We start from the raw sequence: 113,692 nt of genomic DNA, 5'->3' as shown, positions 1-113,692 counted from the left end.
TATTCCCTTTGATGACTAAACTAGACAATTTTAACATCTTTCAAGATAAATAGCATAAGAACCTATTTAATAAAGTGAAACACGACTAAGTAAAACAGCACGTTGCTCAACGACCTTTTCTTTGATGTCTTGAATTTCTATTAGCTTTTAAACTTGAATAACCTATTGTTGTTGTAAACGTACGACACAATCAGTCACTTATCGAACCATATGTGTTATTTCATCAAATCTTCCCGAAGTAATTTGTAATCGTTGTTATCTTTTATATTTTTGGTTTTAATTTTAATTTTTAATTTTTCTTGCACGGTATTGCTGTAAATGACCAGTACGATCGGTACTAGAACGTTTCTTTGGGAAATTCCATTGACTACTTGATATTGTATTTTGGTCATGTAAATCATGTTATTTATGAGGAACTTTATTATTCTGTTTATTTACCAGTGATCATGTAGTATTTGTTGTGTCTAATATTGTTATCATACTGATATGTTTGTCGTAATAATAGCTCGCATGAGGTAATGTTCTTTGTGTATATGAATCCGACGTTAAATATAGTGTCTTGTGTCTTGTATCTTGTCATTCTATTAAAGTGACATTGCAGCTATCTGTCGGGTAACCATTTTAACATCAAGTTGAAGTTATAAACATAGTGATAAGTATATTCTTATTAAAATATCTAAATTTCAAAAGATTTGGATTGATGTTACGTATGAGATTATTTACTTTATCTCCGACAGCTAATTTATTCACTTCATTTGCCAATTCACGAAATGTCACAAGTAGCAAGCATTTACAAAATAAGTATTTAGTTTGATTATTCTATGTGCATGTGATAAATTTTACGGAGACTGACCGCTGTTTTATAAATGTAACTGATACTACAGTGGTTACAATACCTAAGCCATATGTTCATTATGTACACATTTTAACCATTAAAATAAATCGAATAGATAGTTAAACTATATTTACACTTCCTAATTATTCAGATTCATCAACTGAAATGTTACCTTTCGTTTTGGTTATCCTGTTCATTGTTATTTTAAATGCCACTTTTAAGCAATTTATCATCATATTTATCAAATGCAGTTTTTGCTCTAAATTGAATTGACATAAAAAAAAAATACCAACCAACTTTATACCATAATGATTCATAAAAAATGATGTTTGAGAAAAGCCTACAAATCAGGCTTTGTCAAACAGTTTGGGTTAGACAAGCTTCAAGAAGGTGTTATCTAGGAATCTAGGAATATTAAGTTGCAGCACAAAGCCATGGATAATATTGTATAAAACATTAATATATTAATAATATTACCATGTACATGTATCTGTACCGATTTTTGTATAAATGCACACTTTACAAAAGGGAAACATGTCTGACACTCACTATATACTCCCTGTTCAATGTCATCATATTTGTATAACAACCAAATCTTTCCTTTCCCAGCACTGTGCTTACTTTTGGTTTAGCACCCACCTTCGCGCTTCTTTTATTCATACGCCATGGACTGTTTTCGAAAATTAAACCAAAACTACCAACTGTACGATTTTGAGTTGAGCATTTTTTTCTTTGATAAAAATTGCTGCAAAAGCATTATTTCCACAGTTTCTTGGAACAAAAATATAACAAAATGAAGATCCGCGTCAGTAATAAAGGTCACATACGGGCAGCCAAGGGACATTACTTCCTTACAAATACGACCGGATTTGTCGATAGATAATAGGTATATGTATGTGTTATACGATGTTATGTATTATTAATTTGTTTACCAATCAATCGCGGATTTGTGGTATTTAAAGCGAGAATTGTCCTCGTCTTTGTTGTTAGTCCTCAGACATGTTTACAAAATGTAATAAAAAAAAGTAATACAAGTTATGTTGTATGGTTTTTTTTAAGTATCATTCATTTATCATGTTATCAAATCATTTTGTAATTATTTTTGCGCATGTGAAATAAATGTTTTTGTCAAAACATAACGGTGAATTGTAAGGAAGCACACAGCTATGCTGATGTATTCCATGACCAAGGGCTAGTATAACGCGAACATCCAAGAGGAAAAGACAATTACGCTCTACAAAATGTAGGTTAAATGTCATGACGTGTGTATAGAAACATAGATGTGTACACATTGTAATGATTACATTGGTATATAAATCATTGTAATGATTACATTAGTATATAAATCATTGTAATGATTACATTGGTATATAAATCATTGTAATGATTACATTGGTATATAAATCATTGTAATGATTACATTGGTATGTAAATCATTGTAATGATTACATTGGTATATAAATCATTGTAATGATTACATTGGTATATAAATCATTGTAATGATTACATTGGTATATAAATCATTGTAATGATTACATTGGTATATAAATCATTGTAATGATTGCATTGGTATATAAATCATTGTAATGATTACATTGGTATATAAATCATTGTAATGATTACATTGGTATGTAAATCATTGTAATGATTACATTGGTATGTAAATCATTGTAATGATTACATTGGTATATAAATCATTGTAATGATTACATTGGTATATAAATCATTGTAATGATTACATTGGTATGTAAATCATTGTAAGATTTTACCTGAACAAGTACATAATCATAGAGGGCGAGGAATTATTTCTATCTTCTGTGTTCGAATATATTAAAAGTGTACAGGACATACAAAGATGAACACCCAACAAAACCAGTGGACAACTGACATGATTAGAGTTGATGTCGCTGATCGAGGCGGATCCGAGCATGTAAATAGATAAGTATGTTAGTTATAAAAACCCTACCCTGCTACATATACACGAAACAGAAATGCCAGTTTAAAACTAAATGTGTATGTACTTACCTGAAGAAGCCCCATCTTTATTTTTTAACGTTTTTACAAGTAGAGGCGAATTATTTATATCATACTGTCTCTGTAACCACCCAATGATTGTGTCGTACGTGTACAAAAACAATAGGTCAGTTAAAAAGATAATGGAAATTCAAAACATCAAAGAAAAGGTTGCTGAGCAACGTGCTTTTTTACTTAGTCGTGTTACACTTTATTGAATAAAAACGCCTTAAAACAGTTAACTGCGGGTCATTATAGGCTATTTAGCTCCTTATCTTAAAATATATTAAAGTTGTCTACTTTAGCCATCAAAGGGAATAAAAATCCATTATGGTGATATTATCAAACATAGGTTATTTGTTCTGAAAATTATAGAGACAACTACATTTGTAAGTGAAGTTATTTATTTTATCATGTCACGAAATCTTTAATAAAACTGTCGTTTGATATTTTAATGAGATGTTCATTTCTATATAATGACAAAAGAGGATCGGCGTGTTCTATTTTTTTTTAAATAATACTCACTGGTACCCCTAGGCGTTCACCACCACGAACTAGGTTGTGGTTTCTTACAGAATCTCTGTCGTGTAACTTCAACTAATGAAGCGATATAAGTATCCCTCATCTTCATCCTGCCTTTTAAAAATACTTTACAAACTATGAAATGTCCAATTAAATGTAATTTAAAAATTAAAATGTAATTAAGGTCAGCTAAGTCTCTAGCAAAGAATTCAAGTCTCCTTTTGTTTCAAGTAGAGCGTCATGCGCACGTAATCAATTGACATTACCATCTTCTTCGCATAAACCCCTGAACCATTTCCAATGACATTTTGCAGGAAAATTTCATAACCAAAGGGCAACCAAACTTGTTAATTGTACAGTCTTAGACCACTATGTAGGACGGCCCATATACGCCACTACAAAATACGCATAAGCAATAAATGTTTGTCCGCAGTTTCCTAAAATGCGTCGTCGAAAAACTACATATGTAGTTGTTTTTTGCCCAGTGTCGGACACATTTCATCGTCAGATTTTGCTTTGCTTTTTTTTTTTTTTTTGACAACGCAGTGTTGACCCGTAACCACCTTTGCACTTTTCGAGCTTTGTTACATACATATATAGATAAATCCTGACTGCTTGATGAAGCACAAGTGGCCCACTGAGATCATGGATGCACCATTCAATTCTTCGTCCATTTTGACTGCACATATTGTTTTCCTGTGGTCGACAATCAAGGTTTCCCAACCTTTCATTCTTTGAATCCGGCTTTATGCATGTTCCCTCCCCTTAATCTTTGTACCTTATGGTTTTACCCACACATTACACCTAAGCTTACAAGGCCAAGTGGGTTGTCTCAATGGGCCACCTGTGCTTCATCAGACAGTCGCGCATAATCAAATGGTAAGTTAATTTCATTTCTAGAGCAAAGCTCAAAAGTGCGAAGGCGGTTACGGGCCAACACTGCGTTGGCAAAATTAACAAAAAACAAAGCAAAATCTAACGATAAAATCGGTCTGACACTTGAAAAAAACCCAACTGCATATGAAGTTTTTCGACCACATTTTTCTGGAAACCTCGGACAAACCTCGATTGCTTATGTGTATATTGACTGCTCTTTAGATCCAGATATTGTAGAAACTAATATGGTTCAAAAATTGAAGAGGCTTGAAGTGCTTTTTCAAACTTGTAAATTTCGTAAGCAAGGGGTCCGCGTTTCACCCTTTAGAGGAGGTAAACTATACTACAGTTTATATTTTTAATATTGATTACATACTGGCCCTAATTGTCCCCAAGAGGCTGATGGGTGGGTCCAACTAGAGTCAATTTGACTAAGCATAAACCAATATTCAATTTCTTCACTCTCGGGTCTTGCGTTTCCCCCCGAGGAAGAGCTATTTTACTATAAATTATGTTGAAAATCATATTCTTTGATACATTTAATTGATATTCAATTGAGAATAAATTCAACTATATTAGAATTATAATACCTGAGCTTAATGCATTGACAATTTTGAGCCAGTCCGATCCCCAGGGGCTAAAAAGCAGAAACCTGAGGCGAAAGTTAAATGTATCGCCAGCATTTCCAAGAAATAGGAATTACCATATGTTGTGTATCTTCAATATATGACAGATTTAAAAATCGTTAGTTAACTAAATTGCCATTTAATAATCAGCATCAGCCAGCTTCATATATAAATCTAAGTTACACTCTCGTCATCATTATAAGTTAAACGGCCAATCAACAGACACACATCGTTAAAGTAAGTACGTGGCCCGCAAAATAAATTACAACGGAAATAACATAAAACAAAGTTCACAAACGGTGAGTCTCCTTGCTAATGAGACGAGGTCGTCCTTGCCCGTCTTAGGATTGGCCATACATATACAACATTCTAACTTATTGAAGCGAGAGAACCAGCCTCATTGCATCGCATGCAATTCACCATACAGCTAAACACTTTTTATAGGATTACATTGATCTACAACCTACAAGAAGAAGTTTCTATAAAAACATAAACTTCTCTTCGAAACTGTTAAACCAGTAATATTTACACAAGTTTGAACTTTTTAAAAGCTGTCGGTCTGTACAACCTTTGATTTGAGTAACCATTGTACAAATGCATTCATATTTATTTATTTATTTATTTATTTATTAATTCATTCATTATTTATTTATTTATTATTTGGCCGTTAAGATAGCAATAACTAACTATACAAGACGAAAATAATGCACCCACACACACATAAAATAGTTATTTTGGTCTTAAATAGCAGATATTTGAGAATTTAGTTATTGATGTGGATACCGCTATAACGATTGTAAATAGGACACAAAAGGTATGAACACCATTCAAAAGAGGCTTTGAAGTAAGGAAGACACAGCAAAGTCAAACAAATGATTTTACAACTGTTCGGTCTTTCAAGAACTCGTCAGTGATGCCAAGTGTCTAAAGTGATCACAGGAAGCGACCGAAAAAGTCGAAATAGGTCAAAAGAAATGTCAAAACCTGGACAGGTGTGCAAAATGTGGACAGGTGTGTAAAATCAGGACAGGGTGTATAAAATATGGTCAGGTGTGTAAACTCAGGACAGGGGTATAAAATGTGGACAGGTGTGTACAATCAGGACAGGGTGTATAATCAGGACAGGTGTGTAAACTCAGGACAGGGTGTATAAAATATGGACAGGTGTGTAAACTCAGGACAGGGTGTAAAATGTGGGCAGGTGTATAAAATTTGGACAGGTGTGTAAAATGTGGACAGGTGTGTAAAATGTGGACAGGTGTGTAAAATGTGGACAGGTGTGCAAACTCAGCACAAGGGTGCAAAATCAGGACAGGGGTATAAAATGTGGACAGGTGTGTATAATCAGGACAGGTGTGTAAACTCAGGACAGGTGTGTATAATCAGGACAGGTGTGTATAATCAGGACAGGTGTGTATAATCAGGACAGGTGTGTATAATCAGGACAGGTGTGTAAAATAAGGACCAGGGTGCAAAATCTGGACTGGTGTGTATAATCAGGACAGGTGTGCAAAATCAGGACAGGTGTGTATAATCAGGACAGGGGTGTAAAATCTGGACAGAGGTGTAAAATCAAGACAGGGTTTAAAATGTGGACAGGTGTGTAAAATCTGGACTGGTGTGTATGATCAGGACAGGTGTGTAAAATCTGGACAGGGGTATAAAATGTGGACAGGTGTGTAAAATCAGGACAAGGTGTGTAAAATCTGGACAGGGGTGTAAAATCAGGACCAGGGTGCAAAATCAGGACAAGGTGCAAAATCAGGACAAGGTGCAAAATCAGAACAGGGTTGTTAAATCATGACAGGGATGTTAAATCATGACAGGGATGTAAAAGAGGGGCCTGTTACAGAACTGCCCACGAATGGATTCTCCATGATTCATATCATTTTGATAAATTGTGTCTAAAGGCCCATAGAATGACTCCGACAGACAAAGGTAGTATCTTCCTTGTTGAACTGGATATTAAACGGTCAAACAATGTAATAAGAGAAAGTTGGAAAAGATGGAATGGATATCGTTTGATTATTATTATAATCTCCTTTTCAGGTTGATATTAACTAAGTGACCGACAACTCACGTCTACAAATAGATGTATATTTTTGTAATTAACCAAACCCCAAAGGACACACTTTCGTAATGGGTCGGTGATGGAGGTTAGATGCCCCACTGTCATTCTCATACATTATTCAGTCATTGATTAAAGTACCAGCGATAAAAAGAGGCTTTCGGCGATAATAACGTACTGCCTATGTAACAGAGATGTCAGTGGTGATTTAAACACTAACTACTAAAACTGAAATAAAGACCATTGAATCAGAGCCATAGTTGTTTTGGATTTTTTCCCGGTTCCACACATGTATACATAGTTTACAGATATTTCTTTTGTACCTTCATTCTGAGTTGTCGTCACCCTATTTTTCTTTGTGATATTAGGTCTGTCGTGTTCGATACTTGTTGATATTCCTGGAAGTCTCGTTGTCGTCACCCTATTTTTTGTGATATTAGGTCTGTCGTGTTCAATGCTGGTTGATATTCCTGGTAGTCCCGTTGTCGTCACCCTATTTTTCTTTGTGATATTAGGTCTGACGTGTTTGATACTTGTTGATATTCCTGGTAGTCCCGTTGTCGTCACCCTATTTTTCTTTGTGATATTAGGTCTGACGTGTTTGATACTTGTTGATATTCCTGGTAGTCCCGTTGTCGTCACCCTATTTTTTGTGATATTAGGTCTGTCGTGTTCGATACTTGTTGATATTCCTGGAAGTCCCGTTGTCGTCACCCTATTTTTTGTGATATTAGGTCTGACGTGTTCGATACTTGTTGATATTCCTGGTAGTCCCGTTGTCGTCACCATATGTTCCTGTGTGGTATGAGCTCAGACGTGATCGATTCTTGTTGAACTGCCAAGTAATTCGTTTTCAACACTCTTATTTTCGGTGCTTAGTGTTGAAGATGTGTTTTAACACGGATTTAACCAGGAATTAGTTGACGGATATCGTCAATGAAACAGAAGACACTTACTCTTCAGGAACATACGTGTCTTCATGAAAATCTGTATGTGTTTGTTTATTACTCTAGGTTTTCGATTTTAAGTTAGATCTAGTAATTGACATATACAGTTTCACTATATTCTCGGTTTAATCCTGTTTCTCCAAAAACTGAAAATCCAGGTAAAATTTTTTTAGGGAGAAACAGGATTTGTTTACACAGGGGTCTAATTATTAAGTAAACACATAAGGTCATTATCTCTCTCATTCATTTATTTGCAAAATCCAGGTAAATCCAGGCAAATACAGGTAGATAAGTGATAGAACTACAAAAATGTCAATTTAATGTTATATTTTTATATGTGAAATTATGTTTTAAATTTTATTGACATAATCATATATATGTGAACATATATTTCAAACATATTCTACACTCTAAAAAAGTTAAAAACAATGCATATACATGTATATTACACACATATATGTACTTTTTACTGATGATATGATACTTGTACAATGGATAACTAATAAGCACTATATTATCTTCAAAATACAATATAATAAACACCACATATGCATTCAAACATACATGTACATTACAAATAAGCACTATTTATACCATAAATAAACCAATAGTTTACCTTCTCTGTATAATATTTGTACTGTATTACAAAAGATGAATTTATATTAAGAATGATACATGTATATTGTTAACAGAACAATATGTAACTACATATATTGTATGTTTTATTTCACTCCATATGTAATAAATATGTTGCTCGGTCGCTATAGTAGATGTAGCCGATGTTGCCGTTGCGTAGAAGGGTTTTCAGTTGGGTCAAACGGTTGTTTAGTTGTCGGCATCTGCGTCTCTTGGGCATTGGCAGTCCTCTGGCAGCAAGCTGAAGTCGGGTGATGTCGTTTGTAGCCTGGATTTCTTCGAGTTCACAGATGAAGATGTACATGTTTGGATGTGCGTGTGGGATCCTCTTCTTAAGTTTGCTGTGCCATCCTTCCAGGCTGTTGGTCATAATGCGTCGGTTGTCTGTGTTGTCATCAAAGAGGAGGAATTGGTCACCGTTATTGGTTCGAGTCCATTCATCTTCCAAAATGATGTCTGCCAAGGGTGTCGGTAGCTTTGGTAGTAGTTTGCTTCTGGAGTGGTAAAGGGATGTCTTACAGGTTGCGTAGGTGGGAATCTGCTCAAGTAGTGGTCTGTCAACTGCCCAGTCCTGTGTCTGTAGTTTAGATACTTCTTCGTCGTATATGGCGGGTATAGGTTTGAGTTCCTTCCTACACCATCATTGTCTTCTGAACATCCCCCTGGAAATGTTTGGGTGAGTGGTTGTGTTGATGACAGAATTTTAAAGTTTGCAGTAAACTGGACGTGTACTTGATAGTTAGCCATACTGAGAATGATAAATGTTTCGGTGGTAGACTGTTATATGTACTTAATTAATATATCATCTTATTAAATTGCACGTTTTATTTTTAAATTCAAACCATCTGTGGATATATGGATAAATCTAAAAGAAGCCAATTATAATCACTTCTATAAGTTTATCATAAACTGTATACATAATGTTTTATTTTTATTTATCTATTTCTTATCAAATTGCACGTTTTATTTTTAAATTCAAACCATCTATGGATATATGGATAAATATATTATTTTTCTTTATTTGTCAACTGATACATTGAGTAATAGACACCTTAATTTTCCTGTACAGGTAACAGGAACGTTGATTTACCTGTACAGCTAGCAGTTAACTTAACTGTTAAAACAACACTCCTCCTATATTGTTTACATAAGTTTTTGGGAGAACCAGGATGACACCTCACCTACTTAACACAAAATACCTAAAGGCTTAATATTTCCAGAATTTAAAAAACGTAGAATGTTTAATAGGCATCCATCAATTATTATTTTCTTTCAAGTCTCCATTAAAGCCGGCATCACGAGATATTACGTGTCAACAAAGGAGAGAAGAGGGGAGATACATCATACATGTCGTATAACCATGATTGTGAATTTATCTTACAAAATGGCTGACGTCACTGCCATGTCGGCGAGTTTACGAATCCGAAAAATAACATCACTTTGTTTGTTCTTCATATTTAACATTCCTACCAATTTCAGCTCAATGGCAGAAATGGAACTGGTGATTTTTTTTCCATGATAGCCGCCATCTTGATATTTTGGCCGACTCGAAAATAACAATACGTGGTCAGGAATACCTCAGAATTATTTCAGGAAAGTTTGGGCTGAACTCACTGATGGAACTTGAGAAGGAGTTCAAAACGTGAATCTTCTGCATTGCCGGAATTTCCAAAAGATCAAAGGAGATATTCAAAATGGCAAATGTTAACGAAAAAGTAACGATGTCAAAATCATTGCAATGACATGTTTTATGTATCTATTAAAGTTTTGTTTTCCAAAAATGCAAAAATCCCCACAAAATCTAAAATCAGATGAATTTTGAACATTTTTTATTAGAAATGTTTTGTCTTTTGCCCCATCATTTCAATGTGATGACGCTTTGAAGACGTCTGTCAGTCACCCCATCATTTCAGTATGACAACGCTATAAAGACGTCCGTCAGTAACCTCGTCATTTCAGTGTGATGACAACGCTATAAAGACGTCCGTCAGTAACCTCGTCATTTCAGTGTGATGACACTATGAAAACGTCCGTCAGTAACCTCGTCATTTCAGTATGATGACACTATGAAAACGTCCGTCAGTCACCCCATCATTTCAGTGTGAAGACGCTATAAAGGCGTCCGTCAGCGGTCCCATCATTTCAGTGCAATGAAACTTTAAAGACGCCCGTCAGTGGCCCCATCATTTCAGTGTGATGACACTATAAAGACGTCCGTCAGTGACCCAACCATTTCAGTGTGATGACACTAAAAAGACGTCAGTCAGTGACCTCGTCATTTCAGTGTGATGACACTATAAAGAAGTTCGTCAGTGACCTCGTCATTTCAGTGAGATGACACTATGAAGACGTCTGTCAGTCACCTTATCATTTCAGTGTGAAGACGCTATAAAGGCGTCCGTCAGTGGTCCCATCATTTCAGTGTGATAAAACTTTAAAGACGTCCGTCAGTGGCTCAATCATTTCAGTGTGAGGACACTATCAAGACAATCGTCAGTGGCCCCCATGATTTCAGTGTGATGACACTATAAAGACGTTCGTCAGTGGCTCAATCATTTCAGTGTGAGGACACTATCTAGACGTTCGTCAGTGGTCCCATCATTTCAGTGTGATAAAACTTTAAAGACGTCCGTCAGTGGCTCAATCATTTCAGTGTGAGGACACTATCAAGACAATCGTCAGTGGCCCCCATGATTTCAGTGTGATGACACTATAAAGACGTTCGTCAGTGGCTCAATCATTTCAGTGTGAGGACACTATCTAGACGTTCGTCAGTGGCCCCATTATTTCAGTGTGATGACACTATGAAGACGTTCGTCAGTGGCCCCATCATTTCAGTGTGATGACACTATGAAGACGTTCGTCAGTGGCCCCATCATTTCAGTGTGATGACACTATAAAGACGTTCGTCAGTGGCCCCATCATTTCAGTGTGGTGACACTATAAAGAGGTATGTCAGTGTACCCAAGAAACCATCAAAGCGTCCGAAATTGGCCCGAGAGGGGTTATCGGACCTGACCACGGTATGGACTGATAATTTGTGCTCCGATAATTAGTTGGTAATGTGATCAAAATAGTGTGTGTTGAGATCTAACATTTGATGTGGTAGGTCTTACAAGAAGAAAAGAAGAAGGAATTTTGATATATTTGGTCAAATGAGTAGTGAACAGGTGCGAGCTAATCAGGCGGAACGGGTAGGTTATACAATCGACAGTGTGTCCAGTATACCTAGCCCTGAGTCCGTGCGTTCTATGCTCCAGACAGGTGAGTGGGAACTTACTTGTACACCAAAACAACGCCCGGTGAGTACTGACGAAAATTACACTAACGATATTAATGAAAACAAATTACATGTTTCTGAAAACAATCAACAAAACACAGCTTACCCGGTAGGTTACGGGAAAGCCAAGCCCGTGTTCCTTAGCGAAAAGGACGTGTTTGGCTATCGTGTAATTGATAAAAATATGTGGTTGAAACATGAGGAAATCTATCTTTCTCTTGGAAATGTTGTATCGCCGGAACACATTAGCGGTATACAGCGTACTGGCAGGTTTTGGAGGTTGTATGTTGATAATACACCAGATAGAACAAAATTATTAACTGAAGGCGTGGTGATTCGGGGGAAGGAGATTATGCTTTTACCCGAGAATCCAAACAGCCCAAAGTATGATCCCGCTTTGACTACAAAATTACGCATATCTGCTGTACCTTTGTCAGCTGACGACGGACAGATACAAGGCGCCCTTACTCTCAAAAACTGTAAGATAATTGATTTGTATCGCGAGAAGCTAAGAGTGAACAATAAACTGACCAATTGTGACACAGGCCACAGGATCGTAACTGTAGAAAACCTTTCCGGTCATCTCTCAAAATTCCTGAAAGTAGGAAAATATAACGCAGGTTTGTGGTACTATGGTCAACCTAAGGAAATAGCGGGTAACATCACAGAAAAGAAGAAATACTGCAATAAATGTAAAAAAGAAGGAAATGTGCCCCAGGAGTGTACAACTGGTTGGATCTGTAATTTTTGTAATGGAGTTGGGCACAAACAAGCAGATTGCGATGTTAAGGGCAACGAATCGACAGACACAAACGAAGAGGAGGAAGAGGAGATAAAGAAGAACAGAGATGAGGGCGAAGCAAAGGAAAGAAAGAAACAGAAGCAGAAAAGTAGGAAAAACAAGGAAACGCATACACAGGACATACAAAACGGGAAAGGCAATATTGGAACAATGGAAAGATTCCTAAAGTCTGCTTCCCAACAAAAGGATCAGACACCAAACAGAACACGAGACAGGAGTAAATCAAAACACAGATCACCACCTACACCGGTAATTGAAGCCGATATCAAAAAACAAAAAAATCAAAAATGACATAAGAAATGTTTGTGTTGCATTTGTTAACATTAAATGCGCAAAACGTAAGAGAAAAAGATAAACGTCTCAGGCTATATGAATGGCTTAAACAACAAAAGTTTGGAATAGCTTTTATACAAGAAACACATTTTTCTAGCGATTTGAGTGATCTAATTGATAGAGAGACATTCAATTTTGCTAATAGTTATCATAGTTTTGGTAAAACAAATAGCAGAGGGGTGAGTGTGTTTATAAGTAAAAATGTAAATGTATCTGTAATTGACAAATTGATTGACGCTGAAGGTAGATATGTTATGCTCAATATAGAATTTGAGGATAACATATATACAGTATTAAATGTATATGCTCCGAATGATGAAAAAACTAGAAAAACATTTCTAAGGAATGTAAATCTAGAATTAAACAAATTTAAACAAGGCATGGTCATTACGGGAGGGGATTTTAATGAAACAAAAGAAAAAACAGATAGAATATCTAGGAATCAGAACAGAATTTTCAGAAACACTTATGGACTTAAACAGTTAATAAAAAACAACGACTTAATCGACATATGGAGAGTGTGTAATCCTCACAAAAAACAGTTCACGTGGAGAAGAAAGACATCAGGTGACGCTAGTAGGATCGATTACTTCCTAATCGAGAATAACATAAACAACATAAAAAGCTGTGACATAAGACCAGCACAAATTAAGCACACCGATCACTTGGCAGTCTCATTAATAATTGAAGAAAATAATGCTAAGTTAAAGGGCAACGGAATTTGGAAACTAAACAACAGCTATTTAGAAAATGACGAATATAAATGTTGCATAGGTAAAGTTATTGACGATACCCTAGAAAATACACAAAATTTAAATCCAGTTGACTTATAGGAATACTGTAAAATAATTATAAAGCACAAAACAATTGAATACTGTAGACGGACAAATATAATGAAAAAATGTACTATAACTCGGTTAGAAAATGAGCTTACCATCATGAACGAAAAATATGATGAGAATCCTTGTAATGAAAATCAAAATGAAATTAAAGATATAGAAAATCAATTAAATAATCTTTATCAAGAAAAGGCAAGAGGGGCTCAAATTAGAGAGAGAGTTGAATGGGTAGAAAATGAGGGAAAAAATACCAAGTACTTCTTGGGTATGGAAAAACATAGGCAATTAAAAAATACAATTTCACAACTACGTACAGATATTGGAGAAATTGAAAAAGACCCAGAAAAAATCTTAAAAGAAATTGAAAATTTTTACAAAGTTATATGAAACAAATAATCCAGACAAAGTTGAAGTAAACAAATACATTAAAAATTGTCATGTTGAGTATAAGCTTCGCGAGAATGAGAAAAATTGTTGTGAGGGTGAGTTGTCAATGAAGGAGTGTCAGGACGCTGTACTAAAAATGAAATCAAATAAAAGCCCTGGTAGTGATGGGCTCACGTCTGAATTTTACAAAACTTTTTGGGAGAAAATAGGTACAACTGTAGTTGGAGCCTTGAATAGTTGTTATAGAAGGGGAGAATTAAGTACTCAAAAGAAAGGAGTAATTACACTTATTTATTAAAAGAATGATGCTCTTGATCTACGAAACTGGAGGCCAATTACTCTTCTAAATATGGATTACAAAATAGCGGCATATGCTTTAGCAAATAGAATTAAACCTTTTATGTCAAAAATAATAAGCACTGATCAAAATGGCTATATACGGAATAGATTTATTGGGTATAATATTAGACTAATTCAGGACATTATTGATTTTTCGGAAAAAATGAATCTTGATTCTTGTGTAATATTTTTAGACTTTTCAAAAGCTTTCGATACACTTGAGTGGGAATTTATGTTTAAAAGTCTGGAAAAATTCGGTTTTGGGTCATCTTTCATTAATTGGGTAAAAACATTATACAAGGATATTAGAGGTTGTGTAAAAAACAATAATTGCTTAACAGGAAGTTATAAAATATCACGTGGTATCAGGCAAGGTTGTCCTTTGTCTTGTTTACTTTTTGTAATTGCCACGGAACTACTTGCTTGTAAATTGCGTACTGAAAAAGACATAAATGGTGTTAAAATAAATAATAGAAACATAAAGATATCTCAGCTAGCTGACGATACGACGCTGTTCATGAGGTACCATGATGTTAAAAAGGCATTGAACTTGGTCGAAGAGTTCGGATCAGTGTCTGGATTGAAATTAAATAAGGAAAAAACAGAAGGAATCTTTGTCGGAAGTAATAAAGATAAAGACGAAAACTACGCTGGGATAAAATGGGTAAAGTTAGTAAAATCCCTTGGGGTATATTTTGGTAAAAATAGTAAAGTTTGTTCCAATCTTCGTTGGAAAGAGAAGATAACTAGTATTGAACTTTTACTTAAAAGTTGGAAGAAAAGAAAACTAACACTCATTGGGAAATCAATAATCATTCAAAGTTTAGTCATACCAAAGATAACTTTTCTGGCTGGTACAATTGGAATAGATAAGGATACAATTACAATTTTAGAAAGGATGATATTCAATTTTATATGGGATGGAAAACCCGATAGGGTAAAACGAAAAATAATGATCGGCGATTTTGAAAAAGGCGGATTAAATATAAGAGATATTGAATGTCATGTCAACGTGTTACGTATTTCATGGATAAAACGTCTAATAGATGAAAATGAAGCTACATGGAAAATAATTCCACGTTTTTATTTCGAACATTTTGGAAAAAGTAATTTAATTTTTAAAATGAATACAGGTTCCGTAAAACTGTTGCCGAAGAAACATGAAATAACACATTTTTATATAGACTTACTAAGCGCTTGGTATAGTATGCAGATAGACAACAGAGTGAAGAAAAATTATAGGGAGATAAAACAACAAGTGGTTTGGGGAAATAAATATCACATTTAAAGGTAAAGCTCTGTACTACATGAATTGGATTGACTCCGATTTGATATACATAAATGACATTATTGGTGATAATGGCGAAATAGATGATAAGCTTATTTATCAGAAATTAAGATGTAAAAGAAATTGGATCGCTGAAATATCGGCTATAAAGCGTGCTATGCCGCGAGTTTGGTTAGATGCACTACGAAAAGAAAAATCAAAGTCAGTTGTACAGATCGGTTGGTTTTGCCTGTACAAAAGAAATAAAAATGGCAATATGCCATTAGTTAAAATAAGTAATCATGATTTGTATGCGATATTACGAGATACAAAAGCGTATTCTTCCCATAACTTTGATAAATGGATAGAATGCTTCAATATCAATGAAACATATAATTACACTTTTAAAAATCTATTTCGTTTTATATTTTTGTTAACAATAGAAAATGAAGAGAAAATATTTCGTTGGAAGTTACTCCATAATATTATTCCAAATGGTGTTTTACTAAAGAGATGGAAAATTAAGTTACATGAAAATTGTGAAACTTGTAAAACGAAGGATGATTATAATCATTATTTTATTGAATGTTGTGGTATTGACCCACTTTGGCATCACGTTAATCAATCGCTAATTAGACTTGGTTATACTATCGATCTAAGGAATTTAAGGTATATAGTTATTGGGTACAAAATTGTTTATACAGCCTATAACGATATCAACAGCCTTTTATCACTTATAGGGTTTGTTATATACAAATGGTATCACCTCAGTGAAACAAGAACTAAGTATGTGGATATAGTTAAACTTTTTAAATACGAATTGAGAAGGAAGCTTTATCTTAAGTATTACCAAAAAATGTCATTGTTACACAATTTTGTGTAAAACAGTATTTTAGTGAAGTAAATGAAATATCAGACATGCTCATGTATCAAATATGGAAATTGTTGTATGATATAAAACATAATGAATTGATTAATACGAATAAAAAAAAAGAATAAAAATATCAAGCACAATGATGAGAACAAAAAGAGAATGAAGACATCAGCTAATGCAGAACTTAAAACAATTTATTCTGATATGACTAAAAAAAGTTCGAAATTGGTTTATTCCAAGTTGTCAGTATGATTGATATATATTCTCAGTTCTGAGTGCAAAAAAAAATATATATATATATATATATATAATTATAACAGTACAGCAACGAGCTGTCCATAGTAAACATTACATGTCAGTTATAACAGTTCAATAACGAGCTGTCCAAAGTAAACATTACATATCAGTTATAACAGTACAATAACGAGCTGTCCAAAGTATACAATACATGTCAGTTATAACAGTACAATAACGAGCTGTCTAAAGTAAACATTACATATCAGTTATACAATAACGAGCTGTCCAAAGTAAACATTACATGTCAGTTATAACAGTACAATAACGAGGTGTCCATAGTAAACATTACATGTCAGTTATAACAGTTCAATAACGAGCTGTCCATAGTAAACATTACATATCAGTTATAACAGTACAATAACGAGGTGTCCAAAGTAAACATTACATGTCAGTTATAACGGTACAATAACGAGGTGTCCAAAGTAAACATTATATGTCAGTTATAACAGTACAATAACGAGCTGTCCATAGTAAACATTACATGTCAGTTATAACAGTACAATGACGAGCTGTCTAAAGTAAACATTACATATCAGTTATACAATAACGAGGTGTCCAAAGTAAACATTACATGTCAGTTATAACAGTACAATAACGAGCTGTCCATAGTAAACATTACATATCAGTTATACAATAACGAGGTGTCCAAAGTAAACATTACATGTCAGTTATAACAGTACAATAACGAGCTGTCCATAGTAAACATTACATGTCAGTTATAACAGTACAATGACGAGCTGTCCAAAGTAAACATTACATATCAGTTATAACAGTACAATAACGAGCTGTCCATAGTAAACATTACATGTCAGTTATAACAGTACAACAACGAGCTGTCCATAGTAAACATTACATGTCAGTTATAACAGTACAACAACGAGCTGTCCATAGTAAACATTACATGTCAGTTATAACAGTACAATAACGAGCTGTCCATAGTAAACATTACATATCAGTTATACAATACCGAGCTGTCCATAGTAAACATTACATGTCAGTTATAACAGTACAATAACGAGCTGTCCATAGTAAACATTACATGTCAGTTATAACAGTACAACAACGAGCTGTCCATAGTAAACATTACATGTCAGTTATAACAGTACAATAACGAGCTGTCCATAGTAAACATTACATGTCAGTTATAACAGTACAATAACGAGCTGTCCATAGTAAACATTACATGTCAGTTATAACAGTACAACAATGAGCTGTCCATAGTAAACATTACATGTCAGTTATAACAGTACAATAACGAGGTGTCCATAGTAAACATTACATGTCAGTTATAACAGTTCAATAACGAGCTGTCCATAGTAAACATTACATGTCAGATATAACAGTACAATAACGAGCTGTCCATAGTAAACATTACATGTCAGTTATAACAGTTCAATAACGAGGTGTCCATAGTAAACATTACATGTCAGTTATAACAGTTCAATAACGAGCTGTCCATAGTAAACATTACATGTCAGTTATAACAGTACAATAACGAGCTGTCCATAGTAAACATTACATGTCAGTTATAACGGTACAATAACGAGCTGTCCATAGTAAACATTACATATCAGTTATAACAGTACAATAAGGAGCTGTCCATAGTAAACATTACATGTCAGTTATAACAGTACAATAACGAGCTGTCCATAGTAAACATTACATGTCAGTTATAACAGTACAATGACGAGCTGTCCATAGTAAACATTACATATCAGTTATACAATAACGAGGTGTCCAAAGTAAACATTACATGTCAATTATAACAGTACAATAACGAGCTGTCCATAGTAAACATTACATGTCAGTTATAACGGTACAATAACGAGCTGTCCATAGTAAACATTACATGTCAGTTATAACAGTACAATAACGAGCTGTCCAAAGTAAACATTACATGTCAGTTATAACAGTACAACAACGAGCTGTCCATAGTAAACATTACATATCAGTTATAACAGTACAATAACGAGCTGTCCATAGTAAACATTACATGTCAGTTATAACAGTACAATAACGAGCTGTCCATAGTAAACATTACATGTCAGTTATAACAGTACAATAACGATGTGTCCATAGTAAACATTACATGTCAGTTATAACAGTACAATAACGAGCTGTCCATAGTAAACATTACATGTCAGTTATAACAGTACAATAACGAGCTGTCCATAGTAAACATTACATGTCAGTTATAACAGTACAATAACGAGCTGTCCAAAGTAAACATTACATGTCAGTTATAACAGTACAATAACGAGCTGTCCAAAGTAAACATTACATGTCAGTTATAACAGTACAATAACGAGCTGTCCATAGTAAACATTACATATCAGTTATAACAGTACAATAACGAGCTGTCCAAAGTAAACATTACATGTCAGTTATAACAGTACAATAACGAGGTGTCCAAAGTAAACATTACATGTCAGTTATAACAGTACAATAACGAGGTGTCCAAAGTAAACATTACATGTCAGTTATAACAGTTCAATAACGAGCTGTCCATAGTAAACATTACATGTCAGTTATAACGGTACAATAACGAGCTGTCCATAGTAAACATTACATGTCAGTTATAACAGTACAATAACGAGCTGTCCATAGTAAACATTACATGTCAGTTATAACAGTACAATAACGAGCTGTCCATAGTATACAATACATATCAGTTACAACAGTACAATAACGAGCTGTCCATAGTAAACATTACATGTCAGTTATAACAGTACAATAACGAGCTGTCCATAGTAAACATTACATGTCAGTTATAACAGTACAATGACGAGCTGTCCATAGTAAACATTACATGTCAGATATAACAGTACAATAACGAGCTGTCCATAGTAAACATTACATGTCAGATATAACAGTACAATAACGAGCTGTCCATAGTAAACATTACATGTCAGTTATAACAGTACAATAACGAGGTGTCCATAGTAAACATTACATGTCAGATATAACAGTACAATAACGAGCTGTCCATAGTAAACATTACATGTCAGATATAACAGTACAATGACGAGCTGTCCATAGTAAACATTACATATCAGTTATAACAGTACAATAACGAGGTGTCCATAGTAAACATTACATGTCAGTTATAACAGTTCAATAACGAGCTGTCCATAGTAAACATTACATATCAGTTATAACAGTACAATAACGAGGTGTCCATAGTAAACATTACATATCAGTTATAACAGTACAATAACGAGGTGTCCATAGTAAACATTACATATCAGTTATAACAGTACAATAACGAGGTGTCCATAGTAAACATTACATATCAGTTATAACAGTACAATAACGAGGTGTCCATAGTAAACATTACATGTCAGATATAACAGTACTATAACCAACATTCCATTATATGTTGTGCAGCTCAACATATGACATTCAATATTCAAAATTTGAATGTCGTAAGTCGCGCTACACAACATTCAATATCTGAATGTCGTATGTCGTTAGTCGAGCCACTGAACATTCAAAAATGCTCTCGCTGGCCAGTGATTACGCTTGGATGTTGAATGTTGAGCTGCACAACATTCAAAATCCCAATGTCGTACGGATTCCGTATGTCTAGTCGCTGAACGTCGCAAAGCTCCCTAGTTGGCCACTGAAAAACACACACGATGATCTTTTTTGAATACTGAATGTTTAGCTAACATCACACATCCCTGAATGATAATGCTGGCCAATTTTTCTCTTGGATTACAGCCTTTTTACTAGGAAGGAAACAACGAGTCGTAGTGAACGGTGAAACATCACAATGGAATCCAGTAATAAGCACTTCTCTTTGTATTATATTTAAATGATATGCCAGACGTAACGAGCAATGGAACTGGAACGTATCTTTTTGCTGACGACACGAAAGCATTTAGAGCAAGTAATAATGAATAGGATTGTAAAATTCTTCAGCAAGACATATTTTCGTTAAACAAATGGTCAGAAACCTGGAAACTACGATTCCATCCAGAAAAATGCAAAATGATGCGTGTCGGATATACAAATATGGATCCCTATAACTACAAACTGAACGAAAGTACTCAACACTTAACATTTGGTGACTCAGAAAAGGATATCGGTGTCAACATTGATAAAAAATACTTACATTCAATGAACATATCTGTGAAAAGGTTAACAAAGCAAATTTTATCATGGGAGTATTACGGAGGACAATGGAGTACATGAACCCCTATAGCTTTAAAATGTTATACACGACTTTAGTAAGACCTCACATCGAGTATGCGGTCCAAGTCTGGTGTCCTCATCAAGCGAAACATATAGAAACAATAGAGAATGTTCAACGTCGAGCAACAAAACAAGTTCCTGGTCTGTCTAATCTGTCATATTCTGAACGTCTGCAAAAACTATCACTACAAACGTTAGCATATAGACGGTCTCGTGGAAACATGGTCGAGGTCTATAAAATCATCTCCGGAAAATATGACGGGGAAGTCGCAGAATTGTTTTCCGTAAATATAGGGCCAATCACTCGCGGACATAACTTTAAAATACATAAAGGGTTCTCAGGGTTAGATGTCAGAAAATATTCTTTCACCCAAAGAATGGTAGATATGTGGAATAGTCTCCCAATTGATGTTGTAACTACCATATCCATTAAACAATTCGGATATAAACTTGATGAACATTGGAAAAATTAGCCACAAAAGTACTGTTTCAAAGAGAAAATCAAGCTGTGACCTAAACAATTATTTACTATTTCTATAACTTTATTCCGAGCTGACAATCAAAGGATGTAAATCCTGTAATATTGTATGTATGCTGTCAGAATAAATCTATGTACAATGTATGATATGGATTCATAACACGCGAAAGTAACCTCGAGTTATCTCCGTTAAACGATCAGCAATGTCAATGCGACAATGTCGGGCACTTGTACACGATAAGATAAATAAAAACATTACACGATTAAACTTTACCTGTGATTTGTGTTTTAATGTATCTTTACCTCGCGACCATCTCTTGTTAAAAGTTCGCTTACCGGAATCATTTGTTAGACATTACTATGTTGTTCCATGTCCTGATTTCGTAATTAAATGACGAGACCTTATCTAGCGTCTCCGTTTGTGTAATTAAATGACGAGACCTTATCTAGCGTCTCCGTTTGTGTAATTAAACGACGAGACCTTATCTAGCGTCTCCGTTTGTGTAATTAAATGACGAGACCTTATCTAGTGTATCCGTTTATGTGTTTACTAGTATATAAACCACAGCAAGGTTAGATTATTCAGTTTGTTCACATATCATACTCTTTATTTTAAATAATAGGCAGACAAATGTCAATGTCACATTCCCTCGATGAATATTAATGTTAACCCATGAATCTATGGTTACATGTATTGTATGACATTACATTCATGTACCACGGTTTTGTCGTTCGTCTCCGTTTGTAAAATTATGCATAGAGTATATCTAATAGTGTCTTTAGCACAACCAAATATATTTCAGTGTAGCTAATATATCAAAATGTTAGCCACACGAGTGAAATATATGGAATTACTGAAGATACTGTTAGATATGTTGTGTATTACATTTTATAGCATAATATAGCGAGGCAGATCAATCTCTCCCAGAATTCATTGCGGCCGCTGTCAACGGCTTGCAAATGTACACCAAATCGTGACGTTATGTATCCCATCATACATTATGACGTCATATTATTGTATGATATTGTATTGCAGAAGGTATTGTAGTTCTCAGCACATCTGTGTTTATTAGACAGGTTATTCCATACCCTGGCGGCCCTAAAGCGGAAAGACATATGTCCATACCATTTGGTTTTAACCCTAGATTTTTATATTCCAATTTGGATATGATGTTTGCCATGAAGAGAATTCCAAAATGGCTTTAACCTACCGTATGTATCGCACGAATCAACATTCGTACTGGCATGATTTGAGTTTTAAAGCTTTGTTCCAAAATTGTTGTTTGGTATTGCATACGGGTCAGCGGTTAAAGGTCAAACCTGATTGGTCATTAGTGCCCACATCTTCATCAGAAAAAATAACACTGTCACCATCTTTAATAAAAATTGATTAGTACAATGTTGTTAAGAATTAACTAGAGTGACTGTTTTTGAAAACGATTATATGCAGAAGCGTCTGAGTACGGTTTAGCCAAACAGGACAAGTGTTTGCTTTGTTTTGTGACCTAACGTAGACTACAAAATGTAATACATCCAGACTCCAGATAGGCTTACGGGAAGAAGTTGTCAACAACATTTTGGAAACGCGGGATTTCAAGTGTAAACCTTTCATCGAGTCGACAAGGACCATCGTTTTTCATACACGGCAGTTTCAGGCCAGTATTCCTGTGTTACTATAAACTATTTTCCTATATCTTATATATGTATAAGAGTATTGTAATTTCCACCATGTCGAGATAAATAGACCTGTTCGTATTATGATATGGGGACACAGTTTAATTCGCCGTCTATGTCAATGTTGTGTTATCTGCGCTCCCAGCTTTCTGCTAGAGGATTACAACATCTTTATGTTTGGTTATTCAGGAGGAACGGTAGCTACCCTACCCTACTCCAGAACATGGCTCAACTTTATGACTTTAAACCCAAGGAAGTGTGTTTACAGATCGGTGGGAACGGCAAAACACGACTGATATGGTCGCCAAAGACATCGAGTCATTGATTCCTGATCTTTTTCATTAACCTTCACTCAAGACTAGATTACACAAAGGCGATGTGGCGGTAGAAAAGCGAGCTTGTCGATGAACTCAATGCCATATTACAGGAGAATATACATGTATGTGGGGAACAGCTTTGTAAATTTTGGAAACATGATAGAATGTCCAACCTAGTTACCCTTTACGACACGGTCAGTGTTCATTTCTCCATCAAAAGCCATATTACTAGTCTGTCCGAGGCAATGTCCTTTACCATGTACGAGCATGCAAAACGAGTTTGGTATGTCAATGTTTACTTAATTTGAGTCGGAATATTACGAGTTATTTCCCCTTACACAGAATCACGGACACGGTTGGAATTATATATAATAATAAATGGTTTGACAATTTTGCACTAGCCTTAAAAGAGTTACAATTCATTTTGTAGTGAATTTTAAATGGTTCAGTTATTTTTACTCTGGCCTTAAATAGTAACTGTTATTTTTACTCTGGCCTTAAATGTTTACAGTAATTTTTGCAATGGCCTTAAATGGTTACAGTAACTTTTGCTCTGGCCTTAAATGTTAACAGTTGGGTTTTTTTGCGCTGGACTGGAATAGTTAGTTATTTTTGCACTGGCCTTAAATAGTTACTTATTTTTGCACTGGCCTTAAATTATTTTTTTTTCACTAGGCACCATGGCTAAGGTTATTTTTGCAGTGGCCTTAGATGGTTAAGACATTTTTGCACTTGCCTTAAATGTGTACAGTAAAATGGTAAAAGTTATTTTTGCAATGACCTTGAATGGTTAGTTATTTTTTTCACTGGCCTGAAATGGTTACAGTTATTTTTGCACTGGCCTGAAATGGCTGCAGTTAATTTTTACATTGGCCTAAGCCCTTAAATTGTTACTGTTATTTTTGCTCTGGCCTTAAATGGTTACAGTTATTTTTGCACTGGTCTTATATGTTTTCAAATAGTTTTGCACTGACCTTAAATGGTTAAAGTTATTTTTGCACTGGCCTTGAATTGCTACAGTTAATTTTACACTGGCCTAAAAGGGTTAGAGTTAATTTTTCAATGAAAAGTTTTCGTATCAGTACTAGGCACAATTTGATATCTTTACAGTTTGAAGACAGTATCGAAACATCATGAGGCCCACTACGAATGGGCAACTGCCAGACGGCATCAGATAATTTGAAATGACTCTACAGCCGAAGAAAGTAGGCAAACTGCAGTACCTACTTGTATTTCACAGAATGTTGGGGGCACTCAGGATGATGATGGTCATTTTCTGAACCATCGGTACCAATGCAAGATGTGCAACAATTAGTGACGGAGCCTTTTCACAAAGGCGTTTAAGAGGCTAGACGACTTATGTAATATCATATGGCCCCCACCAGAGAGGGACCACAAGTGACAAATACCTTGACTTGTGTTACAGGCACACCAACAAACACAGAGACACTAAGGAAATTCAGACAAGTTTGTCCAGCGGCAGCCTCAAATCCAGCTCCAGTAGCATAACTTTTGAACCAGGAAGTTTACCTGACACCATAAACACCCTTCTACATAAATCCCTTGCCGGATCGTCTCATAGGACATACTCACGAGTATGGTGTAAGTTTCAGCAATTCCATCAGGACAAATTGCAGACACCTGTTCAATGATTATATATTGCTCACCTACATAACAACACCATTGCAGGTAGTACGATAACGTCTCATCTATTGGTAATAGCATTCTTCCATAATATGGACGGTAACGAAAACCCTCTAAATCTGTCTAGGTGCGTCAGTAATAGGAACGGCTAATACAAAACCAGTATATGATATATACTCGCCTTCCCATCACAAAATAAATTCTTACCTGGTTGATTGATTCTTTGTGAGCAAATGTACTATGTATAACGTTAGTGCTCTATGGTTTAACTAGCATTGGTGACCTTGTTGGCACTGGCATACATACACAAAGCTTAGGTAGCTGATGTTGATGTCACATGCTGCAATTCGAGAGCAACACAAATAGACTTGACATTTCGTCAACATGAACATTCAACTGGCATTCCCCAAACAATCACTGTCTCAGCAACTAACGATCCTAAACTTTGCCCTTTTACCTTACTTATATCATATTTGAGTATCCGTGTCCCGCATCCCAACAGCTTATATATTGATAAAACGCACAGGTCATTGACAGGGAAAGCCTTCGATAACACAATGAAACAATGTCTTCAATTCTGTGACCTGAACTCTTCATCATACAAAGACCACATCCGATTCTCAAATACGTTTGCAATTATTGGGCAGGTGGCGTTCGGATGCCTTTCGGCACTATATCAGGGCAACTCCTATATGCAATTGAATTAGACATTAATTGTTTGGGTTCACGCGTCATGTGGGTTTCTTTTTCTTATTAACATTGCCAGCGCCTGGGTAGCGCCTTGGTACTGATACTTACTTACTAAGTTAATGATACGGATACTTTCAGCGCGTGGGTCCTGACTGATTCCTTCTACATTAAAGTGTCTTACTGTAAAAAATTGAAGGTATAGAACACAGCTAGATGGGTAACATGTCAGCGCGTGGGTCCCGACTGTTTCCTGCTACATTAAATGGGCTTACTGTATTGCATACGGGTCAGTGGTTAAAGGTCAACCCTGATTGGTCATTAGTGCCCAAATCTTCATTAGAAAAACAATTTACTGTCGCCATCTTTAAAAAATTTTGATCAGTACAATTTTGTTAAAAAATTAACTAGTGTTTTTAAAAACGAAATCTCCCTTCCTCCCATCTGAGCAATTGATATATCTTCAAATATAATATAATACTTGCATGAGCGTTTTCTGCTCATCTTTGCTTTTTGTATGTGTTTTATGTGTACTTACATTATATCTTCATTTTAATAAAACAATACTGAAGGCCACCCACAGAGGTGAGCACAAATAGCCTTGCCATGATTCTGTGTCATTGTTATCTGTATATCAAGCAAACAAAGCTCGCAGCATTTATGGTATTTATATATTACATAAAAAAGGAGTGGAGTAAATGTTTCCTTGCCGTGGGACACAGAGCAAAAATAAAAAAAATTGTTTACAAATACATTTTTGCTCACGTCACCAATCTTTCAGATACATAGCTTGGGCTCCGCCCACTTTCCCTTGTTTGGTATTGCATACGGGTCAGTGGTTAAAGGTCAACCCTGATTGGTCATTAGTGCCCACATCTTCATTAGAAAAAAATCACTGTCGCCATCTTAAAACAAATCTATTCAGTACAATATTGTTAAAAATTAACTAGAGTGTTTTTGAAAACGAAATCTCCCTTCCTCCCATCTGAGCAATTGATATATCTTCTAATGTAATTTAATATTTGCATGAGCGTATGCTGCTCACCTTTGCTTTTTGTATGTGTATTTTTGTGTTCTTACATTGTATGTTCATTTTGATAAAACAATACTGAAGGCCACCCGCAGAGGTGAGCGCATATATTTTTGCCATGATTATGTATCATTGTTATCTGTATATAAAGCAAACAAAGTTCGCAGCATTTATGATAAAATTTCTATATTATATAAAAAGGAGTGGAGTAAGTTGATCCTTGCCATGGGACACAGAGCAAAAATATACTGTAGAATAGTCATTCTAGTTGCGGACTTCTAGGTCGTGACAAACTTTCAGTTAATATTGTTAATAATATCGTTAAGTAGTATAGTTTCGTACATTTGTAGGTGTTTTGCATTATAATTCCAGGCATTAGAGCTGGTGCACCTCCTTTATCCGTAAAATAAAAACAAAAACTCGTATATAAGGTTGCGTGGCTCGCTTGGTTTATCATAATGTTTATTATTAGGAATTCTACCATGTTTGCTTTGCAACGGCAGTTTTGATTGGTTTAAAACCATGTATTATTTTCCAATAATACACGCTCGTGCCAATAATACACGCTCGTGAATCACGGATGTTACAACTTTATATATCTAATATTCACTTATATCGTATAAGGTTACAATAGCCGAGTGGGCTAATGGGTTAGTCTTTCATTAAATTTTTATCACGACGCGAGTTCGAATCCTGCAGAGGCCCCCTTTTTTTCTTTTCTTTATCCCTTTTTTTTCTTTTCATATTCAACGCCATATTATATATGCTCTCGATCGTAGTACTGTAGTGCCTGTAAAGAAATGTATATTTCATCAACAAATAATGCAATACTCAAGAAATAAATTACAAGGTTTTCCCGGGGTCTCTTTGCTGTTTTTCTATTAGAAAGAGGTCGATCTCAGAACTAAACAGTACATGGTAGAATAGAAATAATCAACTTTGACTCGTGTGTTGTTGCAGGATATACAACTCGGACTCGGATATTTTGCAATTTTAATTAATAACTCAGGCCTGCGGCTTTCGTTATTAATTTAATTGCAAAATATCCTCGTCCTCGTTGTATATCCTGCAACAACACACGAGTCATCGTTAATTATTTCTTAAATGAAGTGCTTAAGAGAGTTAAGTATATCCCGATTGTTTATGAACATGAAATCGTGTTCTATAATTTTGGAACTATCGTCCACTCGACTCAAATGTGGTTGTATTATTCTGGGGAGGGTATACACGAGAATTATAGGACACGTAGTTTATCTTTGAATAATATATCTATGTAACATTGGTTTGGTAACGAGGCTGCATGTGGACAGTTATATTTATGGAATTATACATGCCTTCAAACTAGAGCTACCTCCATCAGTATGTTTTGATAAACTAAAGAAGCTTGTACTCTCCAGATGTTAACCTGCTGTATACACAACATAGTAGCATACGGACGGCCTATCAATGGAATAAGTAAACTAGGCGTGCATGTGTTTATAGACATCTACGTGATATATAGTGTGATCAGTCTAATCTGTTATTGTCGATGCTCCACAAACATGCGCCGTCCAAATCTCGGTTTTAATACCTGTTAACCAGAAATCGTTATTTTGCACCATCTCCTATGGCAGTACTAATTATGATATATGTATACGCTGTAGCTATCTATGATACATATAATCTTCAAGAACCAATGTTCCTGACACGTTCCTATAACCTAAGATCGACTCCTAGACTATTGACAAAGGCAAGAACATCAACTTTCAAACTCCAGGACAAGTTTGTTTGTTTGTCTTTTTTTTCGAATATAATTGAATTGACCAATAAAAACGATTGGAACCGATTACTGTATCTACAACTGTAAGTACGGCAATGTTGTTATTTCGGTCATGGTCGACAGAAGAGTGATCAGCCAGGACATATAGGACAGCCTCACGTAACAAGGAAATGTTGTCTGGAGCAGTCTGGTACCTAGATAAGGTATTATTACCGAGCCACGGTGACCACAACATCCATCACCTCTCTTGTAGCTATCCTGATGAATGTCCTCTCGTGAATACGACCCGGATCGGTTTATAGACGTTGATGTACGAGTGGTTGCACTCGTAATTCTCCTACAATATATACCTATGGCCAGCGTTTGGAACGTTAGAATATTGATTCCGTCGATAGATTCACAGTACCGCAAGTTGTACAAGACCTTAGCACAGAAAAAAACTTACTGTCATTGAGAATACGGAATTCTTTCCCTTGTGATGAATGGATATACGGTGAAATCGTAACAAGAAAAGTGTGACTCCTTTGTTCATAAATTATTCTCATTGGCTGAGCTGTCTTTATTACATGAAATTGTGTAGGAAAGAATTCATGGCTTCCTCTTCGGAGCGTTTGTCAGAGTGAGAAAGGGTATTGACCGTTACTGCTAATCATAACATTCAAAGATTAAGCGGTACGGATTCGCTAGAACTAACATACATTGGTATGACAATGTTGCCAGGCAGTAAACTCTACATAGACATCAAGATATTTAATGTTAAATACAACTAAACACGATTGAGCAAGTATGTCTCTGCTTTAGTAGACCGCAATCCCGTATGTACGATGTAATGTATGCTCTCCTTGATAGACAAAGCCTTCTAAGAGTGGTAACCCATATGTTTAATTTATGATTTGTGAGATATCAGAACTTAAAATTAACACATTTGTTTCCTTTTGACCCTTTCTATAAATATGTCCTACGCATTCATCATTGTACTTCAATTTTTATGTATTTTTATCTCGTTAGCTGCTTAACTAGAACAGCCATATCCCATGGGAAGGGAGCTCTTGTCGTGATGTCTTGGGAGGTAACGTTACCAAAGTAAAGTTAATGATAACAACAAAGCATTGATTACAGTTTGTTCTTTATTGAAGAAGTAACACATTAAGGACGTTGTCGACCAACGAGATAAAACCAACAAGTAAAAATGCCACATCCGGGCACATTATATTGAAAACGGTCGAACGATACCATTTTTAAAAATGTTGAAAGAAACGAATTTAAAAAATAGCATCTTACAAAGTAGTGTCATTCCTGCTAATCTCACTAACTCCCTCGTTAAGTTCGATATTGAAGGCGTGGTCTTATCACTACTTCCGTGATTGTCGATATCGTTGACTACATGCATTACTATGGTCACTCTGATTATTTCTAGTGTTCATAATGTCAACATGACATACTTTCAGACGCATCGAAATGTGCAGCTAATAGAAGAGAAAAACCTTTATGCAAACAGAAGACACTTTCTGAAAATCTTTCACCTTTGATACATGTAGATACTGGTACACTGTAGTTCTCACAGCTTCAACAGTTCAGGTGTATATATACCGTACACTTTAGTTCTCACAGCTTCAACAGTTCAGGTGGATAGAAACTGGCCATGGTACACTGTAGTTCTCACAGCTTCAACAGTTCGGGTGGATAGAAACTTGCCATGGTACACTGTATTTCTCACAGCTTCAACAGTTCAGGTGGATAGGAACTGGCCATGGTACACTGTAGTTCTCACAGCTTCAACAGTTCAGGTGGATAGAAACTTGCCATGGTACACTGTATTTCTCACAGCTTCAACAGTTCAGGTGGATAGGAACTGGCCATGGTACACTGTAGTTCTCACAGCTTCAACAGTTCAGGTGGATAGATACTGGTACACTGTAGTTCTCACAGCTTCAACAGTTCAGGTGGATAGGAACTGGCCATGGTACACTGTAGTTCTCACAGCTTCAACAGTTCAGGTGGATACATACTGGTACACTGTATTTTTCACAGCTTCAACAGTTCAGGTGGATAGATACTGGTACACTGTAGTTCTCACAGCTTCAACAGTTCAGGTGGATAGAAACTGGCCATGTTACACTGTATTTATCTCAGCTTCAACAGTTCAGGTGGATAGAAACTGGCCATGGTACACTGTATTTCTCACAGATTCAACAGTTCAGGTGGATACATACTGGTACACTGTAGTTCTCACAGCTTCAACAGTTCAGGTGGATAGATATTGGTACACTGTAGTTCTCACAGCTTCAACAGTTCAGGTGGATAGAAACTGGCCATGTTACACTGTATTTATCTCAGCTTCAACAGTTCAGGTGGATAGAAACTGGCCATGGTACACTGTATTTCTCACAGATTCAACAGTTCAGGTGGATACATACTGGTACACTGTAGTTCTCACAGCTTTAACAGTTCAGGTGGATAGATACTGGTGCACTCTAGTTCTCACAGCTTCAACAGTACAGGTGGATAGATACTGGTACACTGTAGTTCTCACAGCTTCAACAGTTCAGGTGCATATATACCGTACATTGTAGTTCTCACAGCTTCAACAGTTCAGGTGGATAGAAACTGGCCATGGTACACTGTATTTATCACAGCTTAAACAGTTCAGGTGGATAGAAACTGGCCATGGTACACTGTAGTTCTCACAGCTTCAACAGTTCAGGTGGATAGAAACTGGCCATAGTACACTGTAGTTCTCACAGCTTCAACAGTTCAGATTGATAGAAACTGGCCATGGTACACTGTATTTCTCACAGCTTCAACAGTTCAGGTGGATAGATACTGGTACACTGTAGTTCTCACAGCTTCAACAGTTCAGGTGTATAGATACTGGTACACTGTATTTCTCATAGCTTCAACAGTTCAGGTTGATAGATACCGTACACTGTATTTCTCATAGCTTCAACAGTTCAGGTGGATATATACATTACACTGTAGTACTCACAGCTTCAACAGTTCAGGTGGATAGATACTGGTACACTGTAGTTCTCACAACTTCAACAGTTCAGGTGGATACATACTGGTACACTGTAGTTCTCACAGCTTCAACAGTTCAGTTGGATAGGAACTAGTCATGGTACACTGTATTTCTCACAGCTTCAACAGTTCAGGTGGATACATACTGGTACACTGTATTTCTCACAGCTTCAACAGTTCAGGTGGATACATACTGGTACACTGTATTTCTCACAGCTTCAACAGTTCAGGTCGATAAATACTGGTACACTGTATTTCTCACAGCTTCAACAGTTCAGGTGGATAGATACCGTACACTAGATATCACAGCTTCAATAGTTTAGGTGAATATATACTGTACACTAAATCTTACAGCTTCAACAGTTCAGGTGGATATATACCGTACACTGTAGTTCTCACAGCTTCAACAGTTCAGGTGGATAGATACTGGTACACTGTATTTCTCACAGCCTCAACCGTTCAGGTGCATATTTACAGGAACATCGTAGTTTTCACAGCTTTAACAGTCCATGTGGATAGATACTGGTACACTGTAGTTCTCACAGCTTCAACAGTTCAGGTGGATATATACCGTACACTGTAGTTCTCACAGCTTCAACAGTTCAGGTGGATATATACCGTACACTGTAGTTCTCACAGATTCAACAGTTCAGGTGGATACATACTGGTACACTGTAGTTCTCACAACTTCAACAGTTCAGGTGGATACATACTGGTACACTGTAGTTCTCACAGCTTCAACAGTTCAGTTGGATAGGAACTAGTCATGGTACACTGTATTTCTCACAGCTTCAACAGTTCAGGTGGATACATACTGGTACACTGTATTTCTCACAGCTTCAACAGTTCAGGTGGATACATACTGGTACACTGTATTTCTCACAGCTTCAACAGTTCAGGTGGATAAATACTGTTACACTGTATGTCTCACAGCTTCAACAGTACAGGTGGATAGATACCGTACACTGTAAATCTTACAACTTCAACAGTTCAGGTGGATACATACTGGTACACTGTATTTTTCACAGCTTCAACAGTTCAGGTGGATACATACTGGTACACTGTATTTCTCACAGCTTCAACAGTTCAGGTGGATAGATACCGTAACTAGATATCACAGCTTCAACAGTTTAGGTGAATATATACTGTACACTAAATCTTACAACTTCAACAGTTCAGGTGGATACATACTGGTACACTGTAGTTCTCACAGCTTCAACGGTTCAGGTAGATATATACAGTACACTGTAGTTCTCAAAGCTTCAACAGTTCAGGTCGATATATACCGTACACTGTAGTTCTCACAGCTTCAACAGTTCAGGTGGATAGATACCGTAACTAGATATCACAGCTTCAACAGTTTAGGTGAATATATACTGTACACTAAATCTTACAGCTTCAACAGTTCAGGTGGATATATACCGTACACTGTAGTTCTCACAGCTTCAACAGTTCAGGTGGATAGATACTGGTACACTGTATTTCTCACAGCCTCAACCGTTCAGGTGCATATTTACAGGAACATCGTAGTTTTCACAGCTTTAACAGTCCATGTGGATAGATACTGTTACACTCTATGTCTCACAGCTTCAACAGTACAGGTGGATAGATACCGTACACTAAATCTTACAACTTCAACAGTTCAGGTGGATACATACTGGTACACTGTAGTTCTCACAGCTTCAACGGTTCAGGTAGATATATACAGTACACTGTAGTTCTCAAAGCTTCAACAGTTCAGGTCGATATATACCGTACACTGTAGTTCTCACAGCTTAAACATTTCAGGTGGATAGATAATGGTACACTGTAGTTCTCACAGCTTCAATAATTCAGGTGGATAGATATAGGTTCATTTTTTGTACATGTGAAAGTCCCATTTATATCACCATTATTAAGTTCTTCAGGTGTGTTTGTGTTTCGGCCACGTGTCGTATGTTAGTGTTATTAATAACATACAAAAGTAAACCTCATGCTGCAACGCAAAGACACAGTAACAAGAGTCACTATTAAATGGTAGCATTAGAGCGTGATGTTTGTTTGATTTTATCACATAGGAATAAGCGTTAAAGTTTCGTGATGGGTTGTCTCTATATACGCTTCAGATACCGTGTTATTGCGATACGGTTTCCTTTAGTTTAACTTTTACCATACAATTTAATCGCCTTTAAAATATTTGCTGCCTGAATCTGCCGTTTCTTGGTGTTCACAGCTGTTCTCTGGCTCTGGTTGTTTCAAAGGCCAACAACATTTTAGTTGACAAGCTGTTTGTGCCGTAATTATACTTCAAAGATATAAAAAGGAAATCCTTTGTATGGAAAGGTGCTAATATCGCGTGCGTCCTATGTAAAATCCTTTGTATGGAAAGTGCTATTAAATTGAGTGTCCTTTGTAAAATCCTTTATATTGAGTGGTTCTAATAACTCGAGTGTCCTATGTAAAATCCTTTGTATTGAGCGGTTCTAATAACTCGTGTGTCCTATGTAAAATCCTTTGTATTGAGAGGTTCTAATAACTCTTGTGTCCTATGTAAAATCCTTTGTATTGAGCGGCTCTAATAACTCGTGTGTCCTATGTAAAATCCTTTGTATTGAGCGGCTCTAATAACTCGTGTGTCTTTTGTAAAATCCTTTGTATTGAGAGGTTCTAATAACTCGTGTGTCCTATGTAAAATCCTTTGTATTGAGCGGTTCTAATAACTCGTGTGTCTTTTGTAAAATCCTTTGTATTGAGAGGTTCTAATAACTCGTGTGTCCTATGTAAAATCCTTTGTATTGAGCGGTTCTAATAACTCGTGTGTCCTATGTAAAATCCTTTGTATGGAAAGTGCTATTAAATTGAGTGTCCTATGTAAAATCCTTTGTATTGAGCGGCTCTAATAACTCGTGTGTCCTATGTAAAATCCTTTGTATTGAGTGGTTCTAATAACTCGAGTGTCCTATGTAAAATCCTTTGTATTGAGCGGTTCTAATAACTCGTGTGTCCTATGTAAAATCCTTTATATTGAGCGGTTCTAATAACTTGAGTGTCCTATGTAAAATCCTTTGTATTGAGTGGTTCTAATAACTCGAGTGTCCTATGTAAAATCCTTTGTATTGAGAGGTTCTAATAACTCTTGTGTCCTATGTAAAATCCTTTGTATTGAGCGGCTCTAATAACTCGTGTGTCCTATGTAGATTCCTTTGTATTGAGCGGCTCTAATAACTCGTGTGTCCTATGTAGATTCCTTTGTATTGAGCGGCTCTAATAACTTGAGTGTCCTATGTAAAATCCTTTGTATTGAGCGGTTCTAATAACTCGTTTGTCCTATGTAAATCCTTTATATTGAGCGGTTCTAATAACTTGAGTGTCCTATGTAAATCCTTTGTATTGAGCGGCTCTAATAACTCGTGTGTCTTTTGTAGATTCCTTTGTATTGAGCGGTTCTAATAACTCGTGTGTCTTTTGTAGATTCCTTTGTATTGAGCGGTTCTAATAACTTGAGTGTCCTATGTAAATCCTTTGTATTGAGCGGTTCTAATAACTCGTGTGTCCTATGTAAAATCCTTTGTATTGAGCGGCTCTAATAACTTGAGTGTCCTATGTAAAATCCTTTGTATTGAGCGGTTCTAATAACTTGAGTGTCCTATGTAAAATCCTTTGTATTGAGCGGCTCTAATAACTCGTGTGTCTTTTATAAAATACTTACATGATATGCCATTCACTGACGTCAACAATATCCGCCACTTTATAAAGAGAACTGCAGTATATTGTTGTTGAATCAAACAATCAACTGAAGCGGATTCAAACGAATAAGGATTGAATCCTGAGACATACTAAAAGTTTTACCACCTCAGATATTTTCAAACGACAAGAAATAACGATAAAAAAAAATTTGATATTAGGTAAGAAAATTTATTCGTAATAGTTGGATTAAAAAAACACGTTAATTTTGATTGATTAGTTCAGCATCCCAAACGAAACAAGAGTCAATTGTTAGCAGCAATAATGAGCATGTAATAGACAGTATTAAAGTTTGATCTTCTTCAGTCATTTTGGCGAACAATGATACATTTGTTATGTAATCTTATCAAATGTAAGTCGAGGTTTTATTAAAGGGAGTTAATCAAAATGGACAATAAACCCTATCTTTGATTAGTGAAACATATCTAGCGGGCTCATACTCAGTGATAAGTACTTATTCCGGCGACTTACACATGGCAGTGCTTTGTCTTACAAAATCAAAGGATATGTTGAACTTCAATATGATCGTTGCAGAATATGTGCATATTATTCAAAAAGGAAAAATGGAGATGATTCGAGCAAATATAATAAGGAATTTTTACATTTCCATGTCTAATACAAACTTCGTTACATGCAGTAATTTTCTAACGCGCGCGCAAACACACCTTCACACGCACTTCATACACAATATGGCACCAAAACCGGAAAATTTAAGTTAGCAGTTTGCAGTGCTATTAAACAATTCATTAATCCTGAAAAGGGGGGATTGAATGTGTATAAAATAGGATTTATTACCTGCATAGATAACGTTGTGTTGCCAAACAGGTAACGATTGTGTTCACTTCTACACACATTTGTAAAAATGTAATTAAAAGGAGTGATGCCGTGATAAATACATCAGTATATACCTTAAACCGAATATAGTTAAATACAGTGCCACATCTATGCTGGTTATATAGGGAGTATACATATGAAACAGAACATGCATAGCTGTTTATTATTATATTTACTTACCTCTATAGTGAAGATTTTTATGTTTTATTGTAACATAAACATGTAACAGGGAGCAGATTAAGTATGACATATCCAATAAAATAATTATATCATAAAAGAAATAAATTCATTTCACAAATAAATATAGGTAAGACCAATCGTAAACTGATCATCGGTAAACTGACAAATATTATAATGACCAAGTGATATAATTACCTCTTGTAAAATTACGAGTGATATAATGACCAATTGTATAATGTTCAGTGGTATACTGACCAGTGTTATAATAACCATTGGTATAGTGACCGGTCGGATAAAGACCAGTGGTATACTGACCAGTAGTATAGTAGTCATTGGTACATGTATACTAACCATACCCATAATGAACTTTGGTATAATGACTATTTGTATAATAACCATTTGTATAATGAGAAGTAGTATAATGGACATTGGTATAATAACCACTGATTTAATGACCAGTGGTAAAATGACCAGTGATATAAATGACCAGTGGTTTAATGACCAGTGGAAAAGATACCTGTGGTATATTGACCAGTGGTATATTGACCAGTGGTATAATAATAAGTGGCATAATGACCATTGGAATAATGACCAGTGCTGTAAAGACCAGTCGTAGAACAATAAGGTAAAAAACATTCTGGCGTAGTACATTAATGATGACCAATCGAGTTAAATAGGTAGCCACGGGATATATACAAATATATATTCAACCGTCTACTATTACCTCTGCTTCTGCATCTTTAACTTCCTGAGGCTGCCAGAATATATAAACTGTCCAAAAGCATAAGTTAAATATTCCAAATATCAGAGGAAAAATAATTCTTGATAATTTGTCGACATTCCTTGCACGTTCCCTTCGTTGAGCATCCTTGAAGAATTTCCCAGTTCTCTGTGGTGTTGCCGTCCCTTCCTCCTGAAAAGGAAAGAATGTGTTAAAAAATAATTATAATACTATAATATAATAATAAAATACTTACAAAAATGTTTATGTAAATGTTTCACAGAAAATAATTAAATAATAGACTAGACATTATAAATTTGAGGTTACCGATTTGCCGTTTTCCTCGTCTGCTGTTGGAACCCTGCTCTTAATTGTTTGTCGCCTCCTTTGTTCCACCCTGGCCAGCACGTTGACGTAAGCAAACTCGATTAAGGCAGCAAACACAAAAATGAGGCACATCGACATCCATACATCGATAGCCTTCACATACGACACACGTGGTAACGTTGCACGAGCACCAGAGCTCTGTGTCGTCATGGTGAGCACTGTTAAAAGTCCTAGAGAAATTCTGGCAGGCACAGCCTCTATGTTAAGCCAGAAGGAGACCCAGGACAGGAAGACAATGAGAACACTCGGGATAAACACCTGGATCATGTAGTACCCATAATTCCTTGATAACTTCATGGACATTGTTATGCAGGTGTAATTCACTGAAAAAAAATACATGGAAAACAAGAAATAAAAAATCAGCGATTTCATTGTTTACTTATATTAGCTGGTTTTAATGAATATTCCGACCCAGACTCCAGAGGTATATCTCGAAATATTGTATTTTTAGGAAAATAAACTCATTTTTACCACATAGACGTTTGCAATGAGTATTTTTTTAATGACCCTCTTTCTCTTCATTTAAACTTATTGAAATACTTGTATTTAGTTAATCGTTTGAGAGCATTTGAAAGTTTCATTATCAGTAGATAGAAGCAGCCAAATCGAGCGTGTCATGTGTCAAATGTGCTCTACCAAAAGCAGAACACCTCAAACATTGATTGAAACGTTGCTGCTAATTGAATTTTTTATACACGTCTATGTTATAATACAATGTACGCTATGTTAGCGTTCGGAGATGGTAAATTGTAGAACTTCACTCAACACTATTGAGTACAGCGGTTGACACCTTACCTCCTGCATATGTTACGTCACAGATATGGTCTGTTATATTGCCCATTTCGAACTGTGGAAGGGACAGTTTTGGTGACTTTTCAACCGGTACATCATTCCAACGTAACAGTAACGTCTCCACACTGTAGCCATCTACAACAAAGGCGTGAACAGATATCGTATACTTAAAATGTACATACTTGAGTGAGTGTTAAGTGTGCATTGTACAAATAATATTGCATCTTTGTCTTTTGGGATGGCAGCTTTTAGCCTAATGTAATTCTTCAATGTCTTCGCGTGGAACATTCAGTGTTATACAAAATGTATGATAGAAAACTTTGCTAGGTGATCTAAAGTGTTTTCCTTGATAGAAGTAGTTTAGATTTGCATACGGTTTCTCTATCTGGAGTTTATTTATTTCTTATAAAAAATATAAAAAATAAAAAAAAATAAAAAAATTATTACAGGTATCTCGCCTGTCAATATATCCAATATGGGATTAAAGTCAGTAACTCTATCGGTTTTATTATGATTATGCTATTGCTTGCCCATGCCAATCGAAATCGCTCATTGAAAATTCTGCGTAACGCTTATTGATTGGTGAAATCAATGGGCAAAAAGTGAGGCAGTGCCAAGGTATCAAGGTAGACATTAGGAAGAAGAAAGTTGTTAACAAAGAAAAGAAAAGACAATATCCCAAATTTAACAGTCTCTTACAATCATGCTGCAGATATTATTCTTACGCCTTACATACAGGGCACGTAACAAACGGGATTAAGATTGATAAAATATGTATTTTATGTCTGGACGAATACTCACAGCTTTCAAGTCTCAAGGAGCATCTTTGTTCGTCAAGAGGATACTTATGCAGATGCATATTGCAGGCAAATCGGCCAGAAACTCTAAAAAGTACATGTAATTTGTCACATCTTGAATAGGTGTGCTATACATAATAATGGTGTCATTTCCATCAAGTACATTATTGTACCAATCACCTATCACGGATTGCCAGACATTGCCTCTGCCGAAACCGACATGCTTACGCCTACTGTACCAAACATTGCAATAATCGACCCTTGTCCATACTAAAAATAATCAGATTTTACGGTACCATTCCGCATTAAATCAAAATTACTGAGGAATATGCCCTTCCTTAAACTGAAAAGCCAGTCTATTACACATGGGTTAAGGTAATAGCAGCTTACCTCATACTGTAGAATACATCTCCATTAGGATAGATGTGCATCAATTTATTAGGAACAGTAACGGTATGGAATGACGCCTTCTTCTCGTTGACGATGTACAGATCTGGTACCCAGATGTCCCCTATCATCTTGGTGTCCAGCTCAAGGTGTTGGAGACCTCCAAAGGCAGTGTATCGTAACCTCTCATCGTTCCATTTCTGTCTGATGAACATACTCATACCGAAATCCTAAAAACACAAATAGTATAAAACAAGCAGCGCTGAATCAAAGTTTTTTTGGTTCGAATCCATATCTTGAAATAGCTCCTACTTTTCGTCATATACGATATCTTAAACATTCAAATATGTATTCATCGTTTTTCTGAATTCACTCAAGTTATCAAACAAGATTTAAAGCTGGACATTACTCAAGACACGAGATAATTATAATGTAACGTTAATGAATAACAGTGGTTACTTATATGGTGGGTTCTATGGGGATTGAACAAATATCGATACGCACATAGTAAAAAATATCAACAAAGTAAAATATATAAATAGCATGCCTTCAAGAACTAGACAGATATGTTAGGGAAATCGTACAGCACTAGGTGTCATCCGTACACACACCGGATACGGGATAGCGACAATGTTGTGAGGGTATAGGGGATCGAGGGGAGGAGGAGTGGCACGAACCACCGTCAGTCTGGACGGCGTCGTGTCAGCAACGGATATACACACGTCTTAAATAACACAATCTACTAGTAATTATACATCCAACTGGTCAGTAATACCGGATAAATAAAACATACCATTGTCCCACGGGCAACGAGAACTAGATTAGAATAGGACAGGACTACATACACTGATAACCTCAACACATCAAATATATCAGATGATTCTCCGATGAAGTGCATATGAAAATTGAATTATACACAACAGTGAAAATTAAACATTTCCACCGCGGTCATTTCAACTACATGTTAAAATCACCACCTTTAAAGTTACATCGACAATATTGATGTAAATGGAATGCATTATATCAACCACATTCGGTACTGTTTACACTTCGCATATCGGCCGACTATTAATAAATTAGTAGATGGTGTGTATTGTTCCGGAGTATAGAATAACAGAAATAAATAAACCAGGGTGCATCAAATATTATCTAAAAGTTTGGTTTACTATGGTGGCATGGATCTGCCATCACATAACGAGATAATTTTGTCAACATAGCGAGATAAATATACCATATAGCGAGATAATAAAACGACATAACGAGATAAAACAACCGACATAGCGAGATAATTTAATGCGTTTACGAAGTCGCTATCTCGACATCTCGCCGCATTAGATGCTACTACTGACATGGATTTTTTTCTTGTCAACGTCACGTGACCCCTATTCGAAAGTTCAGCGCGCCAGTGCACACGAGGCTTGGACAGGGAAGCTGAACGGCCCAACACCTACAACAAACAGGTAAATTAAGCATGTTAGATACCTATGGCAAATGTTACGATACTTTCGAATGGAGGTCACGTGACGTTGACAAGAAAAAAATCCATGTCAGTAGTAGCAGCTAATGCGGCGAGATGTCGAGATAGCGACTTCGTACACGCATTAAATTATCTCGCTATGTCGGTTGTTTTATCTCGCTATATGGTATATTTATCTCGCTATGTTGACAAACTTATCTCGTTATGTGATGGCAGATCCATGCCACCATAGTTTACTTTTGTGAGCCTTTGTTTTCTGCTTGTGAATGACTTTGATTTTAGACACCATACAGTTAGAAGTAAGGCTACGTTACCAGGTTCTAAAAACTAACAATGTTTGACAGAAGTAACAATTAAATTATCATATTATAACTTCGTGTCTTCATCTTGTTTTCATTAAAGGTAGCCAATACATTTAATATATTTATATTTATTTATCGTGTAACGAAATCATGTCAGTAATGCAATAGTTAGATATTCCTAAACAAGCGAACGTTCAACATGAAGACTCAATGAGTACCATGTAATATTGTTAATCCATTGGTAGGAACGACGAGTGTACATGTAATAGATACAGTAATGGTAGACTTACCATGGTAGAATCACTGACAGAGTCAATAGACAGGATATAGAGCTGTACAAAACTCGTGATAGGCGTGTCTGAAACAATAGGTACCACCAGTTAACAGGAACGCTCAACATGTCTCATTATTATTATGGAAATGTTTGTTTTTAATATTATCTGGAAAATCATCTATAGATCCATAGATATTCTAACATCTGGATGAGCCATGATTTACAAACACGTAGTAACTTCGATTCTCCACTATCGCTGTTATACTTACTGGTTTCGTACCCAGGTGGAATGCGAGGGTCATATCCATTTGTTATATTATGGAGTATCTGTTGTCTGCAATACCAAAACCAAAATAATTAGAAAAAAAATGATTGGTGTTCTTACAATGTAAATTAACCTATATATATACATACATGTATGTGTGTTTTGCATGCTGTGATGAAATAAATGTCAATCCACATTATGTTTGTATATTACCAACTAGACGTTATGTATGGAATCTGTGTACATGCTTGTCGGCATGATCTAGAAGTATGATATCTACCTACGATATCAAAAGCTTTCTATGTTGCTCAATAACCAATCGACTTGTTAGCTACACAATCTAAATATCATGATGCTTCAGTTATTTTTCTATCACAGTACTTACCTGGTTCATGTTTATATTTATGATGTATTGTAAAGTATAATACGTAGAGTACTCCCCCAGCACCATCATAATTTACCCTCAAAGAGAACTTTCTTTTTATGATGTATAGTAAAACTAATATCTTTCTCAAAGACTTTATGCGTAAAACAAACTCAAGCAAAATATGCAGCGTTAAGAGAGAATGGTCGAATTAGCAACACATACAGAGACATACAACCAACAAGTTTATATAGCATTCAGGCGGTATCTACCAGTATTAGTAAACTCAGGAGCAAGCTGCCATCAGGCTCTCGGCTGCAAACGTGTACTTCACGTGGCAATGCATCATACATATATATTATGTCTATTGTGGTATTTATAGGTTTACTTGCATTCAATCTTTTCTCGAAGAATAAAGCATATTATCAAATAAATCTGAGAGGTTGATTTTAATCATGTCGCCATCATTACATATAAATTCTGTTTGTGAAGACGGTACCATTACAAACCTAAACAGTGATAGTCCGTTCATAGTAAAATAATAATTAGAACCAGGATAATTTGATGTTAGTAAATATATTTGTTTATCATTTCGTTAGAAAACTAATGCACATTAACGTTACAGAATTATAGTTAAATGGTGTTACGTTTGAAGGCTCATTGATAAAGAAAAGACATTATCTTACAGCATTATTAAGAAAACATTTGAGCATGTGACGTTTAATTGCGATTGATTGAATTATCTTACATACATGTACATGTATGTACCATTAAGCGACGCGCGCAACATTTTGAAGCGTTGAAGCATTCGCATTAAAACTGAAAATGATAAAATAACAAGATGAACTACATCTTTGTAATATTCGAGTGTACAAAACCTTCAAGAGGAAGAATGTGGTCGCCAAACTTTCAAAGATAATTATGTCAAAACATCTCTCAAAATAGCACGTCATGAAAGTATTCTAAAAACAATAGAAGGAAGCACATAGTAGGGGCATGCGGTAAGCTGTGTATGCAAATAATACGATTGATCCTTTTCTAAGTCACATACGATTTGCATCCAGATTTTAGGAAAAAATAAAAATAACGATTTAAAATTCCAACAAAACGAGATACAAACAGGACAGACGTACTCTCCAGGAAGGAAGGAAGGGTGCACTCGCTAAGACAAACTGGTATATATATCTCCATTTGTAAGCCATACCTATGTGATATATGTCCATCATTGCTTGATAAGAAAACAAACACATTATATAACAACAGTCCATTTGATCCAAGAAAATAAAAATACATAAAAGTTGATAATATACTATCTCCCCGGTACAAACCCGCCATCCGTTCAGACGTGGACGCTCGAGACTCACGAAGAATTTCCGTGTAAAAACATGTTGCTCAGAAATTATTCAATATTGCAGTATGGAAAAACACAACATTTACATCTTACTTCAAAGAATATCCTTTATAATCTACTGTGCATATGTGGCAAATAGCATCTATAGTGTAGATATTGATATACTGATATATATTGCACTTAATAGTCAACTGACCTACAGGGATGTGTATGCTCTGCTTAGATAATTAGAAATTTGAAGGATAGATTACGTGGAAATGTCACAGAGATAAAAAAAAAAAAGTGTTGCTGATATAATGATATACTCGAACGTTGTTTTGTTTCTAAAGTACAACTACATGTATTTTAATTAATTCAGATGAAAACATTTCCTGGACATGTGATATCTTATAACATATCACTGGGTGCCTATAAACACATTTTAATGTTTAAGGCACATAAGACAATATCCCTATCGGATAGTGTGGATTGAAGGAGATACCATGTACATCAAACCCTTGTTTATCTCTGTGAAGATTTCGAGCACACTGTCTCACGTCTTTCGGGCAAATGCTGTAAACAGTATATTTTCAACAAATTTTTTTTTTTTTTAAATAAAGAAATGTGCTCAACAAATCAAGCAATTAACGATTTTATAGTTAATACTAAATTTTGATATAAAAATTACATAAAATGATGTATCCAATGTGAATGTGAGATTGCCCAATCGTGTAGATACATAAGGCACACGTTGACTGAGTAATAGATAACTATTTGTATGATTTACAGTGTTAACTCTTTGACAAATTGTGTCATTAACAGGATATAACCCGAGGTGAGACAGTGTGGAGAAGGGATAAGTAAACTGTACACCACCTAGCGTGTGCTAAAACATCATGGGCAGACCTTGTCCCACATGTGGTGCCGGTTATACACCACATGACCAGAAGAAACACAATCATTTGTTTCCACTCCATGGCAAATCCTGGTATCATGGTAAAGCTGTACCGAAGTCTTTGCTGGTTAGTACTCAAGAATCGCGATGGGCTGGTTCTCCAAGGGTCTTTCTCTATAATGAAATATATATGGAGTAAGCTCGAATAGAAACAGTAAACCGCATTTTACGTAAGGTGAATCTTACTGTCCACAACAAGGATGATCTTTTAACAAAATATATTTTCTTAAAATGTTACATTGATCGCGATGTTATAACTTATTTACGTTTTTTTCTTCTAAATTTAAACAATGGCGTGACAAATCCCACATAAGTAGAATAAATTGTAATTGGTCGGAATTGAAATATGGTAATATTTCATTTAGGCAATTTATGTAAACTTTCGTTAAATTTCGCTTTTACACAAAAAAAGTGTCGGGAAAATCTATAGCAGAAGAAACCAGATGCAATAAGAATTATTATTATACGAAAATGAAACAGACAAAAAAAGAGAATATGTCTATAAACTTTATATAAGTGGATAATTACCACTAGAACTAATATATATATATATAAATCTATGTTTATCAAACATATTCGATTCGCCGCTTGATATTGCCTTTCAACGAGAGCTAGATAGAAGACGTATGGTACTCATGACATTGGAATCGTCACGTGACGTCACGCTTTGGTCTCAGCAGTTCTAAATGTGCCCTCGTGACTTATACTATACATAGAGCCTCGTGAATTATACTATATAAAGAGAGACATAGGAAATTAATTCCTTAGCATATTGCTGGAGTTTTATGATAAATAGATTCGTACACTCGTGTTAATGTCATGTAGGGTTTTTTTCCACACTGATATCACAGAAAGACAGACGAGAAATGAAACTATTCTAAAGAGAATTAAACGAATACAAACTAAAGACGTAATTCGTTATCAATTTCGTTTTTATTGTTTTTGTTACGATAGCCAGGTACAAAGTGTACTGCATATCTTCTCCATTCGATTTCTCCATTTTGATCATTTAACTCTTTTCGCAGAAACACACAAGAACAATGTTTCGATTAAATTAACAAAAAAACATTTTATCCAATGGTCATCTTAGTCCCTGTTGGCTAAGTTAGGCGCATCACATGTATTCGTAGTCGTGTGTGTGCATATTTGAAAGAGGTTTTCTTAGATACCGTTGTATAATCTCAAATACCGGGACCCAAATGGATTCTTGGAGTACATGCATAATTCTTGACAATCTAGATAAATCGATATGTATACACGCGGTCACTAAATCACCGTGTTTAGTAATGGGATCGAGAGATTGTCTCTCCGACCTGTTATGTTCAATGGACCTCCAAAATATCCTACGTAATATCATTGTATTTCTGTATAATAACACTCGCATATATTGATCAGCATCATATTATAGCGATAACCTTGTATAACATCCGAGACGGGGAAAAGCTTTCAAACATTATTTGAAATTATAAATAGTTAATCTATGTATGTATTTTATAACACGATTTCCCTAAAATGAGTAATTCTGAAGTAATAACACCGTATTATAACATTACTGGCTATAATACAACCTTATTATAATAATATAACAATACTGTACTATAACAATACTGTACTATAACAATACCGTACTATAACAATACCGTACTATAACAATACTGTACTATAACAATACCGTACTATAGCAATACCTTACTATAACAATACTGTACTATAACAATAACGTACTATAACAATAACGTACTATAACAATACCGTACTATACCAATACCGTACTATAACAATACCGTACTATAACAATACTGTACTATAACAATACTGTACTATAACAATACCATACTATAACAATACCGCACTATAACAATACTGTACTATAACAATACCGTACTATAACAATACCGTACTATAACAATACCGTACTATAACAATACAGTACTATAACAATACCGTACTATAACAATACCGTATTTTAACAATACTGTACTACAACAATACCGTACTACAACAATACAGTACTATAACAATACTGTACTATAACAATACCGTACTATAACAATACCGTACTATAACAATACCGTACTACAACAATACCGTACTACAACAATATCGTACTATAACAATACCGTACTATAACAATACCGTACTACAACAATACCGCACTACAACAATACCGTACTATAACAATACCGTACCACAACAATACCATACTACAACAATACCGTACTATAACAATACCGTACTATAACAATACCGTGCTATAACAATACCGTACTATAACAATACAGTACTATAACAATACTGTACTATAACAATGCCGTACTATAACAATACCGTACTATAACAATACTGTACTATAACAATACTGTACTATAACAATACCGTACTATTACAATACTGTACTACAACAATACCGTACTATAACAATACCGTACTATAAAAATACCGTGCTATAACAATACCGTACTATAACAATACTGTACTATAACAATACCGTACTATTACAATACTGTACTATAACAATACAGTACTATAACAATACTGTACTATAACAATACTGTACTATAATTGTGAATACCGTACTATAACAATACCGTACTATACCAAAACCGTACTATAACAATACCGTACTATAACAATACCGTACTATAACAATACTGTACTATAACAATACCGTACTATAACAATACCGTACTATAACAATACTGTACTATAACAATACCGCACTATAACAATACTGTACTATAACATTACCGTACTATAACAATACCGTACTATAACAATACCGTACTATAACAATACCGTACTACAACAATATCGTACTATAACAATACCGTAATATAACAATACTGTACTATAACAATACCGTACTATAACAATACCGTACCACAACAATACCGTACTATAACAATACCGTACTACAACAATACCGTACTATAACAATACTGTAATATAACAATACTGTACTATAACAATAAGGTACTATAACAATACTGTACTATAACAATACCGTACTATACCAATACCGTCCTATAACAATACCGTACTATAACAATACCGTACTAAAACAATACCGTACTATAACAATACCGTACTACAACAATACCGTACTATAACAATACCGTACTATAACAATACTGTACTATAACAATAACGTACTATAACAATAAGGTACTATAACAATACTGTACCACAACAATACTGTACTATAACAATACCGTACTATAACAATACTGTACTATAACAATAACGTACTATAACAATACTGTACTATAGCAATACCGTACTATAACAATACTGTACTATAACAATACTGTACTATAACAATACTGTACTATAACAATACCGTACTATAACAATACCGTACTATAACAATACCGTACTATAACAATACTGTACTATAACAATAACGTACTATAACAATAAGGTACTATAACAATACTGTACTATAACAATACTGTACTATAACAATACTGTACTATAGCAATACCGTACTATAACAATAACGTACTATAACAATAACGTACTATAACAATACTGTACTATAGCAATACCGTACTATAACAATACTGTACTATAACAATACTGTACTATAACAATACTGTACTATAGCAATACCGTACTATAACAATACCGTACTATAACAATACCGTACTATAACAATACTGTACTATAACAATAACGTACTATAACAATAAGGTACTATAACAATACTGTACTATAACAATACTGTACTATAACAATACTGTACTATAGCAATACCGTACTATAACAATAACGTACTATAACAATAAGGTACTATAACAATACCGTACTATAGCAATACCGTACTATAACAATACCGTACTATAACAATAAGGTACTATAACAATACTGTACTATAACAATACTGTACTATAACAATACTGTACTATAACAATACTGTACTATAGCAATACCGTACTATAACAATACTGTACTATAACAATACTGTACTATAACAATACCGTACTATAACAATACTGTACTATAACAATACTGTACTATAACAATACTGTACTATAACAATACCGTACTATAACAATACCGTACTATAACAATACTGTACTATAACAATAACGTACTATAACAATACTGTACTATAGCAATACCGTACTATAACAATACTGTACTATAACAATACTGTACTATAACAATACTGTACTATAACAATACTGTACTATAACAATACCGTACTATAACAATACTGTACTATAACAATACTGTACTATAACAATACCGTACTATAACAATACCGTACTATAACAATACCGTACTATAGCAATACCGTACTATAACAATACCGTACTATAACAATACTGTACTATAACAATACCGTACTATAACAATACCGTACTACAACAATACCGTACTATAACAATACTGTACTATAACAATAACGTACTATAACAATAACGTACTATAACAATACTGTACTATAACAATACCGTACTACAACAATGCCGTACTATAACAATACTGTACTATAACAATACCGTACTATAACAATACCGTACTATAACAATACTGTACTATAACAATACCGTACTACAACAATATCGTACTATAACAATACCGTAATATAACAATACTGTACTATAACAATACCGTACTATAACAATACCGTACCACAACAATACCGTACTATAACAATACCGTACTATAACAATACCATAACTATAACAATACTGTACTATAACAATACTGTACTATAACAATACCGTACTATAACAATGCTGTACTATAACAATACCGTGCTATAACAATACCGTACTATAACAATACCGTACTATAACAATACTGTACTATACCAATACTGTACTATAACAATACCGTGCTATAACAATACCGTACTATAACAATGCCGTACTATAACAATACTGTACTATAACAATACTGTTCTATAGCAATGCCGTACTATAACAATACTGTACTATAACAATGCCGTACTATAACAATACTGTACTATAACAATACTGTACTATAACAATACTGTACAATAACAATACCGTACTATTACAATACTGTACTATAACAATACAGTACTATAACAATACTGTACTATAACAATACTGTACTATAACAATACCGTACTACAACAATACTGTACTATAACAATACCGTACTATAACTATAACTATACCGTACTATAGCAAAACCGTACTATAACAATACTGTACTATACCAATACTGTACTATAACGATACCGTACTATAACAATACTGTACTATAACAATACCGTACTATAACAATACTGTACTATAACAATACAGTACTATAACAATACCGTACTATAACAATGCCGTACTATAACAATACTGTACTATAACAATACTGTACTATAACAATGCCGTACTATAACAATACCGTACCACAACAATACCGTACTATAACAATACCGTACCACAACAATACAGTACTATAACAATACCGTACTATAACAATACTGTACTATAACAATGCCGTACTATAACAATACCGTACTATAACAATACCGTACTATAACAATACCGTACTATAACAATACTGTACTATAACAATACTGTGCTATAACAATACCGTACTATAACAATACCGTGCTATAACAATACCGTACTATAACAATACTGTACTATAACAATGCCGTACTATAACAATACTGTACTATAACAATACTGTACTACAACAATACTGTACTATAACAATACCGTACTATAACCATACCGTACTATAACAATACAGTACTATAACAATACCGTACTATAACAATACTGTACTATAACAATACTGTACTATAACAATACTGTACTATAACAATACCGTACTATAACAATACCGTACTATAACAATACCGTACTAAAACAATGCCGTACTATAACAATACTGTACTATAACAATACCGTACTATAACAATACCGTACTATTACAATACTGTACTATAACAATACAGTACTATAACAATACTGTACTATAACAATACCGTACTACAACAATACTGTACTATAACAATACCTTACTATAACTATAACTATACCGTACTATAACAAAACCGTACTATAACAATACTGTACTATAACAATACTGTACTATAACAATGCAGTACTATAACAATACCGTACAATAACAATACCGCACTATAACAATACCGTACTATAACAATACCGTACTATAACAATACTCTACTACAACAATACCGTACTATAACAATACAGTACTATAACAATACCGTACTATAACAATACTGTACTATAACAATACCGTACTATAACCATACCGTACTATAACAATACAGTACTATAACAATACCGTACTATAACAATACCGTACTATAACAATACCGTACTACAACAATACTGTACTATATCAATAACGCACTACAATAATACCGTACTATAACAATACCGTACTATAACAATACCGTACTATAACAATACCGTACTATAACCATACCGTACTATAACAATACAGTACTATAACAATACAGTACTATAACAATACCGTACTATAACAATACTGTACTATAACAATACCGTACTATAAAAATACCGTACTATAGTAATACCGCATTTCATTAATACCGTACTATTATGATAACTTAACGTTCTCTTACCTTCCCTTCAGGCGACTTCACATGTCGTTGCTATCACTCTGAGTAGCCCTTAGTGCAGACAATTCCTTAAAAGACACAAGAAGAAAAATCGAAGTGGATACCTTACTGTATGAAGGCGGAGCGTCTGGTCATATATTCAGTTGGTACAGCTAGGTGAAGTAATGTGCGCATTGGTTGCCCAGTAGGGAAAATCTAATATCGAACAATGTGCATACTAATGGCGATACGTAGATGAATGGGCGTTTAGGAAAAGATAAAATTCAGAATGTTAAAACCAATGTCGCATTTCGTATCATCATTTCGTACTAGTAGTGTGCCAGTATGTTGTAAAGTCTTATAAAGCGTCACAACTCATCAGCAGATGTCTCTAATTAGAAACCCGACACTAAAACCACTGCTTCAATTATTTTGTACATATCTCTCTCACTGCATTGCAGTTGATGATATCTAATGAACTATTCAAATCAACAATCTTCAAAAAACACTGTGTTCTGCCAGAATAATTCCTTTCCGTCAATATCTACAACAATATTCCATCTTGGTATTATTTCCTGGCTCTTCTCTAACATCTTTATTACGTCAGTATATTATAAAGGTAAGATGCACACAAATTTCATCACGAGCTCACTAACGGTTCGCCGAGGTGGTAGTCAAGTTGCATATACCGTAATGCCATTTGTTTATCAGTCAGCATCATCTTCAAAGTATTGTTGTATTAGCGTGTATGTAGGGTAATGTAGTAATTAAGGTCTGACGCCATGTATTTCGTCTATCCATGTGAAAGCCAGAAAATATGTACATGTTAATTATATAGAAATTAATTTGTAAATCTAATAAGCTCAAAGACAAAAGACAAAGAAGTCGCCCATTTTTATGGGGAATCATCAATTCCATTTATAATTATTAAGAAGAATGAAAAATTTAGTAAAGTAAAACCATCATGTGTTATGCCGGCTAACGTAGCCTTAATATGCGCATTAATCTATTCTAAAAGCAGCAGTCATTACGTCACTTTTATATGCCAAAATACATAGAATGCTGCGCACTCGTGAAAAATATCAAAATATTAGCCCCACTCGTGAAATATATTTGGTATTACTGAAGACACTGTTAGATATCCTGTTTATTACATTTTTTATCAACGAAAAACCTACCCCGTATGCTAACTAGGCCTACAGCGATAATTTGTAAACAAAAAAAGTAGTTTCCCCTGTCCAGGTGCTGACATATATGTCGGGCTTTCTGATTGGTCAATCATTTTGGTATTTTCTAATCATTAATTTGATTGGTCAAATCAGCAAAAGTGATATTTTTCACTAGTGAAAAATATCATAAGAATATCACTTTTACAGAATGAATAATTTTTGATATTTCACTGGTAAAAATGTAATAAAGTTTCGCCCGCATATGTTTTTGTTCATATTTTACCAATACAACACTTATCACACATATTATTTCTAAATCGATGCCTTTTCACAGGTATGACTTTGTAAGATTTCCTTTGATAGATGATAATGTAGTTAAGGTGTAAGTTCACAACGTAATGTCATCGAGGTTTCTGTGGATTTATTTAGTTGTCGATAAAATCCATAGAACTTTTAAAGTCATGATAACAACACAAGTAAAATGGCATATAAATATATAGATATGTGCATGTATATATTATATTAAATTATAAATCAGAACAGGTGATGAGTTTAAGTATATCAACAAATATTACTCTTTGAGAGCGTCTCATCAGGAAAATGGTATGTACATTAATAATCCTCATCAAATATATCCTTTTTACATTGTATAATGTTTCCAGCATATGTTTTATTATCAAAATATTTGGATTCATTCGTGTACTCGATGTATTATGCAATATCATGACGTAAACATAGAATACAGGTACTAGATCACGTTTGTATGTCTGAACGTGGTTATCCTTTAAATACATAGTGTTGATGGAAACGGACATTCTCAATGTTCAGAAGAATGGAGGCTCATGCAAGCATACAGCCTAAGAATAAATTTCAAAAACAAATGATTTAATTCTGCAAATGTTTTATATATATATACATTGTATATATAAATATCTAAAATGGTAACAATATTTTCCAGATTATACAGTCAAATCTGTGTATAAAAGACAGCCAAGGGCAAGGCACACACGTCCTTTATGGAGAGGTATCCTTTATATTACTATCGATGAATTCCTTTGTTTATCTAGTTATGTCCATTATAAACGACATTGATATCGAAACCAATTAATGTGATTTTTTAGCCAAAACTCATTATATATTATTGTCTGATGGCAGTGGTAAACATTATATTAATGTACTACTAATGTCATTTAATTATAGGAGCGATTTTGCAAGAAAGCAGTGCCTCTGACAAACGTAATTTATTTTAACAGAAAAATTGCACAAGCAATGTTGACACACGAGTTATTGTACTATACATAGGAAGCATTTGCGATATATACAATGCTTGTAATTAATACATGTTCACAACTGAGATTTATAGCCGATAAAGGGCTCCACTTTGTCATGTGTTGTTTAACCAAAATATCAGAGTCATGTAGAGGTATGTGTTGGCTCTATCTATTTCCTGCTTATCGGAGTAGTCTCAGAATACACGGATTAAATTTAGTCGTTTTTCGTGTTTCGATGTTGTAAGCTTGTAGAAAGTTATTTGATAAATAAAGGTCAGTACACATGGTTATTGTAAATTAATGAGATTTTGTTCATCTATGACATCAACAAGTATACATTACAAAGGTAATAAGGTACCGAGTGCTGTATAAGTCGTCCTGGAAGGATTGGTCAGTGTCCAAGCAATCCGCAGAAAAAGTTCGCCAATACTGGAAAACTCAGCAAATATTGAAAAGGTTGGCAAATATTGAATCACGTGATAAATTTACAAGTTGAAGCGAGAGAACAAGATGGCGGATTGGCAAGGCAGGGCAATCGATGATCTTTTACAAGGCTTCTTAACGGATTTGGCGGTTCCATTGTAAGACACAGATTATGGTGGCAAGTTCATCTACTTTGAAAAAAGGCTATCACAGTAAGTTGACATAATCCGGAAGTAAGATTTATATACCAGGCAATTGACACCCAACACGACCGCAAAGACAGAGCCAGGAAAATGGACACGGAAACATGGCGGGGTTTCCATACACATTACATCGATAATCATTTCCACTTGCAATGCTAATGTGTAATATCAGATAATGTTACGCGATTTGTGCAATGTTTGATAGTATAGTGTCTATTTTCGTTCAACTGTATAATCGAGATGTGTATGGGATGTGTAAAGCATAGTCTAGATGTAAGGTGGTGGTATGATATTGATTTATAACTCCAACGTTACCTGTCGTTGGTGTAAAGTTATAAACTTGTGATGTAACGTGTCGTTGGTGTAAAGTAATAAACTTGTGCTGTAACTTGTCGTTGGTGTAAAGTAATAAACTTGTGCTGTAACTTGTCGTTGGTGTAAAGTCATAAACTTGTGCTGTAACTTGTCGTTGGTGTAAAGTAATTAACTTGTGATGTAACGTGTCGTTGGTGTAAAGTAATAAACTTGTGCTGTAACTTGTCGTTGGTGTAAAGTCATAAACTTGTGCTGTAACTTGTCGTTAGTTTAAAGTAATAAACTGGTGTTGTAACTTGTCGTTGGTGTAAAGTAATAAACTTGTGCTGTAACTTGTCGTTGGTGTAAAGTAATAAACTGGTGTTGAAACTTGTCGTTGGTGTAAAGTAATTAACTTGTGTTGTAACTTGTCGTTGGTGTAAAGTAATAAACTGGTGCTGTAACTTGTCGTTGGTGTAAAGAAATAAACTTGTGATGTAACTTGTCGTTGGTGTAAAGTAATAAACTGGTGATGTAACTTGTCGTTGGTGTAAAGTAATAAACTGGTGCTGTAACTTGTCGTTGGTGTAAAGTAATAAACTAGTGCTGTAAATTGTCGTTGGTGTTAAGTAATAAATTGGTGCTGTAACTTGTCGTTGGTGTAAAGTAATTAACTAGTGCTGTAACTTGTCGTTGGTGTAAAGTAATAAACTAGTGCTGTAACTTGTCGTTGGTGTAAAGTAATAAACTAGTGCTGTAACTTGTCGTTGGTGTAAAGTAATAAACTAGTGCTGTAACTTGTCGTTGGTGTAAAGTAATAAACTTGTGCTGTAACTTGTCGTTGGTGTAAAGTAATTAACTAGTGCTGTAACTTGTCGTTGGTGTAAAGTAATAAACTGGTGCTGTAACTTGTCGTTGGTGTAAAGTAATTAACTAGTGCTGTAACTTGTCGTTGGTGTAAAGTAATAAACTGGTGCTGTAACTTGTCGTTGGTGTAAAGTAATTAACTAGTGCTGTAACTTGTCGTTGGGGTAAAGTAATAAACTGGTGCTGTAACTTGTCGTTGGTGTAAAGTAATTAACTAGTGCTGTAACTTGTCGTTGGTGTAAAGTAATTAACTAGTGCTGTAACTTGTCGTTGGTGTAAAGTAATAAACTGGTGGTGTAACTTGTCGTTGGTGTAAAGTTATAAACTTGTGCTGTAACTTGTCGTTGGTGTAAAGTAATAAACTTGTGCTGTAACTTGTCGTTGGTGTAAAGTAATTAACTTGTGTTGTAACTTGTCGTTGGTGTAAAGTAATAAACTGGTGCTGTAACTTGTCGTTGGTGTAAAGTAATTAACTTGTGTTGTAACTTGTCGTTGGTGTAAAGTTATAAACTAGTGCTGTAACTTGTCGTTGGTGTAAAGTTATAAACTTGTGCTGTAACATGTCATTGGTGTAAAGTAATAAACTTGTGCTGTAACTTGTTGTTGGTGTAAAGTAATAAACTGGCGCTGTAACTTGTCGTTGGTGTAAAGTCATAAACTGGTGCTGTAATTTGTCGTTGGTGTAAAGTTATAAACTTGTGCTGTAACTTGTCGTTGGTGTAAAGTAATTAACTAGTGCTGTAACTTGTCGTTGGCGTAAAGTAATAAAGTGGTGGTGTAACTTGTTGTTGGTGTAAAGTCATAAACTTGTGCTGTAACTTGTCGTTGGTGTAAAGTAATAAACTTGTGATGTAACTTGTTGGTGTAAAGTAATAAACTTGTGCTGTAACTTGTCGTTGGTGTAAAGTAATAAACTTGTGATGTAACTTGTTGGTGTAAAGTAATAAACTTGTGATGTAACTTGTTGGTGTAAAGTAATAAACTTGTGATGTAACTTGTTGGTGTAAAGTAATAAACTTGTGATGTAACTTGTTGGTGTAAAGTAATAAACTTGTGATGTAACTTGTTGGTGTAAAGTAATAAACTTGTGCTGTAACTTGTCGTTTGTCAAAGTTATTTAGCGGTGTTGTTTACACTACGTGTAAGGTAATATGATATGATATTGTTTTATTACTCCTAAACGTTTGATATCATTTGCTGATTTCTTTGATATGCCACAAAATATTAGTTATCTGTTTCACTTCAGAGAATGATGATGGCGTCGAGACGACAGTATAAAGAAAACGTCCCACACGCATGCCAGAAACAGGCTGTGTGTGTGCATTGCCCTTATTTCAAATCCCGACAGTATTCCCTCGCTATCCCTATCCGCATATTACCCATTACGGTAGAAAACGAGGAATAGGCAGATGTCTCTCCAAAGTTAACCTGCGCGTGATTCCTTCTACCGTGTTATTGTTCTAAGTCATGGCAATTGACAATGGAACCAAACCACGCGGTTATAACTTACCATCCACGGATCACTCGTTCATTGCGATAAGGATGTTCAATAAACTAGTCGACGTTCGTGGCAATATGCACTTTTGAATTGCAAAAGTAAAACAGACATTGCATGATTGTAAATCGAGGGAATATTTATAATATAAATTACTTTGATAGCAATGCTCAGATGTTGTTTGTAGCATTTCAACCAATCAATAAATTGCATTCGGTCATCCATGGTTGTATATTCGTTGACTTATAAAAGGAATATCAACTTTAAGATTATGATATTTTCATGAATTCAGAACTCCATCAACGGTATGTGGTTTTTCTATAAGTTAAGTATATTGACATCGCTATCAACATCCTGCACGGGTTTTGTCAAGGTTACAGAAATTCAAAAATAGAACGAAAATTGAATCTGGAACACTCCATATGCGCTTCAGTCTTGCTTTTTGCTCTGTGTGCCAAGGAATTGATTTTGTAACTTTCATATTTATCATATTTGTGTTTTTTGATATTGAATGCTTTATTGCGCAAACAGATATTAAATCTTATATTCATTTTCAATATGAGTTTGTACCTTGGATGTTTTATAACCTCCAATGGCGAACCTATTTTATAGGCTCTGATATTAAATGTTGTATAGGTTTATTTCTCCGTTATATTTGCCACCTCTGTATATCTACATGTAGATGTTCTTTTTACTTGAAGGTCTGCTTTACAAGTCCTTGTTGATTTTAGTTGACACGACTTCACAATAACTACAGTTGTGTGGTCGCACAACGGTACAGAATGGATGGCGTGTGAAAGGTGACTCGCTATAGAAAATATAGGTAATTTTGTATAGTGCAGGCAAATCAGTTCAAGACAAGAAAAATAAAGTTGACGAATGTTTTCCGCCAACTAGTTATTGCCGTACCGATGATGACTACCTGCCGATTTTCAACATACACAGTTCGCTTTTTTTCGCGAATCATTAAAGGTAAGAGAAAGGTTCATTCGTCTTTTGATTATACATCATAGAGTTATATCAATTAAAATAGATGATGATTTTGTCAGGAAATATTTTAGATCCGATGCGATTTATTCAAGTAGTTTCGGGAACGAATTATCACCATATATTACAATTTTCAAAATTAGCTGGATTGCGTTTTAATTATTCACAATTTTAACTAATTGACTGAATTATGGAGTTACTTTCTCTTCTATGATTTAGAATTTAAGTCCAACTTGTTTTCCTAACTTCATTTCCCAATTTCCACGCCTGAACCAATATAACCATTGAGGAGTGAAGGAGGAAACATGTGAACAAACAATAACAAAATTATCACTCTCGTCATCACAGTACATTGACATACGCAAATGATGATATCCAAATAAAAATCATCGACGATAACAAATCAAATTAGCGTAGTGAGAAACAACTGATTTCTTGAGTTCGAAACGTTTGATCCTTAATATCACTGCCGACTAAATGGACCAAACAAGATACAAATCTATTTTTGGTATTTTACATATAATGAGACTATCACTACACCCATATTTTTAGGTACTTTTCATCTGGTTGATAATTGAATAATTATTAATTCTAAATCATTCTTGTGATATATTGTTTAACAGGTTCTTTCGACTAGTTGACCTCTTATTTTACATATTGAAAGTAAAAAGAAAACGCCTATTTACGAACGATGTCACTGTCATTTAAACACGATAACGATGGTCCTAGTTTTCTGCTGAAAAACGTTGTTTTGTTATCCATGAATTCCCTAGGTAATATAAAGAATCATTGTCTTACGACAATGACCGAGATTCCATCGAATCACTGAACAAATTGTAACCAAATGGATCCTTCAGGAAAATACACAGTAGTCTGTTGCGTTGAAGATGCAATTGTATTGAAAGCATTTGAAGCATATTGAAGCATCGAAGTATGCCTACAATGACGTGTGTTCGATGAACTGAATGTATTATCCTCATCCAGACAGATGGCCATGCACATGTATCCAGTATGAAGACAGTGCTGCCCTAGTATATAAACATTTGTTGGATATGGGGTATTTTCTGGCATGTTCTGGTATAGATACTGGAGCAAGGTGATATCGTGCATGTTCTGAAATTTACTTTCTTGTAAGAAAAGTTACGATCCCAAGGCAATAGTCTACTAACTACTCTTTTTCATTTTACAGATAAAGATAAAGGATATTCTATGAAACGTCGCGGTGGACGAGTTGTTAAGGTGTACCGACACCTCATCACTAGCTCTTTAAATGACGCGGACAGTTAATATGTCATTAAACAAAATAAACCAAACCCAATTGAAATAATAATTTAACTTCTTTAATTTTTTCCTTTTTAATCTGATTTACATATTCTAATAGTCTGCTGATAGGGACGGTGTGACATATCCATTTAGCTAAACTCTAAGGCAAACAACTTAGTTAGGGCTCTATAGACATTACTACATACTTATCATCTGGGAGGGTTGTCCAATAAAGGTGTAAGATGAATAGAAAAATGCACGACCAGACCAGAGTTCGAACCCGGGACCTCCGACCACTAGCCGGATGATCTACCAATTGAGCTATCGGGTCCCCGATGATCGACCCGGTCCAGTTCCGCTGCACTCTACACTCCTTTTTTAAGACTTCGACCCTGAAACATAACCACTCACAACCCAGGTTCTGGTATCCCCTTGTCAAGTATTCACCTCACTGGGTTTGGTCATAGGCACCGTCTGTAAGAGGAGGGCGAAAGGTCGAAGGCTTACAGGGTATTTTGTCATAACTCCTTTCTATTACAAGATTTGTTGCCGTTGACCACTCAAAGTGAAAGTTATAGGAGCTGGGGATGCTTCCTTTGAGCTAAAGAACCTTGTCTGTGATTGTCTTTGGAGTAAAGACTTTGTGAAGGATGAGGTAGTATAAAAGTAGATTATAAGGTCACCTTACTAGCGCAGACTTGCGGGACTAGAGATAGGATGTTTGCCTTGAAAGGTCGCTAGTTCAGAGCCCGGCACGGACAGGGTCCTTTTCACTTATTCCTTCCTATTACAAAGGTATTATCTTGCTGATAGTTTAATATGTAGCTTATTGTACACGATATCTTGTACCTTTATCCATGGCAAAAAAACTATTGTGTAAGATTATTTGTAGCAGCCATTGCGAAAATAGTGTCAGCACTATCAGGAAAAACAATAAGCCAGTACACTCGTCCATTGATAAAAGTTTGAGGTGTCAAACTAATGAAGTCATTGGTTTGGTCATTTTCTAATTAACTTACCAATCAGAACCCCTAAAAAGGCTTAACAAAACTAAACTAACCAATCAGAAAATCACCTTACAAAGACAGCAAGTTGGTCGAACGCGTAACTGTCTTCATTTAGTGCGTGTGCTTTTCTTAATACGTTGCATTAATGAACCTGACATCTGTTAATCTCGTCTTTATTCTTCCAGAACGGAAACAATCGCCGCCATGTTTCGAAAACATTTACAGTGCCAAGAAACCAGGAAGTGACAACTAGACTCAACCTTGAAGTGAGAGCGGAACTCTTTATTCCATGAAGAAAGTGCTACTGTGAATCGATTGGCCAAAACAAAACAAAAATAAGTAAAATCCTTGCTTGGTTTACGCGATCGCAATTGTACCGGAATAATTAAAGACGTAGCAATACCATGTAGAAAACGAGAAAAATGATGTGTGCAAACTATTAATAAACGACGATTTACACCATCATCTACCACTTACTTCGATAACGACACTTTAGTAATTCTGTAATTATAGTTCCTACGTTTATTGGTCGATGGGAAATGCGCCTTTCACTTTATTGTCTTATGGAAATTTAGAGTGAGAGAGAATTTTCCAACATATGTTTAGCTAATACTGCATCATACATGAGCCATTAATGTAATACTTTCTTGTAAAATGAAAATAAAACCTACATAACTATTTCGGGAAATAAAACAGAAAATATAAAAGTAGAACATATATTACATCTTTGTTAACTTTTGAACACAATCAGTTGGGAAGAAGATGAATACTAGATATAATCACGCTCCATGTGATCCGGTTACTGTTACCTAAGTAAACAAGGAATTGTTCTCTTCAAAACTGTTCAATAATGACATCACGTGTTATCGATTTAAATCACAACGATAATATATTTTGCACGACATCCTTCGCATTATGAACTAACAATATTGTTCCTAAACACGTTTCAATGGATTACGACGAATGAGTATTAATGTCACGATCATTTTGTGTTATATAACTCGGCCCATGTTCTGATATTTAACAAAGAGACTATAAACAACAGCATTGTAAACACAAACACCGAGAAGATTCATTAGAGCATTGTAAAAACAAACACCGAGAAGATTCATCCTGTCACATTCAGTACAAGGACCGATCGAAAATCCGAAAATTCGTGATTTAACAAATACATTTTCACATTTCATCAAAAAACAAAGTGCAGCATACGTAGCATACAAATATAACAGAGATACATCAAATATTGTGTAGACCTGTTCCTTACCTGTCATTACGTACTACCGACGGTACTGCTCCCGCGAATAGCTGTGTTCTAAACTGCAGCTCTGGGACAATATGCCGGTAACGGCGACGGTTCAAACGAAGATCCACACATATATAAATATGTTGTTATTTATATCTGCTTACCTTAGATATAATTCTTCCGAACTCTGTGATAGTATGTTTATAGTTCATGACATATACATGTACCTACATTCAAATCCCCCAAAGATCCCGCCTGCCTATTTCCGTGCAGTGTGTGAAATCGCACAGCATATGTAAATAAGAATACCTGACTATTTAATCCACTTGATTAAACACACACCTTTCGCATGAAAGAATAACGGAAAGCAGATGTATCAAGTTAATTGGTATGGATAAAAACACTCAGGTTAAATAAACTCAGGCTTATTTTCCTTGGAATGTTTGAAACTCGGTCTTAATTATTTGAAAGCAGTAACAGCTTAGGTTTTAACGGAATCCTTTAATAATCCTGTTGAAATCGTTTCCCATATATGGGATCTTAAAGAAAGGATATTTTTTTATTTTATTTTCACGAGCCGTGCCGAGAAAAAACGAAAGCTTCGAGATTTTAACACATTTAAGATACAATTTAAGAATAACTTGGGGAATTCTGTACATTTTGAAAGTTTGAAAGACACTATGTAGAGGAAAACATAAAAGGAAGAAGTCATTTTATTGCATCATTTTCATATTCATAACAAAACGTCATTGTCCACACTATGACGTCACAATTGACTTCTGACTGACGCAGTTAACGCAAAACGTATCAGGCGATACAACACTTATGACATATGTAAAACTTAGAGGAATAAATATATAATCCTATATTACTGACTAAAATTTGTTTGTTTTAACGTACATATATATGTGTGTGTGTGTATAATATACTGGTAAGAAATGTGTATGTAGGTAGACGGTGTTGTGTTCGCGAAGGTGAATCTCAAAAAAAATTTGGGATGCAAATAAACACATACGGTATTGTTATAAACATACATAGAATTCTTCAAAGATAAAGGTCACATGTGTAAACTATGTTAAAGTGTAATAAAAGTATATTAAAACAATATCACTCATGCCCTTATGTGAGGCAGCATTTTCCCTTGCACTTTTATGTTCTTGTCAATTTCAGATAAGGGGGTAGAGGTGGTCCATGCCAAACAGATCACACACAGACTTAGAAAGTATTAATCAAAACCTTTGAATATAGTGGGAAAAAAATCGAAATTTTGCTTTGTTTTATAAAATGTGATATTTCTTAGTCTGCTACAGTGTACCTCAGTCATTAGTTTACTTTAGACTTAGTGTACCTTGGTCCTTTGTGTACCTTAGTCTTAAGTGTACCTTAGTCCTTAGTGTACTTTAGTCCTTTGTGTAACTTAGTGTACCTAAGTCTTTGTGTACCTTAGTGTAACTTAGTCATAATTGTACATCATTGTACAAATGGTACCTTACACTGCCATAGTCCTTAGTTGATTTTAATTTACCTTAGTATGCCTTAGTCCTTGTAGCTTAGTCTTTACACTACCTTAGTTCTAAGTGTACCTTGGTGTACCTTAGTCCTTAGTGTCCCGTTGTCCTTAGTGCAACTCAGTCCTTAGTGTACCTATTCCCTTAGTGTACCTTAGTCCTTATTGTACCTTATTGTACCTTAGTCCTTAGTGTACCTTAGTCCTTATTGTACCTTATTGTACCTTAGTCCTTAGTGTACCTTAGTCCTTATTGTACCTTAGTCCTTAGTGTACCTTAGTCCTTATTGTACCTTATTGTACCTTAGTCCTTAGTGTACCTTAGTCCTTATTGTACCTTAGTCCTTAGTGTACCTTAGTCCTTAGTGTACCTTAGTCCTTAGTGTACCTTAGTCCTTAGTGTACCTTAGTCCTTTGTGAACTTAATCCTTAGTGTACCTTAGTCCTTAGTGTCGTTGTCATTAGTGCAACACAGACCTCAGTGTACCTAATTCATTAATGTACCTTAGTCCTTAGTGTACCTCAGTCCTTAGTGAACCTTAGTCTTTAGTGAACCTTAGTGTACCTCAGTTTACCTTAGTGTACCTAAGTTTTTAGCGTACCTTAGTGTACCTCAGTACTTAGGGTACCTTAATGTACCTTAGTGTACCTCAGTACTTAGGGTACCTTAATGTGCATTATTCCTTAGTTTACCTTAGTGTACCTCAGCCCTTGGGGTACCTTAATGTACCTTAGTGTACCTCAGCCCTTAGGGTACATTAATGTACCTTAGTGTACCTCAGTCCTTAGTGTACCTTATTGTCCCTTATTCCTTAGTGTATCTTAGTCCTTTGTGTCCCTTGTTGTACCTTAGTAGTTAAATACAAGATATTGTAAAATCATGGTAGTTAAATCTATAACTACATCCAGTGTCTTTAACATTCATTAGTTTAAAAGAGAAATATGTATGAGAGATTACTGATTATTACCTCTTATAACTCATTACACCGTTTGTTCTCTGACATCTCAAATCAAATAGACCAAGGCAAATTCTATGTTGAATAAAAACCTGTGTGATACTAATTAGTTTTCAAAACCATTTTTTTTTTTGTCTTAAACACGAATACAACATTTATGCATTGCTACAAATCATTACGGGTTACGCTTCGGTTCTTTTATCTGTTTGATGCATTACATGCCACAAGCACGCGAGACGTCGTAAAGGTGTATTACCTCACGATCGAAAAGTCATCCGCTCGGTTAGCGATTGTTACAGTTACATATTACATGGTTAATGAAGTAAACACGCATTTGATGTCCCGACATGCCAGTAGAACTTAAGTGAAATATATTGTAGGAAGTCCAAAATATTATCGAGTGACTTCGCTCTTACGAAATACGTATGTGTACTGTGTGGCTAACGCTCACACTCATCATGTACTAGATGAAATCATTGAACATGTTCAAGATCTTCAAACTTGGTGTAGAATACGTATGATTGTGTTGGGTTGTTTTTTTAAATAATGGTAATTTTTTTTTTTTTTTTTTATTATTATTATTTATCTATTTATGTTATGGTTGACCTCCCTCACAACACCAAGAGCCATATACGGACATACACGGAGAAAACACACAAACAAAACACAAAAAGAATGGAAAGACAGGAAAATACGTTAAAGAAATAAAATAGCGTGTTCGTACCCGTAGACCGGATCAATTTTTGGTTTCCTGAATGTCCTGTAACATAAGTAATGGATGGACTAGTTGCATTGTGCTATAAATGCCTGCTTGCTCGTGTCCCGATGTGATGTGCATCACAGTTCGCGTCGCTGGTCTGAGAGCAATGTCCCTGACATCTATGAGTAGAGAGTACTCTTTGAACAACGGCGCCCTTATAATGTATATTCGCTAGCAAAAAGGCAGCTAAGCCACTGGGAAATCGTCTTAGTGAACGGGTCTCCTCCAGAACGTAGTCCCAAGTGACACCAACAGACTAGGCAATTAGAATCATGTAGGCTGAATTTGTACTGCATGAGAATCAGAGAGTTGGTGGCTTGTTCAGTAAACATTCAAATGATGGTCAATATCAATGGTATTTATGAAATGCCTGATGCAGTTCCGCAACCCCTTATTGATTTCGTGAAAAGCCGTCTAGAATGGTGAACGTTATTGTCGAAGTATTTAGGTCAGAGAGGTTTTGCATTGTAATTCAAAATCATGTTATCTCGCCATTTCAGACATCAAAGTCGCATGCGTGTTATTTACACAAACAAACAAAATATATAGATATAAATAGCATTCAAAGATCAGCGTAGATTTCGGCAAAACCGTATTTCAGGAAACTTTGAAACAAAACACACAAATAATTGTTATCTAGTGAGCTGATAATGTGAACATGAAGAAAATGGATAGGATTCCAAATATCGAAAGTTCTAAAGAGATGTATCGGCGACATAAGGTGTAAAGAGAACTCATATTAATGCTTCATCATTGAATCAATTTAACAAAGTTGTAAAAAATAAGTCAGAATATCGAAAGAAACAGTTTTCATTGTACTTCGTATAATTATGTCACTAGTTCTTTTATACGGATAATATGATGTAATTAAACTGCAATTATAACTTTATGTTTATACAAAATATACTACATTAAGGTTGTTTTGATTGTAACAAATACGTGACCATGAGATTGTATAGTTTGTTACACACACGAGGTTATGATAAAAAGTTGATTGATGTAATATAAATATACAGCATAGTTCCATATCACACCACGTGTTCCCATTTGGATGATATATACATGTATTTACAAGACGGATGTCGTCGCTGAAGCATAATAAACTTGCCCTATCATCTAACACCTTATCATCCTCATCCATTTTCAATGATATCTAAATTTGTATTTTAAGAATTACGATCTGGTTTACATGATAGTTTTCACTACTTGGAAGGGAACATGGACATGAATGTAAGATTGCGGACGGGCTCCCAGACTTCAGATATCCTTACTCACTCCACAGACAGTAGGAAAATAGTGTGTCTAAAACAGCAACCAAAGCAGTCACTTTATCGTAGCAAAGACTATCAATATAACCACCCAAACAAATCGTATTTAGCGACATGTACTGGAGGTTATGTACCTGTTATCTGTAAATCTTATCTAGAGTCAAGGCATATACTGGACGTTAGAAATATTTTACTTATAAATCGCATCACACTGTTTCCTAAACATTATCACTTCATACCAGAGTTATACAATAACACGATACATCAAGTTTTGAGACAGTCATTGCCGTAATGTTAATCCGTTTAGTTTAGTTTAGTTTATTCAACTTGAAGCCTTACGGCTCATAAGTATAACATAGAAGCATCAACATACACATATATACAATACGTAACTAATTGTTATAGAGGATGAACAAAACAGTAGGCGTAACTGGTGAAAAGCATCCGAAAACATTGATTTTAACAACAAAAACACAATCAGAGTATTCAGGGGGGTGGACAAAACAATAAACATAAATGGAGACAAGTACCTTAAGTCATTAATAAAAAGTAAATAATACAGTTTGTAAGAGTAGATAGATAGTAGTTACCAAACAATAGGTATAACTAATATAAGTATATAGGATTTTTCAAATGCAAATATATACTTCGTGAGCATAATTACATGATTAACAAACAATATATATAAATAGATATAGAGATAAGTAACTAACATCGTTAATACAACACTAAATACAAAGTGTACATAATTTAGATGAATAGTTAGGGTATGAACAAAAAATAGGTATAGCTGGAGATAAACACGTACAAACGATATTGATCTATACTAAAGGTTGGAATCCCGACCGTAGTAACCAGCTTGACTGTAAATATTTTCCAAGATTACATAACTCTTTTTTATCCGTACACCGACGAATCCTAGGATGACCTGCTTAATGTAGTTCTATATTCCATATTTTACATACTACTATTGCATGTATGCATACTATTTAAATGGGGTTTTAACGTGTGTGTCTGTTATAAAATCATTTAGCATGCAAAACACAAACAACCCTTTATTAATCAATAACCTATTATTTCACTGACGTCCCAATACACGGTGATTGGACTGTCCAGCCGCTATAGAATTGTATTATATGCCAGGAAGATTCTCGTCTATAGATTCACTTCATGTTAGATTAATGGCAACCTAAACTCTCTAAAGGACTTGCCTGGCGTCTTAGTTAGTATGACCAGTCGCATTTCCTTTTGTCTCTTTTTTCAGTTGAGTTTATGGTAAAAATCGATTTGGTTTGTTTTTTCTGTCGCCAAGGTCATGTTACGGCTCGATCTTTAACGTTTTTAATGATATCATCTAATCGGTGTCTTTATAAACTTTTCTGTCTTTTTGTAGACGTCACAATGACATCAATGTAATTTAACCTTGAAGTCGATAAAGCTTTCAATCGACGTCTTTATCAGTCTTACTTACATGGTTACGTAAGTATATATATATATACATGTATATATCTAAACACTTTTCTTTGTGTCTTATTGTATATATCCACTATTAAAAGGATATTGAAATGTTTGTATCTTTTCATCATTTGAGATTTGACACATAATAAATACATCAAGCCAAATTAGAATTTACTTCACAGGATGGTTGCATGATAGGTAAGGGATATTTTTTGGATATTATTTTTCCTTCTCGATATCTCTTTTGATACTGCCTCTCAGGACGGGGCAAACCAAAGACTGTATAATTGGTACTACCCTGTCTGACCAGGACAAACCAAAGACTGTATAATTGGTACTACCCTGTCTGACCAGGACAAACCTAAGACTGTATAATTGGTACTACCCTGTCTGACCAAGACAAACCAAAGTCTGTATAATTGGTAATACCCTGTCTGACCAAGACAAACCTAAGACTGTATAATTGGTTCTACCCTGTCTGACCAAGGCAAACCAAAGACTGTATAATTGGTACTACCCTGTCTGACCAAGGCAAACCAAAGACTGTATAATTGTTACTACCCTGTCTGACCAAGGCAAACCAAAGACTGTATAATTGCTACTACCCTGTCTGACCAAGACAAACCAAAGACTGTATAATTGTTACTACCCTGTCTGACCAAGACAAACCAAAGACTATATAATTGGTACTACCCTGTCTGACCAAGACAAACCAAAGACTATATAATTGGTACTACCTTATCTGACCAAGACAAACCAAAGACTGTATAATTGGTACTACCCTGTCTGACCAAGACAAACCAAAGACTGTATAATTGGTACTACCCTGCCTGACCAAGACAAACCAAAGACTGTATAATTGGTACTGCCCTGTCTGACCAAGACAAACCAAAGACTATATAATTGGTACTACCCTGTCTGACCAAGACAAACTAAAGACTTTTCAATCTTTCATTCATGTCCGTGTTCCCTTCCAAGTAGTGAAAACTATCATGTAAACCAGATCGTAATTCTTAAAATACAAATTTAGATATCATTGAAAATGGATGAGGATGATAAGGTGTTAGATGATAGGGCAAGTTTATTATGCTTCAGCGACGACATCCGTCTTGAAAATACATGTATATATCATCCAAATGGGAACACATGGTGTGATATGGAACTATGCTGTATATTTATATTACATCAATCAACTTTTTATCATAACCTCGTGTGTGTAACAAACTATACAATCTCATGGTCACGTATTTGTTACAATCAAAACAACCTTAATGTAGTATATTTTGTATAAACAAAGTTATAATTGCAGTTAAATTACATCATATTATCCGTATAAAAGAACTAGTGACATAATTATACGAAGTACAATGAAAACTGTTTCTTTCGATATTCTGACTTATTTTTACAACTTTATTAAATTGATTTAATGATGGAGCATTAATATGAGTTCTCTTTACACCTTATGTCGCCGATACATCTCTTTAGAACTTTCGATATTTGGAATCCTATCCATTTTCTTCATGTTCATATTATCAGGTCACTAGATAACAATTATTTGTGTGTTTTGTTTCAAAGTTTCCTGAAATACGGTTTTGCAGAAATCTACGCTGATCTTTGAATGATATTTATTTCTCTCATATCTCGCCATGTTGGATAGAGTTTGCCCATGTAAGATAGCTATGTAAGATAAATCTATCTTACATAGCATTTCACGCGCGCGGAGTAATCTCCGTTCAAGGGGGACAACTCTCACAACGTCGTCTGCTTGTGTTTACACCCGACAGTCCTTATCGTCAGTGTCGGTTTTGAAACGTTGGACTTAACTATAAAAATACATACATTCTTAGATAAATATATATCATATCAGCAGTAAACCAATAGGGCTACACGGTTAAACGATTAGACATTTCATCTGAGCGAACATATAACTCCGTTACTGTAGACTAGGCCTACAGGCCTGTTGTAACAGTTAACAGTAGTACAGACTGGCCTACCCGACAGATTTGTCATTTGTCATTAAAAAATGTAAACACACACAATCACCTGGCAATGACAGGAAGTAAGATAAAAGCCATACATAAAAAAAATATAAAAAAGAAAATGTCAAACACCACAACCTATGAAATGGTCAAACAAAGACATGATACTTAATCATGCATTTCAGTTGAAGTGCCTGTACCACAGATATGAATATAGCTCAATATAATTGAAAAGCTGTGCATATTAAATGTCGAAAGGTATTGCGCTAAGGAGTTTTGTAAAAAAAAAAAAAAAAAATACAGCACATACATTTATCACTTATAGCGTATTGAATTTCTTAAAAAGTGGATCTACTGGTAATAATGCACCTAAAACTAGTTCCCGTTTGAAATTATAATTATAATTGTTTGTGTCACGCAGACACTCTTCTATACACCTATCAAACTACACAATATTTATATGTCATTTCTGAAAGAAAATTAAAAGACCAAGACAAACCAAAGACTGTATAATTGGTACTACCCTGTTTGACCAAAACAAACCAAAGACTATACAAACCATGGCCTTTTTAATTGATGATAACTCTGTCACTGACCAAAACAAACCAAAGTCTGTATAATTTGTACTACCTCTGTCACTGACAAAGACAAACCATGGCCTGTTTAATTGATGATAACTCTGTCACTGACCAAGACAAACCTAAGTCTGTATAATTTGTACTACCTTTGTCACTGACCAAGACAAACCTAAGTCTGTATAATTTGTACTACCCTTGTCACTGACCAAGACAAACCTAAGTCTGTATAATTTGTACTGCCTCTGTCACTGACCAAGACAAACCTAAGTCTGTATAATTTGTACTACCCTTGTCACTGACCAAGACAAACCTTAGACTTTATGATTGATGATACCTCTGTTACTGTCAAAGACAAACCATGGTCTGTTTAATCGGTACTAACCCTGTCACTGTACAAGACAGACAAAGGTCTACATGATTCTCCAGATTATCGCGATGTGCTGCCACTACAGCAATGTCTACATCTTTGCAGTTTGTTGGCAGTTTGGTATTCATTATTTTACATATCTTAGTGTGCTTTTGATTGTTTATTTTGTTTATTGTTATTTTGTAAGACTTATTGTAATGAAATAGATGGTTTATCTACATTTACTCACATATCGTCTATTCGCTGTATTCCGTACAAAATACTTGTATAAGTTGCTACTGTTTTTGTTGTTGATGATGTTATTGTTGCTGTTTGTTGTTGTTATTGTTGTTGCTTGGTAGTGGTGGTGGCGCCGGCGGTGTTGGAGGTAGTTGTGTTGCATTCAAATTTGACTGTCAGTATGAAATATAACGCAATTCATATAAATGTAAACCGAAATGATATTGTAAACTATTTCTTTTAATATTTATGAATTGGAATTAAAAGTGAATTGACAAGATGGTAATTATATACCTTCCTAAAAATATTGAACAAAGTTCCTTAAGAATGCTAGGCAATACGACAAGATGCTTATTAAGCGACATTATAGAGCACGCGATTTTATACAACTTTTATACAATAAAGTTAAACACACGCCAACAAAAATGTGACTGTGAAAAGGATTGCATAACTTTAGCTTGCACACTCTACCAGGTAGGATGATTTATGTTGCTAATGTGAAAAGGGAACTGATCAATCGTGAAATGATTAATTATAATAAGAACAGGGTACAATAGCTCAAGTTCACGGTTATGTGTTCCTTTCTATAACTATATATTCACAGCGTTCATTGGAACACTTATCAATCATAAAACGGTAGATGTATTAGGAAACAACCAACTAATTGAAAAAATGACTTTTGAAACACCCCCTGTGTATAGAAAGTTGAGTTAAGGATAAAATGTCTGGCAGCCACTGATTGGCCAGTATATTATGTATTAGTAATATTTATATATATTTATAAGTTAAAAAAGATATGTTGCCTGATAGGTAACTATCCTTAGGAAATGTTGATTTAATGTTTTTAAAAGTTTAGGTCAAAATAATTCACAGGTAAACATTTCAGATTTTTTAGAATTTTTACTGGGTATCACCTATTTTCAAAATGGCTACCCTGGAAAAAGTTTGAGGTGAAGGTGTAATATGAGACCGTAAACTTTTGTTATAAACCATTATTGTCATATTGAATTCAAGAATTTTAATGATTTACTCTAAAACGTTAACACTAAAGTCTATGGAAAAACAATTGGTTGGTTGGTTGATCCCTATTAGTCACAGTAATAGTTGACTCCCTCCCTCCCAGTTGCTATCAGTAACTGCTCTGTCACTCGGAAGCACGTTTGTCAACTCATTACATATAAGAACATTAATATGTCATATATTTCATATGTCAACAAAAAATATGTTTAAAGAATTTGTTTTTAGACAATTTAAGAATACTGTACAACATAAATACGATTAAAGACTCGTTAATTACAAATGTGATGTCTGTATAATATAGAAATTGTCCTAATGTTCATTGGGGTATTTGTGAGAACATTTGTCGGTATATATTTAACGTCCGTTAAATTTAATAAATAAAACTCCGCCTCATGTTGCATACACTGCTTTCGGGCGTTAATACCTCCGTAGGTACTGCTACACATATCACATCAACAATTAGGAATTCATACGCAACATATCATAATTCTGTATCAAATCGCACTTGACAAGAATAATGAATAAAACATATATTGCCATAGTAACAGTAATACGACTCGGCTAAGGTTCGTGTAGGTCAGTTTCATTCCGTAACAGCTTTTCTGATGTTTGATTGAAATGTACGAGACAGATCATTTATTGCCAATCAAGAGATAAGATCCTAAAATCTCAATTTGTTAATGTCACTAAATGTATATTACCGATCAGAAAACCAGTACTGCCAATGTGGTGAGCCGACACCACAGAAAAAGTTATAGGATTCTAGATCGTGCATGCAACGGATATATACACATGTATAGATAATGTCTCCATTCTGAATATAGCGTGCTTAATATGTAAGTGAAATAGAGACAATGGTCACTTTCTGTTTACATAAAACAGAGAGACCCGCTCAGAAACATCACATTGTTACCTACTACATAAAGAAATGTAATAAATTCGAATGAATGTGACGTCTTCCAAAATGAATATCCTATTTTTAAGATGAATTGAAGCCGGGTGGTAGAAGGGGAATAATGACAACCTGTTCTAGATAACATAGCACACAGAAATGACACGTGGAAAATTAGATCGAACATGACTATAATAAAATTGTACTTACTGTTAGGCCTGTAATGTTTGTCTAGGAGGTTTTCTAACAGTCCGGTCGGTCGTGTGAAAAGGATCCCGGGACGTCATCGTCACCATACACCCCTACCTGAAAATGACATGTAAATATTGTGTAGTTTGATAGGTGTATAGAAGAGTGTCTGCGTGACACAAACAATTATAATTTCAAACGGGAACTGGTTTTAGGTGCATTATTACCAGTAGATTCACTTTTTAAGAAATTCAATACGTTATAAGTGATAAATGTATGTGCTGTATATTTTTGTTTACAAAACTCCTTAGCGCAATACCATTCGACATTTAATATACACAGCTTTTCAATTATATTGAGCTATATTCATATCTGTGGTACAGGCACTTCAACTGAAATGCATGATTAAGTATCATGGCTTTGTTGTGCCATTATTTCTCAATTGAATGTACTTTGTATAATAATGTTCAGTTAGCTCCAACATGATAAGTATATTGGACGTCAGATTTAGTCGTTTGTTCTGTACAACTATCAGTGATTTGATCAATGCAGGCTGTTGAAAGTATATAAGGATAATGTGGAGTTACTGTGATTCGTATAATGATGTATCAACACATATACAATGTAGCAAGGGTATTCAGTGAAAATACTGATATACTGTGATACAAATCGCACCAATCGCAAGACACGTCACATATTATTCAACCATGATGAAACCAAATATTGGGTAAACTGCCATCTTCCCGAGGTATAAAATGATGTTTTTGAGATTGAATTTAATTGGCTAAAAACAATTGTCTTCGAAAATCAAAACATGATTTCATTGATCAAGATTATTAGGAACGGTAACATATATTTTATGTTCTCTTCAAGAAATAAGACATATATCATATATATATCATATCTTGAAAATTTTACTCGGACATTTCATAGAGTGAAATAATCATGCAAGTTTTCTTAAAAACAGGGACAGAGATACGACTTAAATGATTTAAACAATGCAACTTATTTCACCAAGCATTCAGGAATAATTAGACGAATGTTAACTCTTGATATCGGCTATAGTGTAATTAGAAAAATATGTCTACCATCCTGATGAAAGCAGATCACCAAAAGAATCAGATTAGATATTATATATTTTTTAGACTACACAGTTCGTACATTGCGTACACAGTTTGAGGGACGACTACATAGTTTAATATAACATTTGGTATAACTTAAAATGTCGGATTGATACTTATATGATAACATTATCCAAATACGTCATTGTCATCCGAATTGTTGCCGATGTTCTTTACTTCAACGTGAAGCTATGTGTTCATTCCAGCTCTTTGTCTTTGACTGTGTACTTGCTTGATTGGCATGGTAACTTTAAGTAGGTTATTTACCAACGTGTGACTCGCCCAGTAAATGTTTTCACAACAATCCAACTTAACGTGCATAATTCGGTATGTATGAGAATGAAAAACAACATTAGTTGTGCGATGTATGTTCTTTTATCTTTCACAATCACATTAATTATGCGCTCATCACATTGCAGCATATACATAAATTGCAATTTGCATGAAGGAGAGACTTTATCATTCTGAGTACGAAAACGTGCGGAAAATTACAAATCAAAGGAGCTTACACACGTAGGTAAAACTTGAATGTCCTTTACCTACAGCTGTTAATAGAAGCCGTATAAACCACACTGTATCACATTACAGTACCAAAGTAGCATGGCATAGATAACCTCAAACTGCGTTTTAACAATCGTGATACCTTTTCTACGTTGATAGGTCAAACTACACAGTATAACATTACAGAGCTAGTACCTAACTCGTGTAGATACCAGTAGGTTCTTATTTCCTACACTTCTGTGTAATATAAAACCATTTATATCCTCGTCCAACATTTGTTATGCATTTATATGCAACAAAACATTAACTATATGAAACACATTGCGTTATTCGATATTCATTATAAGAATTCTGTACATAAAGGCGTTACTCTATAAGGTACAGGTGTATGTTGGTAGCCGTTTGCTGTGTTTAGAACAAAATCATGTATTATGAGACAGTCTATAGTGAGTGATATTCTGTAGGCCTAGCACTATTAATGTTTTCGTTAAGGTTCTCATCGGCGATCTTTATTGGCGGAATTTAGGTTGAGAAATGTCATACATCAGTGACCAAACGCCAAATCCTTTTATACGTAAAGATACTTATTTGTGGAAAATGCTGCTAAGTTTATCAGATATTTTGTGTAAAAATCAGGAGAAAAGATGAGATTATTTTTTTATGGATTTCAGTTTTATGTGATAACAATGTATCCTTTAATATCAATTGGACCCGAGACAATAATTAGCTGTAAAGTAATGCCTTTAACCAAGTTCGCACCGTTACCTTTATTTAGTTGATTAAAATACATTATGTATGAATAATCAGCAAGATATCTCTCCATACAAAGATAAAAAAAAATATGAAAATGAAAATTTTTCGCAAGTATCGGCAAATTGATCTTAATTATTTATCATATTAAATTATTTGCAAAAATACTACAGCAGCGTTTTAACAGATAACTGCTGACATCGAATATTGAACGTTAAACGATCGTCATCATTTCCATCGGGGAATACGTATCCCTTTGAGTGATAAGAATAGTGATATACTGAATATAATATTCGGGTTACGCTGTCACTACATCTATTGTCTGGGTTATGGAGCATGGATATAAGATTTTAAATGAGATTTCATTTTGAATTCCAACGATCAAAGAGAATACTTCTACTTTCCCGGATGTTGATCTCATTCATTCCGCTTGTCCCATACATAGTAAAGATGTTCCTTTTATTTAAATCACTGTTTTGTAAACACCTAAATAGTTTATCTCACAAAAAAAACATCTTAACTATATCCTTTTATTTCATAATGCCTTTGATTTCCCTTAACTATACGCATAAGCTATATTTCGAACTATTGCACGGCTAAAATGACTATTGCACGTTCACGTGCGAACTATTGAACACTTCGTGGTACCGGTAATCGACCGATGTTCTATTGCAAGAGTCGAGGGCCGAGTGCAAAAGAACATCGGTCGATTACCTGTACCGAGGGTCTAATATTCTGGACTATTGAACAGACATCCGTGATATAATTGTATAATATAACACAACTATGACAAACACTAGCATACCGACTCAAACACTAAGGAGATATTATTAGGTGTTACATGGTGATAAGCGTCATTTACTTCACTGACGGTGCGCGACATGTTAACTTACGTCAAACTCGGGTAATATTATCATATAATAACCGGGAAGGTGACAACGGAACCACCAGAAATTTAAACCTGCATTGAATATATCTAGCTTAAAATCGCACAAAGATATAAAAACGTTTATGATAATATCAGGTCTATCAGAAAACATTCGGACGTTCCCCTTAAACTGAAATATCTCAAAAACTTGTGCCATTACTTGTTCTGTGATTAATCGACATTTATCCAGGAATTTGTGATACTTGACATCGATATTGAATCATTTGTGATACACAAACACTTGTTTGGTTATATTATCTAACGTACTATCAACAACCATGGTCGTAAAGAAATACAGGCTCTGTATGTGGGCTTCATGCGTATGAAGAGTGCGTTTTCAATTGTGAATCGCGGAACTGATGGTGACCTTATAGTGCTACATTATTGAAGTATACTACCGAAACACTGCATTTGTAAGGATGGTACTATCTATTAATCAAAACAATCTTATACCAAATAATGACATATGTTAAGATATACCACCAAATTTACGATTATTACGGTAAAATGCTCAATCTGAATTACTTAGGAGTTACAAAAGGTGGTGCTCCAATTTAATCGAATGGTTTTTACAATGTAAAACCTTAGTAAATCATATCTTTTTCTGTATACGAAACATTACAGAATTTGTACAGCTCAAGCCTTCACTGGTAGATGTTAAACATAAGGGAACACACGCGACATGATTTTGATTCTACAAGATACACCTATGTTTGTAATGGATGACCCCCTCCACTAAAACCAGACAGCTGTTTTGACGTAAGATGAAAAGTAGTGTCTCTCTAAGAGAGAACCTGGTATTAGTGTTGGGAAATAATCACACGTTATTCACACAGTCTGTAATGTTTAGATATACACTGTACTATATAAGAAATGTAAATATGCCTCGCCGACGAACAGGCCTCTTGGTCTGAAGTACAAATATTATCGTAAGGGTAACGGCAGTAGAGAAAGTGTAATACTTAATACACAAAACGATTACAAAATTTTATTATTGTAATCTTTATTGGAGACCCGTCTTTCGGAATAAACATGATCATAATCACATTGCGAGTAGGAACTACAAACATAAGAATTTAATAAGAAATAAAATAATTGTTTCCGTTAGCTATGTATTCGGCTTAAGAAAACCGTATTTGATAGCTCTTTAACATATTCGGTTTTTACTATCGGTAATTCACTATTAGATAAATAGCCTGATTACATATGAGATACATTCATGCATGTCTGCTGGAAAGAAGATAACATTATAAACATACCTTATGGATGAATGTATCCTACATCCAAAATCATACTATCGTTATAGGGAAAGATTGAAGATCTTCTGTCCCCGTCCTGACCACAGTGACACCGATTAGTGGAGCCTAACACATATATTGGTATACCAATGCGTCTACACAAACAGAGGAGGTATGCTGAGGAATACTTTGGTCTACAGACATTAGGTATGCATCAATCACTGGGCAACCATTAGTGTAGATAGATCTTAAATCGGACCATGTGTTAACGCTGAGCGTTCAGCAAAGATGGGATGTAGATTACTACCTAAGTAATGCTCCCAAATTAATGCTCTCTTGTTAAAATACCCACGACCTACTTATATACAGTACAGTCTAGGAAAAATATACACGGTTTACTCAAACAACTGTACTGTAGTATAATGCAATGTGGTAAAATAAGCTACAAAATACACATTCAATGCAATAGTATAGCCATAAGATAAAACCTTTTGTAAATACTACGGATACAAAATAAACCACAGATTAATAAAAGCGTAAGGGTAGTTTAAGAAAACGACACTGTTTAGCGCAAGTAAAGGAAGATATCTGAATCGACTTCCCTTCAGAACAGTAGAATCGACTTGTATAGTGCCATCTCAGTGTGCATATGTTACAGTGAGTGTAGACGAGAAGACTTGTTGGTTTGATTAAAGTCGCGTACACATACATATGTTTCGCTGGTTATTTGTCTGCTGAAGGTGACAGTGTTGACACCGAAATGCCACGCTCCAAGCAAACACTGGTTGTAATGTATACCAAATTATATTCCAAAAGATTGTAGGTTTGTAGGATAACGTTAAACCTAATTTACCATTCGCTAAGATCAAAATGCGATACTCAAAATGTTGATCGAAAATGGATTTCATAAAGATGTAACAAATAATTTGGTTTTAATGGCATTAATTGTGTTTCGCTAGAGGTCATTTAGACAGGAAACTATCATACCTATCTGAACAGATAGTGGGGTGTCATCAAGTTCATGCTCTTTTACTCTCTTGTTTATAGTAAGGTTTCAAATTAATCATAGTCTTATGTTACATGATAAATGCTATAGTTTTTTTAAAGCGATACGAATATCCGTGAACTGACTAGACTTGTGAGATCGCGTGGTCAGTTGATCCCGGATTTGTATTCATTTCATTCGTTTATTTTTTTTTTTTTTTTTTGTTGCTACTCTGGAGGAAACAGCATATTATACATTTCACATTTGGAAGCTCTGATTTTAATTCACAAGCATCAGACTATCTCCTCAATACGTCAATATGACACAAAAATGCTTCGGCAGAAAACTGATAAATAGTATAGAAATGAGATAAATATGCAGCGTTAGCACAAAATAAATTTGATTATATCCAATAGTATCAGCTAATTCATTACGTCAATATACCATAGCAATGCTACGGCACAAAACTGATAAATAGTATGGCAATGAGATAAGTGTAAGGCGTTAACACAGATGAATGTGATTAAATCCAATAGTACCAGCTAATTCATGACATTAAGAAAATAAAACTAGGCGTCTTCAAATATATAATTTTCAATTGTATTTTCCCGATAATTTGATTTTTGGAGACATGTCAGAGACACCTGTACATTTTTTGTTGACACGTCTCTGTGATATTCGCGTGTTAAATATAACACCAGTTCTGTGATAGTTTAAAATAGCTTCACTAATGGTAGTATTTAACATTGGTATAATACCAATACCATGTGTCCAATAGTCTACCATCAATCTTTATTTTGACAGAAAGCTGACAGCGATTGTTTTCTTAGAAGGAATAGCTTGAACATTTAGAATCTGACATTAAAGCGAATCTCTCGTGCTCCGTTTACAAGCTTTGATTGTGGTGCTTCATGTCCTTCTCGGCATGCCTATAGACAAAACCTGGTGTATTCCATCAAAGACGGACACAACAGCCTACTGATAGAAATTGAATGGGTTTACCTGAAAATGTAACACATGGTGGTATCATTCAAGTCTCACACCATACAGGGGATATATAAAACAAGATGCCCAATGGGCTTGTATCGCTCACCTGATTATACAGCAACCTTGAAGTTGATCTAGGTCATTTCTGCAGATAATAAGCCGATTACCACTTATTTCATATACCAGAGTAAGCTTGGTTTACTTCTATGGTATTACGGTAATTTAAATGATAATTTGGATGTGGTTAAGAAAGAAAAGAAAACATAGACAAAGAAAATTGCAATAAGATATACTCATACAGTAACTAAATCTAAACAATTTAAAGGTCTACAGCAAACATATTTGTGCCTAGATAATTATTTTTTTTTATTGTTATTGCCTTTTGATGGACTTGTTTTCGGCCATCGCCACCTGTACACCTAGTGATGTGAATCTACAAATAAACACTATAGTTTTAAGTAGGGTATGAGGACATATTAATAATCTTTATCTTGGAAGATTATAAATGTATGTAAATAAACAAGCTGGTTGGACTAGAATACATCAACACAGCAGTTGTTTTGAGCAATAACTCAACACGAATATGCTACAACAAAAGATCCTACAAAAGATTAACCAACAAGTAACACTTCAAACTATCGTTTAAGTGCATAAAAACCTGCAACATACAACTACCCTTCGTTTTGTTAGGACTAGTCCGTGACGTATGGAGGTCAAAAATACAAAAGGAAAGTTAGACAAAATCAAAGTAGGATTATACAATAAATGAGTACCGCCCCATCATTTAACGAGTAAATGTTTAATATTGGATACTGACAGAACCCATGCTTGGAATAGGTAAACTAAAGATACAAATAGCTGTTTCGAGTGAAACAAAAACATAGTTTACATTTATATATCATGGGTGTGGTAAGCTATTCGGATTAATACAATGTCTACTGTAACATTGTACTGCTGTTTTAAGCAAACTAGTCTCTGCGAGTAGATTTTGGATAACAAGGAAGGTTCGATGAACGTAGTATTATGATGCGTGATAATTTTCGTAAAGCATTCCTTGTCACGTAACTAGTTCAAGATGTAATCATCATAAAATTGGTATGGTGATGACTTTGATGTTGTTTAGTTTTGTGACAGACATTAACTATAAACTCGGGACGACTATTTTATACTCAGTGTGGAAAGCTAATAAGTCAATAACGAGTTATCTTACGTTTACACACTGACGATTCTAAAGCTGTATACATACGCTATGCATGCGTAGGCAGATACCAATTACCTTTTAAATACCAAGATAATCACCGACCCACCACAACTTTATTTACCATCTGAATGCAGTATATGCCGCTTCCACAGAATATGGACATAAAGTGACAATTATTATGTAGTTATACTCACTTTATTCGCGGAAAAGGATGTCAATGATGGTTTTTATGCCATTACGGTCGATAATCGCTGATAAACCAAACATTTGAAAACTTACCATAATTAGCATTAACGTTCCTGACAACAATTACATCGGCAATTAATTGAAACAATAACTTAAATTAAACAAAGCATGATGTGCATTTACAATGTACACGTTTTTGTCAATATAGTGCTTATTTCGAGGATAGCTTCATGCGATATTCTTAATGTGACCAGCTACTTAAGCATAGCATTGTGATTTTTTCCCTGTGGACTTTATACTTGAAACTAATATGACCTTGATTGTTGTCCTTATGATGGGGGTATGATATATGTGATATAGATCATTTAATCCTAAATCGTTTTGCGTATTGTCATTATTTCTGTTCAAAAAATAGTAATGCTGACAGTATATCTAAAATGTATAGTTATTTAGCTTATATGATGTAATTCGTTCATATTTAAAATGCCTATTGCCAAAATTTCTGTTGTATCAAATATAACAAAATAAGATCTGTGTATGTAATACAGTGATACTATATCTATGTAATACACTGATATGATCTGTATGTAATACACTGATACGATCTATATGTAATACGGTGATATGATATGTATGTAATACAGTGATACGATATGTATGGTAATACAGTGATACGATATGTATGTAATACAGTGATACGATATGTTTGTAATACAGTGACACGATCTGTATGTAATACAGTGGTACGATCTGTATGTAATACAGTGATACGATCTGTTTGTAATACAGTGATACGATCTGTATGTACAGTAATACAGTGATACGATCTGTATGTAATACAGTGATATGATCTGTATGTAATACAGTGACACGATCTGTATGTAATACAGTGATACGATCTGTATGTAATACAGTTATACGATCTGTATGTAATACAGTGATACGATCTGTATGTAATACAGTGATACGATCTGTATGTAATACAGTGATACGATTTGTATGTAATACAGTGATACGATATATATGTAATACAGTGATACGATCTGTATGTAATATAGTATACGATATGTATGTAATACAGTGATACGATTTGTATGTAATACAGTGATACGATATATATGTAATACAGTGATACGATCTGTATGTAATACAGTATACGATATGTATGTAATACAGTGATACGATATATATGTAATACAGTGATACGAGCTGTATGTAATAGTGATACGATCTGTATGTAATACAGTGATATGATCTGTATGTAATACAGTGATACGATCTGTATGTAATACACTGATACGATATCTATGTAATACAGTGATACGATATGTATGTAATACAGTGATACGATATCTATGCAATACAGTGATACGATATCTATGTAATACAGTGATACGATCTGTATGTAATACAGTGATACGATCTGTATGTAATACAGTGATACGATATATATGTAATACAGTGATATGACCTGTATGTAATACAGTGACACGATCTGTATGTAATACAGTGATACGATCTGTATGTAATACAGTTATACGATCTGTATGTAATACAGTGATACGATCTGTATGTAATACAGTGATACGGTATGCATGTAATTAATGTTACAAGTACTTGTGTGTCCATAATGATTTACTGATGAGGTACCTAATTGATATATTAACAACGTCGAGTGCTACCTACCAACTGACAATTTATAAATCACCCAAATCATTAAGTTACAGTACACAAGACATATCTCTATAATCACAGTACTAAATCAGTGCTAAAGCAATGTGAGATAGATAGTATATAAGTCGTTTCATGTTCCCTATCATTTCTGATAGATAATGTACAAGGGAAGTTTAATCGTTCTAAATCTATCAAAATGCCTGCATCAACATACAGGTGCTGATGCTGGGATATCCTGACGTTCACTTGCTCCACTCTGATACATTCTGTGATACAGTAATTCTGTACACACTTAGAACGTAGCATGCGAAATTTTCAATGAGCGTCACAATTGCGGTAAAGCTATACGTGCAATAATTACCTTATCTATACAATCAAGAGTCATTAACAAATACAATAAAACTTGTATAATGCTAATTAGCACTGATTAAACAGTTTTAAAGGACAGGGCGCTGGTCTGTAGATGGTTTTCTATTTCCATTAGCTGCTGTTGGTTAACAGGGGTATCGTGACAGAGCAGATGAATGGGAAAACCGAGGGATGGTTCATTCAACAGCGTTTAATGTCACTATAACATGGTACTATCAGTACTGTGAATGCAAAGAAGTGATATCATTCGTCGCCGGTGGCGAATTCTGAGTGGATTGTTGTTTGTAGTTTTTATCTAACTAGAGAGCTTGTTTTTATAATACCTCTGTTATCATAGCCTGCTGTGATATTTACAAACAAACACTAAATGACTATAACTTAAGCCAGTGTTGGCATACACATCCTAAGAGGTATTTTTCTAAAATCAATCTGTGTTGTATTAAAAAGATAAGTGTTCAACAGTACAATATGTTCCTTCAAAACATCAGAAACCTTTTTTTATTAAAGAGCAATTCACTAAGAGCATTAAGAGATATTCGTACATAAGTATACGTGTTACATGTAGCTGTATATAATATACAAATATATCATTGGTGTCTGTGCAGTACTCCTGAATATTTGACGCGGGGTACTGGTAATCGACCGATGTCTATAGAGTTAAGTATTCTGGACTATTGCACAGATACCCATGCTATGCCTGTTTTTATTACATAATCACTTAGATACACTTAGAATCATTGAAATCTCGAATTTTTCGAAATTCCGAAACGTCACGCAGTGTTCAATAGTTTTAGGAGTGCAATATTACAAAATATAGCTAGAGTACAGGAAAATCAGACACATAATGTAATAATAAGCCTTGAGAACCTGCTTTTGATGGTTGCATCTACTAATATAATGTACTACTGGTAGTCTATATTGTTTGCGTTTTGTCTTTACTTGACATCACTTTTGCAGGGATGAAATAGAAATCCCTTAATACAAACACTACCGTCCCGTGAACCATCACCATCTTATCAACACAACTGACTTATAAGTTGTGTTGATTAAACACATAGTAGAAACGACGACCTACATCAAAGCCTTACTCAGTATACGGAGATTTATATTGATAAAATAAACTTTGATTTAATCAAGGATCGTATCTGTATCCTAGTAAATAAACTAAGGATGTGGGGATCTACTCATTTTTAAAACAAAACGTGGATGATAGTATCTCGTATTTTGTACACAAACTGAACAGCACAGAAATGGAACTTTCACGTCCAAAGCTCAACGTGAATACTCAGGGAAACTCGACAGAATTTGTCAGACTTAAATGTTACGTATATTTGGCTTAGACACCTATACTATGATATCCCCTTTGCACCGTTGTAGACATTCCAAAATATATATATATGTGCTAATGGTTTGTTCATTATATACAAGCATCAAATGAATATGTAACTTTTACGTTAGATAAATATGTTGTTAGTTTATACCTGACATCACCTCATCCTAGGTATCACTAATAATCATGAGTATCACTGCATCCCAAGTATCACTGATAACCCTAATTAGTATTTAAATCTAATCAATGCAGTATTTAGTGCTAACTATCCTCGGAAAATATTATGACTTTCTTGAACTTGTCTTTTAAAGTGTTGAGTGCAACATTGTATGCTTTCTTGAAACGACACAGTGTGCTGCTACCGGTATTAATGTAGAAACAGATCCTAGTACAGTGTTACAAGTATTATGAACGCGTTCTTAACCACGAAATATAACCATGGTGAGCACTCTAGAGTTAATGAAATGGACCTTTTATTAATTTCTCATTAAAATAGATACCATTGTTCTATAGATATTTTGGGAGCCATCTGACGCTAACTGGTCTGTTGAATAAGAACTGAATTGTGTTAGATGTATTGTAGGCATGTCGTGTACTCTGTAACCAATTTGCTAGCACCGAACTCTGTAAAGGATAATGTGTCTTACAAAGGCATTTTTTTCCGATTGGCCTGTAGCGTTTATTATGATGTTATCGGCTACACAGGATGTAATGTATTCATACAACAGCCACGTTCTTCAGCAAGCGTGAGAGGAATGCTATCATACCACCGCAAAGAACTACAATAATACTCTTAACATGTTTCCTCTTTGGATATTGTTTTACCCTCCAAACTCTGTCTTCGTTTTTGCTCTGATATTGTTCTCGTTTTTGCCAATATATTCCCACATGTTACACTCATATGTTTGATACCAATTCACCCCTCCACGTGTCTACTCCTACAAACGATCAAACACAAAGGGAAAACTTAGCTTGTGGTAATAGACATTTCTTTCTTACAACAGTTTGTTCATGATCCTTTGTTTCGTGCATTACACTTTGCATTGTTGATCATTAGTTGCATTAGACATCCAGGAACCCCATAACACGGACTTCTGTGGGATTTCCAGAACAACTATGCTGCTAGTGTTGTTGATCAACCAAGTATTAGTATACGTAATGTAACTAATGGAGATATGAATTTTAACATTAACAAAACGACAACAACACGATATAACACAGTAACACAAATGACGGCGGAAAACAATTAACTGTGTGACTTGTGCCCTGACTTGGCCTCGAACTCGGCACTCAATCGCCTAGTCAGAAATGCCCGCAGCTTATATCACTGCGCCACATCAGCGTTCTTAAAAAGAACGTTTCACTGACGCAGTGATGGTCGGCCCGATACACTTACATGATCATCGTGACAAGTCGTCTATTAGATAATATGAATACATGGACCGCAATGTATTAACATAAATGGATGCGAATTGTACACATATTATAAATATTCATCACAGTACAACTAGGACTGGATATTCAAATCGTTACCTTCGTATCACTAAGACATAGTGCATATTATACATTGTGCTAATTTTTTTTATATATACATATATTAATATAACATAGTAACATAAATGACGAAGGACAATGGATCATGCTTTCGCCATTAGGCTTATCTAAGACAAAAACAAATACATCAGCAAAAAGCAGACTTATCACTTGAAATCACATCAACACTAACCTAAATAGCGCTGACAACAAAACATAGCCTCTTAGGAAACATTTCTAAAGAGTTTTAAGAAACAATGTCACATGTCTATCTTAACAACAATGGCATTTACTCAGAAATTATACAGAAATAAATACCTAAAAACATACATAAATATATGTGTAGCCTACGCATTCGTATTATCGTATAAGATAAAAGCACACGAATCACTTTGGGAAGTCTTAATTACGTTAGTGTGGAATACGATTGAATCATTAAAGGAACCATATTTTCTATATATGTGGCTTCCGATTCCGATTTTTTGTCTGCTGGGAAGGTCAGAAGATTGTTTTATTGATCTAACAAAACAGAAGTGGACATGTCTTTCCTGATCGTAGTAGTTACCGGACAGATATGTACCTTAATTGGCCTTTTCATAAAAAATGAACCTTTGCTGTTCTCATGAAGTGAATCAAGAAACTAGACCAGCATAATTATGACGCTGTATTGGACCCCTTATTGCCGACTCGTGTTTTCTATCCAATGTTTAAAGGACTCCTCCTTTGTAAGTAACACAGTAGATAATTGGTTTTGTTTACATGGACACCACACAGCTTTCCTTCTGACGAGTATTATTGTTGTCAACACGCTGACATGACGACCTTACTCCTATAAACCCATTTGTATTTTTCTGAGGTAAACACTTTTATATTGTTCTTGATGATGTCTAATGGGTGCTATGTTTTCCTTGGGTATCCAGAAAAACAATTGTACCTTTTCTATATATACAACAATATCAAATAATGACACGCCAACATCATCAATGTGAATATAGCTGCCCTCATTGACCGCTGGTGATATGAATTAGCTATCATCAGAATGATAAGAAACACGCAATCCTATAAAGCACAGTTTGTCGGGGGAAATCGAATGTACGTAGTTATCTTAATGTCCTGATACAATTGGTGTATCACTGCACAGTATAAAAATAATGTATACTGCTTCGATAACCAATGTTAGAAATCGAATCATTAAAAATTTGTTTCGTGACATCACTTATAAAACAAACTGTACAATGGTCATATAATATCTATATCATATCAGAAGGGCTATATTCCGACTTTATGATTTTAAAATCTATCAATATGAAAATTTCAACACCAAACGTGTACTTTAATTTCAGAGTGTTTTTTTCCTTGCAAAACAAGGACAAATGTTTTCTACACAGTCAATCAAAAATCTAAAATATCTTATACATGTATTTAAAATGTTTCCCTAGGTAACGCTCCTTAAGTGTTACATCGAAAGTTACAAACACTCGTTAGCTGATTGTGTTGATACAGAACATCCCTACAGAAAAGACCATCTACGTTAGTGAGTACATGAATCACCACCTGACCAAGATATTCTATGTATCAACAACATTCCTGTTCTCACTTCAGACGTACATGTGGAAATGCACTTATCAAATTATTTGCCAAAAAGGTGTCTTTCAGACTGTCTAATCTCATTTGTACTGTGGAATGTTTCCACCAGTCCATATATGATAGAAAATAATTTAAGCGACCTACTTTCCACAAAAGCTTCGTTCTCTTAAAGAACGTACCATTACCATGTGACAACTTTTTTTTTCTTTTAACCGGTGTAAAAACATCGTACACTCTGAAATCGATATGCTTTCATAGGATATGCAATACATATTCTCAAACTCCAACTAATATTTTGTTGAATAAATACTACTTGTAGATACTCATCATGATGTTCATTGTCATTACAACCTCTGCGAGTTCAACGGCCTGCTTATGAAATCTGATAGTAAAACAGAAGTAATAAGTAATGTAGTTATATCTTCCCAGCTATCATAATCACAGCTTTAGACCAGACACGTCCAAATGGATCGATCACTACTACAGTTTTGACTTGGCTGTTTTTTCCACAAATTGTGTTCATTTCAAATCGAGTGGGACTATACTGATATGAAAAAGACTACAACAAATGCTGTTGATCACATAGCGTATGTTAAGGTGTGTTTTTGCTTCATTTATCCAAAAATTCAAAGACAAATTGTGTGACAATTAAGCTAAGGTACTGGTTAAAAGGCTTGACAAAAATAACGAGACTATTTTGCTTTGTAGGCAGACACTAGTACACTGATGTTTTCCAGCACGCTCAACCACGGGAACCTCAGTAACTATATATTGGTTACAGAATGTTTTCGACGATACGTGTTCGTGTCGAAAATCGATGCAATACCGAAATTTTACTACTACTGAGATAAGAGAAGTAATCGATCAGCACGAGGACTATTTCTCACTGCCAATTTATCATACCGATATCCCCAGCTTAATGTTGGTACTCTCCTATTGCATAATGTATGAGTTTTTTTCTCATATCTCGCCATGTTGGATAGAGTTTGCCCATGTAAGATAGATATGTAAGATAGATCTATCTTACATAGCATTTCACGCGCGCGGAGTAATCTCCGTTCAAGGGGGACAACTCTCACAACGTCGTCTGCTTGTGTTCACATCCGACAGTCCTTATCGTCGGTGTCGGTTTTGAAACGTTGGACTTAACTATAAAAATACATACATTCTTAGATAAATATATATCATATCAGCAGTAAATCAATAGGGCTACACGGTTAAATGATTACACATTTCATCTGAGCGAACATATAACTCCGTTACTTTAACAAACAGTTAGACCAGTACGCCTACAGGCCTGTTGTAACAGTACAATACAGACTTGCCTACCCGACAGATTTGTCATTTGTCATTAAAAACATGTAAACACACACAATCACCTGGCAATGGCAGTAAGTAAAATAAAAGCCATACATAAAAAAATATAAAAAAGAAAATGTCAAACGTCACAACCTATGAAATGGTTCCGTTTGCGTCAGCAGGGGGCCCTGGAATTTGTTTACTCTACTTTACTGTCAGTAACTGTTAATAGGCCTACTCAGTAACCTGTGTATTTGGAAGTTGGGAATTGGCTCTTAAATGAACGAACATTCGGTAAAAATGACACCCCTCGATGTTCATATAAAAATATTTAATTTAATTGTAACTCAGAGTCTATATTTGTGTAGAATAACCATGAAAACTAACTGCCATCCTAGCCTTTCAATATGATCACCGTTAGCCTATCGACTGACCTACCTTTGTCATTCCATCAAGACAACCGGTTAAACACATATAATCCTATGTCACAGAAAAGATCGAATACTCGTATAGAGTCACTGTTCGCTGGTTCACACACGAAGTTGCCAAAATCACAGTGAATTTAAAATTACCAACCACGAAACATCGCCGCGTCATGGCGATCGAGATCGACATCACTCTCAATATCCTTGAACTATGAATGGAATTCCAATGACAGTCGTGACGTCATGCAGTGACGTAGTATTTTATAAAAAAAAAAATTGACTTGACATTTAAAAGTACAGTGTGTTCTGTGAAATGATTAAATATGTCGAGGTGCAAATCAAATTATATGTGAAGTTGGAAAACTCATTTCAGCGATGGCTTTCAGTATTGTTGATAGAACTTCTTTTTCTCGGATGTTGACAATTTGATCACGGCCACGTAAAAGTCGGTCAAGTTACGGTAATTTTTATCGGCGAATTGTTCATTCGTTCATCACTTAACCACAAAATGAATGAAATTTGTGTGCAAACTTAGTTTGCCAAAATAGGATATGATCTTTCAGAATATTACAAGTATATTTAGTAAAAACGTCAAATAAAGAAATTAAAAAATTGAAGAAAATGGATGGTTGAGGAACACTTTCGCCAGAAATTCGGTAATGATATGAGAGAAAAAGACTCTTTCATTATGTGTGTATGTAGGATAGGGATATTCCACCCTCGGGATCACAAAATGTGGTCAAACCCTCGGCAAGCCTCGGGTTTCACCACATTTTGTGACCCCTCGGATGGAATATCCCTATCCTACATATACACATATGAAAGAGATATAAATAATATACTGACTGGTAGATATAGAAATATCAAAACAGAGGTATGACCATTACAACTTGTACAAAAATGGCCACTAGTACAGAGATAACATCGTTGAATCATAACGTACTAATTATTAAGGTGTCCAGCAGTGTAGAGATGCCATATTAAATTGGCATTGCTGAACCATTCCGTACCTCTAATTTAGGATTTATATGATACTTTAAGTCCATATAAATAACGGTGTTTTGGAGCAAAAATCATCTTGTGCGTATTTAAACAGTCTGTTACCAGCCTGATCAGACCCAAACACTTTGTGTTCCAAATATTCCACTGATTGAAGTGAACCACACAGTTCTCTTACATATCACACAGGTCTTTTAGCCCCGGACATATGTTTACCCGGCATTTAGACTCCAGTCGGTGCGATACTTTGATGGTGCTACAAGTATATGATGCCGAGGACTGCTTTATATATACTAGCGGAAAGAACGCAAGTTCGTTTTTTTCTAATATAACTATTAAGTCACGTGGTCTAAATTCAATCGAATTTCACACTTAGCTATCTCGGTGCACTGTGAAAATGATCTTCATTTAAAATTCAGTCGACCGTGACCCCGCTCGACACAGCATGCTTTCAGCAGATGCAGATTGTTCAAGATTGCGTCATCCGGTGTACTCTTGCTTTATATGTGTTGGCAAACTATTACAAATCGAACATTGGAACAGTACAGATTAGCTCCGCAATATTTCTTTTCGAAGCGATTGTATAGCAAAATGGCGCAAGTGAGTGAAGTCGATAGAAGTAGGGTCATTGCTCTGATAATGTAGTGACATTGGCAGCGTCATGTAACCAAACAATATACTGTATATGAGCTAACAATGTCTCGTTTATTTGGAGGTCTCAGAGTCACAGGGAGAGTGGGTGACCGTCCCAAGCATAGTCTCGGACCTCCGTAACCGATTTATAACGGCGACGGAGGCGGCTAGTGAAGTTGTCGGCACTCAAAGTCGGCCAGTATGTCCAAATACGATATGGAATTGGTTGTTAGAGTTTCATTTTAAGGCGTAAACGTCCTTATTTCGGCGCCACTCACGCAGAGACTGCGTCAACGTCGAATTCAGTGGCCGCTTGTACATGCACCTAATAGTGTCGTTCGGCCCATAGAAGACACCTGTTCTCAATGTCGAGTCTCGCTTCACGCTTTACAGGTAAAATGGACGCAAATGTGTCTATCGACGTCTTGGTGAGCGATATTCTAACGCTTGTATAACGAAAAGTGACAGATTCGGGGGAGAGTATGTTACAGTATGGGCAGGGAACAAGCAAGACGTGAAACCCCCTTCCTCTTGTTCTTCCGCTTATCATCAACGTAACTTTATGTTGCAGAAGGACAACGCGGGGCCCAATTTTGCTAGAGTTTATCACGACTTTGTGGCTCAAAACAGGATTCCAGTTCTTGATTGATAGTTCCCAGTCGGGTTTTTGTGGGATGAGCTACATAAGAGGGTTAGTTAGGAAGCGCGTCAACGTCCAATATAACGCCGCTCAGCTAGCGCGGGTCCTTATTACGAAGTGGAATATCCCTCAAAGGGCAATAAACACCTTGAAGGGTTTAATGTTGAGGGCAACAAGAATGGGCACATATGCTACCGATTTGGACCAGGCAATGACGTAGGGTACTATTCATTAAACGGTATTCACGAAACATCATCTGTGATAGGACAGGAACAATCATCAAAACGTATCCAGTAATAATGCAATAATCGCGAAACCCACACCAGAAACACATCATCAAAGAATTATGTAAAATAATAATTTATAAACGTTTGTTTTTTCCGCAAGTGTAGTACGTTACGTTGAAGCAATACCAACTACAGATCCGCTGTTCAATGTATTCTCATACCACGATAACTGTAATGGATGTATAGATAGCAGTGTTGTGTCCTGCTCTAATCATATGGATCTGTGTAATTCGCCTGTCTAATATTGTCTAAAATATATTATTGTAATTTGTTTGTTAAGGATGCGCATTTCTGAAGCTGATTTTACAACATCATTAACATACGTGAATAGTTTATGTTATGGTGATAGCAACTCAAAACCAATATCTAATTAATAAATCAACACACACTTCCCTTCATTTCATTCCAGCACATTACTCATAGAAATGTATCATATTACTTTACAGAATACGGGGTTTTTGTCTTTACAGGAAAATTACTCTATATATGTCATTTCCCTCAGGTACCATCTTGACGCTTTGCTCACGCCACCTAATGACAAATATCAATTTCGAATACTATGGCATTGACATATTGCTTTTGATGTTTTGTTGGTTTGTTTTTGTTTTTAATATAATGGCAGAATGGCGAAAACTCACTTAAGAAGTTAAAACAATTCCCGACCCTTCCTTATTAATATAACATATTTGTAGCTATGAAGATTTTTTTTTCCTCAGAATTCATACAATTATTTTTAAATCTGATTGATGTGAATACGTCTTTACCTCCTCAAAACGAGGAATAAGTAATTGATGTGATGGTTTGTCTGGGATTTGTGATTAGATTAAAATTTCTGGGCAACAAGAAAAGCGTAAAATAATTCCCGAAAATCCGTTTATAACGTTTCAAGGAATATAAACTCCGAAAAGCTTTATTATTTTCTTCTGCCACATGTGTATATTAAATCTACTTTGCGGCATGATTTTTGGAAATGACTATAAATATCTCAAAAATCATCACTATAATATTTTTTACAATAACGTAATGCTGATCTAAAGATTCCACCACAACCTGCTCCCTGTCCTAAGTTTGGAATCGTTCCAGGATAATGCTTACGTCAGCATATAAGATATGAAATGCCGCGTATTATTCTGAGTCGTGTTTGAAGTCATTATACACTTGCCATCTACTTCCTCTCAGTGACGATTTCACTACTCGCTGCTTTACCTAAAAAACATTATAAATAGAGAAAACACCTGCATCATTAAACAATATTACAGAAATAGTTGTATCCGTACCGTCTTATCAAATATACCAAATGACGTTTACACCTGCTCAGTCTCATGACTAGATTTAATAAGGACGCTTTAAGAAGCCTTAACGGTGGCACGAATTGTGTACAGTTTAACGATTGCGTTCACATCCTGTGGTATTCCAATGCTTTTGTTGAACAGAAAGCTAGTTTGGGCTAATTAACGTATTATAGGTACTAGGTCTACAAGAACAGGAAATGAAATATAAATAAATAAATGAATAAATAAATAACACTAGTTTTACTGGACCTGTAGCAGGAAATAATGATAATGTACTAATTATCAGATATCTAACATATACACTAACATTGTCTATATTATATACTAATTATCAGATATCTAACATATACACTAACATTGTCTATATTTACTATGTACAACCGCATAGTTACTAGTTCTGTTCTAAGAACTTTTTGAAAGTAATACTTACGGTTACAAGAAAATTGTAAACCCAGGGGTCAAATTGTGCATGAAATTGGAGAGCATATCAAGTTGATATGTCATGAAGTCATTGTGTGTCATTGGAATTAGGAGAAAAAATTAAACAAAATGCATTTTTCTTTTGTTGTATTATGTTGTTTCTGTCTCGCTTGTTACCAGTATTTTGTTTGGAATGCAGACTTTGAGGTCAGCTCACGAGGACAAATACAGACAAAACAGTTAAAAGGGTACCGATTGAACGTCATGATATATATTCTATAAAATACAATGTAACCAGCATATAATACAGTCAGAGAAAACACTTGGATCATTTTAAAACATGAGAGAAATGGTTGTATCCATACCGTTTAATCGCATGTACATAACGATTTAGCATTTGGTCCGTAGTTGTTTGAACCCGACTTTTGAAAGATTGACATATTTTTTCAACGTCATGACAGAATATATGAACAATATCAAATTTGAGCCATGAAACAATGGAAATTTGATAAACAATAATTCTGGAAGTTAACTAAGATACTGATATGTAAAAACATGACACCAAACGGGATATATACATGTATATCTTTCTTATGTAACGATGAGATGCTACAGAAAAACAGAAGCGCGTTGAATAAGATTAAGTACAGAGAAATTCCGAATGGTAAATACGTAAACACGACACTATTTGAGACGCAAATACAATTGCAAGCAATCATATCCCTTTATTCGATGCAAAAAATCGTAATTACAAAATATGGATTTTTATTCCATACAATGTAAGCATGCAATGCTTTGAAGTCTGTGTTTAAAGAGAAATAAATCGGTTTTCAGGAGAGTCTATATACAGATAACAATTACACAATTAAAAATTTATTGAACGATTCGATTTCTCTTACGATTTTTCTCATGCGTTGTATACATAACACGCCCGCGGATCTATTATTTGTTTCACTGTCATGCACAATATATTAACATCATTTATACAGTAGGTCTAATAACTCTATTGATCTTTATCAAACTATACATTTATCATGTTAACAGTTTGCATCAACGGAAGTTCAACGTAAAATTGTGGCTGTCTTATTGCAGGTGACCACTAACGCAGGTTTGACAGTATATTTCAATTTACCGTTGCTTAGCAAGTGTCCAGCATCAACACTGTATAAACTCCTATTAAAGTCATATTACAATTAAATATATCTATATGACACAGGTACTTGGTAATTGTTGTTAAGCAAGAATAGCATGTCTCTTCAAAGTCATATGTACAAGAAACCGAAATGACCTTATTCTGAATTTGAAAAAAATGAAAGAAAGGATGTAATGAGTTGGGTTTTCTTAAATACAAATAAACGATGTGTTTATTCGAAGGTATAATTAAGCTACACAGTCAGAATCCTACGAAAACCCAACGATAGGTTGCGTCGAGAAGCGATCTAAATTCTGCCCTTTACCACTGCATATCTGTGGGAAACCACCAGACGTATCCAACACTAAAATATACTACAGGTTATATCGAACATATCTGACCCTGCCGAATTATATAATAATCGTTAGATATCGTGTCCATTTAATAGGTTCAACACCCGTTCTGTACGTTTAACGATTTGTCCTGCAATCAATGAATGGTCAGTATTTGAAACCGTGGGAGTAATGAGAGCTCTTTAGGGTAAACAGCCATACAATGTACACAACACCCCAATGGCCATTCTAGCTCTGGTCACCAGTAATTACCAGACATTAGTGACCAGTATGTCTCGTAGTGTCCGGTGTAGACCAGTGACAGTCAGTGCACAGCAAACTTTACCAAAATAGTAACAGCAATATGATAAACGTAAGCATTTTCATGCAATTTTGCTTGAGTTATGACATTGTAAATCCGCAACAAATCCGCAAAGCGTTTCAAATAATTTCTCTCTTATTCTCGTTTTATTTATTTATTTTTAATCTTTATAATGATGAAGAAGGAATGTTTGCAGGCCACTCATATTGGATAATCCAGTAGTATGAGGACAAAGGATATGTCCATTAACTTGATAGATATAATCTTAAATACATCGATATTCTTACTACATCAATTATTTAACGTTAATATAAGCCTTATTTTATTCCATACAGATTCAAAATTAAATGCGTCAAATATTGCAAACAATGAAAAGGGATCAAGAGACAAGTTGTTAAAGAGATATCAATATGTTTCTTAAAATGTAACGTGTTTATGGGTGAAATGTGCTAAATGATAACATCATACGTAATATTGCTGATTATCATAATAATTACCAATGTTCCTATATCATTCCTTATAGTGTTAAATGGTTTAATTGAATAGGAACCTGTAAATGTCTTAACAATGTCAATGATAATATTTTATCAAAAATGTCAATATCCTTTACTGTCAAAGTTCTAGCTATGCCTGGTAACAATGCGAGTATTCCTATTCTAGTAATGCTTAATCTTATGCTTAATCATTGTACATACATATGTGATCAAATTCATTCTCTTGCAATATTGAATAAATGCAAGTCAATAACATCTTAAGATATGAAAATAGCTATATACGAAATATTTAATATCAATTTAACTGACTCTTGAAAACAAAACCCCTTTTAAAAAAGGTAAACGAAGGCAGTTAGTAGTAAAGTTTGTTAGAAAAATTCTTTTGGTATTGAAGATATTTTATCACTTGATGATTATTTCGTACAAATTTACAAACTAGACATTAAGGAAAATACGAATTACATGTTATCAATTCAAATGTCCTGAATGACATAAATAACCGTAGTAAAATAACCTGAAGCTAACAAGACTGTTCCAATAGTACCAGGTTTGTAATATACCCCAGTCCCTCGCACTATATTAGATACGACTCTTCCATACATCGTAAAGTGATTCCTGACGCATAAGATAGGAAAATGATATATGGTATGTATATACTTCCTATTATATTCGCTGGAACCTATTCTAACGTAATAGTGAAATTTAAGCATTGTACCCTTCGAATAAGAAAACCCTGGAACGGTTATTCTATTGGCGTCAAGTCATGTCTTTGAGTGACCGTGACCGCCCAATTGGCCAGTTGGAAGCAGTCCGACGTGTAGAAGATGTTGCAGGAAATTGCAGGTGTCATGTGTGGGCAATTCATTGGCTAGTCGAGAGGCCTCGTGTTTATGACACCAGTAACGACCGACGTCGTAGTTGGTGTCCATGAGTGACGTCAATACCTCTGGACCGTTACCTAACACTTTAACCACTTACGTCACAGATTCCGTAAAGGCATGGTCACATCAAGGGAGACTCATTGAACAAGTATTCCCAGGATCAGTTCATGTGCCGTCCGACGTCGTCTTCGTACAGTTGAAGAGCATTATTGATACAAAAATTGTTGCATTGTGGACCGAGGTTGACATCGCGTTTGACAGATAGTGACAGATAAAGTAACGTCATTTGGCATCGAATTCCATGAAGATTGTTGTGTTTTTCTTTTTATTTCGAAGACATATATTTCAAGATTTTAGGAATTATATCTAATTTTCTTTAGTTGATATTTGCTATACAAAATGAAATAATGTTAAACTTCTTTCTCACGTTCCTTTTCATGTTGAGTATATTTTGCTGTCAATCAGCCGTGTTGGCTTCGTTTTTTATCATGTACCTTGAAGTAAACTTTGAAGAAGTTATTAATCTGGATTTTTGGAGGGTATCCTTCACTTTCCTCTGAAATATCAACTAGATGTATGGTACTTAAGAAAGCACCAGGAGTTTCGACTACTATAATTCTATCATGTTATCATCCCTTTATTGTTTTGAAATAAATAGGCGCTTCAGATGAGTATTTACAGGAAAATAGTTCGCATACAAAACATACTCATAAGCCTGTATTATACAATAGTTGATATAGCAGCGTGCGTACAGTCGATGTAAACGCCATGTCTATGTGTATTAGTGATAAACACACCAATAAATATGCTGCTTTACTGATGCTGTCTGTGTGTTTTGAACACATACAGAAGACTTGTAAGAGAGTAAAAGCATTCAGTTTTCCAGCAGTATATTGACCATTTTACTATTCAATGCTTTGCTGCACTCCATTATTGTATTTTCAAATGTCTGAAGGAAGGCGTTATTCTTCGCCACTCTTGCTACGTACACTACAATAGCTACATCGGTACTACACATCACGACAACTCGTCTGACAATCATTCACACTGTACTTACCGCCAGTTGGTACGTAGTATAATCCAAGATATCAAAACAACACAAGTTTCTGCCCTAGAAGTGTTAACAGCGGTCGCTTAGGGCCAGATGTGTTGACCTCTTGCTCACGTGCTGTCAGTGCAGGCATACAGTAGCATATCGAGTGGCATTTGGATCAGGATAAGATTATCAAGCCTCGATGTATCTGTCAATGGAGCGTATTGGGGTTTCACACACGTGCGAAACACTCCACCTTTGGATATCTCGCTCCGTCAGGTTCTATTGATGTCGAGTGAATGACACTGCAGTGGTTGATGAGCGGTCCTAGGGTGAAGGGTGTTAGTGTGGAGAATCAGGAACACTCGTACAAAATCGTCATGTGTAGATATTATAATCATACCTTCATGCATATATCCATTGCTATGTACTTAGAGTCTACAATATAAACAAAAAACAACCAAGTAATACATATACGTTATTCAGCACAGGGACTCGATAGTGATACTGATACAACCCAATGATATCAAACCAGTCTATCTCGGTCAGAATCAGCTGACCTAATAGCATCTTCGAAATAATAAAATCATAACCCTAGACTGTCGTAATCTTCACGGATGATTAAATCACAAACATCACAAAATCGCCTCCCAATGGACGTCCTGCTGTATCTGCCTAACCTAATATGGCAATAAATGTCATATTTGATTTATCGTTATCTTCTATCAAATAACAATCGACATTAGTCTACAACTGATCAGTTACATTGGGTTTTTAAGTTATAGCCCATATAGTTTACTCCCGGGATGGACACTTAACCGCATTTTCTTAAATTGTAAGTATTTGATTTCCAATTTCGATTATTTGATAATTGACCTAGATAATAGGCACACGGCTGATGCGGCGTTGTTTAAATCACTGGTCTCCATAACGTCACTGTTGAAATGATACGTTCCGTAATTAGCTGGTTATAAATCAACGAACAACTATCGGTTACGTGTATATCAACCGTGTATCGACGATGGGAGCTTTTATATTTTAAGTTTACAGAAGTCTTGAAAATACATTTTTGATAACATTTTGTTTTCTTAATTTCTTCAACGAAATATGTCTTGTAAAGTTACGAAATTTATTTTTCTTGAACATCATGTGACGATGCTTGGTCCTAGAAAGATAGTTTGATATCAAGATTTTAAGTGCACGAATACACTTTTCCGGCACAAAACTGTAGGGCTGTCGTTTCTTTAAAAGACGTTATAACTCTAGATATGTTAGCTGATTCCAAATAAATTCCAATACTGTGTCCTATATATGTTATAGAACACTTTTTTCGAAAAGAGTTCTACATTCAACGTTTTCTCTTTTCTGTCATCAATATTTACTACCTTAATCCATAACCGAGTAAAACATTGATCAATTTCATAACAAACAAAATAGGGTAGTCGCACGCATTGTTAATGCTTCTGAATACGTGATGGATACTGTTTTGAGTTAAGATGCGTAATTAATGTAATTTCTATATTTAATATAAATCCATATTGGAATAACATTGAATGAAAACGCAAAATAAGACAAGAAGGCTAAATCGTTATAAACAACAACTGGAGTAGTAACCTGTACATGTATATAAGATGGAGAATAAGCGCCTTCCGCTACAACTAAATGAATGATCATATTTGTAGGTGTCTGCTGTATGTGTAACAGAAAGAACCAAATTATTCATGCATTTTGAAACATGGTAATCAAATGAAGCTAAAATCAGTGGTGCATACTGCGGAACTTCTCAGTATACAGTGCTATTACTATTGACAAGTCTACGTGATCTTCAAGTTATGGTATCAATGGAAGTCCTAAGAGACGTGCTCCTGGATATTGTTATGATCAGTCACTCAATAGATCAAACATGTCGTAATACATATGTCTTGGCTTCACGTTTTGATTAGGGTAACATATTACTCCTGCAGTAGACATTTTATATTTTATTTTTCTATTCTGCATCTGTAACAATTGTCTTTGTTATTCAAGAATTACGATTTATATCGAAATCTTCAAAAATGTACAATCAAACTAAAATCAGTTATACGCCTTAGCCAAACAAAAGAAAATATCACGTTCTCAAATGGCAGTACCGACAAATTAATCAGTTAAACTAAGGAAAATGAGCGTTTAGGGGTTTAATTTTTAAAACTAGTATACGTATTTGCTGTCCAACATCCAAAATGTACCAAATTAGTTCACAAATGCCATTCAAGACCTATTTTTTATCTTTAAGTCTCCTTTCCTAATTTCAACAGTGTTAGACTCAACATCACTGACGAATCAACGAAGCACAAAACAGGTTTATGATTTCCCTAACATCACTGACAAGTCCTAAAATAACAAAATAGCTGTATTGTGTGCATAACATCATCGATGAGTCCAAGAAAGAAGAAAAAGCTGTATGTTGTATTAATATAATTATTTCATTGCAGCGGACAAATAACTGAAATGATGTTCAAAATGCTATCTTTTAAGAACACGTTGTCCTATTTCCCTCGCACTCATTTATGTGTTGTCCATGGAAACTATTTTTGTTTACCTTCATGGAGCGTTGGTAATCTCTTTCACTTACCAAGCACCACACAAAATTCACGTAGTGCTTGTCTGGTGGTTTCTTCTAACTTTGACATTTTGGTTTTAATATCCAGACTAGGTGTTGTCGATGATGTATAGCCATATTTTCATTCATGTACGCCTGTATAGTTTTAACCTCCAGGGTTGCAAAGACGTCTCTGCTTCAGCACCATTTCGTCATGTTAGATTGCTTACAGATATGATCGTGTTACGGTGTATGAAAGTAAAGTACATCAGACATATATGCTGTATACCAAATAGAAAAATAAAGAATAATTGATCAGCTGCTTCATCCTTTTAGGACACTTCGGAGATGCTGTGGGGTCAAACTTGACAGTAAGATGACAACAATAGTCTCCGCTATACCACACGCTGTACCATACATTGATTCAACTTACCAGTTTCACTTGCCTATGGGGTCTATAGGTCCAGTGGTTCCCCTGTCATACATACTCTCAATGGTATGGATCGATATCACCTTTTGGCTTATTGACATTTACCTGATTTATAGTGATAATATTTTAGTATCTACCATGATAGAATGCTTCTCCAGACCATTGAGTGAGAGAGCATTAGTGGCCTACATACTGACATTTGGCGGGAAATAATATCGCGATAATCAGATTCTTTCTTTACCCTTTTATTTATGTTCTAATTCTATCCATCCATTCTTCTATATTTACTATTCATGTTGATGTCGCTGTATAATCATTGACCCATTTCCTGACGTTTGAAATTACCGGTCATGGTCTGTTGACTATGTGTATTGCTATTTGTTTACATACCACTGTGACTGTATAAAGTTTGTTTGACGTGACGAGTGTTTCCGATGGAGGGAACGCATATCCTTCCGAAACACCTGGTGTCCATTTAAGTTATATTTCCCCTCATTTCATCCATTTATATTATTATAGCTTAAAGGTCGGTATTTTCTTTTTGATTTGAGAAGGGAGGTGAAATTTGAACTCCAAATCCGTCAAGTCAAGAAACCTGTAAATGTACAGCAGGAAAATAATAAAACGTATTTCTACCTGTAGAGCCCGAAATAGAGTGAATGCTGCTGGTTAATAGGTAGTCGGACTTTGTTCTTTTTGCTCTATTTACAAACTCCACTTAGACATATTTATTTTCTTACTATTTTTATATACAGATTTGTGTACTTATTCAGCCCAAAGAAAAATAAAAACCAAGTGATTTCTGTTACTTGTGTGACATAGATCGTCCTTAAATGATTCGATAAACATTGTCCCGCTACATAAAGAAATAAGAAACATCAAACCGTGATTTTCTACGTTAATTATGACACACGACCGACGGACTGTTTTACCTGTACCGCCACAGGCTCTTGTAGATATTGGAGATATACTCGAAAAGGACACTGAATATTTCAGTATTTACTGACTGTAGCTGAGGACTTCGTTCAGATGTTGTACATCGTGAAAAGACAACTAACAAAGGCTAAACGTTATCATACATATTTGATGAGCCGCTATGTCGTCGTTTGATTGTTGCGTTCTCGTTCAGAACAAACTAATCTTGCCATGATCAAAGAGTTGTGGAAAATCATTTGTCTGCCTGATGTAAAATTCAGACGACCATTCATATCTGATTAGAAAATTCTCAGATAAACGTCATGGATTCTGACATAAATTCTGACATGACATAGTATATGAAGCTATTGATACATTGATCAATATTTCAAACTTCGGCTGAACGTGTTTGATGGTATACATTCTGTATATCCCATGCTTCCAGCAAAGAATTAATAATAAACCACTTACATGTTTTATCGCAGTTATATATTATACAATCATCGACCTGTTTTCAGGTGAATACGATGGTTTATCAACTCTCGAAGGTAATATTTCCTGTAATTGACCTGTATAACTCCACTAGTCAAAGCAATCGACCAATTTACTTGTTATATGTATTGTTAGTATCTGACTTCACAAAATGTGTGGATTAGCTCTGTTAATTATTTTATGCCTGTACTAATTTCAAACCCGTAAGTGAACTCGTTAAATGATATATTCAAAATATTTTTATATTGCAAAGTTATAGTTTTATACTCATTTTATATTCACTTTTTACTTGTTAGAAGCTGTTATGCTTAGTACATTTTATTTATATCAACAAATATATTTGTGGTCAATTGTAATGTTTATGGTAAATGAATAAGACTTTTTTTTTTGTTGTTGTTTTGTTTGTTACAAGTTCGGTATGTTTTTGTGAGAATTAGGACAACATTACGACTTTCCCGATTAAATCGATATGTCAGGTCAGGTTGTTACTGTCGTGTAAATATCCTTGATCTTTCAAGATGACCAATTATCACAACAGACAAACAAAGTATTGAGTATGAATATTTGTACTTTTCATTTTTCATTGTGTAACAAACTAATGAATCACTTTATCCCAGTAATGTGTCATGGCACTCACAATAAGCGGTGGTGAATTCTGCACCGGACAAAAACAAGACAGTGATTGACATCCTGTATAGGAACGGATTTGTCACGTTTAAGACTTCCATTGGCCAGTACAAGGACTGCACGACATCTATTTCACAAACAGACTAGATTGATACGCTCGATTACGCTATCAGTTATTGTTGTTTAGAATTTATGTCATCTCGATTCTTCCCTACGATGGCCGATAGCGGCCGTACATATAATACACCTAGTTATACTTAAATATGTACTAAATTACAAGTTTCATTAGGTACATTTAAAACTTTCAAAAAGAAAATATGTACAAAATGAATAATGTACAAATAATACTTTCAAAAAGAAAATATGTACAGTATTGATTATATACATAAAATAATCCTGAAAGAATGTATGGAATGCTGCGGAGCATGGTCGGCAATCTTAGATAACACGATTTAAGCGCTGGTTGATCAACTGAGTGTTGTCTTACAATTATAACAGGTGAAAATCCACTGGAAGTAAGTTGATATGGAATTTGACGAAGAATACAATTTCAATGAAAAAACGTTATCAACCGATCAACACAGCTAGTCATTTGTTGTTGCATTGAGTGAAATGTAGCAATGTCCATCTGCAAGAAGAGTGTTGCGATTAAATAAACAGATGTTTTTCGATATCACCATTTTTTCACATTCTATTTAATTTTATTCACAATAGATTTGTTGACATGGGTTTCATCTCGTTTAAATTTATCTTGCATTAAATAATGTAACAACCCAGATGGAATGCACGACTGTATGGCAAATTCAAACCAGGTCTTTTCGACTTCCAACTAGTTAACAAAGGTCAAATCTTCGTTAAAATGTAAATCCAAAATATCGTCATCAGATAACATCACATAAACATATAAAAGAATAATACGAATAACAATGTAATATAGTCATTGTAGATTGAGTTGTCTTCTGTCCAAAGTTTTCCAAAATTTTAAAGAGATGTCCACCTCTTTTGAAAGACTGTAGCTTTCCTCTATCAAGGTTTTAGTGTTCACATTGTGTGGGAGTGTAGCGTCTATCTTAATTATAAAAATCTAGACCTCTCGTTTAATCAACAAAAAGATAGTCTTTCGGACATTTTTGTTTTGTTTTCCATTTCAATGATACTCAAATAGTCCCATGATTTAAGGATCACTCCACACATATAACACTGAACTTGGTCACTAATTCCATTGTTAAAAAACCGTCACATGCAAGGTCATATGGAGTATGTCATATAAGACGTGGCCATTCTTTAAAAGTGTTCAAACGGCTGACAACTTGAAGCATTGAGGGATGTTTAGGAGTAAAAGTTTTTTGAACAAGTCTCCAGATATAGACACAGTCTACTTACCTTCTCTGATTGACAGACGTAGTTGACTTTTAACTTTCTTTATTGTGACTTGTTCTGTAATATCCAAACGACAGACAATTTTATTCGCAGAGACTTGTGTAAAATTTATTTACTTGTTACGGAATCTATTTGAGCTTGAGCCATAATATTTCATTTTTTTGATAGGTGTCTTATTTATAGCGTACTAAAAGTGATACTTCTTTCTATCAGCATAAGGTCATTTAAATATAGAACTGGTGAAATACATAGGTAGCCTACAAAGCTTTAAGGTGAGGATTTCTCAAATCCTCACTAGATCCTCATAAAATCGGGTCCGCGGTGGCCGAGTGGTTAAGGTGTACCGACACTTTATCACTAGCCCTCCACCTCTGGGTTGCGAGTTCGAAACCTACGTGGGGCAGTTGCCAGGTACTGATCGTAGGCCGGTGGTTTTTCTCCGGGTACTCCGGCTTTCCTCCACCTCCTAAACCTGGCACGTCCTTAAATGACCTTGGCTGTTAATAGGACGTTAAACAAAAACAAACAAACCAAACCTCATAAAATCCTCAGATCCTCACTAGATCCTTATTAAATCCTCAGATGCTCATTGATCCTCGCTTCCATTTTACATAAACTTTTGTACATAATTCATTCTGTACATTTTTCATTCTGTACATATTTTCTTTTTGAAAGTTTTAAATGTACCTTGTAATTTAGTACATATTTATGTATAACTAGGTGTATTATATGTACGGCCGCTATCGGCCATCGTACTTCCCCTATGACGAGTACATAACAACCAAAAGGAAGATTGTGTAACCAACTAATGATTGTGTACTTTTGTAATGTCACGAATGTTCTCGGCTTGAATCAATGAATCACTTTATCCCAGTGGTGTGTCATGGCACTCACAATAAGCGGTGGTGAATTTTGCACCGGACAAAAACAAGACAGTGATTGACATCCTGTATAGGAATGGATTTGTCACGTTGAAGACTTCCATTGGCCAGTACAAGGACTAAACGACATCTATTTCACAAACAGACTAGATTGATACGCTCGATTACGCTCTCAGTTATTGTTGTTTAGAATTCATGTTGTCTGATTCTTCCCCTATGACGAGTACATAACAACCAAAAGGAAAATTCCCAATCAAGATCGATAAAATAGAGGCAAAGTAAGAAAAACAAATAGATTAACATCGACATTAGTATATAGCATAAAATATAACAACTTGATATTATGATAAGAAAAAAATCCTGGCAGCGATATGGCTCGGATAGACGAACTCTGGCTTTCTAAACGGACATCCATTCAAACTTCGAGGCTAAATAGACCTTCCCACTAGCCTGAATTAGTACCTTCCCCTTTTTAAAGGGTCGTATTCTGCTTTACTGTCCTACAAATACATTCATTTTTTTATTTGATTACGTGTCTCAATAACAGGATATCCTCATATTGTTTTCGTTGGACAAGTAACATGTTACTTTGAGTTGACAAATGGGTTAAAACAATGTTTTTTTACACCAGAATAACGAGTTACACCATTTATAATTCCCTTGATCCTAAAACAACACAACAGTGATATGTGCTGTGAACTATTGACTCTGCAGTAACCCCAACACACAATGTGTGTCACCATTGATCGAAAGGCAACTGCGGGGTCAGCCAAAATCGGAGAGAATCGAGGTAAAATAAGAATCATTGCCAGTATATCTTGCATACATTTATGCTTGGACAGGTATGTATGATAAGAGAACAGTCATGTAGGTATGTGTCGTACACGAGTGTTCTACGTACTGTACTAACACTCTGGCGTCACGCTTTACTCCCGTTGTTTGTACATATGAAAACTAAGTATAAATTAATATCATAAATGGATTCACCAAATTAATGAAAGGTCAAATACAACAAAAACTGTTATTCTTAATCTCAGGAAGATGATTTAAAATGTACAATGGTAAAAAGGAAGAGGTATTAGGTTGAGGCATCAGTGTTGAAATTAATATTTAAGGTATGTCTTTGTCATCACAGCCATGCATATATATATATAAACACAAAATAATAGCTGAAAATACATTTCGGTCACTTCATTTATCACAAACCGGAAACAACCTAAAGCATCACGTCCATCAAACTGTAACCTGGGAAAATGGCACGTCCAGGTAAATGTGGTATGTATTGGAAGTGAGAGAGAGGTGAGGCGGACATGGCCAGGCGAGTGGCTAATACTGTACATGTGTATTGAACCAAGGCCAATACCGCACAGGTGTTCCGTGTACCAACGCCTCAGTGATAACACCAACAATCTTTGAAGTCATGATAATGATATAAAGAAATATTTCTATATCTGCTTTAGAATGAGAAATGCATATGTTCTGTGGTTATCGTTAGTTGAATCAGAAACAGAATAAGCAGTATATAAATAGAATCGAAGAATACTCCGGTAGACAACGTGAGCCCTTTTTAGCTACAATATCTAACCGATAATAAAGTTTTTTTCTAGAAGTAATATTGAAAAATCAGATATCACAAGTGACTCCAAATGAAGCATGGAAATATGTTATAACAAATATCAATTTCAAAATAGAAATTCTGTACTAAATTAAGTTTATATGCACGCACATAAAGGCACAATCTAGCTGTTACTGCTTACAACTGACAAACAAACTATTATTCAAACTCGAATACAAAAAAACGAAGGCAAAACAGATCCAACAGGATGAATAACCCGATGTCTTAGGAAGATACACGTCTGATGCTTCATTGATGACACATGACAAATCTGTCAAACCGGGGTATGTAATACAAGGCAAGATTTTGAATTCGGAAAAAAAATGCAGATGTGTAACTTGAGAAATTTATTCCTACATGCCTATTTAAGTAAAAGGATAGATGAAGTTTATGGGGATGTAGATATATATGACTGCGAATAAATAAGCGTATATGTTGTGAAAAAAGGCTCAATGGATTAATAAGCGCAACAATCGGTAATATATAATAGCATAAGCAACTAAAACGTGAACTAGACGGCGCCATTTTGAATGGACAGATAAACTCAATTTTAGCATTTGCTCCTAATACCTGATGATCTCTTAACAAAAAGCTAACCTTAAGTGAGTATTTTGTCAAAAACTAGATTGCACAAGGTAAGCTAACAACAAATGGCTGAAGAGTACAGCACCTAGAACATTCGACCTCGTCACTACTAAATCTGTGTCATTACACGCTACAAAATACCCGACTATCATCGGTTGTATGCAAAACAAGTGCTTGCATGATAACATAGTCGAAAATAAGCAATACATAATAACAAAGAAATTAATTAATTGTACATGATAACAATTATTCCTTTATCTAATAAACAATATTGTGCACAGTTACGGATCAAAACAAAGTTCATGCGTAAAATCATCTTCGACATAGACACACGATTTACACACGGGAGTCGTAAATGACAGCATAATATTCTATGAAAACGTTACATACATTATAAGAATATAAATGTATATATTGTACTCATATTATTTATCTTAAAATCCGTTTATATTGTTCTCCAATTAACAATATTAAACAATGAACAGTCCGGGAAAATTGATCGACCGTACGCGTGAAGATTTTGTATCAAAGGTGAAGGCCGCGGTCAGTGTTTATCGGCTGCATAATCATGCATTGCCACGATTTTTTGAACAGAGTAAAACATCCCACATATCATTGTTACTATTGCATCGTCGTATTCAGAATTTAGGCATATATAAATAAATCAATGACAGACAGGTATTTTTTCTTTGCATTTTTCGATGGAAGATATGTAATTCATTGTTTACTTTTTCCTTATTTTTTTCGGCGGCCGTGTACATCAAAACAGTAAACAGAACACATATTGGTTTGTAGACTAAAACGTCACATTTTATTCTTAGTTATGTATACCTGAACGTTTTACTTCACCTGAGCACCTGTATAAACAATGGGATGATGCGTAACCGACAGCCGGAAACTAACAATAGGCTCTGGTAACACCGTTACGGCTGATCGGTCACACTCGGTCAATCAGACGAGGCCAGCAAATTTTACCTGAGACAGCATGACGCCTCGAAAAATGGAAATTTTGGTATAGCTTTAGAAGGGAGGGACCACAAAATATATTCGACACAACCGCAGTATTCGATTCAACAGTGTTCGAGTCATCCGTGCTTAATTTACTAAGATAAAGAAGGGAAAAAAATCGGGACCGAACGAAACGTTCGACTCATCCGATGTATTCGATTCAACCGTGTTCGACACAAGTGAGTTTTACTGTATATCATCTTAGCAACCACATATGTTGTAGTTACCTACCTTCAACACATCCCTACTTTTACTTTCTTCGTACGGTATTTCAACGATTTGTTTATTTTGACTGCGTATACGGTAGTATGTCCGCAGTTGGCAATACACTTTTTCTATGGAGCGATATCGCGCCCATAATAGAAAATGTTTGTTGCCAGCACAGTCAAAAAGAGGTACAATCTTTTATTGCCCTAGCAACCACACATTTTTACATTCCTTAACTGCCTATTTTCTCTGATAAATTATTACGCCACTCTACTAGCTAATCAAAAGCGACGTTATAAACAGCGTTTTCTATGTCACGGGATGATAATATAATGAAAAGCTGATCGAGTTGTCTATTTCAAGCACGATTTAAATGTGATATTTTTCAACAAAACTTTCATAACCGTTAACTGTCAGCAGCTGTACGACATTCTCTTATAAAACTAAGAATCGTTTGTAAATCTTTGCTAAATAGGATGTTACAGAGATAATACTTATCAAATGAATTAAACAGCCAATACCTATCAGGTATATTCACATCGACAAACGTGGTTAGTAAGATTAACGTTCCCTAGTATACATTTGCTCACACACAGCATTTAAAAGTAGGACGCCTCTACTGATAATTTTTGTTATAAGTCACCTGAGGTACACATGTCATAAGGCACCAGCCATTGGAGGACTCTAGCTAGGGACATGTCTGATCACCAATATGGATCGTCTTGTGTTCATTTTATTAACTTACTAGAATGATGGTAATGCTGGGAACAAATGATTTACGCGTTCTCCGCACATGGTCCCCGCCAATAAAAGTGCTAAATTACTGCGACATATAATGAAGAACTCTCTGGGCATTCCTTGACGAAAAGTGACCAAATTAACGCTTTGACATCTGTCCACAATCCTCCTGCTAAAAATTATCATATCCGTCTTCATTATATCCTAAACACATTTAATGATATTGCTCGTGTGTTTATAAAGACCACTGTCATGTTATTTACAAAGACCAATACTTCGTGACAACTATCTTACGTCTGTATGTTACTGTCAGAAAACTCATTACATCTAAGAACACATATAACCGTGTTTCGTGTGGTTGTCTTCAGTCTGACAGTTCGGCCATTCAAATTTGCATTTTTCTCTCTGTAAGCGGTTCCTTTGATCCCTAAGTATGGCAATAAACACGTGTTTTATGTAGTAAAGAGTGTTTATGAATCTAGGTCAGTGTTGACAAGAAGATGAAATCAGTGCTGATGTCATACATTTTATTACAACTAAAATATTCACAGGTTTCTCTCTTCAATTATCCAATAGGATAAATAACACAAAATAGAGAAATGTTTTTCACTGCGATAGAGGCACTGCGACGGGTTTACGAAACAAACCATTCCCATACACAGCAATATGTGTTATTGATATAAAACATGTATGCACATACAAACAAAAGATTGCATTTAATTATAGATCAATACACTCCCCATATCACTAATTACCAATTTATGCATATCGAATATAAAATCAATCTATTTTTTTTAATTCTATTTCCGCCAAAACTTTTATTATTAATGTACAAATTAAATTTCAACTCTGCCTGCCACTACCTGTGTCATGTGAGCGTGTGCAAATCGCGGATCATCAAACTCCCTATCGCCACTGCATAACATAGAGAAACTAATTTCACCCTAATTCCTATCCGTCAAACAGTTAAAATCGTTCGTTTATTGTATGTAAAGCTGTTGGCCTATTTGATAATACATGCTTAACTGTATTATATTTCTATCGATATGACGAGGAACCATGCAATTCAATATGTACAATGTTCATAAACTGATAGCAAGGTTCATCTTCGAACGTGCATTTACTAACCTTGATTAAATATGTCCACTAAAGGCCAACACTGTTTAAGTTAATGCAAGTACACGTACAATGTATGTATTCATATCAATAGGTTTTGATCTGATGATCAGAAATGATATGATACAAATCTAAGGACATTTTAACCAGATATAGTACACACGACGTTACAGTTATTGGCCGTGTGATACAAATCTAACGGCATTTTAACCAGCTATTGCACATACGACGTTACAGTTATTGGCCGTGTGATACAAATCTAAGGGCATTTTAACCACACGACGTGTCACGTATTGGCCGTGTGATACGATTGAATTACCGTTGATTACTTATGTCTTTGACGTGTGAAGTTTCATCTCCTGGGATTGATTGTGTGAACATCCGGATCTAATCACTTGCCGGTACATCAATTACACACCTTAACTTAAGGACAGTCTTGTTGAATGAAGATCGATTGCCAAGAACCGAAATAATTCCTTTAAAGAAAAAGTATGTCTCAGAGATCAGCTGTCAGTAGAATGGCGTTCGATCTGTACTTGGGTCTATTCTTCATCGAATTGAATTTATAATGAATTAAATAATGCACGAATTTCATTACACAGTATGCAAGACGCTTAATTGAAGGTCGCAAATAGAGGTATGAAAACACCATATAAGCACAGTATAACGAAGCTCTAGGTCACCTATAGAGACCAACCAACCAATTGTTTTCCCATAGACTTTAGTGTTAACGTTTTGGAGTATTTCATTCAAATTCTTGAATTCAATATGACAATTATGGTTTATAACAAAAGTTTAGGGTCTGATATAACACCTAATCAAAAAAAAAAGTTGGGTCCTTCAGCTCAAATTTTCTCCAGGGTAGCCATTTTGAAAATAGGTGAATTTCGCAGTAAAATTTCTCAAAAATCTTAAATGTTTACCTGTTTATTATTATTACCTGAACTTTTGGGGAAAAAATCAACCGGATTTACGAAATTTATATCAACATTTCTTATTGATAGTTACCTATCAGGCTACATATCTATTTTCTCACTTCATAAGATACTGGCCAATCAGTGGCTGCCAGACATTTTATCCTTGGCTCAACGTTCTATACACAGGGGCTGTTTCAAAAATATATTTTTTTATTTGGTTGGTTGTTCCCTATAAGCGTGATCACTATTGAAAGCGATAATATACAGTTATTGACATTGGATGAGGATAATACCGGGATTTATTAACGCTATAAGTAATATTATCACCGAGGTCGAAAATAACTTTATTGTATGGCTTAGTTATAATTCTTATATGTGTGATGTGTTTTATGTTGATTGCTTTAATCTGTGACATGGAAATCATGGTTTCCCTGTTGATTTAAACATTATTGTTGATATCATGCACGTTAGTGAGCGATGAACATTGCATTTTGTCAACATCTGTAAGGCATATCTTTACAAATCTGAAAAGGTGGACAATCAGTCATATTACAACCCCTTTTAATATTTTTCTTGATCCTTGATCATTATATTTTTAAGAGAATGGGATGGTTTAGTAAACTGTGTAATAAGTTGATAATATAAGCTTTTACGAATACGTTGTAGTAATATATAAATGGGCCCATTTTTATTTTTTCTGAAATCCATTCTGGTATTTGAACAGTATGGCTCCTAGTGTCACTGAAGAGTCCAAAAAGGTACCATTATCAAATCTATATAAACACATCTCCTACTCAATTAATACTTAGGTATGCTATTCTGTTGCCTGTCTTCTATCCCTTTTGTTTATGCTCGTGTTTTTCTACTATTTATTAAATCTGTCCAAATAATCAAATGTTCAATACTATGTAAGCTGGGTATTACTTGTTAAATCAGCCAACATTAGATATATATGTTTTATATAGTTATATATTTGTGGTCCAGAACAACATATTTTTTAACAATCACACCACAGTGCTGCAGTTGCGCTTGTGATGCAATTACCCGTAAAGCTCGACACTAATTGTAAGGCATATGATTTCTATCTATTCATAGTCAATACTAAACACCGCCCACAGTACTAGCATGTTGATACAACCCATTACAATATTAAATTTCAAAAATACGGCAACAGATTTTAAATTCATCACGTTGTAAAAACATTATCAAAATAAATCGTTGCCCCCGAGTTTGTGTGTTACATTTCATCACATTATTGTAATAAAACACATTCAGATTATATCATCGTCGATCTCTAGAGGTTCCAAACAACTCCATTGTTTAACCTGACGTGAGAAATCTCCTTAATTAAACACTAGTAATCATTACAGAAACACAGCGAATCATGATTGATCACGAGAAAATTCCAACGAAGGCGCTATGGCTGTACAGTGTGATTGTTCATCACAACGTGTATAGCATGACTTTTGGGTTCAATTTATATATATGAAATGAGTTTTTATCATTTTTATTTACAATTGGTAATTTATCGCGTTTAAAAGAATTTTGATTACAAGAAATATCGCGAGGTTTATTTAGTTTAAGACTACAGATTTTGCATTTTTTAAGTGGGATATATTCTAAACGAATTTATTTCGAGATGAAATATTTCCCGATTTTACTATTATAGGCTCTTCGAGGCGACATATTTTTTCGCGAAATTATGAATAATTTCAGTTTTCCATTGTATGCATATATAGTTTACAAATTGTCAGCATTAAATAATCACAAAGTTAATTAGTTATTAACGAATATTTGTTGGTTGACAGCAGATCCTCCTAAAACTATTCTACCTAGACGAACTTGTATAGCATGAAATAATGGTAGCATTGGGTCAGTAGTGACATTCCAATCCTATTTAGATAGGCGATAATTTTGGATTGCATTGTATTTCTTTTGATTTCCCAGAATGGTAATGCGATGACGAAAATAATACCATTTAGTGTATTTTTATATCTTAAATTAGATGTCTGTTCGCACTCGTTGATGTCAATTTGCTGATGGGGATCACATTTTATGGGGAAACCAATCCGCAATAAATACATCGTTTAAGACGCGTGGTGGAAATAGTAAAAAAAAAGGTTTTATTATCAATGTGTACATAAAACATCAGAATGATGAGAACTTTTGTATAGATTAGACATTACCATTTCTACTGTATCACGACGGGAACATCTTCTGGTAGGTAATTTGGGGGTGATGGTTGGATCTTCTTCACAGTGGTATTAAAACATGTGTAAAGTAAAAGAGAGGGTGGACAGTTTTCTCATTGGCCACGATAAAAGAGATTAATTATTTAACGTCATGTTTTATTGCGTCATCGGCCAAGATAAAACATCAATGATTTACCTTTTAGTCATGTTCTATTGTGTCATCGGCCACGACAAAATATAGCTCTTCAGTGATGTCAAGGACATATTTCATCTTTTTCATCCACCTATGACTCGTCAGTGATGTTAGAGACATCTTTCATCTTTTTCATCCACCTAGGACTCGTCAGTGATGTTAAGGACATCTTTCATCTATTTCATCCACCTATGACTCGTCAGTGATGTTAGAGACATCTTTCATCTATTTCATCAGCCTATGACTAGTCAGTGATGTTAAGGACATCTTTCATCTATTTCATCCACGTATGACTCGTCAGTGATGTTAGGACATCATACATCTTTTTCATCCACCTAGGACTCGTCAGTGATGTTAAGGACATCATACATCTATTTCTACTTCCTATGACTAGTCAGTGATGTTAAGGACATCTTTCCTCTATTTCATCCACGTATGACTCGTCAGTGATGTTAGGGGCATCATACATCTATTTCCACCTCCTAGGACTCGTCAGTGATGTTAGGGGCATCATACATCTATTTCCACCTCCTAGGACTCGTCAGTGATGTTAGGGACATCATACATCTATTTCCACCTCCTAGGACTCGTCAGTGATGTTAGGGACATCTTTCCTCTATTTCATCCACGTATGACTCGTCAGTGATGTTAAGGACATCTTTCCTCTATTTCATCCACGTATGACTCGTCAGTGATGTTAAGGACATCTTTCCT

At 35.0% G+C, this 113,692-nt stretch overlaps 1 protein-coding gene across 8 annotated transcripts; it reads right to left on the bottom strand.

The window, feature by feature from the left end:
• Window positions 1–35,618: 35,618 nt before the first annotated feature.
• Window positions 35,619–97,389, bottom strand: LOC117328798 (glycine receptor subunit alpha-3-like). 8 transcript variants are annotated; one of them, XM_033886347.1, is made up of 12 exons: window positions 97,129–97,389; window positions 72,547–72,642; window positions 51,135–51,199; window positions 44,455–44,647; window positions 43,453–43,476; window positions 41,889–41,953; window positions 41,636–41,703; window positions 39,570–39,796; window positions 39,184–39,266; window positions 38,386–38,517; window positions 37,531–37,913; window positions 35,619–37,395 (listed from the first exon to the last, which is right to left on the bottom strand). In XM_033886347.1, exons 4-12 carry the CDS (start codon window positions 44,571–44,573, stop codon window positions 37,189–37,191), a joined length of 1,308 nt encoding a protein of 435 aa, XP_033742238.1. In that variant the 5' UTR covers window positions 44,574–44,647; window positions 51,135–51,199; window positions 72,547–72,642; window positions 97,129–97,389; the 3' UTR covers window positions 35,619–37,188. The 8 variants fall into 8 exon arrangements, with proteins under 8 accessions (XP_033742238.1, XP_033742237.1, XP_033742242.1 ...); XM_033886346.1 differs by lacking the exon at window positions 97,129–97,389 and adding an exon at window positions 77,085–77,304; XM_033886351.1 differs by lacking the exon at window positions 97,129–97,389 and adding an exon at window positions 77,085–77,304 and having other exon boundaries at window positions 44,485–44,647.
• Window positions 97,390–113,692: the final 16,303 nt, after the last annotated feature.

Source organism: Pecten maximus, chromosome 6, assembly GCF_902652985.1.
Source record: "Pecten maximus chromosome 6, xPecMax1.1, whole genome shotgun sequence".
NCBI lineage: Eukaryota > Metazoa > Mollusca > Bivalvia > Pectinida > Pectinidae > Pecten > Pecten maximus.
Note: the sequence above shows the minus strand (reverse complement) of the source record. Positions and strands in the feature narration are given on the sequence as shown.

Excerpts from the sequence above, each read along its gene's own strand:
- LOC117328798 (XM_033886347.1), bottom strand. The coding sequence starts at position 44,573 with ATGATACCAGGATTTGCCATGGAGTGGAAACAAATGATTGTGTTTCTT. Across the intron at positions 41,954-43,452 it reads GATGGACATATATCACATAG|ACAACAGATACTCCATAATA; the intron begins GTATGGCTTACA and ends TTGGTATTGCAG. Across the intron at positions 38,518-39,183 it reads CTCCTTGAGACTTGAAAGCT|ATGGCTACAGTGTGGAGACG; the intron begins GTGAGTATTCGT and ends CCTTTGTTGTAG.